The sequence below is a fragment of the Haplochromis burtoni genome, unplaced genomic scaffold (genome assembly GCF_018398535.1).
Source record: "Haplochromis burtoni strain Fernald_Lab_line unplaced genomic scaffold, NCSU_Asbu1 Contig_242, whole genome shotgun sequence".
NCBI lineage: Eukaryota > Metazoa > Chordata > Actinopteri > Cichliformes > Cichlidae > Haplochromis > Haplochromis burtoni.
Genome location: NW_024582603.1, coordinates 840720 through 961894, shown reverse-complemented (window position 1 = coordinate 961894; position 121175 = coordinate 840720). Strand labels below are relative to the sequence as shown.

At 41.0% G+C, this 121175-nt stretch overlaps 1 protein-coding gene across 1 annotated transcript; it reads left to right on the top strand.

Annotated features, from left to right (window-relative positions):
- Window positions 1–7890: 7890 nt before the first annotated feature.
- Window positions 7891–67759, top strand: shisa9a (shisa family member 9a). Its single transcript, XM_005938004.2, has 4 exons — window positions 7891–8797; window positions 10003–10109; window positions 53988–54173; window positions 63733–67759. The coding sequence occupies exons 1-4, from the start codon at window positions 8283–8285 to the stop codon at window positions 64614–64616; spliced, it is 1692 nt and encodes a 563-aa protein (XP_005938066.1). The 5' UTR covers window positions 7891–8282; the 3' UTR covers window positions 64617–67759.
- The last annotated feature ends 53416 nt before the right edge of the window (window positions 67760–121175 follow it).

The window sequence follows — 121175 nt, the reverse complement described above, 5'->3', positions numbered from 1 at the left end:
TATATAATGAGATGTATATATATATATACATACATATATATAAAATTAGGTGTGACCACAGCATTACTCATTTATCGGTGGAAGGCCTGCTGTGAAAACCTCATCATATTCATTCTTGGAATTGGCACAACACTTGATTAGTTAAAAGCGCCGTGGATCAGGATGTAGGACTGGGAATTAAACCTCGTCGGCGGGGAAGAGACGTACGTGCTCTCTCCCTGTGAGTAACCAATGCTAAATAATTAACAGCGAGATACACGTTAGAGGATGAATGGCAAAGAACAAGTGTTTTACATAATCCTGATATTACGCAACAGAAGGGCCCTACAATCTAGTCACTCTCAAATATTCATTTACAAGGCAAACAGTGCCCACCTTTCCATGAAAAGAGACAAGCAGACACTCAGTGAGGCTTGGCTGATGGTAATGACAAGGCGTGACATGAAGGACGCCCGCCAAAGTAATATGGAAATGGAGGCTCGCCGTTTCCCCCGAAACAGACAGATACTAAGAGCAGGTGTAAACAACAGCTTTCTACTCCACTCGCCGAGTTTCCGGAGGACGTGGAAGCAGTACCACTGTAGTTATGCACTGCTCTGTCATCGTGGAGAGCCCGCATCTGCATTCTGCACAAATCCCCTCACTCTCATTCAGCGGGGGCTTGTAACTGTTCAGCATCCTGTGTTTAACATGCTCTCCATGTATCACTCTCCCAAATGAGTCGGCAATAATTCTGTCCTGCAGAGAAACTCGAGCGAAGATAAGAAAAGAAAGAGCAACAAAAAAGAAAAACAAAAACTGCCTTGCTCCCTTGCTCCTGGGAGGAAAACTCGTAAAATCTCAACAATGACGAACTCGGTGTAATTGACATTTATGACACATTTTGCTTTTATGATTATCATCATCATCAACCCGATTACTTTAGAATGCCTCGATCCAAACAAGCCCAGCCTTGATCTCAGCTTATACTACACAGCGAGTGCTGCTGATGAATTTTGAATTCAACCTGAGGCTGGCCATATTAATGTAACAAAGTTTAGAAGCACCTAATATATCTTTTCCAGACTTTCAGCAATATATAGAACGCAATGCGAAAGTCTTAAGCAATCCCTAACGTCTTCATATGTTGCTCCCAATGAGCCAGACTTTTCTGGGTTTTTTTTTTAAAGTGGTCTTGAGCAACCGTTTGAGACTTTCAGCATTCAAAGTTGTGCTTTGGACAACTACAATACTACCATAGGCTGTTAGCTGGGATAGGCTGTAGGCTAAGTGGAATAACTTGAAGAGAATGGATCGAGAGAGGCACCAGCAGTTTGTTGCAAAAACCAAAAACCTATTAGCCAAAAACTTGGTATATGTTGGCATCAGAGATGGGCAGTAACGCGTTACTTATAACGCGTTACTGTAATCTGATTACTTTTTCAAGTAACGAGTAAAGTAAGGGATTACTATTGCAAAAACGGTAATTAGATTACCGTTACTTTCCCGTAGGAACACTGCGTTACTAAAACCGTGATTTTTTGCGAGAATGTCTCACGACAGTGACGTAAGCGAGTGCGCCGTTAGTGACAACAGCTGTGTGCAGATCAACAATGGATCACATATCGATTGTGGGAGAGAGTATGAGCGTGCAGCGTTTAAAGCGTGGAAGTACTGACCTTACTTTGAGTTTGATTCCATAAAAAGTGACAAAAACATTAGCGTCCATTGTGCGTGGGAAGAAAACTTCTTTTTACAGCGAAAAAAACCCCTAAACTTCCAAGCAAGCACCGAGTGCGCAACGACGTAATGGGAAACTCACAGAGAAACTCGCGGATTCTTCAACTGACCGCGGCACACCTGCACCAGGGTAAACCTCCGCCTACCGCAGTCCTGCTTTACAGGTGAAAATAGAGCAACAGGACCGCTGAGTCTTTGACTTTATTTATTTTCTGCTGTGTTTTACTTGCATCTATTTGAAAGAGTGAGTGTAAACACAAAAAATATTTTATTTTATGTGCTGGAATGTGCAGAAAATAGGTTTAAATGTTAAACTAATTTATTCAAGTCAGAGAATGTTGCATATAATTAAATTTTTGCTTGATGCATAAAGTTAAAAGATTAAAACTGATAAAACAAGTTAAAAAAAGAACTTTTCCATTTGATTACATTTTGTATGATGGATTATGCAGAAAAAGTAGAATTGGGCTGAAAGATCTATCGCTTTATCACCTCTTCAGGTTGTAAATCGTGTTTTTAAAAAGTAACTAAGTAATTAATTACTTTTGAAAATAAGTAATCAGTAAAGTAATGGGATTACTTTTTGAAGTAATCAGTAATTAGTTACTGATTACTTTTTTCAAGTAACTTGACCAACACTGGTTGGCATGGTGTGCAGTGTGCCCATACAAAACTTTGAGGAAACTGGAAAAAGGCCAAAAGTAGCAGACATTAAAAAAAAATAAAAAAAAGACTATCTACAGCAGGGGTCTCAAACTCCAGTCCTCGAGGGCCGGTGTCCTGAAACTTTTGCATGTGTCCCTGCTGCAACAGATCTGAATAAAATTAGCAAGTCATTAGCAAGACTCCATAGCACCGGACTGCATGCTGAGGTGGCAATTCAGCCATTTGATTCATGTTACAGCAGCTCATGAGTGAATGAACATGGTGCCTGATCTACAGCATGAACAGTATCCAAACAAAACAAATCCAAGAATCCAAAAGAGCAAAAATCCAACAAAGATCTGACATGGGACCTAGCCCTTCAGTTCATCCATCTACTTCACTGAAGCCTCATCAGAAATAGTCTAATGATGTTTGTCAAGAAGCCATTCCTAAGGAAGGGTATGAGGTATGCCAAATTATACAAGAACTAGACTGAAAGTCTCTTACAACAGGTCTCGTGGAGTGATGAATCCAAGTTTGGTTCAAATCACCATCAACATGTACAGAGTTGGTAGGGAGAGACATAAAGCAGTGAGCATCATGGTTTGGGAATGCATTTCAGCCAGAGGTGTTTGTTTCTTGTCAAAACTGATGAATTATGAGTGCAGAAAAGCACCATCAGATTTCAATCCACCATGCAATACCATCTGGAAAGTGTCAGACTTCCAACAGCTTCATTTTTGAGCATGAGGATGATCTCAAACACACTGCCAAATATGGACTTTTAAGCTTGTTAGAATTGTACAAACTGTTTTCCTTATATACCATTTTCCCATGGATGTTCGCAGATGTTCCTTGCATAAAGATAAAGAAATGTGTGTGTCTCAAGACTTTTGCATAGTACCATTGCTTAAAAGCTGGGGGAAGGGAGCTAAGGCTTGTTTCAGACAGAGAGCAGTGAGGGGCTGCCACTGTTTGATAAATAAGCATCATTTCGAACTGTGACTCATGCAAACAGTTCACAAATAAAAATATGGAAATGAGCATAAAAGTCCTCCTTAAGTTTGGTGGAAAAAGCCTAATTTTATCTTAGCGGGCTGTGACAGTCTGTCAGCATTTTTACTTCTTGAGAGGATAAAGACTAAAGCTGCATTTTAAAGTGTAACTTGACCCCCAGCTCTGAGCCAAACACCACCCATTGCACAGTTTTGAAAAATCCTCAAAAGTTTGCAAGAGCAGGGAGAGGAGCTGTGGATGTGTGAGGCCAGGGTACTCAGGGGCCACAGAAAAATGGAGAGTGACATAAAACAGCACATACTTTCTAATGATTTTTCCTCTCCTGAATCTCCCCCATACTAAATCTAAAGGGGATATTTAGTGTGGTGAAGGACCACGGTGTGGAATTAAATTGTGCAATTAGATCCAGCCCCTGTAATGCCCAAAGTCAGAGCTCACTCACTCTGGCTCTCTCTTCCTCTCAGGTATCAATAGTGATCTAACATCTCTAAATAAATAAAATCACGAAGTAGAAGGTTAGTAAAATGTGGAAGCCCCCTATTGATGATGATTTTATATTTGCATATGCAAAATGAAAGTACTTTCACTAAATTCCACTTAAGACCAGTGTATGGAGAAGGTGTGCCAGCCAATCCGGATTAGAGTGCATTGCTAGGTTACCATGTTTAAATAAGTTTGACAGAAATGTCAATATTGACACCGGCACTGAAATGTTTCAGTTGTAGGTACTTCTACCCGCTACCTCATTTCCCAAGGGGTCACCACAGTGAATAGATCTGCATGACTTGGCACAGATTTGTTTTACACAGGATGCCCTTCCTGACAAAACCCTCCCATTTATCCTGCACCACCCTCTCAGACTGTGTTTGCAATTCCTCCTGGTGTCAGACTGGGGATCTTCTGCATGCAAGGTGAATGTGTTAACCAGTACACCGTGGAGCCACCCACTGAAATGCTTCAGGTACACTTTTATAGCTGTGAACTAACCTCCTAAAACCAAAAACTTTCACATCTTTGAACTCATTGTTTGACAGAAAAGTTTTTAATTTTGCACCAGCTTTAAATATGCTTTGATGTGAATTTTGCTTCCTGAAAATATAAACTTTGGATGGGATATTCTTGGCAAAGGAAAAAGGCAAGTTCAATATGCAAACATATGTCCCTTAAAATGCTGGTCCTGCCCCTGAGTACTGAATAACTAACAGATACAAAAGATTTAACTGACCTCATTAAAATAAATAAATAAACCTTTTTATTAGATTCAGGACACTTTATAGTGAAAATGTTTTTACTCTGTGAAGCCAGGTATGTGTCTATTTGAATGGCATATTTTAAAAGAAAAGAAACTGGCAGTGCTCTCACACCCAGAGATAAGCAGCAGCCTTCTTGCAAAGTCAAACACCAATCGCGCTGATTTCGGCCACTGCGTGGACTCCACATAACAAAACTTATGACCATTTCAGATGAAAGTGAATGGGCTGCAAATAATAAAATACCGAAGATCTCAATTTTTGTCCCCCAGTTTCCTCATACTAGCCTGCTTCCAGCAGGGGGTGCTAAATAAAGTAAAACAAACAGGAGGGGCAGCAGCTCATAAACACATAGCTGTGGGCGCTGTGATCATGTTTTCAATATTTGAATATCTTAACGGCAGGACTGTACTTTGCCACTTAAGAGTAAACCATCTAAATCTAATTCACCCCTCAGTTTCTTCCGAGGCACAGAAAACACTTTCGACTGAAAGAAGTCTGCCTAAACCTTCCAGGACAGGGCTTGATTTAGCTATAAATGAATGACTAATTAGAGACTGCAGCCGAAGTCAAGCATGGGTTTTATTTGTAAGTTGTGCATGAATGAATACTCAGCTCTGTAGCTCTTCTGCACCAGAGTTAGAAACAAATGCAAATCGAAATAGCCGCAACCCCTGTGTTTATGGATTGCCCCGATTTGATTCTTTGCAAGAACAAGATTGCCACACTCCCTACTTTTAATTTTGTAAACACGAGCTAGCTAGCTAGCCACTCTGTCTTCCTGTGGTTGACAGTGTCAGCTTGTTGGTTAAAAGAAAGCTACGCAAACCTAAGTGACAGCTTTCCCTCTGTCAGAATATTAACCTGTCGCCACCAACAACCTGTGTCACCGGTGCTGCCAAGTTAGCTCACAGAAGTTGGCTAGCCGGCAGAGCTAAAGAAGCTAAAGGCAGTCAGTTACCTTCAGTGAGTCCGCTGAATGTCCGGTGTTTTGCCTTGAGAAAGATATTCTCACTCTCAGCCATAACACCCGCTTGGTTAAACCGTCTCCAGAGCAAACCGGCAGGTCCGAGTGGGATGGTTATGTAGCTGTTATGCTTCTCAGCTGTTCCTGCGGCTAGCTAAACCCGAGACTCTCGGCGATCGACTAAACAGCCTTTTTGTGAGTGTGTATGTGATCGTCACTGCAGCGGCCCCCAGTGTGACTACCAGTTAAGGCAAGTACAAGCGAAAAAAAGTCAGTTTAACAGGTTTCGCCGCAAACTTTTAAACCAGATACAACCTTCATGCTTACTGTTTAACTAGTTTCAACGACAAGAAAGAGAATTATGCTATCGTTTTAGCCACAACTCATCGTTTATAAATCAGAAAACAAAAGGGGGAAAAATCGATCAAGTCATCAAACATTCTCATCTTCTTCCGATAAACCTTTACAAACCAAACATCTGCATCGTTCACACCATACGTGTTTTAGCTGTGTGTGAGAATGGCAAAATAAGAAACCACACGAAAGAAGAACCTTGGACAGAGGATAGAGTCTTTCAGAACCACGGAGAGAGCCACGTCCACCCGTCCTCACCGCGCTGATTGTCTGCATGCTTTAACACTAGCTGAATAAGGGCAAATCAAAGGCTTTTTTCTTGCTTGCCAGACAGTTTGAATACATGGAAGGTCCTTTAGAAATCGGTGTTTTAACCAGAGAATGAATCATCAGAGGTGACAGAGGGGCTTGCATGTGGAAATATATTCGATTTTTATGATTTTTCATTGCACCTAACCTATAATGAAGGCAGTTTTCACTTGAAACAGCATCTGTTTGAGATGAAAAAGAATTGCATTTGAAGAATTTACATAATCTAGTAGGAAACAAGTAATGGATGGATATTTTTTATTTTCATGTCTGGGTATCGGCTTTATCCATCTCCTGTGTCAGTAATTGGTAAAGTTAATAATTCGTTCATCCATTAATTAGTCATATTCATTCATTCATTCATTCATTCATTCAAATATATTGGAGTATCTAACTCATTATTCAGCCACCTTCCCCAATCAAACTTAAACCCCCAAACCTTCATCTAACAGCAGTATCTTCTGCACATAGACATAAACAAAAAACTTCCCAAAATGATCCCACAGCCCCACACACATGATCCACGAATCCAAGCAAAGCAAACACTACATTTGCATCCACTGATGCCATGTTCTCCTCCTGCCCTGCCCTGTCCGGTCGGGTCCATACACATCTAAATGAGAACATATGTTTAAAATAATATATAAAGGCTGGCTAGATAGATAGATAGATAGATAGATAGATAGATAGATAGATAGATAGATAGATAGATAGACAGATAGACAGATAGATAGATAGATAGATAGATAGATAGATAGATAGATAGATAGATAGATAGATAGATAGATAGAAGAAAATTACTTTGTGTTGCGCTTTGAGCGCCACAAAGAAAAGACTGGGAAACTCACTCTACAAGAGTTCGGGTGGATTAATATCCCTACAAGCCAAAACATTCATAACTTTATTTTTGCTTTGTGTTGTTTTTTGTTTGGTTGGTTGGTTGTTGTTTTTTTCGAGGGGGGGAGGGGGGTCTCTATTTTTTGGTAAATTATTGAATTTTCCCTTTTCCCGAAACAAATTCTCAGATTTCTCTTGTTTCGCCTGGTTTATTGATACAAATTGTGAGGATTGTGCTTCGAGGCAGACAGATACGTACATTTTTCTTTTTAAAAAAATTTCATTTTATATTTTTCTGTTCCGAGCACCTTTGGCAAAAACCACAAGAGTGAGACATTTGCCTGTGGTGGAATATCACTCGTTACGGGGTTGTGTCTCTTGGTTATGGTCTTGATGGGCCAGATTGCTGTCTCCTATAGATGTCCCCTGGGATCTATAGGTGTTGTGTGGTTTTTTGTTTTTGTTGTTTCAAAATGTATCACCTGTTCTTAGAAGCTCTGCCAGCCACTGCCTATTGTAACACATTAAGCTACTTGTGATTTCAGGATTTCTCCAACAATGGCAACCTACGACTGGAAGTATTAAAAAAATGGGGCTCCCACGACTTTCCTCGCAGAGCGTAATAGTGATGTGCATAGACGCTTTTATCATAATATTTCACAATAAAGGCTCTCTCTCTCTCCCTCGGAGTCAGCCCTTGCAATCTCACTCCCTCCCCCTGTTTTCCTCCTCCTCTCCGTTTGTGTGTGTGTGTGTGTGTGTGTGTGCACCAGGCTCTCCCACCCTCGGCTCTTCTATTCGCTCACTGCGCTCTCATCCTCGGTGCGGCTTGTGTCTCTGCCTACTCCCGTGCGTAAGTGCGCACAGACAGAGGAGTGAAGTGATGCACTCCCGAAAACGCAAAATCTGAGCCTGATAAAAAAGACAAAAACCTTTTGGGAAAGGCGTCTAAATGCGCACTCGCTGGAGAGGAGTTCAGTTAAGTCAAGTTTAATCCACATAGGGTTTTTTGTTTTGTTTGTTCTTTTTATTTCGCGCGTTTGTTTGTGGATAAAGATACGCGAGCAAAGATGTTCATCAGCGCGGATATTTCTGGACTTTTCGGCATATCATGACCGTGCGCCCTGTCCCCTCTCTTCAGGTCTTTTCGTTTCCGCGCGAAGTTGAACGGAGGAGAGAGCACAATGAGAGGGAAACACTTTCTCCCCTGCTTCTTGTTGCTCAAACTTATGGCTCTCGTGTGCAAGGCTGGCGGGATTCCAGGAGCGCTCGGGGGATTCGTAATGATCGCCACCTCGAACGGCTCCACGCCGGAGGAGAGCGTGTCCGAGCAGACCCCGCACACGGAGGAAAGGTGTCGGGGTTACTACGACGTGATGGGCCAGTATGACCCGCCGTTCATCTGCAAAACGGGCGTGTATTTGTACTGCTGCGGTACCTGTGGCTTCCGCTTCTGCTGCTCCATCAAGGAGTCGCGGCTCGACCAGGAAACCTGTACAAATTATGACACCCCGATGTGGATGAAGAGCGGGCAGACACCCTACAAGAAAACGAACAAGCCTCACGACAGCACCAAAGACAAGACGAACTTAATAGTTTACGTCATTTGTGGAGTAGTGGCGATTATGGCTCTTGTGGGGATTTTCACCAAGCTGGGGCTGGAAAAGGCGCACCGACCCCAGAGAGAGAATATGTATAGGTGGGTCTCTTTCTTTCTTGGTTTCTCTCTCTCTCTCTCTTCTATCTGTGTGTGTCTATCTCCCGCTTCCTCCCTCCCTCCCTCTCTGCCCGATTCTCTCGGTGCGCTTGTTTACAAAGAGACTTGCAGTAGTAGCCTACGCGCGCAATGATCTGGAGCGCGCAACGTGTGGACGTGTGCTTGTCGTCTTAACAGAGCACCCCACCACCACCACCACCACACACACACACAACACACATAAATTTATGAAATTAAATTAAAGAAAAAACTCAAACCCTTGACCTCTTCATTAGGGTGGGGGTCTCCTTGTCTCCCTTTAGTGGAAAGACTTACTGCAAAGTTTACCACCTTTGTCTTATGACAAACCCCTTTCTTCCCGATAAGAGTGCTCTTCTACAGGTTTGGGTCACTGAGTATCAAAATGATGTGTCTTAGGTTGTGATCTAGTCATAGAAAAGTCTAACTAAGTGTCGAGAAGCCAGACCAATGTTGTCCAGAAATTAGAGGTTAGCTCATTTTGGTCTAGAGCAAAGACTTGGAGAGCGAAGAGCAAGCCAAGGCCAACATGCAAAAAGAACATCGAAGCTATTTTGGCTTCACGTGGTGGCCTTGGCATCACACTCAGTCTAAATTTTCCTTTAATTTGACACCTATCCGTGCCATAAAACATCATAGATGAACTTGTGCATGTTACACTTCACACACGTGGTTTCCGGGCAACAAGAGCAATGTATCGCATCTTCTGTTATTAAGAGTCTTTATGAACAGGAACTGATACCGCATATTCCTTCCACTCCAGTCTATCCATCTGTTGTGGCACAGCGTAATATTATGAGCTGCTCTCCTCTCATGTGAGGGGCGGAGGGGTGTCTTTCAGTAGAGTAAGGTGGCATTGCACTCCATTGTGTATCACTCTTGACTGGAGATCATTTGCTTGTTTTTACACCTTCATAGTGTTGCAATTCAGTAGGTGTGAGTGAATGTGCAATAATTACAGTAAAAATAAATAAATAAAAGGGAACAACTGAAAGGAAATCTTTTCCACTCATCGTGGAAACTAATTTTTCTGGTCAGCTGCACCTCATAATGTGAGGTGCAGCTGAAACGACAGTGTGCACCGGTACAGTCGAACTGAATAATTAAATTAGCCATGTCATGCACAGTTCCTCATGTCTGCACGCCTCATCCATCTCTCTGTCTGACAGGGTCGTCGCCAATGTGCTGCAGGGCGGGTGTCCAGGTGAGCAGTATCGTGGGGAAGAGGCCCTAGGGATGCATTCGCAGCACTATGTCGCCAGGGCCACAAACATCCGTGAGTTTTTTTTTTCTTTTTTTCTTCTGGCAGTTCTGGACAGCTCATTATTGGTTGTTGTGAACTGTGTGTATAAGTTAAAGCAGCATATGGAGGCGTGGGTGGAGTGCGTATGCGTGTCAGCAAATGCATTTTTTTAAAAAAAAGCTGCTTATTTAAAGCGAGATTGAGTGGATGCCGGTTGGTGTCAGAGAGCCTCTGCGAAGTCATTCGGAGTGATGGAAGGATGTGAGAGTTTGGGATCAAGTGGGTCGTCACAGCCTTGAAAGCAGCCTCGTATCTGGCCGATGGTGCAGAGTCGGAAAATCCATTTTAAAAAAAAAGAAAAAGACACGACCATAAACGTTGAGAGAAAACGCACATCCCTGCAGGGCTTGTTCTGTGTTTTTTTTTGTTTTTGTTTCAAATGACAGCACTGGCTTTTGTTTTATCTCACACTGGCCAGATATCCATCCATTTCATAACAGCCTAGAAAGAGAATACCTCCCTGTCTTTTCAGCCGTTATTCACCGTTTTATTTTGGTTCATGCCCACATGATATAATGAGAGAAAGAGGCAAGTGGGAGTGTGTGTGTAAGAGGAAGTGGTGGTGGTGGTTGTCTGTTTACATATGTGTGTGTGTGTGTGTGTGTAGGGAGGGTATAATACAAAGCGTATGAATGCCATCTATTTCTTCTGTGTCCCGTGGGCTGCTACAGTATCAAGCTTATTTGCTTTTAGAACATCGAAGACCAAAGAGATGAATGTGCACAAAACCCGCACATTCGTACATAAATGCATGCAGGGCAGAGAGTACAGTAGATGACATATAACACATACAGGGACAGCACACAGCATTTGGGCTCACTTAAAAATTGCGTCACCTTTTTATGCCAAAACAAAGTAACAAATCTAGTCTGATATTCAGCACAGAGACACAGAGTGACACAGAGTTCCCTCTGCCTCATTCTTATTATCTAGTTATACGCGAATGGCACCTTGTAGCATTATAACTGACTGGAAGCTGAAATCCTCACACATCCAGAAGCCTTGCCTTTTTGTGCATTTGCGTGCATCTCCATACTTTTGAGTCCAGAAAGACAATTTATTCCATCAAATTTGACATTTACACTTGATTTCTAAAGTTTTTACAAAAGTAAAAAAAGAGCCTCCTCTAGCAGCCTAAACCTGTTGCAGCAGGACTAAGAGAGGGTGCAGAGTCAATCGAGTCAGCCGTAACTAGAAGCTTTATCAAAAAAGACAGTAGTTTCAAATCCAATCTTAAAAGTGGAAAGGGTGTCTATTTCCCGAACCCAAGCTGGGAGCTGGTTCCACAACTCCCAGTTTGGGTTCTGGAAGCTGGTCTTACATAAGAGAGGCCTGCCTCCCGTTCTACTTTCTAATACTCTAAGTAAACCAGCACACTGAGAGAGAGGAGATCTATTGGGGTGATGCGGTACTATGAGTTGTTTAAGATAAAAGGGTGCTTGATTATTATTGAATACAGAGACAGCAGTATCCATACATTCCTAATTCACTCCTTTCTCTTTACATCTTTAAACGCGTGACACGTCACAGTTACAAATGACTGCTAATGAATCAGGACGTCCGCATCAAAGGCAGCGGTCAGGGGGTGCGAATGCCTGCATCTGTTTGGGAGAATGAGATAAATGCGCAATCCTGCAACGACAGGGTGACATAACCCCACTCAGCGTGAAGCGCTACACCCACAGATGCCATCAACATCGTGATGAGAACACATCTCATAGAAAAATGTGGAGAAAGAATTTAAAAAAAAAAGGTTGCATTGATTTCTTTATTTAAAAAGAAAAGGGTCGTTTTTCGGGGGAGGGAGGTGGGAGTCCTAAAAGGGCTTCCATGAAAAGAGATGAATAACACTTTCAGTAGGTGTCAGATTCCACTGGAGTTCTTTTTTTCCTCTCTGTCCACACTGTGGGAGAGAGGAGATAGCTGGGTGGCCTATCACCTAAGTGGCCAGGAGGACACGGCTGTGAAATAGCGATTATTATTTGCAATGTGGAACCCGCTCCCCTTAACCTTCTAATCCTCTGGCTTGTGGGTAATCATGTGGAATGTTATTAACCTCCACGATCTGCCAGGACCCCCCCCCCCCCCCTACACACGACAACCACCTGATTGGTTTACGGACCCCTCCCTCAAACTTCCATAAGCATTGCAGTCGATTTATTAGGGTTGCAGGAATGGAGGTGAATTAGGTATGGATTTACTCAACGTGTTATTCTTATTTAAATGATTAACAGAAGATAAATAGATTGAAAAAGGGCAAGGCGATTTATCATTACAAGTGTCACTGTGAATGTGAAGGACAGATGGGGGGAAGAAGGAGAAGAAGAAGAGGAAGACTGAAGACAGTGGTAATTGCAATGTAAAGATAAGTACTCGGGTTAAAGGGACTGTCATGCACTCTGTGCACATGAAGCGAGTCTGCTCAAATATAGCGAAAGATTGTGCTGGAAAATCTATTTTAGTGCAAAAGCACTTATTGATTATAGCTTATGGCCAGATTGCCCTATTAATGGCATGATTGAACCTGGTCTGGCAGGTCTCCTTTGTTTATTTAACAGAAGAGAAATTCCTTTTTCCTGTGTGACAGCCAGAATGCCAGTTGTCTGTGAAGGAATCATTGATGACCGCCACTGCTGTATCATTTATAAGGTTCAGTCTATTTGAGGAATATCCCACACAAGTGTGAAACACCCAGAATCAATCAGCAACACACAAGTCCGGGGTTTCTGTTTATTATGTCCACCCCCAATCCTGCATATTAAAAATGGAGATTGAGGTTGCTTCTTGAACCAGAACCCACCAACCTATAAATTCCCCAGATGGCCAGGTTTGTTGACTTTTTTTTCATCCCCCTGCAAAAAAACAAAAAAAAAATGGAGACTTTGTTTGAATCCTTAAAAGGCTCCTCTTTTAGCATCAAAGAGACAAAGAGGGGAGGGATGAGGAAAAAAGAGGGGAAAGTAAGGACAAGAAAGAGGAGAAAACCATAAAAAGGGACCTATTCATCTTTATGTTGTGTTTCCTCCTACTGAACATGAAATCCTGCTGTCTACATGAACAGATTTCCTTACCTGGACGATTGAGCGTGCGACGAGTCAAATGATCTCAGTGGCAACATCCAGACGTACAAAGGCAAAGATCACTGATGAATGACAGAGCTTTCTACTGGCCATGTTGTCTACATTTGACATAGTTGCGACCTTTGCTGTTCCACTTAATGAAGACATTAGTTGTGAAGTTTTACCGTAAAACAGCAGCGATCCTTGTGACTTCTTTCTCATGTCATTTGGGATAACACACTCAAGAGCTTTAGGTGGGCATCACTGTTGGTATTATTAAGATAAAGCACACACTCACACACAAACACAACATACATATCTCTCAGTATTCACAATGCAGCTCCCCATTTGCTGGCTTAATTACCTTCCCAGTAGTTATAATCTTTTCCTAAACATTCTGGAAGGATGAAGGATGAAATTTTAATAGGTAATTGCTTCTGAGATTGCACAGGCACGAGAAAAGACCCCCATCTGCAAAATGCTCCGGCTCCGCGTTGTGACTGTGAGTGTGTGTACGAGTTTGTGTGTGAGTGAATGAAGGTGCGCAGGCGTACAGTGTGTATGCAGGCAGCACGTAAATGTGTTTTTCAAGCGCTGCACAAGTCTGTCAAGAGGAGTCGTACGTATCCTTCGTTAAAAGTAGGTGACTGTGTGACCTTGTCTTCGCAGCTGTCATCCGAGCCTTCAGCATGTCACATCTGATTGCAGAGTGCCAGATCCGAAAGCAGAGCCTCAGCTAGTGAACCTACGTGCGGGCCGTAGAAACAAGCAAAGAGAGGCTGTGAAAGAGAAAATGACAGAGCTGTAGGTAGTTATCTGTGAGGCGTCACTCCAGCTTGGGCTCTGTTTGAAGCTCAGCTTCTGTCCTTGTGTTCAAACAGGCGGGAAAAGCGCAGTCGAGGTTCCATTCCCGAGTTTGTCTTTTAGGCTCATAGCCGGCTGGAGTGACAGGAAAGCTTCCACTACATCTGCAGTTAGTTCTCTTTGATCCAAACCACTGAGTAAAAAATTGTCCCATTTTTAACTTGACTTTGCTCTGTCATACTCGCAGAAGCAAGTTTAGAGGATATTTTTATACGTACAATTAAAAAAGAAGTTACCTGTTTTTTTTGGCAATATGCTTTTTAACTTATTTCAGTTTGAAGATGGACTTGTTTTCCTGTTTCCAAAAAAGGAGTCTGCAATGTGTTGGAGGTGTTGGACATCGCAGGGGCTGAACTTTGTCACTGATTCTATTTTTATGGTAGGAACTGAGCTGTGGAGGGTGTCAGATTTGGTGAATCCTTCATGGATGAAGTGGTCTAGTCAGCTTCATCGAGTGAGGACTTCTAACTCGCACTGAGGTAGTTTTTGACCAAGTGTGTTGCTTGGAATAAGAATTAGCACCTCCAAGTCTGAGGCCATGGTTCTCAGTCAGAAAAGGGTGGAATGGCCACTCTAAGAACAAGGTCCTTCCCCAAGTGGAGGAGTTTAAGTATAAGGATGCTGTACCTGTCTGTTGAGGTGAAGAGCGGTCGACCTACGTTCTGGCCGTCAGGGGCACCTCCTAGGTGAGCTGTTCTGAGCATGTCCCACCCGGAGGAAGCCTTGGGACAGAACCAGAACACGCTGGAGAGAGATTATATCTCTCAGCTGGCTGGGGAGAGGGATCCAGACCTGTGTGAGCAGCAGAAAAAGGATGGATGGATAACTCTTTCTGTGAACATTAAACTAACCTTTTATGAATTTATAACTTAATTAAACTCATAAAAAAATCTCAAAAGCAACAAAAACCAAACACACAAACAAACCAAACAACTTTTAAAAAAGGAGCAAGCTACATTTTTACAAAATATGCTATTGCTAATTAGCTAGGTATCGCTAGGTAGCTATGTGCGTGCTCTATCCTTCTGCAGTCGACCACAAATTATAGTGCACAAATAAGCTATTTCGTTTTTGTGTTGCTAAAATTAAGTATATTTTATATATATAAAAGTATTGTTTAACAAGCTTTGGTTGTAGTGGATTCTTTACTCTCTGGGCCAAGCTGCTAACTGTCTCCTAGCTTTAGTTTTATATTTAGTACATAGATCTGAGATTCCCGATATCATCCTGTCTCTTTAGCGTAAGCAGCTGTCACTGTGCTGACAGTTGTTTCTACCCAGGAAATTAAAGCTTGGCAACATCTGTTTACATCTGAGTCACCTACCTGTGAGGACAAACATGCCCTGTGTGATTTTTTGCATTTAGCTATTTTTGTCCTCTTTAGCGCTATAAATTTCAACACGTTTGAAGAAATCAAATTAGCTAGTCAAACCCTAATGCTGTGTCACATGGTAATCAGCAGAGCTGCATCTTCAGGCCCATTTGGATTCATCACTCATGTGTGCCGTTTGCCACTCGGGTTTATGGATGACTCATAGAGTAATGATAAGGCACAAATGTCTGCAATCTTTGGCACAGCTCCTCTTTTGCTGGCTGTCACATAAGACAAGCCTCTTCATGATACCTTGCATTAAGTGTGATTTAGGTGGTTTGAAAACCTCGTTTGCAGCCTTGCTATGGGGTTTAATAAGGTTACAGAGACCAACAAACCAGAAGCAGAGAGAGCTCAGATTCTCAGAAAGTGCACAAGTGTCTCCTCCTCTTCCTCTCCAGGGCCTCATTCCTGCACCCTCTCTCTGCCTAATTATCTTAATGTGAGGCCCCTCAGCAGCCCTGGGACACCATTAGACTTCTGCTTATTAGGACTTGGGGGTGGTGGGGTGTCTCAAAGGCGGCAAGCATCGACCAAACAGTAGACACTGACTCAGAGGGAGGCCAGACAAAAAGGTGTCAACACTGACTGAGGAAGGAGACTGGGGCTGGAAGGAGAATAAAGGCAGAAAGGGTTTTAGAAACTGAGAAGATATGCAATGCAGAGAAGAAAGTGTATTTTTAACTTCTTTTATGAAATCCTAAAGAAGTAGCCGGTTAACCCTAAGCTGTATCACACTTCTCTTTACCGAACACAAGCTTCTTTTGGGGACGGTAATTGGAGCGAGCGCTCGTTCTGCAGAGAGAAGAAAGCAAAAGCAATGTTTTGATAGGCAGTGAGAGTGTTTTAATTCATGCCACCCATCCCTGTTCATTGTGGTGTGATATAATAAAAAGCAAATTTAAAAATGGAGCGAGGGATGGAGAATATCTTAACGTCTAATCAGCCTAACACCCACCACCCTCCAAAACCCATCCCTCTTTGCGAATATTAATCAGTTCATTTACTCTCAGGAAGTCACATCTTGCATTTGACAGGTAATTATGTCTGCGCCTGTGCGTTTGCGGGTGCGTGCATGTTCATGTCTGCGCTCACTCGCGTGTTCGTCACACGTCCTGTATTTGCGTGTGGCGCTGTATGTCATAACCTGTGGTCAGCTTCGGCCCAGCAGCGAGTGCGATGAGGGATATTGCATCCATCCGTCTATTTCTCTCTCATTTACACGAGACTGTCTGTGATGATACAGCACTCGCGGGCGGCCGTGGGATATTCAGACAGGCTTCCAGGCTGCCTGTTTGAACAGGTGGTTTTCGCTGGTTTCTAATTAACTGCTACACTGACTCTTCCCAATCAACTCTTCGAATGAATCAGACAAACCTTTTGCAAATATTAGGATTATTTTCAGTTGGATTGATTTGAGTTAATTATTCATCAGGATAGGATAGGTGTAAACAGTTTCCAAACTGCTTTTTTTTTAACTTGGAAGGGATGCTTTAATCAGTGCGTGTATCTCGACTGCAAGCAGTGAAGCTACTGAGAAGATCGCTCTGTTCTTTGTAAAAATAACAAGCTTAAGGTCTGTCAGATTTACTGTGAAGCAAGCTGTACCACATGGTGGAATTACAAGTCTGTTTAGCTCCCCCCCCCCCCCTCCAACATGTTAACTGTGTTACGCTGAGTAAAATCCTCTGTAATCTGCTGCCATTTTCATCGTTTTTCTTAGTCTACAGTTTCTACCACTTTTGCTACTGTTGTAGTAAAAACAATAGAGCTCTAATCTTCTTTATTGCAAAAAAAACAAAACAATGAAAGAAAATATATTTTATAAAAGAAAAAAGCTAACCTAACCTAAACCCCACAAGCAATAAGCCAAATAAATAAGAGAGAACTGTGTTTTCAAATCAGCATCCTTACACAAATTTAAATTCAGATCTCCTTGTTCAAAGTCTCAGGATTGATTGATGCCTGTTTTGTCTCTACGCTGTCTCGTTAGACGTGCCACCATTGAAACATACGTCATTTCGCTCATACGAGGTGTGATCAGCAGAGGTGGCAAAAGTATAGACATTCTTTACTAAAGTATAAGTACTGCAGCTTTACTTAAGTAAGGCTACATCTACACTAGCCTGGATAAATTTGAAAACAGCGTTCTTGTCTAAAAACGCTCCGTGTCCACACTATCGTTTTCAGTCATTTCCGAACAGTTGTTCATCCACACTGAAACGACTGAAAACGCTTAAGTTCCTGTATTGCGCATGCCTGAAACGTAAGACTATTCAACCTGCGTCATTTCTGTCTGCCGATTATTTACTTTCCGGCTCTTTGAAACGGGGCAAAATGTCGAGAAAAAGCAGCGAGTTTTTTAAATGGACTGACAATGAGGTGGAGTTGTTGCTGAGAGTAACAGAAAAGTACAAAGTTGCAAAAGCGAGTGAGAATTACAGAATTTAAAGAAAAGCTATGTGGACATGCGTGTAACTTTGTGCTGAACATTGGGGGGGGTGTCCAAGATCTCAGTCTAAATAATGATTAAACATGCAACTATTTTGCTGGTAATACCTGAAACAAGTAAAGAAAATCAACAGCCTGTTTATGCAAGATAATTAATAATTTTATTGAGGGGGTTATATTGGCTGGGTCTGATTATTGGGGGGGTCATAGCCCCCCTAACCCCCCTGGAAATGATGCCCCTGTATGTGGAGCGTGTACAAGCTGATATTAATCTTTAATAGGGCTGTTAAAAAAATGCGTCATCGTTTCCAAAAGCCTGCGGTTACGCTGTCCACACTGCGGCGCAAAAACGCCGTTTTCAAATGTATCCGCTTTGGAGAGCGTTTTCAAAAAAGCTACGTTTTCCTTGACCAAAAACGTCATCTCAGTGTGGACGTAAGGCCAAAACTGAGAGAAAAAGATGTGTTTTCAAACAAAAACCTATTAGTGTGGACATGGCCTAAAACAGAAAACACGAGTCTTCTTCTGCACCTCTGGACCACTTTGAGCACTGTTGATAGTTTTAGATCTACCTAAACTCTCACCAACATTGCAGACTCCTGTTCTGACCACAGACAAAATGAAAACAATGCAGAAGTTAAGAAGAACCTGCATTCCATCTGAAATCCACCACCATAGATGTGCAGTCCTGTTGAGGTCCTTGGGAATATGGGTTTCAGTTTGTAAACACTGAGTTTATTGGCTCATTCGCTTATTTTGGGTTGTATTTTATAAATCTTGGCCAAACTGTGATTCAGGAATGGATTTTACATTTATCGACAGATTTGTAGAACCTTCTGATCGCTAACTTATGCAGAGTTATTCAGTTAGGCAAAAGGACACGTTAGACTTGAAGTAATTAAAAGAACACTGAATTTAAAATCTTGATTATGGCTTGGTTATGATTATAATTAGTGCAGTCAGAGTACTCTTAAAAAGAAGTTTAGTGTGGTTCATCTGAAAAAATATAAATTAAAAAAAAAGGTTGGTACCACTGAAGTATGTCAGAGAATATTTACAGTATTGTAGGAACTGGCCATTCACTTCTTTCTGTGTACGTACCATGAAAGTCTTGGCTTTGAAAGAGAACAGTCTGTTTTCATGAACCGGCCAAAGCAGCAGATCACTTTACATGTCCCCAAAGTACCGGGGGCTCTTTTTTCTTTCTTATATACACACATGCATATGGAAACCAAAAGGCGCCCACACACGTAGAGCCTCCACACACACACACAATAATTCTGTTCCAGGCCTCAGTTTCACATGCCTGAGTTTTCACATGGCCCAGGGGCAGGCAGCACATTTGCTTGGCTGGCTGACTGATGCCACCAGCGTCACAGGCAGGGAAGGCTCTTGCTGATAGCACATTTGTGGCCCCCACCATCCAAAAACACCATTCAAACTCAGGGTTGCGGTCTCAGGGAAGCTAGCTCTACCTCTGTCTCTCTCTTTCGCCCGCAGGCATCAGTATGGTCTGGCTCGCTCACCAACCTAGCCCAAGGAGGTTAGGCCACATTGGCAAACTTCACGCTGTAAACCCTCCCATCCTCATACACACATATGGACACACAAGAAACAGTAACACACACAAACTCATGGACAAGCTTACAGCCCCCACCACCCCCCACCCATCCTGCTGGGCACTGGCCCATGGATAGGGGACATGTGGCTGGGCAAAATGCGTCACGATGCTGGGCTCTCAGTCCGACAGATCCTGTGCCTGTCTGCCTGCTTGCAAATTACCAGCCTGGAACGCCTCACAAAAACAGAGAAGGAGTTTTGTTTTCTACCCTTCTGATCGCCGCAATCGCCCTGCTCTCAGCCTCGCTCGGCTTCTGGCCACTGTTGCCTTTTCTTTTGGCATTACTTGTCTCTTATGGCAGTAGCTGGTTGTAGAAACAAGTTTCTTTTCTACTCCTGGTGTTGCTTCTGTGTGTATTTTCTACAAAAAATTCTACCAGAGACCGGCAGAGGTTTGTCGATATCTGAACCACTTTACGGTATATCCATCAGCGTTGGCAACCCCTGATAAATATGTTCCGATTGTTACACCACATCAGTGTTTTTTTTTGTCTTGTGAAATATTGGAGTCCACAGCTGAACAACAGCTCTCCTTCCTTGAAGGACTTAAACCTGGAGATCAAACTGTTTTTAGAAGCTTTTTCTTTCAGAAAAAGGTCAGATGTTGTCTTTATTTATTTTGCCCAGACTGGCGCTGTTGGAGAAACACAGTCAGAATCACCTCAGTGTCACAGAAAAGAGTCAAGGAGAGCACACTGATTGAATGCATTATACTACTACTAAGGCTTTCAATCAACTAAAAGTTTATCCTCGAAGAGGAAAAAGCATTAACTGTTATGCTGGATTGCAGCACTTCGGCATTAAAAGAATATTTTAGAGTGCTATAAAATTGGATATTCAAGCTCCCCAAGAAAATGCTTGCAGTATGATGTACCTATCCTGTGTTGGTCTGCATGCATCTTAAAAAAACACTCTTATTTCAACCACAGTATAGTTAAATACAGCTAAATAACTCATTATTGTTTAGGTGTGGAAGGGGAATTGACTTAAAAACAGTATGATGATGAGGAGCTGGGATGACGTGGATTGCACAGCAGCTTACAGATGTAGCAGCAACGATGGACTGGATGAACAGCTGTAATGATGTAGCCTTGTATGAGATTAGTGACTTGAATGTGTAGAGATGTCAGCTGATGTGGTCTGGCTTGACTGGATGAACTAGCTCAGGGGTAGTCAACTCCAGGCCTCGAGTGCAGGTTTTAGATACCACCCTGGGTCAACACACCTGAATCAAATGATTAGTTCATTGCCAGGCCTCTGGAGAACTTCAAGACATGCTGAGGAGGTGATTTAGCCATTTGAATCAGCTGTGTTGGATCAAGGACACATCTAAAACCTGCAGGACACCGGCCCTCGAGGCCTGGAGTTGCCCACCCCTGAACTACCTGAACACATGCTATGATCATCATGTGCAATATCAGTTTCAAAGCTGATAGTTTGGATTCCTTCTTTCCAACAACAGTCTTTGGTCGTTTGGTAGAGCTGTATATCTAACACTTGCATTTGGATTGTTTTCCTTCATTTTCATTGACCGCTGTGATTTGTCTCATACATATTTGCAAATGGACCATTTCAGCATCTTCTCGTCAGATTTAGATCACAGGCATGACACTGTGTCTGCACACAAAGCAACTTAATGAGCTTTATAATCCCAACATGTCTTATCTTATTGGAAAATCAGTGAGCACACTGATTTAAGTGGCAGCCCAGTAATGTCTAATATACTCCAGCCTTGCTGTGATAAAGTATTCAGTTTATATTTAGTTCTGTCATGAGTAGAAATGAACTGCATGCAAATGTAATACTTTCCTTGAGTGTCTGCCTGACAACCTAATCGTAGAAGTTTGCATGTCTTTCCACATAGGATAATTATCTCCAATTTCACAAGAAAGGTACTTTTTTTACTATACAGAAATGGAAATTGCACAAAGTTCTGCAGTGAGTGGAGGGATGTGACAGAAGCATAAAGGAGAGGAATCTAGAGGGAGACGCACCTTAGATGTCACTGTCAACCTCACCAACAGGCAGCGATTGAATCAGTCCTCCCAAGGAATCTTGGGAAATGGAAGCAGAGGGGATCTGAAAGTGCTTTCTTTCCTCTTTTTCTGATATGCAGAGCCTGATAGAGAGTAGCTGCACAAGTGTGAAAGATTGAGCAGAAAGAGACAAATAAAGTAACAGAACAAAAACCAGAGGAGAAGAATGCAAGAGCAGAAGCAAAGATGAGAAAAGAATGAATGTGGGAAAAAAAGACAGCAAGACTGTAGTTGACAGCTGACGTGTGAGGAAATCTATATCTGAGACCATCGATCTTTTTAAGCCTTGCCTGGTATGAAAGTGGAAAGACACAGGAGCAGATAGGATTCAGACAAAGCCCCTACTGCACTTCACGTCCAAGAACACAATGGTAACATTTCTCTGTTGTGGCAATGTGGCTTCGGCGTTTTGACATTCATTTACTCCTGAATTGGTCGAAGTCCCCATTTGCTTTCGCATTGGCCATTTGGTTTCATGTCAAGTGTGAACAAACAGTATTGATGTCACTGCAAAGGGTTTATCAGACTTTTATAGCTTGCAGGTAGATGTTGAGGGCTCCCTCACTGATGGTCAGTGAGAAAACTGTGATAATAACAATCTACTACGATGAACTGGATGACTGAGAACCTTCACAGACAACAATCATATTGGTAACACATAGGGCTTAATTTTCTATCAGAAGTAATAGCTGAAGTGTTGGGTGGAGGGGGGGCATCCATTGGTTACTTAGCAACCTTTTGAAATAGGCATACTATCCATCCATCCCGCAATCCATCCATCCTCTTCTGCGTACCCTTTCAGGGTCGCCAGGGAGCTGGAGCCTATCCCAGCAAACTGGCAAACTAGAAAATAGAGTGTTTTCCTGCATATGAACCCTTTAAAACTATACAAAATGAACTTTGTTCAGGGGCTTTCGAAGTTATAATCACCAAGTGCTAAAGTAGCCATCACATAAAAATGCAAACATTATTTCTAATGTGATTAATTTGGTGCTTTTTTACTGTTACATTCTGACATCTGTTATAATTGTCACAGTCAGGAAAGTTTAGTAAATTAGGATGGCTAAAAGTAAAAGACAAAGTTTCTTATTCTGTGCTGCTGCTATCATAATATAACATGACCTTCTGATGAAGGAAATGTACACTGTTGCAGACTACATACAATGTTACCAGGGTACACCTTTTGCCTGGGGGGATGACTTTGAGAGTTTTGAGTGAATTATTTGAGATCATCAAATTTTGAAAAGGTCTCCTTGAAAAGAAGAGTGAAGTTAGCAACCCAAGAAAATCTTGTTTACTTGGAAAAATAACTATACCACTTCATAAATACTTTCGAAATAATGAGAAATAATCTACTTTGAGAGGTGTGGAAAGAAAAAGGGTAAACAGAGCAGGACTATCCTTTATTGAATAAATACAAGTTGTAATTGTGAGTTGTCACAGTTTGCATTTTGCAAAAGGACAATATCTTTCTTTGCATGCATACATATCAAGTAGGGCTGCCACAAATGATTATAATCAGTTGTCTACTTGACGTCTCCGAAAACGTCAGAGCGCTTTTGAAAATATGTGGTGTCTTCATAAACTGAGCAGATATTTGAGGTTTACACAGCTACATTCTCGCCTGAAAATATGTTAAATGTTTATTTTGTGACCCAGAAAGAATAATAAGAGTAACATTAAAACTAACTAGCTGCCGCCATTGTTGGAAACTGAGCAGGGCCGCGCTATGAATTCTGGGATAGGTTGGGCCACGAAGCGACCCACCCTTCAAATCTGGGGAAAAGAAGGGCGCATTTATCGGCCGCATTTGTCAGAGTCTTCGAATTTGGACAGTCTTTGTGGTGTTGCTGTAATGTGATCGGCCTACAAATGCGGGCACAGGAGGATGCAGTTCCTAAATTTGGACACAGCTACGATACCGGACACTGCTTCTTCTTCTTCAGGGTTTAACAGCAGCTGGCATCCTTGTACATGCAGTGCTGCCATCTTCTGTTTCAGTCCGTTATTACACTCTTAAATCCTACTACTTATTCCTGCGTCTTTCAGGATCTTACAGAGCTTCAAATGATGTGTCAACCAGAGATGGGCAGTAACGCGTTACTTGTAACAGTAACGCGTTACTTGTAACAGTAACGCGCATGGGAAACTCACAGAGAAACTCGTGGATTCTTCAACTGACCGCGGCACACCTGCACCAGGGTAAACCTCCGCCTACCGCAGTCCTGCTTTACAGGTGAAAATAGAGCAACAGGACCGCTGAGTCTTTGACTTTATTTATTTTCTGCTGTGTTTTACTTGCATCTATTTGAAAGAGTGAGTGTAAACACAAAAAATATTTTATTTTATGTGCTGGAATGTGCAGAAAATAGGTTTAAATGTTAAACTAATTTATTCAAGTCAGAGAATGTTGCATATAATTAAATTTTTGCTTGATGCATAAAGTTAAAAGATTAAAACTGATAAAACAAGTTAAAAAAAAAGATACTTTTCCATTTGATTACATTTTGTATGATGGATTATGTAGAAAAAGTAGAATTGGGCTGAACAATCTATCGCTTTATCACCTCTTCAGGTTGTAAATCGTGTTTTTAAAACGTAACTAAGTAACTAAGTAATTAATTACTTTTGAAAATAAGTAATCAGTAAAGTAACGGGATTACTTTTTGGGGGAAGTAATCAGTAATTAGTTACTGATTACTTTTTTCAAGTAACTTGACCAACACTGGTGTCAACTTTTAAATTAATCGTCTACAATTTTGATAGGCGACGTAATCGTGACTAGTCGACTAATCGTGGCAGCCCTAATATCAAGTCAATCCAGCTTTGACTTTTACAGCCTCTATAACTTTAGAAGAAAACAGCAAAGACTTTCCTATTAGTGATACAGGGACAGGAAGGAGGGTCTTAAAATGTAACAATTTTGTATCAAATAAAAACTCTTAACTCTGAGGGACAGTTACAGAAACTTATATCATTTCGGAAATTTTTAGGAGGCTGTTGGTCCCATTTATGAAATTTGCTTTATTGGTAGTTTTGCATGTTGTAATCCTGATTGCTGGTTCCCCAAAAGTTGATTCTGTCCATCTGAACATAGCGCTTTCATTAAAAATCCATCTTGCAAACCTGATTCCTTAACGTTTCATCTCTCATGCAAGTAACAAAACATTTTTCCCACTTAAAACGCTACAAACAGATGGACAGAACAAACTTCCTGCCGAATCCTTACCTTATTGAGCACGGTGGCATGGTGGTTAGCACTGTTGCCGCACAGTGAGTTCTAATGGTGCGTTCAATTCCACCATCAGGCCGGGGTCTTTCTGTGTGGAGTTTAGATGTTCGTGTTTGTGTGGGTTCTTCCCGGGTACTCCGGCTTCCTCCCACATTCCAAAGACATGCAGTTAGTGGGGATAGGTTAATTGATTAATCTAAATTGCCCATAGGTGTGAATGTGAGTGTGAATGGTTGTTTGTCTCTGTGTGTTAGCCCTGTGACAGACTGGCAACCTGTCCAGGGTGTACCCCACCTCTCACCCTGTGACCGCTGGGATAGGCTCCAGCGCCCCCCGCGTCCCTGAAAAGGATAAGCGGAAGCGAATGGATGGATGGATAGAAGCAGGTAGTTTTTCATTTTGCAAACCTGACAACGCAAGGGATTGAATTAATTCCTTCATTATCATATAGTAACAATGTCACAACATGTTAACGCATCAACCAATATTAACTTAATATTATGTTAATACCACAAATCAGTCTCTAAACATACTAATGCACAGATATATGATTTTACTGCTAGCAAGTTATCATTTTGTTATTAATATATTGCTATACTATTACTATAGTATCACATGTGCCTGAGCTTTATTTCTACATTGTTGCCCCCAGTTTCTGTATCTTATTACCCAGTAATATACATTTTAATGTAATATCATTCAGCAATAGCCCCTGTTACTTGCATCATCAGTGGTTGCAACTTGGTTGCAGGGGAATTCAATGCGATGAGCCTGTTGGGATTGTTACCTCAAGAAAACAAGTCTAAATAAATTAACCCAATTTCATTAGAAAACATGCTTACTTATCTCAAGGTAAAGGCATTAAAAAAACTGCAAGTGCAGCCATTCTTGACTTCAACCGAAATCCCAGATTAATAAAAGAATTCATAAAATTGCCCAGCAGCTTTTGCATGGCTAGAGATGCGAAATATTAACTATGAATCCTGCATACCAAAAGGACTTTACGTAAGAAATATAGAAAAACTCAATTTAGAAAGCTAATATTCTTGCATTAACTTTCAATGGAGATACTGTGATAACATTTGTGGATATGGCGTGAGCCTAGATTATCTAACTGCATTATTTAGAAGGAAAACTTAAAGTAGTTACACCTGAAATGTTGGTAATAATTTACCATTGTACGGAAAAGCTGTGCAAGCCCAATTAAGGCAAATGTGTTAAGACTAGAAGAAAGTTTAACCAAGAATGTTTGTCCCAAATCCTTCCAAAATTTCTACCTTTAAATCATTGCCATCGGTGCCACACATGAATACTTTTTCTGTGATCAGAAAGGACACATGCAACATTTAAAAAGCACCTTTTATTATTATTATTATCTGACAGTAGTTAAAATAATACAAAAATAAGGCAATAAGAAAAATGGATAAAAGCAACCAGAGGTTTCTTTGCAAATCGGAAGCAGTGAGAGAGTGGCATTTAATTTAATTAATAAAAGTAGTAGAATACCGTTCAATTAATCTACTCTCACAGTAAAAGTTGGTACAGCTTTGTTTTCATGCATTAGTGAAATGTTACTAAGGTGAGAAGGAAAAGCAATCTTGGCAAGGAGACATGCATACTGGCATCTCTGTTAAAGTGAATTAGTAATGATTCACCCTCATGTGTGAATCACCACTAATAACTTAGATTTCACGCACGATACACGATGATGGAGAAACAGAAAAATAAAAAGTAACAACCTTTTGTTTTCATGTGATAACTGAATAATTTGTTATTGATTCAAGAAAACAAGCTTTATTATCTGCGATAGCGAGACAAATTAAGTTGTTATCACGGAAAGTGGTGTTACCTGAAGACAAATGTAGAAATTAGCCAATCGTCACAAGATGGAAACACTAAAAAGTACTGAAAGAAAGGCCATTCTTAGCTTCTTATAAAACCCAATTCGACTCTTTATGCAGTCTTAAGTTGTCATTTTGTCCCTCAAGTCCAACTTACATCCTTGTCGGAAGGTCTCTGATTTTTCCCATTTTCTCTTTTTGTTGTCAACAGGCACATGTGAATGCTGGGTGTGTTAGTGCGGCTTTACGCTCTTTGTAGTTTGGGTGGACCTAGACATTTCACTCCTCTGCCTGTCTGTGCGTCATGTTGTTTCAGCATCGTATTGAATTTCATCTAGCTGTACCTGAGTCACGGACTCCAGCTGTATGTTTGTATCGATTTTAATCTGCTCCCTCAATACATTCCCGCCACCAGCTACTTCCTCTTTCCTCATATCATACTTCTTCCTTTCTCATCCTCTCCCCCTCTCTGATTGTGTAGATTGTTTCACAGGGCCCTACCATGCTATAAGATCAAGAAGAAAGCCATAAATGATGTATAAGTCATTCCATGCAACAGTGCCCTCACAACAAATTAGATTTATGTATGAGGGCCTCCCTTGACCCAGAGTATCTATTTCCTGGTACTTTGCTAAATTACATTGCTTTTTACATTTATTTATTTATCTCTTTGGCCATTTCTACAAGAATTATTATGACCTTTAGCTAGTTTTTAACATCAACAAACTAAGCAACTGTGAGAACAAGTGCATATAAAACGTGATCTTGTGGTTCTCAGCTTTAGATTTAGGTTTAAACTGTCCCCCAGTAAGAAAATTGAGTCTGTAATATGGGTGTAATGTCATAAAAATATCTCAATTTAATCCAAAACACGATGTTTTTCCTCTCCCTAACTAATTAGGTTTGGTGCTCTAAACTGTAGTCCCAATGGCCCAACAAACAATATGATTGTTTAGTTGGAGGACTTGCTGAAACAGAGCAATGAGCTTGTTGTATGTGCTTGAATAAATAAAATAAATAAATAAAGCCATAGCTTGTGAGCTAATTACTTAAGACTGAATCATCTGTCTCTACCGACAAGCAAAAGAAAACATGCAAAAGTAATAAAAATGCTACAACCTCATTTATAGTTGATTCTGTCCCCACTGTTTGGAAGCCAGTCTCGGTTAGGCTAAGGAGCAACCTTCGGAGCTGAAAAATGTACTTAAAGAGTACAGTTTCTCTAGGTGGCACTCTTGGCTGTTTCCAAAAGGGTGTCAATATCAGTAGATTTTAGTATATTATCAGTCCATTATTTGCACCAATTAGCATATATGTTTTCCCCTACAGTTTATTACTGTAGCTTGCTAACTTAGCATGATGGGTTTAGCTAATAACTTAGCACTTCAATCTTTCATCCACATAACTTTAGTCTAAAAAAGTTCTTCAAAATGTAATCAAAAATAACCAAATGGAAAACCGTCAAATTGTTTTTATGTTTATTTCATAAGATTGGGGAAATTAAACCCAGCCATATGTAACCATAACTAGCTAACCATAACTCATCCTAGCTTCATCTTTTGTAACATAAAAATAAAAATATCATCTTTGTCATTACATGTATATGATAAGCTCTAAGAACCATGCCGTGGCACCTGTTAGCTTAAACTGCAGTCTTGTACCACAAATTCCATTAAAGATCAATTATGACTGTCATTTATAAGCAAATCAGCCAGAGCGGGCAAACAGCTCAGCTAATATTAGCTCAATTAGCTAGTTGGCTGCAGCTATAATTTACAATTTTTCTTTCACTGTATACATTTTAGTGTTGTTATAAACCTTTAAACAAATAGGTTGTGAGGCAGTCCACAAAAATAAGAAAAAGAAACAAAGCAAAATGCAGGGGACGGCCTATCAGAGCTGCCCGTGTACATTATGACTTGCTGCTATATAAATAAAACTGGACTCAAATTAATAGCTGTTTGCAATGACAGTCGTAATTATCTTAAAAAACATGCTGCGCAGTACACATCTGCAGCCTGCCACATATGCAATAGTTCTAAAAAGAAGCTCAAAGACATATTGAAGCCTCCTTCATTGGCTCTGGCTGTACAGCCGGAGCAACCCAAGAGTGGAGGTTTTCATACCAAGTGGTTGCCTTATGATTAAATTTGCAGCGTGTTTTAAAGTTTTATAGAATACTATTGGTTTGAATATCAATATACAGTCCGGAGACTACCGGCCTGCTTTTCCAACCACCAGTCTGGCTACCACCATTACCATCTCAGCATCAGCTCTGTCATGAATTATTTATCTTTTCTGATTGCATTTGCCAATGAACATCTCAGGTTTCTCCATCACCACGTCCACACTCCCACACTGTCTACCCATCTGTGTTTGATGGAATTCCTCGATTGCTTTATCCACGAGCGTGGCCACTGCGGCAACATTTGTTTATAGCGGCGCTTATTTATTTTTCTGGGATGATTTAGTAACAGCAGGCACAGGGCACACAAGTTGATGGAGGTAATAAGCAGGGGAGAGAGAAAGGAAGATGGAAGCCAGAGAGAGGGGGGAGAGAGAGAAAGACAGAGTGAAGCTAGCTAAACCATGTTTTTATGGAGGATAATTTTCCTCCCCAGAAGGCAGTGATTGGCATTAATTACCTAACAGGTGCTAACAGCGATGAATCTCATAATTAACCAGTTTAGATTTAGTTCATTTGGAAAGACATGAGAACGAGGCTGTGGGTGGAGACGAGAATGTGTGTGTGTGTGCGTGTGCTGTAGTGTGTCTGAATGCATAGGAAATAACAGAAGTGAGAGACAAAGTGAAAGATTATGCCAGCCAGACATATACAGGATACAGGTACTTTAAGTCTGCATGCGAGTGAATGGTGAGTGTCTGGTTGAAGTTTTCTGTTGCTTTGCAGGATTCATACTGCTGTTCTCATTTGATCCTCTGAACCACAAGCTGCAGTATTCTTGTTCACACCATTCTTATGTCAGTATATCAACAAATCAGTTGCACTTAAAAAGTCAAACTATTTCAAAGATGGAAGAATCAACAAGCCTGTTGCACTTTGCCATTTCCAACGTTCACTAGACTGAATTCTTACAGCAAATAACTGATCGAGAACTTAAATGTCCAGCAACATGATGTAACTACTGGAAGTCAGTTTGGAGACAAATTACTGCGACTATACATAACAAGCTTGCATTCTTGTTGATTTGAAATGTGTGTTTCAAAGACAGGGACCAGGTATGTGACCACTTGCTGTTAGTTGCAGCCTTTAAAGTGACTTTGATGCATCAAGACAGCAATAAAATAGCAAAGAATTGGAGTTTCAGTTTGCAGGTCAGTTTGGCAATTATGTGGAATCTGTTTATGATAACATGACGATTAACTGTGACAAACGGGCAAAAATCACAAATCTGTTGCCAACTGCTACAAACCTATTGTCATCTACATTCACATGTAATACTTACAATTCAGCCAGAAAAAGCCAGAAAATTCAGAAATTCCTCCACAAATGGTGATTTAGTTGCTGCAGGACGGCACTTTACCTGGAATAGGTGTTATACAAGCATCCTTTTACATACGAATACAATCAGAATACAACCAGTTGAGTTCTGAATTGCAAAAAGAAGCGTTGCAGTTGCACTCATCAGCGAATACGAACTCAGATTGATTCCAGGGTGTTGGAAGTCTGAGTGTATATCAATTTTCAGTTCTCTTTAAGAGTTATTGCAGTCAATCCAAGTAAGATGGTAGTGGTTTGAGGACCGGTTGTCTCTTACCAGAAAACCTTTAGTGCGACTTTACTTTACCGTGACTCAGCTGTAAGTAGACAGTGTTTGTTACTTATTGATCTGAAAGAAATAATGGCAACTAAATATCATTTTGTGAACCTTCTCTGCATCAGTGGAAGAGGCTTTCTGCCTCCTCTAGCTGGTTATATTTGTTGATTTTAGTGTTACACCTGTTATGAGCTTATCCTCCGTGATATATCACACCTGCAGGAGATCCAAATAGCCACCGAGAGAAATAAAAACACTGTCCAGTGAGGGTTTGGTATCTCAGTCCTGACCATTTGTTTCACTGGAAAGTGGACCCAGCACCAAGCAGAGTGTGAGGCAAAAAGGTCCCGATCTCAACATAGATGGCGCCCTTATTCTACAGTTATAGTTATAGTGCTTCCTAATGATGAGATAAAGCAAAAAACTATTACCACTTTAAGCTGTATTTGTTATTCATGCATTATTTATATTGGAAGTCAGAATTTACTTGCAAATCTTGCTGGACTGCATTTTATTTGATTAAGACTGCTAAGCAACAACTGCCACCCTATGCACAGGCGTCTTACGTGCTTTTAACGTGCTATTAGTTGAGACATTTAAGCTGATTGCAAAAGACTTTAAGTAGATTTGAATTGTTAATGAAAACCTCTGCAAACTCAAAGACTATTCTATAATATTATTTTGTAGCTTGCAGCCAACAATGAATTTACTACCATAGAATGTTGTTTTTTGCTTGCTGTGCATGCTGTTTCATGTTAGCATAGTCTACATTTTGTCAATGCTGTGCCTTTAGTTTTTGTGGACTTTTAGAGAAGCCTTCAAATAAACCAGCAGCAAGAAAGCTACTTGTGCCTGCCTGTGCTTCATGGAAATATAAATCTAGCTGTACGTGTGTGTTACTTGTTGGAATGTGCAATCTCCCCATGAAAGTGATTGTCCCTTACATGCCTCAGGGCTAGTTTTGAAGGCCCTCTGGCAGTTCAGGCATTGCCTAGCAGGATAGGGGGCTGCATTTGAGGAGGGGTGGGTCACCCATATGGGGATTTCCTTATGACCCAATTATAACCCCCATGCTGTTACACAGAATCCATCTCTTGCCTGCCTGCCTTCCTGCTCTGCAGCATTCGTCAGGCAGATGGAAGTGTCTTTGTCTGCTCGCACCGGTTCCCTCACGCTCCCTGTTGCCAAGGCACAGAGCGGTGGAGAAGAGCCGACAGTTACACTGCCACTCTGCAGGATCATTGCCTTGCACATACCCTTGCATGAATGGCATCACATGGCATTCAGCGGATCCTTGTGCATGAAATAAAGGCACATGGAAGCGCGAAGGCATTCACGCGGAAAAATCCGCTCTAAACTGTTGCATAAATGGACACTCGCGAGTGCAAACACCCGTGTGACAAAAGAGCGCCCATTCGCTGGAGCAGATGTGCAATAGCATGTGCACGCTTACACTACGTCTAGCTGCACCCATCAATATACGCTGCTATTTCTGCTTTTCTTTGTACAGTTCTTACACAAAGACACAGTGACACACAGGCACATTTATACGCTGACAAAACACAATGACGCACACACACACAGATTACACTTTGCACCCTGCCAATGCTTGTGTTCCCTTGCTTACAAATGGAGCGAGGCAGCCGGTCTTCCTTCAGTAACCTACTTTTTCTCTCGCCTCTCCGTTTTCGCTTGGCTCTCTGAGGAAGTGTGGATGTCGTGCTTGGTTTGACTTCTTCGGCGCAGGCCATCGATAAGCTCTGCTTTTAGTTTGTGTTGCCAATAGCAGAATGTCACCGGGGCATCTTTGTGGATGAGGAGACGGGTCCTGCGGTGAAATGTGGGACTCACTTGTGGGCTAATATCCCCCCTCAGAGCAGGGAGATCCCTCAGGACCACTCCAAGCTTCCTGAAACAATATTCCTCACTTCCTAAATGTGACATCTTTAGTAACTGTGAGGAGAAAGGTATCAGATGCCCTGGTAAGTACACAAGTGTAGAGGAAAGCATGCTGACTCGTTCCCTCTCTGTTTGAGCTGCAAAGACACAAAAAAGAAGCAGAGACGGGCAGATAAATACTCAGGATGCTTCTGACAACAGATGGACCGAGAGAGCAGAGGACTGTGAGAGGAGGAGGAGGAGGAGGAGGAGGCTCTCTTCGCAGTGAAAGAGAAGACAGATAAACAGGTACACAAATAAACAGGCGCATGGGTAAGAGTGTGTTGCCTACCATGTGCTGATATCAGACAGGCATATGGCCACAACACAGAGGCAGCGATAGAGAAGAGATCACTATAAACACCGAGGCTCTCAATCTGGCCCTGCAGCAGCCCTTTTTAAATTCTTTTGCTAAACTAATGCTACATGAACACTGCAGCATCCATTCACAGTGACTTTAAGGAAATTACGCTTCGACTACGCAGCCAAGTGCACGCACAAACCACAACATATTTCGCAGCCACGGCGAAGTGGAAGAGCCTCCCGTCACATTGCCCCCAGAGAGCAGAACAGACGGCAAAGATTTGTGTTTTTAGCTAGTGCGGGAAAGGGCCATGAGATGAAAGGCTATTATGCACCCTCGCCTTGATTCGCTCCATTATTCATACGTTGTCTTGTGGCTTTTTTTTTTTTTTGCAGAACACATGCAAAACATGAAAAAGCTACAAGGACGAGAAATTAGCTGGATTCTGTTGCTTTTTGGAAACTTCCGAAGGCCATAAAGTTCTGAGTCTGCGATCACAAGACACATTATATCTGTAGATTATGATTTTCAAGCGTTATTTTTTGTCCTTGATGTCTTTACTTTATTTGTTGAGCAAAAAAATCAAAGAAACACTTGCTAATATCACTCTGGGATGGATTAGACTGTGTGCAGTCCTTTTTTTTGTTTGAGTCAAACAATTACTGTCATGCTTTTCTCATCCCACTGCTGCTCGCTGCAGGAAATCTGCCCTGTGAGAGGAAAGCTGCCCTCTCCTCTGCCTTGTCTTCGCAGGCCAAGAAAAGTCCCACACAGCTGTGCTCTGATGCTTAAATCTGCCAGGGATTCAGCCCAAGGGCCAGGTGCAGCAGACTAAAGCTTTTAAACATAAAGCTTCTCTTTAGCAGAGCCAGTGGAACAGACTTTGGGTCAGAGACCGCAGGAGGAGGGGGGCTGAAATTTCAGAGGTTACACTTAATTAAACATTGTCAGCTTGCAAAACCTCGGTTCCTTTCTGTTTGCAGGATTAAGTGTTAAGGTGAGGAAAGTATCACGAATCAGCTACCAGCCTAACAACAATTAATATGTCTAGATTAAGGCCTTCATGATTGCAAAAGCTTTAACATAGATCTTACTGCCGTTATTCAGGGTGTTTTAGAGGCTTTTCTTTCTGTTTTGAATATATTCTAGTGATGTGTTTTCCTGTCTAATTTGACAATAGGGGAACTTAAACCTTAGTGAAAACCAAAGACCTCACCACAGCACAGATGGATGTGTTTTTTGTCAGACCTTCCTTGCCTCCATAATGTCAGCTTTTCTCAAAGTTTCACAGATTGTACTTTTTAGGTTTCAGAGAGAATTTAAGGTCAGGTTTCCTATGCGTGGGGATCAAGATGTGTAGTGAAATATTAGTGGTGGAAAGGCGTAGATTTGTTTTATAGCTGCATATGTATTTGCAGGAGTTTTCCTTCTAGGCTGTGGGTTGAAATGTTTCTGGTAGCCACTTTACTAAAACCTTGCCTTTTTTCAGGACAACAAGTTGACAGTGAAACTATATTAATCACACAGAATCAAGTTCTTGTCAAAAGTTTGAGAAATAGCTCACAACATAGATCTAATGTTCGTTTTAAACACAGCAGTCCTTACCTTTGAAAATAATCTCTCCTCTTCCTATCATGTCCTGTCTTTCTTACATTTTTGTCCATCTCTGAGTGTCGGACATTAATCTTTTTTTCTACTCCTGGGAAATACAGCAGCTTTACATTAGCTAGCAGACAATGAGTTTGTTTGGCTGATCATATTTGTTGAGCTATTTAAAAAGTTGGATTTGAAATTACCTGCTACTTAAAAAAGCAAAAAACCCTGCTCACTTTGTTTATGCTCACTTCTCTTCTGGCTAGCTAGATGCTGAAATACCGCAGACACAACTTTATTACATGTGCACGGTGAACATGGGAAGTGTTGAAGGTGTAAATAAGCCACAAGATGTCATTATTTTCTTATTACTGAGCAAGTATTTCCGTGCCATCAGTTACAGTGAGTGGTTTTGCAGTTTGAACTTGGATGGATGACTCAGTTACTGAAGCTCAAATCTACCTACAGGTACAAATAAACTAACCTGAATCTGAATTCATCCAAAAACAAACAAATATAAAATCCAGAGAACCTAACCCCTTAAGCCCCAACACCCCCTGATACGGGGGCAAAAGGCAGGAGATCAGTTAGGCATGGGGCTTATTAAAAAGTCTCAGTTTGGCTGGCAGATTATTGCACCCTACAGTAATCAACTTTCATGTATATTTTTCCTTTTCTTTAATTGTACATGTTAGCTAACATATTGAAAAATATCATATATACCAACAATGTCATTCAGGAGTCAGTCTTTCCTTTGACTTTAACAAATATACAAGCATCACACGGCATGCAGAAAAAACATCAGGCGCTCTTTTAAATTGAAATGGTGTGGTTGCACAGCAACAGTAAATTTGTAAACAACTGAATAGTCAGAATCTATTGGTAAATAAATGTTTTCTATTCTTCGACGCACAACCGTTACAAATACATTCCAGGGTCACGTGGTCGATGTGTTTGCAGTAAAGCACCTCTTCTTTAGATGAATCCTGTAATCCCAGCTACCTGGATTCCTTCATTGAAGGTTGCCCCCACCTCCTGGACCCCATGCAACCACCTCGCTCCTTCAGTGTCACACTAGAGATTTTGCTCCAGCATAAGAAACAATGGATTCTCCTTCAGCTGCCTCAGAAACATATCCTGAAAATCTATGCTCATACTGTATTGTTATTGTCAGACTGCAAATAACAAGCTGTGCATGCAAAGGTACTTGTAAGAATCTATTGATACCAATATCATTATCTGTTCTTCTTATAGCACCATTGATTTCCCTACTGATTCCCGATTGCCTTTCTCTGTATGGATTGTGGCCGCCTCATGCTTATTAGCCTTACTTAGTAAATCTGGCTCTTTAGTCTCAAGAGAAGCCTCAGGATCAGCATCAGGGTTATTTTTTCCAAACTTTGGAAAGTCAAAGCCTGAATCTTACTCCTTATGACAAGCGAACTGAACTTCATGTGTAAAAATCAATGAACTGCCCTTTAATTCTGCTGTAACCAAAGGCTCCGCAGTACAATACTGCACACTGGGCTTTTGCTACAATTATAAAACTAATCCCAGCTAAATATCACATTCCTTCAGTTTAATCGCATATCTTTTAATTTACTTTTGTCAACATAAATACCACAGCTGCTTGACAGATCCTTCCGAGCAACTGTTGGAAAGCAGTGTCATGTCTGTCTCTCTCTCGGTGGGTTCTGGGTCGGCACTGCTGACATGTTGTCGGAGTGTCAGCCCCCCATGGAGACGCACATCATTATCATCACCATCTTCCATTGCCTCCCTCCCGATCTGTCTGACTCTGTCTTGCTTTGTCTCTAACAGCATGTTGCCCTCAGTTGATAGAGCGGCAGCCCCACTGCTGACTCATAACACCACATGAGGGAGGTGAACGGTATGGCCCCAGTAAGTCAAGGTGGCACTGCCAATCAGGAAGGCAAAAAAGACTCAGAGTGCTTGAAAAAGGAGACTCAGGGGGGAAGAAAAGAAAGAAGTTAGAAGAAGTCAAACACAAAGGACACAAGAAGTTTTTAAAGGCTGACCTCTATTTGGCAAAAACATCAGAAAGAATCAGGGAAGATTTAGAAATGGAACACTTTTCAGTGAAAGACAGAAAATCATCGAGAAAACAAAAGATGTCATTGTGGATGCTCCATTTCCTTGAGTGGTGCTCCGTCATCATGATGAATAAGGGCTGCCTTTTGTCAATCATGTGCTTTAGTGGAGCAGGTATTTATTCCTTTGTTTACAACAAGAGCCTGTCTCCCTCTCTCCGTCTGTGGCCTGGTGACTGATGAGCCCTGTCACAGGGAGGAACACCCAGCCTGGAGCCACAGAAGATGACTGCCCGAGGCTCGTGTGACAAAAACCTGAACTCTAACAAAAAAACAAGTAAAAAATGGTTTTCCTTTGATAGCCTTTCAGGAGGTGAGGAACCATGTGGGAAAAAATAAGACAGAAAAAAAATGACAGACTGTTTTCGGGTTAAATTTGTTTTACCTGTTAGCACTAAATTGATTGTTTGAATCCACCACACCAATATTTTTCCCCTCTGATTTCACAGCTCAAGGTCTGTATGCCTCATCATACAGAATTTATTGACATTCTGTTCAATTCAATATTATACTGTAAGGTAAAGATGCTATAATAATACAGAGAAAATGCCAAAACGCAGACAATCCCGTGTGAGCAAGCACATAGTGACAGTAGGCAGGAAAAACTCCCTTTTAACAGGAAGAAACCTCCTGCACGACCAGGCTCAGGGAGTGGCAGCCCCCTGCAATGACCGATTGGGGGTGAGGGGAGGGAGACGGGGCAAAAGGCAAACTGTGGAAGAGACCAAGAGATCCAAAGTGGTGTATACTGTATGATGGTGTGAAGAAACACTCACTGCATCATGAGAAGTACCCAGCAGACTAGGCCTGTTGCAGTGTTAGTAAGGGAGGGTTCAGAGTCACTTGATCCTGCCCTGATAATAAGCTTTATAGAAAAAGAAAGTTTTAAGCCTAATCTTGAAAGTAGAGAGGATGTCTGCATCATGAATCCAAACTGGGAGCTGGTTCCACAAATAAAGGGACAGAAAGCTGAAGGCTCTGCCTCCCAATCTACTATTAAATACCTCAGGAACCACAAGTAAGCCTGCATCACTTCTCATGATGCAGTGAGTGTTTCTTCACACCATCATACAGTATACACCACTTTGGATCTCTTGGTCTCTTCCACAGTTTGCCTTTTGCCCCGTCTCCCTCCCCTCACCCCCAATCGGTCATTGCAGAGGGCTGCCACAGGGGCCAGCAATTGTTGTGCCACTAAAACTTAAGCATGCATGAGCATGACTGAATGACTGCAACACGACATTAGGACCAACAGTTGTTTCAGGAGAAATACTACACCGGAAGATCCTACTGGGGTTGCCTGTCATACTAATTAAAGCTTATTAAACTGTAACTGTCTACACAAAGCTAATGTACTGTTTGAGTTCTTGCTGATATGAAATTGCAGTTATTAGGCAGTACTCTGCAGCTTCTTTATATTCCAAACAATTTTTTCCCCCTTTTGTTTTCAACCCGGTGTTCTCCCAGACATCTGTCAGCACCCAGCGGTTGCAGAGGCCTTGTGGTTTTAAGCATCTGATAAGCTGATCTTTTTAATCTGGATGTGTTATTTTGCATTTCATTTGCTCACTTCTGTCCAAAGTAGACGTCACGAGTCCGATTTCTTTAAGTATGCAGTGAAGTCTGTGGCGGTGCAACATGCCGGTACAAACGACTGGCCGCATCTGCCTGAATGCGGAGTGAAAATGTCTCACGGGACAGCGATGGCCATTATTTGAATTGCTGGATAATCTGTGTGGGATTAGCTCCCGCACAGATAACCTTTAAAACACAACTCAAGTGGACTGAGATAAGCAGCTATCAGAGTGACATCTTACTATAGATTCAGTGACTTTCTGTAACAATGTCCTGTGAGACTGCAGTCAATGCATTGTGCTTTGACAAGACAAGACAATACAATAGGCAGACAGTGGTTGAATCTTACTGCAAATGTTCCACCAACAGAAGAGAGGCAGAGAAAAAAGGAACAATAGAAATCGATAGCTCTTCAAAATAAGGGAGGTATGACGGAAAGCTCTAATCATAAAAGGGTGCAGGGGAAGTCATTGTGCTTTCAAAGGCTCAGGGAGGAACAATTAGGGTAGATAAGCTATTCCCTCTGCTATCATTTCCCTCCACCATTTCCCATGACAGACTTTTTAATAATAGTGTTTCTCTGCATCACACTCTTATCTGTTTAATGGTCAGTTCTCACGGGATTTACTCAGAGGTATGTGCTCAGCTTCGGAATTGGAGTCGGCTTGCATATTTCTCTGGATCTCATAAGGATTTCATGACGGCACCTCTCTCCGTCGTGCTCCCTTCCTGAGTTCTCCCTCATCATCTCTTCCTAAATAGCAGTGCTCTAATGAGCAAAGACAAAGCTAGCAGCATATGGTGATGATAATGAGATGAACAATGTTTGGAAAACAAGGCCATATATAAGGCTGAGGGGTCTGACATGTTGCTCGACAGAGTGTTGTGCACTGAATTTTGTACAGCAGCCTTCAGGCAAAGCTACATGATATATATTATTCATGACAATGCACGCCCAAGTCCTAAAGGCATTGTTTCTGGGCAAATGAATGACTGCTGATGCAGTGACATGCTTCTACTGTAACATTCTTTTATCGTGTTGCAACAGGAGTTTTCACAGTCCTGAAGTCTGAAAAGTGGAGGTTCTGAAATCTCAAGTAACCCTTGGTCAGTGCAACCAGACAAGTTCCAGATATGTTTATTTGAAAAGAGTTTAAGCTGAATTGAATCTTTAAAATATTTAGCAATTTAACATTGAAAAAAACTACTATTAATTAATGTTTATGAACCAATAGTAGTTTATTGCACAGTCAACTACAACCACTCATTGTACCACTCATCCACCAGCCAGGAAGTAGCATTGGATTGCAAGCACTGATGTGCATAAGTGTGTAAAAGTGTCCTACGCTCTGCTGGCTCAACAACTGCACAGTTCCAGACCTCGTCTAGCATTAACATCAGCACAAAAACCGTGCGCCGTGAGCTTCATGGCATGGGTTTTTGTGACGGACCAGCTCCTGTAGGGTGTAACGTGTAGGTGGCCCAGTACTTTTGTCCAAGTATATTTACATGAGAAACAATCTCACAGACATAAATACCTGCCTTTAGTGCTAAGTAACTAATAAATAAAATTTTACTCACCTATCTATTTTCATACACTTATGCATTACTTTTAGCTAACTGTTTGCAGTCTTTCTATGTATACCTTTCCTACTCTATAATTACCCCTGAAATACCTGTAGCTTTTACTACTTACTCCTTGACTTTTGAAACACCTCTAAAAACTGTGTGCTGTTTGCTTGGCTCTGGCAGCGGCACAAAGTCTAAGCATCAGTGTCAAAATAGTTTCTTTCTGTGAGCTTTCTGGCCCTTACACATCAAACTCGCCTCCCCACTGCTGACAGCACCAGCAGGTAGCAAGACCCATGGAGGCTCGGACATCTGTTCTTCTCTAGCTGTCTGACTCTTCTAGCGAACTTTAATGTTTATGCGGTATTATCGCGAGCATCTGATGGTTTTCCTCCCCCCGTGGCCACCAATCACGAGGGCCTGACCCATTCACCTCAGGGCGTAAAAACTTCCCTCGCTCGAGCCCTCACCTTACCGCCCGCCATTCAAAAGGGGGGATTTTACAGCCGGCTTCCAGTGAAATTCCCATGAGCTCAGCAGTCGTATAGAGAGGCCCCTGCTTGCTCTGTGATCCTCGCTGTCCTCCATGCTGCAGGCGAGAGATACGGGCCCGGAGGGATGAGGTCAAGACAGATGCAGCTTCTTATGCACTGTAAACAGACAGCAGGGCGAATAAAGCGGAAGCTCTCGCAGTCTCACACATAACCTGCTTACCATTTTCAGTGTGACTAAATATGCATATGCAGAGAAACACAGAGGACCCCACACACACTCTCTCACTTAAATGCGAGGATGTGTGTGCACGCTCCGCGTGGATGATCTCTGACAAGGCAAGAACTCCTAACAAATGATAAAGGAGACTTTTCTTTTTTTCCCAGTTTATAGGGAAGCGTATGGCACAATTTTCACATCATCCTTATGTCACATGTTAGATCAATCCAAATATCCATAGTATCGATACCAATACCAGTATTGGCATCGGATCAGTGCTGTTCTGATTGGAGCGATAAGTTCAGTGTGTCACCCAATTAATTGTGTTGAATCTTTTTTTTTTCGAACATGCATTTGCAAAAATAGTGTTGACTGTCACATCTATTTTATTTATAACCTAATGCATGTTTAAACAAAAGTTGACCCAAAGTGCTTTAGAGAGGCACATTTACATTCAGGTCTCTAAAACACATAGTTTCAAAATACATGAAAAGCTAAAAGGAGTTATTTATATTATTGTGGAAAGTAACAAATCACAGTGATTTTGTGGTAAATAAAATTTGCAGCATTGCACAGCACTAGGTCTCAGTTTCACAAAACAACACAGGCAGCAGCAGCTTTGGATAACTGCACATGTCTCATCTTTCATTTTCAGGCTCTATTTACACAGGTTTTTCATTGTCAGTGTAGACTTTTTCTGTCAACATTGAAAGTGCTTTATCCTGCCATGAATCATAAAATTGACTGTTTGCCAAACCGGAGCATGTCTTTCAATAAAACCTGTGCTTTTTTAAAAATTTATTTATTTATTGTGACTGTGCCTTACAACGCTACTAGCATGTGACCTAGAACAAACTCATAGGAGGCAAACAAGACACGTGAAGAATCAGCAGAGAGAGAGATGAACAGACAGACCAACAGAGCAGCAGGCAGCACAACATAGGTTGCATAACAATGACTTTTTTCCTTTTTTTTTCAGTACTGTACAGCCGGCCTGCCTGTTGATATGTGGGCGCGGGTGACTGCGGGACAATGCGAACTCGGCGTGTGCTGGAGAGCAAATACTACGCGAGAGAATGTTGTTGCCATGACAAGAGATAGAGAAAGAGGGGCAAGCGAGAGATGGAGAAAGATGAGTAACAACAGAGAAGCAGAGGCTCGAGCCGAAGCAAAGAAGAGGGTTTATCCACTTGCAGAGCGAGGAGAAAGACGGAATAATAGATGAGTCAGCTGCTTACACTTTTTTTTAGTGCCGAATCAAACAGGCGGTGAAATTACACTGTACAGCCAGTAGCGATGGAGCCGAGCCAGGCCAAGCATGAGATAGATAGAAACACTCCTACATACATGTGCTATGGCTCTTTATTGATATCCGTGTCTGTCTTTATCATTTTTTTAAACCCTTCCTTTCCCTTGCGCACGCACAGCTGTACAGCACACATCAAGGGACGCAACCCGATGTGTGTGCTCTTATTTCCCCTCCTTCAATGTGTAGAAGAAAAGAATACATTCTCGTCTGGGAAAGCTCAGATACCGTTTGCGCCCCGGGAGGATTGCCTCACAGCTCCATGCTGGATGTCTGGCTTCCTGCGAGGGAGAGAGAGAAAGAGAGAGAGAGAAGGCAGCTTTGAAATCGCCGTGCGCGCTCGCTGTCGTGCACTGCTGACTGCACTGTCTGTTACCTGGTGGTCATAAGCTCATCATCATCATCCACATGCTGTCTCATCAGCGCAGTCACACTCACTGTAATCCTGACAGCTCCTGCGCCTTCGCCCTGCAGTGTAAATTCATGTAAATGTCAACTTCTTTAATGCCAAAATGAAAGGCTCAAATGGTGGCATACATTTCAAACCAAACGCAATCACACCCCCCTCCCGCGCAAGCGCTTAAGCGGGCCCTCTGTGACACCTTCGTGTAAATAAAATCCCTTTCTGACTGTCAGTGATTGATGTGACGTAAGAATGATTCAACCTTAAGCTAATTTACAGACAGACCTTGTTACAGTAGATTTGCAAGAAGCCATAGTGTTTGTGGGGAGAGAAAAACAGCAGAAGCAATAAATATTTTATATTGGTCTGTAATCTTGCACAGTCAGACATCAATCTTGTCAAACTCGCAGAGGTCTGAGGAGAGTCGTGAAAACTGACCTATACAACAACTGGCTGTGATATGGAACACCTGCCGTTGGAAACAATGCAGGCTACCTGTTGGATTCAATTATAAGTCGGCGCTGTGGGCTGCCTGCATCAACAGCTCTTTCAAAAGAATTTCTGCACTTTCCCTCAAAACTGGCACAACATCGACTGAACACAGCTTGCAGCAAACTTTTTCAGCCCCCTGCGCTAATCCCACCAAGTCCTCCAGCAGGACGATATTGGATTTTTTTTGTTTCTTACCTGTGTTTCTTACATTCATGTATTTTCAGTTCAAAAGGGGGAAAAGCAGATAGGTGGAGTGGAGAAGGCATTGACTTACCTTACTTTAATCCTGGAAGCTTGTGTTGACCTATCTCCCGGGAACAGTTATTTTTTATTTATTTATTTTAAAGTTTTCCGTCTAACATGCTGCTTACTTATTTCTCACTTGCTTTTAGGTGAGATTAAGACTGTATATGAAAGATGGATGTAGCAACAGTGACATCATCCAGCCTTCTGGGTGGGGCCATGTTTGTTGTGGTTCTTTTGGTTTTTGGTTTTGTTTTTTAACTACAGGGTAGGGTGCTAGGTCATTTGTAAACACTAGTAAGCTTAGTTAGCAAGTTGGAAACGTAAAATAATAATACAGGGAGTGCAGAATTATTAGGCAAGTTGTATTTTTGAGGAATAATTTTATTATTGAACAACAACCATGTTCTCAATGAACCCAAAAAACTCATTAATATCAAAGCTGAATGTTTTTGGAAGTAGTTTTTAGTTTGTTTTTAGTTTTAGCTATTTTAGGGGGATATCTGTGTGTGCAGGTGACTATTACTGTGCATAATTATTAGGCAACTTAACAAAAAACAAATATATACCCATTTCAATTATTTATTTTTACCAGTGAAACCAATATAACATCTCCACATTCACAAATATACATTTCTGACATTCAAAAACAAAACAAAAACAAATCAGCGACCAATATAGCCACCTTTCTTTGCAAGGACACTCAAAAGCCTGCCATCCATGGATTCTGTCAGTGTTTTGATCTGTTCACCATCAACATTGCGTGCAGCAGCAACCACAGCCTCCCAGACACTGTTCAGAGAGGTGTACTGTTTTCCCTCCTTGTAAATCTCACATTTGATGATGGACCACAGGTTCTCAATGGGGTTCAGATCAGGTGAACAAGGAGGCCATGTCATTAGTTTTTCTTCTTTTATACCCTTTCTGTGGCCAGTCTATTCTTCTTACCTCGCAGTGTGGAGTACTTGGACGTGTGTGATGGAGCATTGTCCTGCATGAAAATCATGTTTTTCTTGAAGGATGCAGACTTCTTCCTGTACCACTGCTTGAAGAAGGTGTCTTCCAGAAACTGGCAGTAGGACTGGGAGTTGAGCTTGACTCCATCCTCAACCCGAAAAGGCCCCACAAGCTCATCTTTGATGATACCAGCCCAAACCAGTACTCCACCTCCACCTTGCTGGCGTCTGAGTCGGACTGGAGCTCTCTGCCCTTTACCAATCCAGCCACGGGCCCATCCATCTGGCCCATCAAGACTCACTCTCATTTCATCAGTCCATAAAACCTTAGAAAAACCAGTCTTGAGATATTTCTTGGCCCAGTCTTGACGTTTCAGCTTGTGTGTCTTGTTCAGTGGTGGTCGTCTTTCAGCCTTTCTTACCTTGGCCATGTCTCTGAGTATTGCACACCTTGTGCTTTTGGCACTCCAGTGATGTTGCAGCTCTGAAATATGGCCAAACTGGTGGCAAGTGGCATCTTGGCAGCTGCACGCTTGACTTTTCTCAGTTCATGGGCAGTTATTTTGCGCCTTGGTTTTTCCACACGCTTCTTGCGACCCTGTTGACTATTTTGAATGAAACGCTTGATTGTTCGATGATCACGCTTCAGAAGCTTTGCAATTTTGAGACTGCTGCATCCCTCTGCAAGATATCTCACTATTTTTGACTTTTCTGAGCCTGTCAAGTCCTTCTTTTGACCCATTTTGCCAAAGGAAAGGACGTTGCCTAATAATTATGCACACCTGATATAGGGTGTTGATGTCATTAGACCACACCCCTTCTCATTACAGAGATGCACATCACCTAATATGCTTAATTGGTAGTAGGCTTTCGAGCCTATACAGCTTGGAGTAAGACAACATGCATGAAGAGGATGATGTGGACAAAATACTCATTTGCCTAATAATTCTGCACTCCCTGTACACTGCATAACACAGATATATTCTAATAAGTGTTGGCCAAATTAAATACTAACTAATAACTATTAAGTTGTATTTATTCTACAAATGTGAAGCACAAATCAAACATAATGACAGATTGTATTATTATTATTATTATTATTATTATTATTATTATTATTATTATTATTATTATTATTATTAAATATGCTTCAACAAGCACCAACACCACAAACATGGTAGAGAGTTTCAGTTTAGTGACTTACACAGACGTAACTTATGCATTAGTAAAAATCCAAATGGGCGAGTAAAGTTGTTACAAAAGGAGAAATTTGCTATAGAGACCATTTTTGTAACAGCTACCTTAGATTAAGCTAACTTCAAGGCCACTTGAAGCTAGCTTTTTTGCGGCACTTTGGTGCTGAAGGTTGCTGCTTGAATATAGGTTTCAAAAAATACTTGCTTAGGGCTAAGAAAAGCTCTTGGTCTTAGCATTGTTTTCAACAAATATGATTAATTATTGCTAAATAACAAAAAAGTGCTAGATATCTAACTAAATTCATCTTCATGTACGCTGGCAGAAAGCAGGCCTTTATCTATGGTTATAAAAAGGGGCGTTTGAAGGAAAACACAAGCATAAAATATTCAAAAAAATTAATTTAAAAAAGGTCAAAAGCACAGCAGCAAATACCTTACGTGATTCATGGCTCCAGTGTATGCTTTCATTCCACATATGATTTTTTAGACAGCGTTTTACAGAAAGATATATTTCACTGACCTTTTCTTTTCCTCACACACACAGGGTAGTAGCACATGGCAGCAGCAAGGCATTTCTGTGTTCTTTTGGTCAATAGCGAGCCACCTACAACAGAACACCAGTGAAATGAATAGGGAAGCATATGTTTTCTGTTATTGTTACTAGAGTAAAAGCTCCGGGAGAGGATTACATCCCCATACAGGATTATGTCCAAAGTCAACAATAAATACTTTCATTAGCATCCAAATTGGCTACTTCAGACACCACAGAGGGTTTTTAGTTATTTATTTATTTGCATCATGACAGTGGGAAGACTTGCCAATTGTACAATAATTCATTTCCCAGTGTAAAAGTAAAAGGTAGGTTCGAGACTAAATCGCAGTCTGCTATTTTAGTCCAAATAAAAAGACCTACTTTTTCTTTTAAAAGTAAAATGTAGTTAAAATGTAACCATTTAAAGCATAAAAAGCCCTCTCGAATCTTCCATTTTCACTGTATAAATTGGTCAAATAACGGGCTGTTAACTCATTAAAAGGTCATTGATTGTGGTTGCAGTTTATTCAGCATGTCCTCTGGATTTCCTACTAATTGCACTCAAACTGCAGATTTTGCAATCAACTGTGACCACGTCTGCTACATGCACATGCAATTTACCAGGTTACCCCCTTGGTAAAATGGGTATAAAATAGTTTTCTTCCACTGGCACCACCATCATTCTAATCTTTCTGCTCTTAGATAAACATACTTTTTCTCCTGGCCTTTTTCGTAATCTCTAATATCCTCTATTTGTGCTTGAGGGAACTTTAACATCAATTTTTCATATATCTATCTTTTTCAAGACTCACTGAATTTTCCAAATAGTTGTGAGTCGATTCAGTAAAAATACTGCAAGATTTTTTCCTAATTTACACTATTGATTCCCAACTGCATCTGATTTATTCTCATTTCTTTGTATGTTTTGGTTGCTGTAGCATTTGGTAAATCTCTGAGCAGCAGGGGAGAGGAAAGAAAACTGGCTGTCACTGGTAGTAAAAGTCTGTCGTGACCTCTGAGAATCAGTTTGCTTTGGATCAGCTTGGTGAAGCACTGTGACCACACCACCAGACTCCCACTGCATCCCCTTTTATCATCCTGACAGACATCCCGGTGACAGCTGTCAGTCATCCTGGTGAATGGGCTCACGGTGTGGTGTCACCTGGGTGCCTCGTTTGTTTCTGAAGTTCATGTGTGTGTTCTTTTTCACTAAGATCATAAAGATGAGAGGGTTTGATTGTGATGCATGCTGGTTCACAGTAAACTAGGGGAGAATAATAATGGGATCTATCACAGCAGCACTGTATAATAGATAATGTTTATTTATTCATTTTCTTGAATGAGGCAAGGTTGCTCCCTATAAAGGCAGACATTTTCTTGTAAGTAAACAGTCATAATGATGAAATCCTGATGCAAGTTTCCATCCCTGAGCCTGGTTTGGAGACAGGTTTAATTTCTCATAAAAGACTTTATGGTATGGCAGTGGAAATGCTGTTTTAAAGAGCTCTGTCAAGTTAATCCTGCTGTCACTCCTTTAGTTTGTACACAGCAAATAGGAACTATTAATAATTACTTCTGCAAGCGTCAGTTCCCAAATAATTAAAAAAATATGGTGAATGATGCTGTTGTTGCTGCCACAGTTCAACTGAAAGTAACAACAATTAATCATATGTGCAGTCATGCAAACTCACGATAAGACCTGTTCCTTCCTTGGATTAACCCCACAAACGGCGATAGGGAGATTAATTAATGCTACTATTATCCCAATTTCCTCTCAGACTCCCAGGTTACTTGCGGTTGCAAGAATTTCCAAAAGTAAAATGGGAGGCTGTGGAACCAACTCCCAGTTAGGTATGAAGAGAGAGACACCCACTCTTACTTTTAAGCTCAAGCTTAAAATTTACATTTTGATGAAGCTTGTAGTTAAGGCTGGATCACGTGATTGTGAATCATCCTTTAAAGCTTTTTATACCCACCACATGATGCTTTGGGAATGGTACCTTGACATTAAAGTGACTTCACCGTGCCTGCCGGTGTTTCTCAGCTGTGCGCCTCTCAATTTTTGTCACCTGGCTTGAGCTGAGATGAAGTCACTAATAATAGTTTACCACCACTTTAAGGATATATCAGTAAAGAAGCAGAGAGACACAGATTATACAGAGGAAGATTTTCAACACTTTGAAAAGATGTAAATGGCCTGCATTTGTATAGCGCTTTTCTAGTCCATAGGACCCCAAAGCGCTTTACACTACATTCAGTCATTCACACACACATTCACACACTGCTGGCGATAGCAAGCTACATTGTAGCCACAGCTGCCCTGGGGCGCACTGACAGAGGCGAGGCTGCCAGACACTGGCGCCACCGGGCCCTCTGACCACCACCAGTAGGCAAACACGGGGTTAGTATCTTGCCCAAGGATATTTGGCATACAGCCAGGATGCAGCCTGGGATCGAACCACCGACCTTCTGATTAGTGGCTGACCTGCTCTGCCACCTGAGCTACAGCCACCCATGTCAAAGCTTTATTTCCAGCTTTGACTTCTTCACTTACTGAGTGCAACACCTATTGTTACTTCAGCAGCTACCTGAGCCATAACAGCGAGCATGAATGGATGTGCATTAGGGCTGGGCCATATCATACCGTTCACGGTAATACCGGTATAATGTTGGGCAACGATAAGAAAATGAAATATCGCGATAGAATATGGGTAAAACGCGCATGCGCAGGGCCTTTGTTTTCATACGCACATGGCGGAAAAAGCATAGCGGCGACGCAGAATGAGAAGGGTGAAAGCAGGTCGTTGAATGAATCGGATGAACCAGAATTGGTTTGTAAAAGTGCTGCAACTTCAGTGGTGTGGAACTGGTTTGGCTTTCGTCCATCAGATACACAACAAAGCACTATTTTTGGTAGAGCATGCTAGCGGGCCGTCGTTATTACCGTCCTTTGATTTTTCTGAAAATCAACAGTGCCCCTTATAATCCCGCGCGCCTTATGTATGAATTCTGGTTGTGTTTACTGACCTCGAAACGATTTTATGTGGTACACGGCGCTTGTAAATCTGTCAAATGTTTCAGTACGACTTTGCTAAGCTACGAACTTGCACTGCTTGATGGATTGTCGGAGCATTACGGCTATCGTAGGCGGGAGCCTCGCGGAGTGATACGTACTGTGCTTCAACATAATATTACCGTATTGTGTGTGTATAACGTCTTTTTAAGTTTTGTGGATATTATACATGGTTATGCTGAGGATATGTCGGCCAATTTCCACTGGAAATGCCTTTTGGTTAAACTGTCAGCAAGGAATTTGCATTTGCACTGTTACATTTTTATATAACTTTAATGCACATGAAAAACAGCTGCTTGTTTAAGGGAAAATACACTGATGGCTTGTTTTTTTTTTGCACTAATAAAGTTGTGGAGTTGTAAAATATGTTGTCTAGTGTCAATTATATCATCAGTTATATCGTTATCGCAAATTTTCAAATGTATATTGTGATAGATATTTTTGGTCATATCGGCCTGCTCTACTGTGCATGTGTGATGACGTTACTGGCAGCACGTGAAGCAACCAATGCTGCAGATATACTGGGGCCATAAGTTATGCCACGGCATTTTCCATGATGCACTGAGCACTTCAGAGAGAGACACTACTGAATGTCTGCTCTCTCCCTTACTTTGTGTTTTGTCCTGCGTGCTCTGAATTTTCATCCTTTCTCCTCATCCTCCAGCCGTTTGTGGCGGATGGCTGCACCTCCCTGTTCTGGTTCCTGTTAAAAGGGAGTTCTTCTTCCACACTGTTGCCAAGTGCTTGCTTATAGGGGATTGTCTGAGGGTTCGGGTTCTCTTTGTAATATTTTAAGGTCTTTAGCTTACAATATAAAGCCACTTGAGGCAGATGTTGTTAAATGGCAGCATATATAATTAAAAATTAAATTTGAGTAAACCAAAGCGTTTACATACAATCACAATTTTAGAAGGGCATGACTGTTTCATGGAGCCGAATGAGCTCATGGCAGAGGGGACGTGCACCTGTGCTTTGATGGGGTATTGAATTTTACAAATGTGCTCCTCAGCTAGACAAAATCCATTATGAAATGAGAAAATTGTTGACCCCAGCCATTTTGGCCTCACATGAAAAATAAAACAGCCTACCAGCTTTTATCTTGAGAGAGAGAGCGAGCGCTTCGGGATCATAACTCAGTTCTTCGCTGCTGTTTCTTCCTTAGTCATGGTTGTCTCTCTCCTTCTCTTCCTCACAGTTTACCCCTCCCGCCCAACACAGCCTCACTTTTTGCAGTGAAAGTCATCTCGCCTTAAGTGAACCCGCATTGCCAAACCCTTACAGTAAATCCCAAAGTATTTAACCGACAAGCGCATCATCGTCATCTGTGTATTTGGCAAGTCCAATAAATTTCTCAGAAAATGACTCAACCTTGCATTTTCCAGGCCACTGTTATCTATCCAAACTAGGATGTGGGTCCATGTTTCATTTCACACAACACCGTGGGACATTTCATCACATCAAGGAATCTCGTGTCTCAGTCTTTTCTACAATGCCTCACACTGGCTCTCACTTTGATGCTCTTTTTAATTGTCTCCACTCTCGCCGTACCTTGTCAGTCACAGTGTCTGTTAAGAGTGCGTGCGGTTTGAGCCTGCGCCAGGGCTTAAGTGTTTAATTAGTAAGAAGAGAACTTGCTTCGCTTTGACAATTGAGCTGTGCAGATTTTAAGGACTTTGAGCTCACCCTGTGACTCGAAACCTCGACGACGAGATGAAACAGGGAGAAAATGACTCGAGGAAATCGATGTTGTCGGGCTGAGGCTTCACAGTTTCCCCACCTCAGTTTGCCATCTGTATGAACACCTTTAAGAGGTGCTAAAAGAAAAGCGAGAGGGGGACTTGGGAATATCTGTCATGATTAGGCTGTGTGCAGGCAGGATGAGGACCCAAACGCAAACTCACGGGAAAACAGGACTGAACACAAAATACAGCTTTATTGCTGACAGAAGATAAAGGCGATACAAAATAATATGAAGCTAAACTGGGAAGTTCCAAAGGAACTGACTCACGAGGAAACACACGGAGGGGCGCACAGTCATGAGGGAGAACACGACACTGAACTGAGGGACATAAATACACAGAGGGTTAACGAGGGAAGTGGGAGCACACTGGGAACACGGCTGACACAGATAATCGTAACGAGACACGGCAGGAGTGAACACAACACGACGCATACTGACGAGAGACTGTCAAAGTAAAACAGGAAGTACACAGAGGTTCAGACAGGAGGAGAGAGAGCACACGGAGAGCACGGACATAACCTTAATGATTTCCTTTTTTTGTCTAGCTTCTTTCGATATTTACAAACCATCCTCATATCTCTGTCAGCATCGTTTGAGACGTTTTCTCTCTTTTCTCCTCACGTATCCTCTCCATTTACCCCATTTCACTTTTTCCACTCTAATTCCTCACTCTTGTTCTCTTGTCTCGTAACGTTTACTTTCCTTCTCAAATTATCAAGTGACAGCATTGGGGCTTTTAAGAGAATGTATTCACTTAGTAAGTATACCTTTGACTTCAGTAACAGGAATTTGCAATTATCTGTCAGGCTCAGTGCAGCGAGAGAACAATTCCCACATTGTGTTTTAACATTCGGCTGCAGTTTAAAGTCAGACTGTGCAGCTCTGGTAGAGCAGTTGCCCATTTCTCAACCCACTGCACATCTTCTGAAATCTAATTATCACTTATTTAATTAGAGGAAGACATTACAGTTAGCCAATTCTGCAATACTGTAATTAATATAAGACATCTGCTACTTCCTACACCATAAGCATTAAGCAATAAATAAATAAATAAGGGAAATGCAGTCACATGCTTCTGTGCAATATAGCAATAGCGAGATGAAGTGCTAAAAGTTGCCCCAGGATTTATGAAGAGATTAGTGAGTCATACTTAACTGAAAGTAACCAGACAAATTGTTAAATTGAAGCTAATTAAAGGTAATGGATAAATGTTTAATTTGGCCGACTAAATATAAGGGATATGTAGTTGGCTGAAAATAATGGATAAATGGTTGAAATTTGAAACACTTAAAATAATAATATGCAATTGAGCGAATGACTAAACATAAGAAAGCCTTAAAAACATCGACATTCAATGACTTTCTCTGTATTCAACACAGTTTACATGCTGGAAAAGAGTAGGATGAAGTTTGCTTATTTGATTCTATGCCCCTTAAGACTATTCAGTAATTTACAATCAATGTTCGTTGATATACAATCAGATAATATACATGTATAACTATAGACACACATAATACACACAAAAAAAGAATATAAATAAACCAAAACAACAAAACTACATTTTTACATCAAGCTATAAACCGTGTGATTAACACTCCTCTTAATCCCTGTATTTGTTAAAATAATCTCCTTATATTTGTTTTTTAAACTGACTTTAACTGAGAATTTGTTCTTTCATGAACCTCTTTGAAATCCTCTTATTGTACTTTAAAAGTTTCTTCCCATGTTTTAGGAAATTTACTGAATTTTTCTTCCATTACTTATCTGTGTTCACCCTCTGCATTATGGACGGGCCCCAGGGGTCCAGGCTGGTCCATAAAAGTGACTGAGCTACCTCAGCTGGATACAACTGAAGTCATTTGATAACTATAAGTAAAATTAAGTCTAATTAATTTTGTATTGAAAATAGGAACAGCCGTGCCCATGTTAAATATTCTGGTAATAATTGTACTAGCTTGACTGAGGAGGGCACTGATTTTGGAGCATGTGCATGTCAGACCTTGGGATGTCGTCTGGCCTTTATATAAAATATGTCTCTCAGGAAGTAAAGTAGGTCATCATTAGCTCGTGAGGCTCACTTAAAACTTGAGAAGAACAAATATACTATGCACTTACTGTGGGTTTATTGTTAATACATATAACTGTTCATTATGTAGTTTTAAAGGGTTTTCCAAGTTTGCTACCATGTTTACCACTATAAACATGGTAGCATTAATCTGCCCACCTTTGTTTTCCTTTGTTTTCTTTCGTAATGAAATAGCAAAGTGAGCTGAGTCTAATAGCCCCATGTCAAAGTTTGTCACTTGTCCAGTCCATCTATGACGCAGTCTAGCAAACTGATATAAAACCCACCTAATGCTTAGTTTAGCACACTCTAACTAACACTGAGCAAATCCAGATGCGGCTCCACAGTCGATATTCCTTAGCTAGACCCAATTCTGCTAACTATAACTCTAAAATGTCTGTGTTATAAACAAAGAACAAAAAATGCTGTTCTGTTGGCTGCAAAAGCATCCCATTAGAACTGATGCCTGTTGCTTTCGAAGGACAACAGTTGTGCTGTGATTTCAGCTCATTTACATGTAATAAAATCACTCAGAAATCTAAAAAGAAAAGAATGTCTTATTGATGTGACTCAGGCTGCAGTCACGAAGGCGTAGAGACTGGTTAGCAACCACCTGGTGAGCACCAGTTGGTAAATCTCTGCTGATTTAGAGAATATGCTGAAGTACATGTGATCAAATGATTCTGGAGGGTTGGCATTTGAAATACAGTCAAATGATATGAAAACAGAAAAAGTTCTTTTTATGATAAAAAAAAGTCTAAAGGTACCAATAAATGCTTGATATATTTCCTTTAAGTAACTTTGCACTCACTGAAAAACGTTCAATCCTATAGTCCTACAGTCTTTCAAGCCTATAGTCAAAATCAGGAAATGGTGCTGTAGTAAATGAAAGAAATGTGACTTCACAACTTTTTGGGCTTAAGCTGTAAGAAATATATGTGTAAACTTACAGAGAAAGTTCTGGTAGCTCATTGGCCAGACTGTCTTGTTGTTATAAAACAGAACATTTTGATAAATTCACAAACACTCTCCTTTTTTTGTTCCTTTTTAATCTTGTGGACCCGTTGTAAAAAGGAGACATTCATGTAGCAGATAGGGAAAAACAGCAACTTCTCTGTCATCCATTGTTTATCTATTACAGACTTCTTTGAGCTAGCGTGAATGGCGATGGGGAAGGTCTTTTATCAGGCAAAGCTGCGAAACGTATTAAAATGCATTTTAAAGCCCAAACATTTTCCAAATCTCTCCAGGGGGCCAGATTTGAACCTGTGCTGGGCCCATTCTGGGCCCCGAGCCTCATATATGACACCCTTGTTCAAGACATTGCAATATTAAAGCAGTTCTGAGACAGACAGTTCTGAATCATGATGAGTGAGGCTACATAAAGGACCTCTGAGAGAAGTAGCACAGTCCAACTGGCAGATTTAGACTAATTCATCAGATGTGCAAAGAAAATCTCTGGACTAATAAAGACATTTTTTATTCCAGGAGGAATATTTCAGTTGTAATGGTGACATAAATGTAAGAGCGTGTCATGGAAATCTACTGGTAAAATCCCAAAAGATAGAAATGAGTGTATATTAGTTGAGAGCAAGGCACAAAATATCTCAGCCAAGAAATCATGTATTAAAATAATAATTTAAAAAAAGAAATTAGGTTATGTAAGTAGATTCTGGAAAATGTGAATGAGAGTTTCACCAATCATTTGACCAGCGAGGGCTCCTCTGGCGCTGGACTGGAGCTTTAAATGTTATTGTAACCTTGCGCTGTCTCATGTCCCTGTTCACAGAGGGTGGCCAGATTAACAACAACGTGGGACCGGCTTCAAACATGGGCCAGCAGCACCCTTACCCTGCCCTCGGCCAGCTGTCTCACGTCTATGAGCAGCAGCAGCAACAGCAACAGCTCCACCAACAGCAGCAGCAGCAACAGCAGAACAAGGATCTCAACAAGTACGCCTCTCTGAAGGCTGTAGGTGAGTGACTGCCAAGTTTCTTTTTTTTTTAGTGGAGGGGAGTTTAGATGAAGGAGAATATTTTTACAGTTTGTGGTAGGCAGTAAGCCTGATGTTGTTCTGTTGGTAACTCTTACGACTATAGCAGTGTGTAGATTAGCAGTGAAACCTAAGGCTGGGCCTGCCTTGTTAGTGGAGTCACCGTGATTCATCCCAAGTTGGCAGTGAATTTCAAGAAAAAGGAAAACCTAGGCTCCTATAAGTGACTTTTTTTGTAGTATAGTTTACTGAATGCTTTTTGAGCCCCTGAAACACAAACTCAAATAGCACCAGGTGGTTTTTTTTACTCTGGGAAGGCTCTAAACAACACCAAGCACACTGCACACATAATTGAGAGTGGTTTTTTCACTGCATCTCTAACCTGGATGTGGTGTAAGACATAAACGGCTTATACATAAATATTTTTCTCCTGCTTACTGCCGATTTATTTAATGGGAAATTTACACCATAGCTACGCCGCAACCTCAAATTTCTTTTGAAATCGTATGCCGTGCACCTCCCTAGAAATGTAACTACACTTCAGGTCAGTCTGCAACTACTGTGACTGATCTGTTCAGTGTTGTTAATGCCTTCTGTGCATATCCAGCAACTTTTTTGCCACTGTTTTTGAATTTATCAGTGACAGAATAACAATCGCCTCTTAGTATAAGGAATAATAATCATAGCATCAATGTAGGGACTTAAAAATCTCAGCAAATTCCTGGATTTAGAATTCCAAAGCTATTACAATGGGCAAGAGGAAATGTAGATTTACCAGTTTAAGCAAACATATTATACAAAAATATCACATAAAAACAGTGGCTCACATCCTTAGTGGTGTTGTGCCAAAAAATCCATGTTTAGCACAACACCACCAATGATGTGAGCCACTCACACAGGTACAGTAATGTCATAGGCTCTGCAAAAGTTTAGAACTTAAAGGGGAATAAATATAGTCATCTTCTACTCCACGTGTTCCTTGTTGGACTCTACAAGATGGGAACATCCTCACAGTTTAAGCTCCCAGTTCAAAATAATCCTTGTTTACCTTTTAGAGGGCTTCGGGCAGCCTCCCCATTGTCTAAAATCAGTTTCCTCCCCCCTCACTTTAAGATGACCTTCTCCTGATGCTGGCCGTGTTTAATATCAGCTTTTTATATTTTAAATTACAGTGGATACACGTTCATGCATGCAACCAAATCCAGTGAGTCAGCGGCTGTAGCAGCTGATCTAAAGTTGCCTCATCACCATACGTTCTTTGGCAGTCACATTGCTATTTCATAATCTGAATTCATTCGAGGCCGACACGCAAGTGCTTCCAGCGAGCGTTTGTCAGCTTGTTTATGCTAGACAGGTACTCTGCCTTCACTAGATTCAGAATTCAGCCCACTCACGACAGATACAATCTACAAATGCATCTAGATGTCTGTATAAACAGCTACGGGATGCTATTTATCTGCATTCGCTCCCTTTTATTTGAAAAATGACCGGATAGATCGTGTTTTGTTCTTTTTTTTGAAAAGCCTATCTGTCCAGCATGTCCAGCAGCACAAAGTAAAACTGATTGTGATGACAAATGCATCCTGTATTGTCAGTGGTATTCCCTACACTACTGTGGCCCTGACTCATCTCCAGACATGTTACAGTAATAGATTATCCTGCTTGTTTGTGCTGAGTAATACTTTGCGCCCCTGAAGCAAGAAGAAGACGTGTCATTATTATGGTAGCAGTATATGTAACTGCCAGCGAAATTGACAACAGAGAAAGACTTGAATGAGCAATGAAAACCAAGCGGTAAATGAACGCATCATTTTTAAGCTTAAAGGATTACACCAATAAAAGCACAGGAGTGAAAATAGTGGTTAATGCTGTCATGCCTGAGTCCTGAACTTGGCAACTTTATTGTTTGATGGTCTATTTTTATAATTCCCAGAGAAGTGGCCGAATATAGACATCAGAGGATGCCTAGATATTTTCAGCACAGCCACAGTTGTGTTTGATTGCAGGAAATTGTTCAGTTATCTAAAACGCCAGCAGAAAACATCTTGGTGTCAGTCTGCGAGAATCCAAGAACGAAGGCATTCTTTCTTAACTCAAAATTTCGTGCCAATATTCAACGAGGAATAAAAATTCATCAGACAAGCCAATTTCCCCTGAACACATCCGTGCACTGCAACCGCAAACTGTGCTGCAGTTTGAGTGCAGCATACAAACCCACTGTTTCTCAAAAAGTTTTTTCCTTCGTCTTACTGCACATAAACCCAACAGATGGATGCAACACATGCTCTGGGGATTGTGCGCGGCATTGTGGGAAATGAACGAAATCTCTATCTGTTGGGAAAACAGATGAGGCAGGTTGATGGATAATAGATACAAGAGAATTCTAGCAGTGCTATGGAAATTTATGCTATAAGAATACAAACTAAAAAAACTGGTTTTAAAACTGTTTCCTTGGAAATGTTAAAAATAAATGTAAAAAAAAAAAAAAGCGGCCTAAAGACATTCAGCCTGCATCTATATCCTGTAAGTCCAACATTAAGAGATGACCAATACCCAAGCATTTGTATTGTGAATAGTAAATTTTATTTTCTTTTCTCCATTAAGAATTATTCCTACCAGAGAGGCTAGTCTGACTCGTTCAGAGCCTGCTGATCTACTTGAATCTTTAGGGAATGGTCTGCAAAAGAGAAAATATCCAGTGAGCAGCAGTTCTCTGGGCTTGTTGATGCTAGAAGTCAGAGGAGAAAGGCCAGACTGCTTTGAGCTGATAGCAAGTGTCTGTTGGTGTCACTGTGCTTTGATACCCATTGTTTCCAACTGTGCAAGAATGGTTTGCTGAACAAAGCAAGCTTTCGCTGTAGTCATTTACCGTGTGACCAATATAGCCTCACCACTTTCAACCAGCGCATATAGTATATGTAAAGCCCATGAGCAGGTGCACAAATTGTGGTCCATTTGCGAACCCTAGCTGCCAGTGCAGCATATATGCTTACTTTTTTAAAGGGGCCATTAGTCCATGGCGCTATAGTGCTGGGCTCACCTTAAATGAGTCATATGGATCTGCTCAGTTCTATCCCCACTAGCCGCAGGGTGGGCTATAGAGGTCTAGTACTATGAGGATCAGGCATCGATCAGGGGCAGAGGCCTTGCCCGTTTAATCCCCAGCTGCCAGAACTGGTAGACAAAAGTGGTTCTGATGGGGGGAGTTTCTACAAAAATGTAGCATTTTATCAATCTATTGCAAGTCCAAATCAATTTATGATTCATTTAATACACATCCAATTGGCAAATCTAATAAAGGTCTTGCATGGTCTCTACCTTAAAATATAAAGCGCCTTCAGGCAACTGCTGTTTTGATTTGACGTTAAAAATAAATAATGCCAAAATATAAATAAAACTGAAATGAATTAAACAGAGGATACACAATATAAGTTACTTTGTCTATCCTCTGCCGCTTTGCCGCTGTAACTACAAATCTACAGCCATTTCACATCTGCAAGCTGCTTTGTAACCCACCTTCATCCTAGCCCCCATATTCATGCTGTTTCTGATGTAATCAATGCGATACTTGTTGTTATTCCTGCTCGTTTCGGCCGGAGTGTCTTAATATTCCTGTCTTCTGCAGCTTTTTGTGGTAACACAGAAATCTTGTCACATATAAACTATTACAGATGTCAAAATTAATAAATAAATCATTTTACAAAGTCTTTTTTAAAAAGTATTAAAACTATATGTGCTACATGTTCAGTAAAGGTTCTGGGTTTAAACCTCTCATCAGCCAGGTTTTCTGTGTGGAAGTTGCGTGTTTACCCTATTTGTGCAGGGGTCCAAATCCTCATGCTTCCTTCCAAATTCCAAAGACATACATATTAGGTTGACTGGTTACTCTGAACTGAGTGCGGGGTGACTATGACCATGAATGGTTGCCTTTTTAGTCCTATTAAGGACTTGGAAACCTGTCCAGGGTGGAGATGGGTGGCTGTAGTTGAGGAGGTAGAGCAGGTCGTCCACTAATCGGAAGACCGGTGCTTCAATCTGCTCCAGTCCGCATGGTGAAGTATACTTGCGCAAAATACTGAACCCCAAGTTGGGATGTGAATGCTAGACAGAAACCACTGCATGAATTTGTGTGAATGTTGTATGCATTATATAAGAACCAGTCCACATTAGCCCATTCACTATATCCCATTCCAGTATATCACGGCAGAGAACTTTAACTACAAACAGAAAAGGTTGACACAAACATCAGCGTTCAGTGTCAAACTTGTTGTAGAAGATAGGAGGCAGTTACGCGGTGTTTTATAAGAAACACAATGCAGAACTCAGCAGGATTCTCTGGCTTTTTATCTTTAATGAAAGCACGGATCTGGGTGCATTTTGGATTTGACAGCTTAAGAATTAGCTTTGCAAAATGAAATGTCATCACCCAAAGGCTAATACGACTCCAGCACTAATAAACAAGACTGGCCAACCAGCACACACTGGCACGCTTTACAAAACTTCCAGCCAGCTCTGTTCAGCCAAAGGAAATAACTCTGCCCACAGTTAGTCGTAATGACATCCGCCAGCAGTTGGGGATCATTTTTTTCCTTTTTTTCTTGGAACAGAAGCAGTTGTTTTCCTGTGATTGAGAGATGATACACTGCTTTACTATACTGTAACTTTTTTTGATTTGAAAGTTGGGGTATGTAATCTTTTTTATTGTTGGCATGTACAAGAAAACTTCACACTTTTCCTGTTTAGGTTTCCAACTATAACTTCATTGATTTTATGATCTCTATGGTGAATTGTTTTTCTAAGGAAGTATTAACTCTCAGCAAGTTGACTTTTTTAATGTACTGACACGGTCTGAAAGCAGTGACAGCTTGTGGGCCATAAAATCAATATGAAAAGCTGTGCAGCATGGCTCTCAAATTGTCTGGAGGTAACATAAAGTTTCATCATTTAAGTTAATGTGATAAAATGTACAAAACTACTCATGAGGTTCATTAACAATAAGCACTTTTATTTTATTTGGGTTTTTACAAGCCTCTTTTTACTTTTCTTCACTCACACCCTCCTCCAGTACCTTTCTGTAGCCGTCGTACTCGTCCCTCCCACCGCTTCCATTTTCCCATGAACTCCGTTTTCTTCTTTATATCAGTCCCTTTATCAGCCATCTCCTGCCCTCTGCATTTTTATCTCATCTTTGCTTTTTGCTTCTTTTGTCTTTCTTTCCCATTATCTCTTCTTCACCCTGACTCCACCCCACCCTCAATTCATCAAGCTCCATATCGCTCCTTAAAGAACCATTGGGCTGTTAATCTTGATCCTCCTTTACAGGGGCTCATATTTGATTCCATTTCTATAATTGAACGGAGGTCTCTTCCCTTCAGGCTCATGGTTGACTGACAGTTTTCCATTTTCCAAGTGGTATTCAAAGATTCACCTATGAAATGATTGGAAACCTGTACACACAGGCACCCAGGATTCCAGGAGGCAAAATGCCATTACCTTGAGTTCAGTGATGGGAAATTGACACACAAGCTATGAAAAATGCATGTGAGGGGGAATAACAGAGACAAAAAGAAAATGTGCAAGTGGCAATCTCAAAGGCTGAAACACAAAACGGCAGAAATGACAAACACTGTTTTTGCTAAAGTGGACACACAGCTGGCCCTAAAAGTAAATCAGTCAGCATAACCTTGATATTAAAATACAGGTTAATCAATCTAATCTAAATCTGACCCCTTCAAACACCAAGATGGTGAGTGGTCCACAAACTAGTAGTTGCATCCAAGCTAGAGATCGGAAATAAATGTCAGCAAAAGAAATCTGAATAGCTAAATAATTCTCCTCTGATACATGTTCTGGTGTGCTCACTAACTGGAAATGGAACTAGGTCTTAAGCACTACTTTCCCAGCATCCCCCATAACAGCCTTTCCTCTTGTTCTTTAATTGCTTCTGCCATTTTAATGGCCGATGATCCAGTTGAGAAGGCCCTCACCTGTCAATCAATAGCCATCTCCACTGTCCCTCTGTGCATCTCTATAAGGTCACTTTATTGAGTTCTAACAGCAAACAAGGCAAAAAGCAACCAAGAACGATCCCTGGATGCAGGCCTGCAACTCAGCCTGAGTACAAATGACCAATTATGGCCCACTTCTATTGTACAAATGCTCTGCTGTAGTTAATGACTGTCCTACATCCAAGAAGATTCTCTTGTTCTTACATGCTGGCTAATAAGTCAATTTTCCAAATGCAGTAAGCACAGTAAATCCTAGGTAATTAGGGCTAGTTTTATTATTATCATTTTTTTAGACTTGCACATAAGTGGACAGAAATCAACAGAACATCTAAAAGCATTAACATTTAGTTATTTGTCTTGTGTGTCTTTCTTTCTTTTGCCTTTTTGTCCATGCAAATGCGCAGCTACGTTAAGCACTGATTTTGAAGCAGATTATACCCTCCTTTGTTTTTTCTTGTATTTTTTTAGCTGATTGTTGCAGCTGCACTCCACATGCACATTCATTTTAATGAGGACACTTGAGACACATCCATGTTGCAAGTGCCAGTTATATGCTAAGATGCCGGCTTTAATATACTGTGATGTAGAATACATTTAATAAGAACCTAATAATAATCATACAATTATGCTTTCATATAACAAATGAAATGACCACAGTAGATATTCAGTCTTACTCGAGTACTCAAGATATTAAAATGTCAACCACCTAGCATCACTAAGGAAAAAGTAATTTGGCTTCTTTTGGATACCATGAATAAATCATGATCAAAATTTGATTGAAATCCATCCATTAGCTGCTGAGGTATTTCAGATTTCATAATCTCTCGGATTTTATAATGAGGCACACGTAATTTGCATCGCCAGCTTTAGTCATGCACTACAATTACCAACCCTTAGTCACTTTGGGAGATAGTACCATTTACCGCGGCAGAGATAGTAGCTAATAGAAAGCACAGGTGTTGATTGCGTCTCAGTGATGCATGGAACACGGTGTTATTTTGAAGGAGAAAGCAGTCTAACACCATTGCACAGTTACAAAGAGTTTCTGGAGTGGGAAAAAAATAAACCTCACAGACAGAAAACTCCATTTAAACCCAGACTAATGGATGTTTTTTGTTTAGGATGGCAGCACTGTGACAGCAGGATCCACCCACTTATAGTGAATACTAAAAAAAGGTCTTCAAATTTGGGTAAACCATTGGAAATTTGAAAACGTTTTAGAGACTTCAAGAACTAATAATCCCCCCACTAAATTGGCAGTAGACGACCTAATTGCCTAACAAAAAGCAGATTGATATACTGGTCTAAACCTAATAAGGTTTTTATGTTGCTGGCACGGTGGGACTTCACGAAGCAGTTCTCGGTTTTTCCCCCTGATGTATAATGTGTGCGAGTCTCTGCAGGACACTGCTTTTCTCATGCAGAGGCATGCTGAGCCCACGCTGCGTAGCAGTGGCATTTTTCCGTTTCCACTCACGTACACGGCTGGATGCGTGTACCATCGAGCTGACTACTGCCGGATTGATTCACCTGTCGCCTGAGCAAGTTTGATCCCCAGCGGCAGTCTCACAGCGACTCAGCTAGTGAGGCTGTGGTCTCCCACCACTCCCACCCTTACCTACAAACCCTCACGCCTGCGCTTGCTATCCGCTCGCAGGCCCGCGTTAGTTATTTCTCTTCAGCGTTTGCACAGCGATAAACTAGATTTATAGTTACAGCGGTAAAGCAAACTCACTGAGTGTGTTAACTTTATCTTCAAGGACGTAGCGGCAACAAGGGACTGAAGAGTAATGACTCAACTGTGAAAGTGAATCTGACAAAAAAAAAAGGTCACATTTCGCAGTGATAAGAGAGACTGTAGCTTGGTGACACTGACTGACAGAGAGAGGAATAAATGTGAGCCATTAACGCTGACTGCTCCAAGGCTGAAGAAACACACACGGATACACACACACAGATATAGAAGATGCAACAGATAGAGGAGTCTGTAAGTCAGGAAACAGACACATTCTATGTTTTGGTTGACTTTTTGTTCATACTTTTGACAAACAATTCAACAATTCTTCTATACAAAGTATAGAAGACGTGTTCTCTGGAGGGAGAAATAATGCTTCTGTGTCTGGCAAACCGATTGGTTGCCAGGAGAACTGCACCTCTCTGACTGCACTGTGATGATGATTTGCCTGAATTTGGAAAACACTCGGTCAACTTTACTGTTATGTTATGTTACGACATTAATGTGAAAAATTTATACTTTAAAATATAAAATTTGCATCTGGTAGTTCGTTTAAGCTAGCTTTGTAGCACTTACCTTTGCTTTAATGATGAATAATTTCGTGTTCGTTACCTCCCACAAAATAAGATTGTTTACCCATCAAGATCAAAAATACATGTAGCTGTCCATACTTTAAACGTTTTCATCCTGGCAGCAGTGGAAGGTGAGCAATTTTCTACAAGATACATAGATGTCACTGAACTGGAGCTTTGGCGAGACATCGCCATTTTTAGGGATTTAAATGAAGCTGTCGGAGCAAAATACGGATCACAAGTCACCAACATTCATAGTTTCTCTTCATATCTTTGCTTTTCCTCCATGGATAGATGATCCAACTAGTCTTGTAGTACACTTTTGTCTTGCAGTACCAGGGACTATCTACTATTGTCCATCATGATGCTGTAATGTTTTGCTGGCCTGGTTAGTTAGTCGGTCACATGACTGAAAACTATGGATGGATTAAGAATGGATGTCTCTCAAGTTCATATGTGTGTACACACGTGTAAAGGCAGATAACCAAATACTTTTCAAAACATTTTTGACTGGTTTAAAAATACTGAATGCAAAAATAAATGTCTACAACTTGGAAGGCATTCTCAAAAATCCACTAGTTGAGCGTGCACTGAGGTCTGATTGAAATCTTTCCTTAATCTTATGACATAACTGTAATAAACTTGCACCAAGTTAAAAAAAAATCACCCATGTCATGCCTAGTTATTAGCCTCACAACTTTCTCCCAAAATTTCTTCCTTCTTTCTCATGTTGAACTCCTTCCCACCATGCAAAAATTGGATGTTTTCTTGGCTTTAAAAGGGAGGAAGAGGCGAGCTGGAGGAGAGATTCTAGGCTTTTCTTTTGATTTCACTCCTCCAGTAGCAGCACGGGCCTCTAACTTGCAGGCGTTAGCAGTGGTCCTGACACTCTGCTTGGTCAGTTAGGTGAGGCTGACTAAAAAAGTATAGGGGTTTGTTATATGACCTTCTTATACTGTGGGTGTTAAAACTGATGCAATATCTATATTTCTACTTTCTGTCTGTGTGTGCTCATAGTGATGTGTTATCTTATGGCTGATCAGCAAACTGCTGAAAGTGTTATTTTTTGATTCATTCAATAAAAAAAATCTTCCATGGTGGCAAATGGCCAAATTTAAGAAAGTATATATCGTTTAATTCAAGATTTAAGCTCTGCTCTGTAGCAGTTTTTTGTGCCCACTTAGTGTTTCATTGCTTCTCTTACTCTTTCTCTTCTTCTCCTTTAGCTGCCAAGTACAACGGCGAACTGTACAACAAGCGTCGCCTGATGGTAGAGATGCCAGCAAAAGGACTTCCTCTGCAGCCCATGGGCAACTCCCGACCATCCATGGCGTCCATGGGCAACATGTCATCAGTGACTCCTCAGATGACCACCAACCCCATGGCTTCAAACCCTATGAGCGCCAACCCTATTAACCACGTCATGACCCCAATGACTTCAATGACACCCATGACCTCGCTCACCCCAATGACTTCTATGACTCCTATGACTTCCCTCACCCCTATGACCTCCATGACTCCTATGACTTCTTTGGGTCCACTGACTCCAGAGCCAGTGGCCACTTATGTCACCGAGATGCCCAGCATCTCCTCTGTCTCAACCCTGCCGACAGAACGGCACATAGCCGCTGGAGGAGGAGGGGGACACAAGCCAAACGGCCAGAAACCCAAAGTCAGCCATGGTCACACTGCCCACAGCTCTCACAGCTCTCACAGCTCTCACACTCATCTTCACAGCCACAGTAGCAAGCCACCAGGACTAGGGGCTACCTCCCTGGCACACATGGCGGGGACCATGCCAGGTGGCACATCCCTGGGCATCTCCAGGGCTGCTGAGACTGTCATTGGCCACGGCTCAGCTACAATGGGCCGCCCACTGGCGTACAGTTCCAATACAATTGCGTCCTCACATGCGATGGGGCTGGGGCTGAAGGGCTGGGACGGGACTGAGACGGTGGGCCGGAGGAAGACCTACGGGCACAAGAGGCCTCAGTGTACCATCCTGGAACCGAACCAGCTCCACAGCACTAGAGGCCACAGCCACAGCCAACACTTCCTCCCCACACAGCCCTACTTTGTGACCAACAGCAAGACAGAGGTGACAGTGTGAGAGAGAAAGACAAGAAGAAATAAAAAGAGAGGAACAGGATGCATGTGGAGTGGTGACACGAGTAATCTCTGAGTGGAGATACAGTACCAGCTCTTGAGATGTTCAAACGTGCAGATCTTCACGTGTGTTTGTGTGTAGAAGTCGAGGGTCGTTGGTTTACTGTGTCCGAGTGGTCCTTGTTTCACAAACAAAGTTCACGACGAAATCTCTCTAAAAGACCTTTGCTGTCAAAAGGACGGCCCCCGAGTAGGTGGCATCTGTAACCATACTAACAAAGAGCCTACAGAGCAGGGATGTCTTTACACTTGTGGTGATATTAGAATGTTGTCTCACAGCTAATATCTACTCCATAATGATACCGATATTGGAGAATTACAGTGCGACTGCTCTCAGATGGGAAACTGCTGATAAAAAAAATGAATTGGTTTAACAAACCAAACCTGAGAAGCAATATAAGGGATCAGCTGTAGGTACTGAAGCATCACGGGTAATGAGAAATACAGCAATTACCCATAAACCTCTTGACAAGAGGTGTGCTCACCTGTCCAGCAAAGTACTGAAGGGTTTGGAAGAAAAAACACTTCCTCGTGATTCACACCCAAATCTCCCGAGGGCTTTCCAGCAGACACACACGATGAGGGCCTTGGGCTTTGGACTGCAGACATGAAGGCTTTGTACTGTGGCTTTTCACACGCACCTCCTTGAGCTGTGCGGCTGAAGGTCTCCCTTTTCCACAAGAAACTCCAGCACAGAGAGCGGATGCTGTGGCACTGGTTTTATTTTGTTCTGATCTCGTCTGCGTGATGACAGCTGACCCAGGGGAGGGACAGGGAGGCCGGGACGAAGCATCTGCATGATGAAAATGCACACATTCAGAAATACACGGACACACAGAGTTACCACACAGTTGGGTTTTTAATTATTGATGCCAGTGAATTTAACTGGCGTCAAAATTAAATAGGTTTGAAAATGCTCTTTTACGTGACACTTTTGACTTTTAGTAATGGCAGCTACATCAAAAAGACCAATGTAATCCATGCACACACAGGAAACATCTTTAAGTTTTCAAAAAACATTAAATTGCACATTTAAAAAACATTTTAGACAACATGCTATGTGGTATATGAGAAGACTGATGCCACCTCTATATGTCTCTGTGTTAAATTTAATGCTAGAGGCAGCAGATAATTAACCTAGCCTAAAAAAATAAATAAATATATGGAATGAATGTTAGAAACAGGAGGGGGAACCATTAGCCCAGTTCTGTGCAATCGAACAATAATGAAATTGCCTTCAGGGACCTCAAAACATCACTAATTAAGATGTTACATCTACTTTATTTATTCTGGAAAAAAAGAAACCTAAGAGTAAAAAGGACATCCTGTGGTTTTAAGTGGGGGGGGGTTATATGTCAGACTTCACACTAGGTTGCCAGGCAACAAACTGTTGAACTATTCCTCTAAAAGAATTAATAAATAGTGCAAAAAAAAAAAAAAACCCCACCGTGTTCTAATGTAGCCGTGGTGAGGATGATCACGCTGGAAGCAGACAAAATGACTAATTTAATTTAGACTTCCTTTTTTTTTTGAGTGTGCAAAGATGAGACATGCCCAGACATTTTTACAAAGTGGACCAAATGTAAGAGTTTTGACCTCTCATCGTGTTAGAGTTTACAGAGCTCTGGGATTTAAAAAGTCCTAAAACTGCCACAAAAAGAGCGCAAAGAACAAACACCTTGCTGTCGCCCGCGAGGCACTGCCACAAGAAGCTAGTCTCGATCAGATCACTAACTGTACTCAAGCTCCAGCTGAAAAAAAGAAACCCGGCACAACCAGCTGTAAGAATCTATCTGGGTTACATGACTCAAACATAAAAATAAATCCCCTTAAATCTGGCAAATAGGCCAAATCTTCTAAGGGATTCTCAAAGCCTATTTGCTTGTTTTTTTTCATGTAAGATATATTAGCAGCAGCAGCCACTGTTATCATGTAAATCTTGTCTTCTAAAGTGCTTCATCCACCTCTATTAATTCAGCGAATTAAGATGCTTTTTAAGTGATCAGACTGCACTAAAAATGAGAAGCATTTGGCAGAAGTGTAAACACAGTTGACAGCAGACAGCATCCCACTAACAAAGACAGATTGTGAGGGCATTTTTGGATAGAGAACAAGGAAGAAAAAAGCCGGGGGGTGTTTAAAGTAGGAAAACCTGAGAGGGAGAGGGCCACGTGACAATCTTGTGAGGGTAAAGGATATGAATATCAGCGTATACCTGAGACAGCTTTTTGCCAGCATCAGCTGCACTGCAAGCAGTTTGGGCACGTTATGGATGGAGGTGTAAAAGGAGAACCTAATACTGCAGTAATACTGCAGGTTCTAAGTCGGACACGAGAAGAAACACCTAGGCCAGCTGAGCGCATAGATAAGGGGCTCTGAGGGAATATTTTTCCCCTCATGCTGTGGAGCCCCCTGCTGCCTTCACGATCACGTGACTGTAACCCGAGGCCAGATTGAAGGCATGGAACAGGATTTAATAAGTCATCAGAGCATTAAAATGTGTCACCTACACACTTAACACACGTGCGCACGCATGTCGCGAACACATTACAGGGTGGACTCTGCTTTCCTTGTGTTCCCACAGTGCCGAGCGGCAGGTGTCATCACAGCAGAGAGACCAAGAGTCGGTACTGTTACTGCGCCTGTTGTACATGAAAGACTGTGAAACTCCAGACCATGGCCCTTTGTAGCGATAACTGATATTATGCTTTTTATATATAAATATATATAAATATATATATATACATATAAATTTACATAGCCTTTCTCTCTTAATCTATTTCTTTTCATTCTTTCCTCTTCTACACTTTTCCCCCTCCTCTTATCCTTTTCTCTGTCAGTCTAAGGAGAAAGACCTTCAGAGTAAATATGTGAGAGAAAACAAAAATGGGGCTGCGATGAATCTTTTCTGTAACAACAAAGTTCAGGCACAGTAAGACTGTGAGTCATAATAAGTTACCTTACCTTGATAGACGTGATTGGTTTCCCCGTGCACACTGTTCTCGCAGGAACTCCAAGTGATCGAGTCTGCGATTCCAGAAAAAAGTTATTTTGTACAACTGCGTGTCCTGTTGAACACTGCACACATTTACTATGATGGACAGACATAAATAAAGTTATGTTTGTGTGTGTGTGTGTTGTGTGTGTGTGTGTGTGTGTGTGTGTGTGTGTGTGTGTTGTGTGTATCGGCTGATGATTTTGTGATTATTGTCTTTGAAGGAGTCAAATTCAAACAAAGTCATATTTAAAAGGGATTCATAAGACTACAAATACATATATTTGTGTTTGGTGATGCTATGTAGGATCCCCCCCTTATATGTTCCTGTTTCCTGGCAGATTGTGTTGTTTAGGACAGAGTTGAGAAACAGGTCAGTGTTCGCTGGACGTACATTATCAGACCCAATTGGCTTAATCCAGCAAGGCAGAAATGTGGAAATGTGAACCCTCCATGCAACCTCTTGCTGGCAAATCTTTGAAAGCTCATCCAGCTCTGCGAAAGCAGCCAGCGGAACAATTCGTAGGACGGTGGAAACAGTTGGCAAACAAAAAAGCAACCAACAAACCCCCCACCTCCCCCATTGCTCATTGTAACAGCCAAATAAACCTGATATAAAGGAGGGAATTTGTTTGAGCTGGCTGTGTCATGGTTGATAGGGTCAGGGCCACAGATGAGTGGGTTCAGGAGGCAGTCATGTCTGACATTCCTCATCAGACGAGTCAGCCAGACAAAAAAATGCCAGAGCAGAAGGACACAGGTAGTCTGCAGGCTTAAAAAAGAGTTCATTTATTAGTGCAATTTTTTTACAGTCAGTACTGGCTTAACATACTGCAATAATCTATACGGTATTAAAACTGCTGCATAGGGAAAAGTAATTCAGTGCAAAGTGTGGAAGTTTTCATTAACTTGTGGGTTGATGGTGCTGACCAACAGAAAGCTGCACAGTACATCTTTTGCATGAGAGTTGTACTCTCATTTCAAATTCTAATCCTAATAGGAAATTGTACAAAGGTATTTCAAAGTAAAATATTTTACTCCCTTGCTAACTGCATTCGCTACATTTGTTTTAGACCTGCAAATTTTCGCTGGTCTTGATAGACGGCCATTGTTACAGTAAACTACCTGTGTCAACTGCTTTTTATTAATGAATGCATTGTTAGCGTTCTACCCAGCCTGCCCTGTAGGCCTGGTCAAAAGTTGTGCAGTGTGACATCAGTGCTGCATTAAACTAATTTATTGATGAACTGACAGTAAACAGCAGCGAGCAATGATCACAAGAACTAATATTGATAATCAATCTCCAACCCTTAACGCCCAACTGGTCACAGCAGATGGCTGCCCCTCCCCGAGCCTGGATTTGCCAGATGTTTCTTCCTGTTTGAAGGAAGTTTTTCCTTCCCACTGTCACCAAGTACTTGTTCATTGTTATTGTACTACTTTGTTATTGTAGGGTCTTTACCTTACAGTATAAAGCACATTTAGTGGACTGTTGTTGTGATTTGGCCCTATCTAAATAAAATAAAAATGAATTGAATTGATCCTATCGTGTTGAAAGGGGCTAAAGGAAGAGCTGACAGGCAAGCAAAGAATAACTTACCCACTTACAAAATAACCTAGAAAAGTACTAGCAGCCACAAACTGAGTATTATAAGAGCTTGGGCCACACATGCGTCACTGAAGGACAAAAGGAGGTGAATGCGTCTGGGATATAAAAATTGGGGATTAAAGCCCTCCCTCCCCTCTCTTGTTTTTGGAGTTACCTTAATAACAAGTTCTCCTGTTCAGCAGAGCAACCAGAGTTTTAGATAGAAGCGCTCAGCAAAATATCTACAAAGGGTAATCAGTAAGAGACAGAAGAGGAGCTGCACTGGGGCCTGTGGCCAGGGGGCTTTATTAGTTCTCACTGTGGTCTTTAATCACCAAAACCCAAAGAAATGTGGGAAGGAGCTTTGATGCTGCAACAGGGACTCCACAGTCCACAGAGGCGCACAAAGACAGAAAAGGGAAATTAATGTCAATAGTTGGGAGAAGCTTTGAATTATTGATACAGTAAAAATGGTGGTGCATGGCGCATGAGTGCTAACAGCTGTGAATCAAAGACAATTTGTTGGATCTCACACACACAAAGACACATACATATACACAATCTCTTCTTTCCAGTGTTTTACGTTGCTCAAATTATTGATTATTACTGCAGCACATGCAGCTCGATAGATTCTCGCATCAAAATCGGCTATGTGTATGCACTGGAACATTGCGTTAGCTCCTTTGGGCTTTATTTTTACACTGTGTCCTATTTAAGCTGAAGATGTGAAGCATGGATTGTTCTTGATGTCAGTCTAAATCAGGAAAACGCAGCTGTCTGTATATATTAATTTCTTAGTGGCAAAGTAGTAAAGAAAGACCCAACCCCACCCTTTAATTAGAACAGATAAAAACGCGACGTGCTTGTTTCGCGAAGAAAAGACAGAGCAGGGTCATCAAGACTGCAAAATGGGATATGTACAGTTCATCAGAATGACATAAAAAGGGCTTAAACACAAGATACGTTTTTCTCCACTCTTTAATTTCTCTGCTCTTTACTGTTGTTATTTGCTGGGCTTAGTAGTGTTGTAAACATGACAGCTAATGGAAAAGCAGCATCTTTGTGACCATACATCCCGAGATTACCGTGTTATCAAAGACGGTTCTCGTCAACTATGTTTACAACTTTGTATAGCATCAATCCTTATGTGCAGTGTTTTCTCCACCTGGAGCTTTCTACTTATGCACAGAAGCAGAGGAGATGCGGTGTTTGTTGTCCAGTAACGCTCAACATTTGTTTTAAAGTGGACCAATTACGCTATTCCTTATTTTATGTCATGTATATACAATTCTCCTATTAAACCGGGGCCACGTATCAATTAATGAGGACAGCATATGTGAAAGTAATCCCTGTAAGCCAGCTTTTTTTTTTTGTATGACGTCAAGAAAATCAAATATCTAGGGCTTACTGAGGGCAAAGAAGCCCCTCCTACCTGCTGTTGTTCTTTTATTTGGGAGGGACAGCCAATCAGAAGAAAGTTAGCTTATAAGGGAGGCTAGCCTTAAAGAGACAGGCGCTAAAAAGGCTTGTTTCAAACAGTAGATAAACTGGGGGCTCATGTATTAGCTGAAAATCAGATATGTATTGATTATTTGAGCTGTGAATCATGCTACTCTAGTGAAGTCCAAGAATAAATACATGGAGCCTGAAATGAGCACAGCAGACCGTTTTTTCTATGGCTTGCGACCATGGTGGATTTCATATGTAGGGTTTTTATCAGAAGGTAATTTTAAATATAATCTAATTGCTATTAGGATTCAAAGAAATACTTCAGTGACAGTGCATTTAAATGTAATCTGCATAGTGACTTCTGCTAGGGCCCAAAGTTAAAGGGTTTTCCATCAGTTTTGAAGATTCAACAAGTTATTTGCAGTAAAACTATGATCCATTAGTATATCCTTTTATAGAATAAGTCACTGATTAACTCATTTTAGTGTTAATCAAGCAGTACATACAAAGTTACCTATAGGAGGTCCGGTTTTCTATTTTTGATGTCCAGACCAGTTTGTTGTACTTATGCATATGTGTTTATGGATAAGTAGGGCCCCAACACTGCATTTATGCGTAACGTAAAGCATATTTTTAATGGTAGAGCCCCCATCTCCCACTATTGTTTGCAGAGTAGCTTATAATATGCACCGTGATGCCCCATTGTCCTTTTACTGTTTACTGACTTTATAATTTGTGGAATTAAGTTATGAAAAAGATGTATTTTGGTACTATTCAGATATTGTTAAGAAAAAAAAAGAGAAATATAGCAGATGTATTGTCCCAGAAATATATTACCATAGTGTTGCTATGACTGTCTATTTTTCCTCTTTTTTTTCGCAGGGGGGAGGGGTTGATAGGGATATTTTTGTTCTTCTTTTGTTGTTGATTTGCCATCTGACAGTACAGTATATCACCATTGTTCTATATACGACTTTCTTACGTGGCAATAAAAGATGACTTCTGTAACAGCGCTCCTCTCTTTGCCTTCCTTTGGTGTGTCTTTTTAATTCTCTTTTGTTTCCTCGTCTTTTGTCCTCAGGAAGAGATACTGTACAGTGCCTCAGCTCGTCTTTATTCTCCCATGCTTCTTTTCTTTATAGTCCCCCTCCCACTTTCCTCCTGTCCATTTCCCTTGGCTCTCGCCTTCCTAGCAAACATTTGATGTTATTAGATGTTGTTAGGACACTGAAGGCTAACTTTAGAAATGCATTTATGCTGTATACACGACAGCAAAGTAAAAGCTGAAGCAGCACTCATACATCAGCATCGGTTGTGGCTTTGTTCCTGAGGCTGACAACTGAATTTCTCACAGATGTCAATTCGAAATAAATCTGTTTGTCTGTTTCTGTCAGTTTAATGCAGCTTAATTAGCAGTTTTCTCGTCACAATAACAAAATTGACATGTGACAAAGTGGCTCAAGAATGACATGCAAGATCTGGTTCAAGGCTCTTTTTGAGTTTAATAAGTAGTGATTTTAAACATATATAGAAACATAAATTATGAATCTCCCTCCCACCCCCCAGGAGGTGGTATGTGTGTGTGCTCTTAAAGCTGAGCTCCTCTATCAGAGGCCTGTGATTTTGAAGGTTCAGCACAGCATCTTAACTGTTCCTAGGACTGCACCCCTCTGGACAGAGACCTCTGATGTCGTGCCTGGAATCTGCTGGAGCCACTCTTCCAGTCCTAATGCTACTATTACCACTGGGACCACTTTGGACTTTACCTTCCACATCTGCTCCTGTTCCCCTCTTACCTCCAGGAGCCACTATTGGAAAGTGTTTACCAGAACTGTGCATTATTCATCACTACCAGCCTCAGCTGGCCAGAGTGGTGGCCCTAGATTCATCAGTTCAAGCACTACAGTATGAATAATACAAATTTCCATAGGCCACATCTTTATAGTGAACAACAGCACGTAGGGCCATTATCTACAAGTTTATCCTATGCACCTCACTAATAAGGTTCTCTTTAAATATATATAGACATCAAAAAGCTATATTTTAGCATTTTCTGTCATAGATTTTCATCCTCTGATCTTATGTTGAGTTTTATTTAGCAGGGCTCATTCTAAATCTTTCCATACTTGGTTTGATTTTCAGGGGATTGCAGCTAGAAACTGTAGACTTTCTAACTTTTCAAAAGCTCTTAAAGACAAAACAGATGGAATTTATTATTATTACAAGTCAACAGGGACCTGTAATATTCAGTCATGATAAAATGAAAGCGCACCATCTGTCAAATTTAAGGTTTTGCACATCAGGACATGATTTAAAAAGATCGAGCACTGCCCAGATCTTAAAATGAGGCGAATACGCCCTGCGATAGACAACAGCACATGACATATTTCATTTTTGCATCAATTCATTTGGGTTTGTAGACATATTTATGCACAGTTCACTCAAGATCCTGTCACAGCATTTTAGCATTTAGGGACTAGCGTTTAGGCTAGGGGTGGGCAACTCCAGACCACAAGGGCTCGTGTCCTGCTGGTTTATATCTCCCTGGGTCAAAACACCTGAATCACATGATTAGTTCATTACCAGGCCTCTGGAGAACTTCAGGACATGTTGAGGAGGTCATTTAGCAATTTAAATCAGCTGTGTTGGTTCAAGGACACATCTAAAACCTGCAGGACAGCGGCCCTCAGGCCCTGGAGTTGCCCACCTCTGGTTTAGACTTTGCCTGGACCATTATTTTCTTTTTTAGCCATTCTGCTGCAGATTTGCTGCTGAGCATGGGATTATCATCCAACTGCATGATCCAATTTCAGCCAAGCTTTAGCACTTGGCCTCCCATTAAACTCCGGAGTACATTGGTGTAGAGACGCGTTTGTGATCGACTCAACTTCAAGCTGCCAGGCCCAAAGACAAGCTCAAATCATCACACTACTACCTATCAGTATGAAGTGTGTCTGCTGGTGTTCGGCTGTCTCGGCTGTGCATTATGGTCAAGCGTCTCCACTTTGATCTCATCTGTTCAAAGGACTTTTTTCCAGAAGTGCAGTTTGTTCAGATGCTCCGAATGCTCCAGACCGGCTTTCATAGAGGTGCTCACAGTTGCTGATGATCAGTTAGAGAAGTGCATTTGATTAGCAGCAAGTGACTGCTACTAACTCTCTTAATGTCTATGGAAGTAGTAAGAGTTTACTGAGTTTTCACACACTGCTTCTGCATTTTCAGTTTTTGTTAAGTTAATAGTGGCACAGAGTCGTATGTGATGTGTTGTTGTTCATGGGGAGTTGTATTTACCTCATTGCGAGACATGCTAGGGCCAGATGATTTTTATTATGCCTTGATGTGGGAATAATGTTTACCTTTTCTTATGATACGACTATGCATATATTCTTGTCTTCTACAATCAAGCTACAGTCTTTCAGATTTTCACGAGTTCAGACTACTTTTTGTGTTGTTTTTTCCCCACAGTAATCAGTGATTGAATTTATTTATTTTAATTTTTGGTTGAATGGTCCACTGATCCTGCACATGATCTAAATTTCCTTCCTTGACTTAATCAGACTTACTTCAGCCTCACTCTGTGCTATTCACTCTTTTACTGTATCAGAACTGCTTTGGCTGCAATGATAATCCAGCATTTTCCTCTCCGGTTTCTTTGCATTAAAAACTGGAGGTGGTGAACATGATGTATATGTATTCGTCATAGAGATTAGTGATGATAATTACGATCAAAACAATGAAATGATAAATTGCCCGCAGATTAGCTTTAAATATTGCATGAAGTAAATCCTAACGGGATTAAGCAGCCATACTGACCTGAAGATAAGGAGCAAATGACTGCAAACTGCCAACTGTTTTGTGCTCTGCTGCATATTTGGAAAATTACACAGCATGAAAACAAATTACTGGGTAACTGAATGACGATAAACGGCACATGACTTTCTTCTGACTTTTGGGAACAGGACTGAAATTTTTGGAATATAACCTGAGTTTTAATGTTGTGCTTGGTCTAAATGTCACAAACTAAGGACCACAGATATCCCACAGATATTTAATAATTTTTACATTTGATTTTTGCCTTTTATTAATGATAACGTCACAGATAAAAGGTTCCAGTGTAGATGAAATGTGCCTTAGTCTACAAAGCCACAGTGTTCAGACAGATATTTAATCACTCTGCACGCAGAGCTGAAGCCTGAGAGCTAATGTGTCCTTTGGCCTTCAGTGGGACGTCGTTGCCAGAGAGAATAAAACCTTCTGTTTCAGTTGTAAATGTTTCCTTTATTGCCTTCAAATGAACTGTGAAAGCAAAGTATAAACAACAAAACAGGTAAGCGTGTTTAAACCACAGGCAAGTGTTGTCTTCACACCTATCCAAATACAAAAACATAAATACACATCATAACCAGACACACCCATTCACACAATGCGAGTTTACACTAATTACTCAGGCTGCCAGTGCTGTTGGCAACGAGGAAACAGTCCAGGGAATTTCACCCAAAACAAAGCAAAACCTGCTTTTCCTCCTGCTCCCCTGCCAATCCCCCTACCTTCTCGAATTCTGCTCAGCAGAGCGGAGCTGTACAATGAGAGCGCTCTGTGTGTTTAAAGCCATCTGGCACTGATCTCTGCTTCAGCCTTTAGGGGCATCGTCACTGTCGTCATCGTTGTTTTTTGGTAGTTGTTCTTGTTTGTTGTTAGCTGCTGCTACTGTGCTTAATTAAGATTGTGCTTATCAATAATGTCAGTAATAGTAGAGTAAAACTTTTCCCCGAGTGCGATCTGCTTTGAGGGCAATAGTCCAGCACACACACACACACAAACACACACACACACACATACATATATATATATATACCACACCAGGCAAGACCCCAGGTGCAGGCTGTGTAAAGATGCCCCAGAGACAATCCAGCACATAACAGCAGGGTGCAAGATGCTAGCAGGCAAGGCATACATGGAACGCCATAACCAAGTGGCCGGCATAGTGTACAGGAACATCTGTGCCGAGTATAACCTGGAAGTCCCGAGGTCAAAATGGGAGATGCCCCCAAGGGTGGTGGAGAATGACCGAGCTAAGATCCTGTGGGACTTCCAGATACAGACGGACAAAATGGTGGTGGCTAACCAACCGGACATAGTGGTGGTAGACAAACAGAAGAAGACGGCCATAGTGATCGATGTAGCGGTTCCGAATGACAGCAACATCAGGAAGAAGGAACACGAGAAGCTGGAGAAATACCAAGGGCTCAGAGAAGAGCTCGAGAGGATGTGGAGGGTGAAGGTAACGGTGGTCCCCGTGGTAATCGGAGCACTAGGTGCGGTGACTCCCAAGCTAGGCGAGTGGCTCCAGCAGATCCCGGGAACAATATCGGAGATCTCTGTCCAGAAGAGCGCAGTCCTGGGAACAGCTAAGATACTGCGCGGGACCCTCAAGCTCCCAGGCCTCTGGTAGAGGACGCGAGCTTGAAGGATAAACCGCCCGAAGGGGCGTGCTGGGTGTTTTTTATACACACACACACATATATATATATATGTATATATATGTATATATGATACATTTTTTAAATTTAATATTGGAGAAGCGTGTACTAGACTCACTGTCCCCATAAAACAACCAGGTCATCGTAGTCTAAGGAGCTTGGAAAGAAAAGCGTCTGGACTTCTTGAAGTTGTTTGAAGACGTTTCACCTCTCATCCGAGAAGCTTCTTCAGTTCTAGGGTCAAATGGTCGTGAGTCCCAGATTTAAGCCCTATGGGAGTGATCCCCAAGAGAGACATGGACCCCCTGTTGATCCTCTACCTTATCACATGAGCCAAGGTGTAAAAAAAATGGGTGTGAACCCGCATATCATGTGATTTCCTGAGGTCAAAAGGCCCAGGATGTGAGTGGGCGTCAAGGCGTCTGGGAAGGGATCTTAAAACTGGATTTTCAGTAGACAGTTGGTGTCGCAAGTCACTGCCTCTGTTCAGAGATGGCCGTTCACAGTGGACATAGATAGTTTCTTTCACTCCTCTTTCAAACCAGACGTTTCCCCGAGGGTGAAACGTCTTCAAGCAACGTAAAAAGAAATAAAGACGCTTTTCAGAGGCTCATTAGACTACGATAACCTGGATGACTGAGAACCTTCACAGAAAGGGATATGGTTAAAAATTACAGTCTGAATTTATTAGTATTCATTTTTGCAGAGACCTCAAACCTTTTCCCTGACAAAACTTGAAACTTGAACTCAACATCTAAAAGATGCTGAGGATCTGAAATGATGGTTTGCACCATTAAAAAGAACCTTATTGTGCATGGATGCTGAAGTCTATTACACATGGCACTGGAAATCTTAAAGCATGTCACGACATATCATGATTGTGTCTGTTTTTAACATTTAACCAGCAAATCATAGAAAATGAAACCATCAGTGAAAGAAAAATAAAACATCTGCATAAGTGACATGTCTTCAAAACTTTGCAGCTTCCTTAAAAAGGCTAACTTTTGTTTTGCTATTGTAGCATCTACGCTTAAGTCAAAAAATCTAACTTAATTCCCAAATACTAATACTGCTGTAATGGCTCAAAAAGTTTGTGAAAGGAGTCCAACGCAAGATGTGGAGTCAGAGAAGCTCATTTTTGTCTGATGACTGGGGTATTGTTAGCTTATTGTTAGCTTATAACTAGCTGTCGTTGTTTAGCTAGCTCCTTGTTAACTGTGCAGAGACAGGAGGGTCACATTTCTAATCTGAAAACAATAAGTAACTGGGACAATATCTGCAATAAATAAGCATGTTTATGCATGTTTTCATGTGTTAGAGATTGGTTGCATTGTCTCTTTCCTTTGTGTTTTCTCTTCTTTGGTGAAGAGGATCCCTTCTCAGATGATAAAACATAGGTATAAACCTTCATATCTTGAGACTAAAGGTGCAGATATAAATTAAAATTTGCCTCCATGGCACACAAATGCTCTTCTCCAACTTAGTGCACCAATTATGTGACCGGCTTCTAGCTATGTAAAACATGATGAGGCAGAATGACCATGCCCATCTCAGCCACTATATTCAAAATGGTGGGGCAACATGGCAGTCTCCACAAACTGGTGCAATGTTTTTATAATGGTTTACATTTAAAAGAACACACCCATTTGTTGGAAGATGTAATTACGCACTAATAAATGTATATTAATGAATGCATACAGCACACTACTGACTGTACCTTTCATCAGGCTCGGCATGGGAGGAATGGGCTTCCTTTAAAACAACACATTCTCCCTCCCAAAGCCACATTTATTTGAAGGATGGACTGGTCATCCTACACTCATCAGCATACTTACGAAGAAACTGTGATCTGTGTGTACAATTATCAACCTTTTATCTCAATGTGCATGCATTAGTAAAGATTCATATAGATGCATTATATTACATTAATATCAAACAGCTGCATTTTTTACTGTAAAAACTGAACACTGATGAGTGTTTTCTGTTTATGAGTTATTTGCCTTTTGCAGTGTTCCACTTGTGGGAAAAAAAAACCATGTACAACAAGCTCTCCAACTTTAAAACTACAACATGATTAAATCTCATAATGCCAATTCAAAGTTTTGTGCTTAAAACAACAGCAAATGTCAATGTTGTTATTTATTTTGTCATTAATCCTTTAAACATTCCTCCGTCAACATTTTGTGACCTCGTCAAAGTCATGAGTTTTTCATGTGGGTATTTAATTGATTTTCCCTGAGAAACGGTTGAACAAACTAACCAGCAAAGAAAAAAGAAAGAAAAAAACAAGAGCAAAAAAGAAAAAGGAAAAGACCAAAGATTCGTCGTGTGACTACATGATGTTTAGATCAGAGTTCTCTTGGAATCAGAGCACGTACTGCAGAAATGGGGCAGGAAAGGAGAACTTGCTGTTTTAATGCCAGTATTTGAACCCGCCAAATAACCATAATGATGTTGGAGGGAAAACTGGCCCAAAGATAAAGCAAAAGTAGATTGAAACACGGATTCTTAACATAGAGAAACCTACCTCAGTCAACATGACATTGATCTTCCAAAAACACAACAATTTACTTACCTGGGCAGCATCATCCAGCCAGACAGAGGAGCACAGAACAGCATCAAGAACAATTCAGTTTCTAATCAGTTTTATTTATATAGCCCCAAATAACAAAAGTCCCCCTCTGAGCAAGCACTTGGCAACAGTGGGAAGGAAAAACTCCCTTTTAACAGGAAGAAACCTGCCGCAGAACCAGGCTCAGGGAGGAGCAACCATCTGTTGCAACCAGGTGGGGGTGCGGGGAGGTAGACAAGACAAAATACATACTGTGGAAGAGAGCCAGAGATTAATAATAACTAATGATCAAATGCAAAGAACAGGCTGTGCATGAGATTGAAATGGATCCAGTAAACAGCTCCAGTAAAATTTCATCACCAAAATTAAACTCTACAGGAGCTCCTTAATGTCAACATGGAGACTGTGATTACCAAACAGAGGTGGAGATGGATTGGCCACTTTGAGGGATGATGCCACTAGAAAGGTGACAGTTCCCAACATGGTTATTACCACTGTCAGCTCTGGGATCTTATAACTACACAGATAATAACTTGAATTAAAAAACAAAACAAAACAAAGCCTATAGAGAGTTTATAATGAACCTTTTGTCAGAGCAGAGCATCTAGACCATGATTCTGCTTTCTAAAACTGGCAGACACAATCGCTCAAAGAAAAAGAAGTTTCATGCACCCCTGAGGCAAGCTAAAATAAGGAAGACCAAAGAAGAAATGGCAAAGAACAGCTGAGCAGGAGACAAAGCAAGATATATATATATAATATATATATAATATATATATATATATATATTATATATATACATTAGGTAGGGTGACTCCCAAGCTAGGCGAGTGGCTCCAGCAGATCCCGGGAATAACATCGGAGATCTCTGTCCAGAAGAGCGCAGTCCTGGGAACAGCTAAGATACTGCGCAGGACCCTCAAGCTCCCAGGCCCAGAGGACCCAAGCTTGAAGGATAAACTGCCCGCAGGGGCGTGGTGGGTGTTTTGGTTTTTTTTATATATATAGGCTTCCACTGAGAGGCCAGTTAAGGACAGACAAAAATGGACCCTAAGTGCATTTCAATAAATTGCTGCACCTATTTTTTATTTTCATAGCAAAATATCAAGAACTGAGTGATGAAATGGTGGGAGACCTTTGCATGGTGCTACATGACCCACTGGTAATATCAGTTTGTGTGTCATTTGCATTACAATATGGTTTTTATTCCAAACATGACAGAAATTTGTCAAAATAATGAATGTCTGCTGGCATCAGAAAAAGTACATTAAAAGATTTGGGTAATAGCAATAGTGTTCCCTTTATCAAGAAGAAATATCTATATGATTGTTTTCCTTCTGGAACTTTCCTGCTCAATCTTCCACAGCGCTGTACATCAATTATATAGTAAAAAGAGCACTCGGCTTTTTAGAAATCGTATATGTTATTCTCATGGCCCAAGGCGGCAAAAATCAGCATCTGTGAAAATGAGCCATTCCCTTCCAATGCTTCAGACCAGGAGGAGTCACACTCTAATCTGTGAAGAGAAAGCGATGTACAGCCTGGAGGGATACGTCTGACAGTGATGCTGGGACTCACTTTGTCGTCTTTTACACTGTTTGTTTGAACTTTCAGATCCGACGGAGCTTCATTTCGTAACATGGTAATGGTGTCAGTTAGAAATTGGAAATCCTGCCTCATAGTCAAAATCATTCTTCCTTCTTTTTGGACTTTTTTTCCCCCATCAGTTACTCCTCCATTCTGCCAGTTCAGGTTTTATCTCACATTTCAAATTAAAAGCCATTAAAAACAAAATAAAGAAAATATAATAACATAAAAAAATAACAATCTTCTGTAAATTACTGTACATATTTATACATGTAAGTAAACAAAAAGTACTTTTTGTTAAACTTGTCTTGAGTAATAGTTCCCCAGGTTTTTTGAAGAAATGTCAAAGTTCTTCTTTGCTTTTTCACGCATTTTCAGTCCAGTCCTTGTACCGGACCATTTTCAGAGGAATGTTTTTGTTTGTTAAGCCACAAAACACTGATCTATAAATCATTCAAGCATAAAAAGCACCTAATTCAAAGAGTGAAACAGTGCTGTGTCTACACACAACAGCAATTGGACCTTTAGGCACTTTGTCAGAAGCAGCATGTCACAAAAAAATACAGTTCATTCTCATTTTTTTTTAGTTGAAACAAGAAAATATACTAAACATTGCACATTTTACAGTATAAAATATCATTTTTTGCATCACCAAGGAGATTATCAACAAGCTCAGGAGAAGAGTGGATGCCAAGAAGCTCTTCTTAAGGAAGGGAAAAGGTGAGAAGACACTGAGGTGTAGAAAATTACATAAGAATTGTGTAATATAACCCAATTCATTGGGGCTAAAGGAAAGAAGCACCATTACGCTTGATGTTAGTGAACATGGCGAGGGTAACGTGTACATCTGCGAAGGCACCATCAGTGCTAAACAGCAATTCTATAGGTTTGGGAGCACCATGTTCTCCCATTCAGACAATCTTTGTTCAGCAAAGTTTATACTCACTTGAAGATAGTACCAAAAACAACATTCTGAAAACAGCAGCATGACTTTGTACCAAAAGAGTTGAGTTGCTAAATTGGTCTGCCTGCAGTCCAGACCTGTCACCCACTGAAAGCACTGGGACCACTTGGAAACTTGAAATTTTCACAAAGGAAGCCTCTGTTGTTGAACTGCAGAGGAGCTGAAATCCTATATCAAGCAAGAATAGAAAAACATGTCACTCTCAAAATTGTAGCAATTGGTCCCCTCTGTTTCCAAACACACACACACACACACACACACACACACACACACACACACACACATAGTGTCGTTAAAAGAAGAGCTGATGCAACCGAGTGAAAAAACACAGCCCCGTCCCAAACTTTGCGAAACATGTCGCCGGCGTCTCATTTAGAATAAACTTCCTTGCAGTTTCCACACTGGATGCGTTGTACACTGTTTTATATTAACATTTTGCCCATCATCCTAACTTTTTGGAAACAGTGGTGACCCTATAGAAAGAAAGAAAAGAAGATCAGCATCTTAGAGTGCATTTATTATAGAGTGCTCTTGTATTACAGATGAGGGGGCATCTTGGCAAATATAGGGGAAAAAAGAGGCGAGGAAAATGTTGAAGAGGAAGATGTTATGAAAGAAAATATTATGACAGAAATGGGGGATTAAAGAATCCACAGAGAGAAAGCGTTGCATGAGGAGGGGTGAAGAAAAAGGAGACAATGAAGAAATGTCTAATTGAATGCGCATAAATTAACACAAAAAAAAATCACACACTCACGCCCTACATCACTGAAACAGCTGACGCATGCCCTCTGGCACACTTTCGCCAAATCGCATTTTGTGGCACTCGTGAATCATGACTTCACATGTCACAAAAATCCTTCCCAACCTTTTACCCTCAGCTCTGATTTCTATTTTTTGTGCTCTATCCCAAAGATTCACATGACCAGAAAAAACATCTGCAGTCTGAAACACTCATTCTCCATTTTTTCAGAGTGAATTTAAAGCTGAACCAGAGCAGCTTAACTAACTTTTTAACTAGCTTCAGCTCATTTTTGTATGCAAAAGGCAATAATATGGGACTATCCTCTACACAAAAGTTCAGTGACTCAGCTGGACTGACCTGCCAGGATCCTATCGAGACTCATTCTCTGTCTGTCTCTGTGTTATGATCGCACAGTAGTCAAAGACACAGACAGAGGCAAAGTGGGCACTGGGCTCTCAGGGATAAACGCACTATACGCTAAGCTGGGCTCTTCTCTATGCTCTTTAGAAGAGGTATAACGTGGAGAAGTAGAATAGATAAGTTCTCTTTTTTATACCTTTCTTTGTCAGACTCTCCCTCTCATTTACAACAGCAGGACGCTTGACTGAAGTGCAGTTACATTATGAGAGAATGTATTGCTCTCCACTGCACATCTAGCTTTGTGAGAACCAGATGATTAGTCATTTTTCTTCATGCGTGGTGTAATATGACATGCTATGTCACTGTTCTCATATCGCCCAAAATGTTCAGGCTGAATATAGAGCACTGCTAGCTATAGCAGTTTAATTACATGATTTACATAATCCACAAAGACTTACATAAAGGCCGTTTCTCAAATTAGAAGACCATGTTTAAGGTATTTATGAATATCTACATATAAATGGCAGAGATAGTAATCTGATTACTTTGTTTTAAAGTAACGAGTAAAGATAGGGATTACTATTGCAAAAAAGTAATTAGATTACTGTTACTATCCCGTAAGCACGCTGCGTTACTGCGTTACTAAACTGTGATTTTGTTTGTGAAAGTGTCTCATGACACATGCGACATCCGTGGAAGCAACAGACGTGTGCAGATCAACAGTGGATAATATGGAGTGCGGGAAATTGCTTTGAGTTTGATTCCGTATAAAGTAACAAAAAATTAGCGTCCACTGTTCACTCTGCGTGGGAAGACAACTTCTTTCTACAGCGAAAAATTTTACTTCAAATCTGAGCAAGCACCTAGCAAGCCGCCACGGGAATGTGAGATTCACAGAGAAACCCCACCACTGCACCCCCGCCTGACATGACCGCTGCAGCACCGGGTAAACCTCCACCGGCCCCACTCCTGCTAAACAGGTGAAAATAGATTTAAGAGCGAGTAATCTGTAATTAGTAACTAATTACTTTTTTCAAGTAACTTGACCAACACTGGTAACACAAGCAAGAAAAACACAAGCATGCTGGTACGGGGCTCTAGACTGACTCAGTACCTGATGATCACACTGTGTGCTCCAACAAAAGCTAACTATCTTAGTAGGTCAACTGATGAGTTTACAGCGGGTGAAGATACATACACACACACAGTAAGGAGCAATGTATTACGCATCCCTATATCATCCTTCCAGAGTTTTTATTAATTGCGCTTTGGAAAGCAGAAAAAGAGCTCCATGGGAAGTCTTTGCACTTTCTTTCATGTTCACTTGTTGTGTGGGACCTAAATGGATTTGTTAGTTTTGGGGAAAGTAATATACGCCCGTCTTAGGGACCCAGACATGACATGAAAAAAAGGCATCCACTTCTCCAAGTCCCAAGCAACCATGGAAACAGTGTGTCTGTTATAGACCAATGCCGCATTTATTATTCAGCAAAACGACAAACACAGGAGTATGAAATTCTCAGGGTGAGGATTAAGAGTAATGAGCCTGCAGGTTGAAAACTTCGAACTTAAACTTTATTTATCATTTTAATTTGTCACAGCATAAAAAGAGAAATAAGACCGGAGCAAAGGCAAGAACCATGAACGACCCAGCAGCAGTTATTTAGGGACAGAAACATTAATAAATGGAAAGAATAGAACAAAAATTAATAAAATCTAGACTCATCAAAATAAACTGCATGTAAAAGATGGACATGGCTACCAATTCAATTCAATTCATCCATCCATTCACTTCCGCTTATCCTTTTCAGGGACGCGGGGGGCGCTGGAGCCTATCCCAGCTGTCATAGCGCGAGAGGCGGGGTACACCCTGGACAGGTCGCCAGTCTGTCACAGGGCCAACACACAGAGACAGACAACCATTCACACTCACATTCACACCTAGTGACAATTTGGATTATCCAATCAACCTATCCCCACAAGCTGCATGTCTTTGGACGGTGGGAGGAAGCCGGAGTACCCGGAGGGAACCCACGCAAACACGGGGAGAACATGCAAACTCCACACAGAAAGACCCCGGCCTGATGGTGGAATTGAACTCAGGACCTTCTTGCTGTGCGGCAACAGTGCTAACCACCGTGCCACCGTGCTGCCTTCAATTCAATTCAATTTTATTTATATAGCGCCAAATCACAACATAAGTCGCCTCAAGGCGCTTCATAGATACAGAGAAAAACCCAACAATCATATGACCCCCTATGAGCAAGCACTTTGACAACAGTGGGAAGGAAAAACTCCCTTTTAACAGGAAGAAACCTGTTAAAAGTCACACACTGACATCATTATGTTGGTTCTTTGGAGCCAGGAATGATCATATTTGTCACTTCTTAACCAATGTTAACTTTAACTGCATCTAACGAGTGTAGAAGTGCTTTGCACAGACAAATGTAACAGCAAATGAGTACAAATGTGTAAAGTGGTTGGGTTTGGGCCCTAACCCTAACAGAATTGCCAGACGACCACCATGACCACCATGACCCCTAGCCCTCCCAGCTCTTTTAAAATTAGCTTTAGAGCTATCACATTATGTGTTTTTGGTAGGTTCTCTGTTTGTGTGTCCAAATTGGAATAAAAAACAAAATAGATGGCAACAACAGCCACGGCGGAATCATTCCCGACGATGAGATTACCGAAGGAGACGAGAACAAGCTGCCTCCGGAGGTCAAGTAGATTCCCAGGGGTAGAAGTGACTGGAACAGACAGATGTCCTTACGAGGATAGAGCTAACAGGAAAGAGACAGAGGGAGAAAGAGATAGTAATGCACCTGGACAACAGATGGTTCATCAGCAGGTCTCGCTTTGTCCTCACTGACAGGAAATGGATTGCTGAAGGCCAGACTGTTACCTAATTACTACAGGGCTACACGCACACAAACAGAAAACAAGCACTGAGAGACTTACAGTCACATAAACTCACACACATCTGCACACACACACACACACACACACAACTATATATGAGTCATACTATACACAAAGCAGCAAAAATACACACATGGCCACTCTCATGCTTTTATATGTCAGGGTTCAACCCGCGGACTGAAGCACAGGGCACAGTGGAAAAGTACAGAAGGTTCAATGGACAGAATTGTCCAATTAGGACAACAAGTAACTTTAGCAAAACTTAGACTGAGTGTCTTAAAACAGCTTCTTCACAGGTCTTCAGCAGAGGCCAAACACAGGTTCAGATTGTGTCTCAATGTGTAAACGGACCCATCCTCTTCTCAAACTTAGATCTGCACTCCAGCACTCTGACTAAGGCAGGCAACTTTAGTGAGCGGGATAAAAGTGGGTCAGGCATGATTATGGTAGAGGTAAAGCAGCTACCTTCCAACAGGTTTCCACTAGTGGAGGATAACAATTTGGCAATCTGAAGGTGGAGCAGCTTAAAAGCTGCGTCGACTGCAGATGGGTAGCAGGTGCAACATCCTATGATAACTAGAAGCCACACCCGAGACTGCAAGACACTGGGTAGTTCGACGCATACAGACAGGAAGACAGGAGAGCTGGAGCAGCAGAGGTAAGGCAGGTACTGTGCCTGGAGGACGGGGCGACCATGACACTTTGCTTTCCCCAGAGTGCATTTCAGCACAGAACTGTCAGATGACTCTTTATTTCCAACTGTCCCTGCGTGCCCTGCCAGACCTCCCTGCACACACAGTGACAGCACCGTTTACACACACAAGCATGCAGACACAGGCAGACACAGGTACTGTAAGCAGCAGTATACATAAGGGAGCAAACACATGCACACTGAGTTCTGCCATAAAACCCCTTTAGCAAGATAATTTAAAGTGCTGCTTGAAATGTCAATTAAAACTTCTTTAGCGCTTACTCATGCACATATATGCGGGTACCTTCAATTTCTTGTTGTTTTCTCCACTGAACAGCATTCCTTTTACAGAAGTCACATGGACAATCATCTCTTTAATAATCAAATAACATTTTAAAGGTCAGTGGATGGATGAGGAAGAGATAAGACCAGAGGCGGGCAAGAGCCCAGCAAATATTGTTTTTATATTGCATGCTGAATATGGTGATTTGAATTATCATGGTATCCTCTCAGCAGATGCACATTCTGCCTATAAACTGTGACTGTTTATCTCCAAAGTTATCATTTATTAAAGTGAGATTATCTGATCTTTAGATCAATTAAGATTATCTCTAGAACTCATTGATTAAAAGTTGAGTCCTAGAAAAGCAGCTGTTTGAATAATTTTACAGCGTGGAGAGTCAGAAATGTTATGCTCCTTCACAACCACATCATGGTTTGGTCATGTCATGAACAACCACAATAACTGAGGTTAACTGAGCAGAGACACACATCGAAATATATATGTGTTGTATATATTTGTTGTAATAGTTCAAGGTTTTCCCAAACTTAATGTAGAATTTGATATGCAAGATTTGATTGTGCTAAAAAGTGAAAACACAGGAGAACAGATGGGAAAGAGACACACACAAAAAGAGGAAAGTGAAATTAAAGAGTAAGACTGTGCTTAAGATCAAGGGAAGAGAATAGAAGAGAAGATGCTCAACAAGCTGCCACACTGTTTCATCACTTATTAAAAAACACAAATAAACAGTAAACAGAAAACAAAAAAACCCGACATGGAATCCATTATCCTTCATTTAGCGTTCAAATGAAACGTTCTCTGTTTGACCTTTCAAAGAACAAAAGAAAACACACTAAAGTGGAGTTTAATGACACACAACAGGTATCCTTGGTTGAAAAGCTGTAGTAGTGACTTGACTCATTTTGCCCTTTCGGCGGTGAGTCTTTAAACCAAATCAGCCTTCATTTAGAGCGGAGGAAGGAGGTTCGATGACACACTGCTGCCTCCAGCTGAGTGTTTTCCACTGTGTCGCTGCTTCCTTGGCCAGCAGTCTCTGTGGTGTGGCAGCAGCTTTTCTCAGCTTACACTCCTGGATTGCATGGTGACGCAGTCCGTTATAGCGTGTCAGCAACATCTCTCACTGAGAAAGTCTAACACAGTTTACCATCAAATACCAGAATGCACATGCAAAAACCACCAGTAAAAAGCTGCAGGCCTTTCAGCTTGCCCAGCTCCAGTCATTGTTAACTAGAGATGGAGACGCCCTCAAAATAGAGAGAGCTGCCGTCTCTTGTGAAATTAAAATAAGCGCTGCTTTAGGTGACAATAACCGACTGCGGCCACAAGATGAAAGTAATATAAAGGCTGGATGTGCACATCAAGTGACAGCAAGGAGCTTTATGACACTGAGGTGAAAGGAGAGATGGCTTTACTTATGTATGTTTTAATTTCTGTCTATTTTTAGATTTAATAAGGCAAGTACTGCTTGCGTATTACTTATCTTCTTTTAGGTTTTAAGATTTTGGTAAATGGACTTATTCTTATAATCACTTCTAAACCATATTTGTGCTCTTATGGCACTTTACACAGCATGTCTCATACTACCTTTTATACAAGCACAGCTAAGTGCTTTCTATCTAACATTCACGAAATGTTGCATAAAGTGCAAAATATTCCTAAGCCTAACCTGCATGTCTCAGATTTTCCTCCAAGTATTGTGAGAATGGAGAATTTGTTTTTCCCGACGGGAGCAGGCAACATTCAAATGTACAAAAGCCTTAGCTATTTGGATAATGACAAATTTTGTACTTTTCCCTCTGTAGAGAATCACAGTATAATTAATTCAAGCTATTGAGCTCTGAATGAAGTGCAGGTTGTCAACTTTAATTTAAGGGCTTAATGAAAGTTGTGCATTAAACATTTTTATAGATATCCTTCCATTTTCACACGATGAAAAGTAATTGGAAAAATTACTGACTAACATTTTCATGATAAAGTGAGGACTTCAGTTGAATTCAATTTTATTTATACAGCACAAAGCTGTGAAGACCTAATTCAATTCAACTTGCATTTGATAGCTTTTTACTAAAATTGTCAATATGAGCAGTAAAGATATGCTGATGCAAGTGAAGGGGGCCATTATTGAATCACTAATTTTGCACAGTCATAAAAAGAAGTAAAGTCTAGCTAAAGTAGACAATTCTTTTTTGGTTAGGAAAAAGTGCGTCCAGACCACGCTCAGGGAGGCAGACATCTCACTGTCAAAGTCAACAATGAAGACAAATGAAACTAACATGAGATTGTACCTGAATCGCGCGAAGATCAGAAGAAAAACAGAAATAGCTCATAATCTATAACAGTATGCCACATTATGTGTCAAACATGGCAGAGGTAGTGTTATGGTTTGGACATGTATATGGCTGATAGCTGAATCAGGACACTCGTGTTTACTGATTATGTAACAAGTGACAGAAGCAGCAAGATGAAATAGAAGCGACACTATACTACTATATATTATACGATGCTCAAATTCTGTCAAATGCTGCAAAACCGATCAGACAGTCCTTCACAGTGCAAATGAATAAGGACCCAAAGCAAGTCAAGAGTTTCTCAAATGAATAGAAATGGCACATTCTTCAATAGCCAAGGCAATCACGTGATCTTGATCAATAGAGCATGTTTTCCTATTACAAAATACAATGCAGAAAGATTGAAAAACAAGCAGCAACTGAAGATTCTGCAGTAAAGGCCTGGCAGATCATCAGGCAGATCATCAGTATTTAGTGATGTCCATGAGTTCTAGACTTCAGGCAGTTATTGACTGCAAAAGGATTTGTCCAATTAATTTGGAGCCTCTAAAATGTGGGGGGTTGTGTATAAAAATGTCTGTAATTCTTGAACAGTTAATGCAAAATGTTAGTGCCATTGTCTTTTATACCAAGAGATATGAGTCATTACCCTTATATACAATGTTATAGAATTTAACTGTCAAATAAATCAAAAAGTGTTTATTTGGTTTGCTGCTGATATACATACGAGAAGATGCAGTTAAACACAGAGTGCATACATATGATGAATAAATATAAAAGCCTGAAGCTTAAATATAAAAGATCACAGGAAGAGCACACCTGTCTGATAGTCATAGCTGTGACTGTGTGCATGCATTATATATATCTTTTTTTTTAAACAGACACAAACACACACACACAGGCTACTTTTTATGCAATATTATTCATAGTTTTTAGTCATGGGGCTGGCACAGAGAACTGGAGAGTAAATACATCATTGGAACATACTGGGGACTTCACAGAACTGCAGCACAGGCCTGTCAATTTCCCATCTGTTTGCAAACTATGAATATTTAGACAAACACACACAAAAAGACTGAACTTCCTGCCATGGTTCAACCTCAGCAATGCTTTACATGCATTTTGTGAACAACCCCTCCCCTGAAAGTGCCACCAGGATGAAAGTACAGCTAGGTTTATGTATTATGAGCTTAATTAATTCTGGTGTAGGAGAGGTGAGGTGTTAGCTAAATGGCTAATCCATTGATTGCTAGTTTTAGGGGGATCAGTTTAAATGATCAGGCACCAATAACATGAATTGCCCCTGAGAATAGAGAAGTGTATGGATTTGGGCATGATGGAATGTTATTACTACCCAGGAATGCATCTTTATTTTAAAGTAAGTGTAAAACGTTCCTTTTTGATAAAGCTAGTCGGAGGTTACCATGAACCATCTCTTAGTTATGCTCCTACATGCACAGACTGCTGTTGGACTTCCTGTGATACACTGTGCACTCCATCTCACCTCTTCACTCCTAACATGTAAAAACCAATGCAGCACGTCATTATATTTTCATGTTCTCTCTTACTTGCACTGTTTCATGTCTCCCTATGCTCTCATTTGCTGCCCCCCCTGACTCTGCTTCTGCTGGAGGTTACTTCCTGTTAAACAGGTGTTTTTCCTTCCTACTGTTGTTTTCTCCAGAATACTGTAGGATCACCTACAGTTCACCCTATACTTTAAAGCACCTTGAGGCGACTGCACTGAACATACCTGGTAAAGAAAAAACAAAAAACAAAAAACTACCTGGTAGCAGAAGAAAGCTGTGTTTCATCCTCTATGGCAGGTTTTACTGTAATAAGATGACACTTCATAAAAGCTTTGAATGAAACAGTCTAGTCACTGATCAATCAGTTAGGAATTTAAAACACTGCTCTGCAGCACTAATGGAAGCCAAGAACTTGATAGGATGCATTACATTTGCTGAGATTAGTTCTAATGGCTGTTTTTAAAAAAAGAAAGAAAGAAAAAGCTGAAGATAAAAAATTATTAGCACACAGCAGAAGTGATTACGGGACATTTGCACAATGTAGAGGAGAAAAAAATTAAAGGGTAATTTTTAAAATATGCAGTGTTTTTGCACTTTTTCCCCTTAATGCATTTATCAGTGTTATGCTTTTTTTTTTATAAAAAAAGCATAACAAAAAAATTATAATTGTAAAAAAATTATAATTGTAAATGAGTGCTTTTTAATAATGCCAATTTGTCAAATGTGTGAGTGCCACTCAGCAGGTGTATTTTGCCTCCTTGGCATCCCTTTTACAGACGTACAACGGTCACATTAGGAGGATGTGACATAGAAAGGTGAGGTCACTTGGACCTTTCCGTTTTACGCTTTTTCTCAGAGGTTGCTGGTGACATCTCGTTTTTCATTTTGATGGACAGAGTTATTAGAAATTGTGTTGTGATGTCATTTTACTAGTCATTTTTTATTTTATTTTAATGATAATGGTATGCATGTAATGCCTTCCATCTTCAAAAACATCTTGATCACAATAACTAACAGAAAAGAGAATACATTTATAAGGAAAAGAGGAGAAAACAGTGGTCGGAAAATGTTTATAGTTGTGCGAAAACACTTCAAGCTGAGAAGTCATTCAAAGTCACTAAAAGTCTCCTACAGGGCAACTTTACAATCCCGCAAGCAAAGAGAAAATCCAGAAGTAGGAGCTCCTTCTGCATGAGGGAGCAGCTACACCTATGGCCCTGTGTAATGTGTAATTAAAAGAGACCCTAACCCTTATCTGACCGACACTGCTGGCACTATTCTTAAAGGTATGGCATGCGATTTTTTTTTTTCATTTAATGGTACAGCAGCTAAACTGTCATGTTATCTGTCATAATGCCACAGAAGTTTACATCCATTCTTCATGGGCATTAATGTCACTGTAATTTGGGACTTTAAATCGTTTCTTTGAACTGTTCTTTTTCCAAGTTGGAATGATTGCACAACAAAAGTCTTTAAGTGGAAATATTATCTGAATTTCAGGAGTGGGACCACATATCATTCACGCCCCTTCTGGCCTCAGGATATATATGGTCCCTTCACCAATACCTGCTGTTCTCATTTTCACGCCCCACCCTTCTCCCTCCCCTTTTCCTTCTTTCTTCTCTTCTTCCTTTCCTTCACTTCTCGTTAGTACATGGGGATCTGCCCGGCCCGGGAGCCACTGCCAGTCCCCTTCCAGGCCTTCCCCAAACCGTACACGGTCCCTCATCTATCATTGAGCATCTATCATTGCTCATCGTAACTGAGCCTGTGGTCCCAGCTGGTGAAAGACACAAGTTTGAATTTATTTTGAGTTTTCTCTAATCCACACAGTCAACAAATATATATATGTTGGTCTCTTCCACAGTTTGCCTTTTGCCCCATCTCCATCTCCTCACCCCCAATCGGTCATTGCAGAGGGCTGCCACTCCCTGAGCCTGGTCGTGCAGGACGTTTCTTCCTGTTAAAAGGGAGTTCTTCCTTTCCACTGTCACTATGTGCTTGCTCACACGGGTTTGCTGCGTTTTGGCATTTTCTCTGTATTATTATAGCATCTTTACCTTACAGTATACAGCACCTTGAGGTGACTGTTGCTGTGGTGCTATATAAATAATATTGAATTGAACTGAATGTCAATAAATTCTGTATGATGAGGCATGCAGACCTTGAGCTGTGAAATCAGAGGCTTAAAAGTTGCAGAGAGAAGAGTAGTCAAATATCCAGCCAGAATTATGTCAGAAACTTGCCGATGGCTAACAAAAGAGTCTGGTTGCGCTGCAACAAGCTGAGGGCCATTTAAGCAAATATTAATGGGTGTGTGTACTTTTGAAAGAAAATCCAAAGTAAATGCAAAGTTCTGCACCCAGTTCTTCGTTTTTAAAGTCATTAAAAATGTATGTTATATGATAATCCACTCTGGAAAAAGAACAACTCACAGAAATCTTTAAAAGCCCAAAATTACAAAGACATTTATCTCCATCATGAGTGTATGTACATTTTTGACCACAGCTGTATTTATGGACACAGGATTTTTCTATCAATATTGAAATAACTGTCAAAATACTCAGGTAAAGTGGTGAACAAGCTGGTGAATTGTCTTTAGATGTTAGGTAATGGATAGAGTAAATGTTTGGGGAAAATATGTTCCTTAACAAATTTAACCCTGCACATTCAAAACTTATGAATTGTGAGTGAAAGACCCATCTCACTATTGCTGTACCCAGCAAAAGACGAGTCTTAGACAAAACAAAGTCTAGAAAAACTGTGCAACTTTAAGTAGGCTGACATTTGAGCCCTTATACATCAGGTATTTAAATCATTTCTATAATTTGAGCTTATTTAAAGAGGATGTTGTTTTCTAACTTAGGAACAAAGCACATTACATATGCGAGTAGTACTTGTGATAAGTGAACTGGGCTGTGTAAAATCTTTCACATTTTTCATCATTGTACCCAGCCTGTCACAATAACAGCGAGGATAAGAACTAATCTGTCAAGATGATACCGAGAGACATCCTTTCAATAGTCCTGATATGAAGCAAAGACAACGGGGGAAAGAAATCCATTGACACTCAGACAAAAGACTTGAAACAATTGTACACTGACACTCATAAACGTGATCAGCTGCCATTGCACTGATGCCAGATTTTGTCCTGGTAAATGTATAAAGTCTCATTGCCTGCCAGGCTGCCAAAACACAATCCCATTAGCATGACATCTCTAAAGTGCATTTTACTCATTGGCACAATACATCCTAAATGTCAAGTCTCCTGTTAGTGTTGTAATAAGCCTCTCAGTTGCCAACTGGCTGCTGCGCCTCGCAAGCGGCGCTCAGTTTCAGCACCAGCTGTGCAGCATTAGCATTTGCAGCAATATCTGTGTTCCACCAGCAGGAGTTTAGCAAGCAATTATGGGCCCATGAGGAGGAAGGTGACATGGAGCCACTTGTCTCTCCACCATCGTGGTGGATTTTTATCCAAAAGTCAAACAAGTTCTTTGAGAGTCAGCCATCAGACCAAACAATTTCAGCCTCACTATTAATGTTAAACACTATCACAAGTAGTGTCCTACTTGTTTTAGTAAAAAAGTCTTTTAGTTTGTGTAACTTTTTTTAAACTATTAGCAGGTTACCATGTTGCTAAAACTGCTTTAACATACCAAGGCATGAGCTCTGTAAGAACGTCCCTTGTATTATCTGGCATCGACACACTAGCAACTGTAAGTTCTGTAAGCATCCCAGATCAGACTAGTTCCAGCACATGGCCCAAATAACTACTGACCCTGTCACTGATCAGTAATTTGTCTGTTCTTGGAGTACGGTAGGTGCTCACCAATTCTGACTGGGGGACTCTATAACCATTACTAAAATGGTGCAAAGTAGTCACGGCCAGGTCAGTGGGTCACTCAGATTGTTGCACATACCTGTTTTTTTTTCCACACTCAACATACTAACTTATATCTCTTACCATGTAATATACACTCACTTTTGTTAGGTGTATATCTGTCCATTAATCCAAGTATGTAATCTGACAGTCATGTAGGAGAAAGCTTGTAGGCGTGAACACATGGTCAAGACAATTTGGCCTGTCTGAGTACATCTGTAACTGCTGATCTACTTGGATTTTCCCATGCAACCATCTCTAGGGTTTACAGAGAATGGGCTGAAAAAGAGAAAATGCCCAGTGCCTCATCAATACTAGGGCCTAGACTGCTTTAAACTGTTAGGAAGGAAACAGTAATAAAACAACTACTTGTTATTTACAAGGTATGCAGAAGACCATCACTGAACGTTGAACATTGAAGCTGATGGGCTACAACAGCAGAAGAGCACACTGTGTGCTTCTTCTGTCAGCCCAGAACAGAAAACTGAGGACACAGTTTTCACAGATTAACCAGAAATGGACAACAGAGGATTGAAAAACCATTGTCCAGTGTAATGAGTCTTAATTTCAGCTGCAGCATTTGTAAGATAGAATCAGAATTTGACACAATGCATATGCATGGCTCTGTCTTGTATCAGCGCTGTGTAATGGTGTGGGGATATTATCTTGTCACACTTTGGTCCCTTGTTACCAGTTAAGGATCATTTAAACACCATAGCTTATATGAGTATAGTTTCTTCTGATAGCTGCTTTCAGCACAAACTGGTTTCTTAAACATTACAGTGAGTTCACTGTACTCACATGGCCTTCACAGTCAGCAGATCTCAATCCAACAAAGCACCTTTGGGATTTGGTGGAATGTGAAAGTTGCAACCAAGCAATTCTGCAGCAACTGTGTGATACTATCATGTCAATATGGACCAAAATCTCTTAGTGGAAGCTGCAATCTGATGAATTTAAAAAGCTGTGAAGGTTAAATTTCATTTTGGAGAAGACGACAGACTTAACGAAGCAAAATCTGTGGAGCAGAGAGTCTGGTGAGCAAAGATTACGTTTTTACTCCGCATGGAGTCTCATGACACACCACAGTTTAGGTCGCATGTGTCGAATGTTTTCTCTCAATTTGTTACAACCTGAGCCTGAATTCATTATTTACAATGCAAGACTGTTAAAAAGAAAGAAGAGTAGCATCTTTCTAGTCATGCTCATCACCCCATTTGCTATTTTCAGTCCTCTACCAAAAACTGCTCTTACTGAAGGTCTTAGCTGGAGAGCCAGCATTTATTACAGGAGATGAAATGATATTAAAGCTAGGTCAGTTAGGTCAAACATCAGTTTCTGAAATGAAGAAGGCAATGAAGCTGGCGTTTGAGGTTCATGGTTAGATCACAGAGAGACAGGCCACCTGTAAAAACAGGACTTCCAAGAAACCTTTAAATAAATACAAATAATTAAAATGCAACACAAAGTGTGGATTGGCCGTGCTTAAAGAAAGTATGGTTTTGATTTTTGTCAGCCATGATACCTCATATGTATCAAAAATGTAAAACAAAACTTTAAAGTTAACCCTTAACCCTTTAGTCTATTGAACCTTTTTAACATTTTTATTAAATTTGAATTTTTTTATAATTACTTAATAATTCAATTTTAGCTTTGAGTTTTAATTTGTATCATATTTGCTACATTTGTTTCCACATTTATTGCTTAAAAATGTATTTTGCCATTTTTCTTAGGTTCTTCAGGGCAGACTTTAAGATTTCTACATCAGCACAATAATGCAGAAGTCTCAAAAACTCACATAAACTGGTGTATCAAATATGATGCACTAGATATTAAGGGATTAATAACTTGTCACGGTGCTTTTGTTATCCCTTTAAGTTCCTGCAGTTTCTAAGAACATTTGTCTTCTACCGTTTTAGTTTGATGGAACAAACCTCGATGTTATCAAAGATGATAAAGGTCTTCTCTAATCATTACAGCCCAGTTAATGTTACATTTAAGGCTTTAAGTGCTGTAGCGAAGCAAAACACTGCAGCTTAACAACCACAAAAGCTCCGAGTTGGCCCTGATAAGCTGCATCAACATTTAAACGATTTCCAACCGATGGATAGCCTCTTTCTGACTGTGGTCAGTACAAGCCGCCTGGAGTGGACCGGAAAGAGGTGCACTTCCAACAACAGCCTGGAGGAAAGCCAAGCGTTGCCACGGTGACAGAGCTGTGAAGAAAATCTCTTTGTATTGTTACCAAGGCAACAACTGTGGATAGGTGGGGAGGAAGAGAAGGATAGATGGTTGGCAAAAAAAAAAAATCGTGGGGGGGGGGAGTCAGGGAGGGAAGAGAGAGAAAGAAGGGAGGAAAGGGAGTCACTGGGCAGAAGAGGGAATGTAAAAATAACAGGAAGGAGGTGAAAGAAAAGGTGAAGCATGATGAGCTGTTGTCTGAGGGAAGAAGGCATGAGCTCACCCTTTATTGTTCCTCCATCTCTGCCTTGTTTGGGCAGGATGATTCTCGACTGCGTGGGAGAATTTACAGTTTGCTGTAACCTCATCCCAAACAAAGTTACTCAGCAGATTCTTTTGAGTCAGATGGATGCAGCAACGCTGCTTTGAGACGGAAGCTCAGATAGGACACAATGAGTCAATGGTTCCTTTACCTGGAGGCACGTTTAGCACCTCTCCGCTATGGCTGCCTTTTCTCACTATTGCACGCCGCTTCTTCCTCCTTTCCATCTCCTCTTGCTCTCTTTGTCTCTCCGTTTTCCACGCAGCAGAGAATTGAGTCCAAGATTTTTTACATTTCTTTTTGCTGCGACTTCAAAACATTTTATTGGAGTCATTTTGATAACTTTTGAACTGTGTTGCTCCAGGGTTTCACTAATTCCCACTGTGTTTGAATAGATTGCATAAATCTAGCAGGGGAAAAAATAACAGTGCTTCTTCTCAGCATTTCTCAATTCAGCATGCATGTGTGAATGGGTGTGAGGCACAAAATAAATTAATAAATGGGAAAAAAAACAGTCTTTTAAGTGGCTCCATTGCAGCTTTAGCTGCACCATAATAAATATGATGAAGAATGTAATAATTTTACATTGTTGCGAGGCCAGAACAGTCCTCAGTCGACAGAAAGACGTGATAGGGAGAGGATGAATGACTTTATTCCGCTATGCTTCCAGATACATTTGAGTTATGTATGCAGATTTATGCAACCCTCCCTCTTTGAGGCTGCTCGTCACTCAAAGGTAACTGGAAATCGCCCCAATTCTGCACTTCGTATGCAGAGCCTCGCATTATAATGTGCATGAAGGAGCGATTAGAGGCAAATTGAATCAAATCAAACCCCCTGAAATTGCACAGAGATTGAAAAGATCCGAAAGGAAAGGTGTGCGTTATCCAAACAGCAACTTCTGCATCTCATCTTTACTGATGGACTGAAGACAATCAGTGATTTGGCAGAATAGAGGACCTCTGCTTGTCGGCCCCTTTTATAAATCTGCTGGTACAAATTCAAACATCCATCGCTTTGTCCACACGAAACGTGTCCTTTTTTCCCCCCACAAAACAATCAGGCCACTGGAGTGACAGAAGCACAGCGGGAAAGCAGAGGAAAAGCTGCCTCGGCTCTATAATTGACATTCAAGGTAAGAAGTCGGAATATTCAAATGTGAGTAAGCTCTGTTATCTCACTTGGGAGTCGGCAGAGATTAGGGGATAGGTGAACGAGCGGCGCCCGGGAGGTATCACACTGCTTAAACTCCTCGTATGCAAACACACAAATTTGCACGAGTGCACTCATGCGTGCTCTATCACAAACATGCACACGCGCAACACCAGACTGGCAGTCCACCACACTCCTACAGAGACGTTTCTCTAACACACACACCTGCACTCAATCACAATAGAAACTTAAATGAACACACACTTTATCTCTGTATTCTTATTACACATAGGCTGGTGAGTGAAGGCTATTAGCTCAGCAGAGTCTTTCCTGCTGTCTGTTTGGGCTCAACTACAAAAGAAGGATCGCTGTTTCAAATCGATACCGCTGTGGCTGGATGCTGGCTTTTATAAAGAGAAAAGTTTGTATTACCTCTCAGCTAATATCCCATTCTAACAGCCTCTTCCTGCTCTCGCTCTTGTGTGTTGACTTACTTAAGTAAATACATAGTTATTATCTGCACAAATCAGACTCAAAGCTACTTTCAGCCGCTCTCTTCTTCCCAAGGGGTCGACACAGCGGGTAACCCCATGTGTTTGATTTGGTTACCGTATGTTTTTCCATCTTCATTTCCTCAAAAACAAGCATTCTTTTGCCAAAATGACCCTGCTGTGGAGAGCACAAACTGAAAGCGCCTCTCATCGCCCCTCTCAAACGCTCACGCACGTGCAGAGGCTGCTTGAGGCCCATCTTCTCTGCAGGCCATGAAACTGATCCGCAGGCCATCCCAGCTTTTGAGATGCTCACACAGTTCCACCGAGGTTTCCTGGGAAGACAATGAAAGCACAAATAATCATGCAATCGTGCAACACACACAGTCTCACACACTCACACACACACACACACACACACAGTGTAAACACCTCAGACCTCCTACTACCAATGCACTACAGGAATGGTTTATTCCTTCACATTGTTTTTGCTTTTCAGCTGTTTGAATACAGGAAAAAATTTGCACAAATGAAAACACATATTATATATTAATGCAAAGGTGAGACAAGGAATGTAGCGCTACATGATGAAAGCATGCTAATTTGCATTCTGCTGGTTGTGTAGTTCTTCAGCGTATGCCAGGAGCCTAAATCGTGTGGTGCAGTATGTGTGCATAGCTGGTTTCTGCTTCAGCTTCTCCCCATAATATGCAAAAATAAGGCGTAAGGGAAAAGCTGTGTGAAGAAAATAAAGGTGTTATATAGGAAGTAATTTCAGCTTCTCAGTTAGGTTTACAAACACACACTGAAGGACTGATGAAAAGATTGGGTTCTCAAATTTTTATTAACTAAGTCCCAATTTGGGCCAGCAAATATGAAGTAAATGTGGTTTATCATTGTTTATAAAGTGTCTGTGCAGAGAATGATTATTTATTCTTTCATGAATTCTGTGATGCTTGTCAGGGCCAGGAAAAGTTGGGTTACTCTTTGGTTTTGGTTTCTTTCAGTGAATCTAAGTTGCAGGTGGACGAGTGGATTCCTTGTGGTCCTGTTCTTTTTGCACCTCCTGTGAATCAAAACGGGTAGCCGTCAGATCATCTTGACTTCTGTAGCAGTAACGGGGCTTATTGAGCTAGCAACCAATATTCCTGCTTCTTTGCTCCTTACCTTCTTTGTCCATCTGCCTTCCAGTTTTTACCTCTGTGTGCTTGGATTCCGTTCCGTCACCTGTTCGCTGCCCCCAGGTGATCTGCACTGCCTCAAAGGTTAATGGCTAAAGAGAAGAAATCACCTGGAAGACTTACCTGCACGACCACTCATTTAAAACCCGCTCTCCACCAGACATACCCCCTACTTTGCCTTTGCCTTCCTCGCTACCAAATAAACCGATCTGCTCCTTTCCATAAACACCATGTGATTCCACCTGGACTGCAGCAAATCCTCTCTCTCTCCTCCCCCTGCAGAGAACCTATTGTTGGTCCCATTACAGTGAACTCAAGCTCCTCTTTACAGTCGCCTTTGCACTATTATCTCCAACCATACCAAACATGACCCTCCTCTATTATAATATGACATTAACTGTGCACGATACTGGAGTGTTTTTGCAGGCAGTTTTTTAAAACTGCTGTCTGACATCAGGACATGATGCCAATGTGTAAAACTTAAATGTTCAGTGTAGAAGTCTTGACAATTTTCTTGTAGTTTGATTTCCTGCCCAAAAAAAGAACTTACACTGACACTAGGGGAAACAGCAGTTTGAGATGGTGGTGTGACCAAAATTATTGCAACAAATTTGCAATCTTGTTGTCTTTGAAATGGTTACATAGAAGACAGAGACCAGATTTGCGATCACTCGCAGTGGTTGGTGTCTTCAAAGAGACTTTGATGCATCAAAACAGCAATTACAGCAATCAGGTGGAGCTGGTTTGTGATATTACAGTGATTAACTGTGATAAACTGGTATAAAAGCAACTCTTTTGCCACCTAGATACAAGGAAATTCACACTAAACACAAACCCACATTACCTACTTACATTCAGGAACAACCAAAACCTGCAGGATGGCAATCAAACTGCAAAATTACAGAGGTGCTCGGCATGATTAAGCTTAATCATGTGTGTTGAGTGCCAAACCATAATCATAAAAACATAATATTCACATTTAATTTTAGTTTAAATGTGAATATTATGTATGAGCGAGTGGTGAGTTGTTGGGTTTTTTTTTTAATGTTTTAATATACCCACCAAAATTGGATATGGTTAAATTATTTATTATTCCAAGTTAAGCAACAGTTTAAGGAAGAAGTATTAACTTGGAGAGAGGTGCTACTGTAGTCTCTAAGCATCTGTCTTCAAGTACTTCTACTGAATTCAGTTGGGAGGCAAAATGAAGCAAACAAACCAAACAACGAGGTATGAAGTGTCGGGAGTTTTGATTCTTGTTAAAAAGGTGAGAGGACTGAAGCACCCACGAGTTACCAATTAGAGTTTAAAAAAATTACTTCCTGCCACGACAGCAGTGACAACAACTTGTGCACCACAATAACAGGGAAAAAAGTAAAAACAGCAATAATAACATGAAACACACCGATGACATTCCACATCGAGTCTGACAGAAATATTTCTCAGGTCTGGCTCGCTGTGAAGAAGTCCGACTGTGACTTCACTGTTGGCCTGTTTTAATGAGGTTTGCTGGTATCGGGGTAGAAAGTGCAGGTAGATGCAAAGATAATGAAGGCCCTGTAGTTAGCTTTACTTCAAATGAAACCTTAAATGAAAGGTCTGTGCTCGCGGTGCGGCGGGGAGGAGAGAAATTACAAATGACAAGAGTCACAACAAACAGGGTTAGATGGCATTTTTGTGGAGCGGCTCATTTTGAAAACTGTGCTTTGAGCTATTTAACACAGTCTGCCTGCTTTTCATCACTGCCATCACAGCAAATTTTAATCTTGGAGCAAAGAATTCAAACAAATCCTCCTGAGTGTCTGGAGTTTAAAAGCACACCTTTCATCATTCTCACTCAGATATTACTCATGAAGTAGTCAGTTGCTCTCTGTGTCCTCACTTTCTCACTAAGTTGGTAATTTACTGTCAGTTTTTGCTGGATTGTGAGTCTACACAGACATACGATGTGCGACTATATTAAGGCCGTGCTGTGGACACCGCTGGTTTCCGTTTTGTCTATCAGGACACTCTACAGATTCATAGTCGAAAACAGTAGGGCTGTGCGTGAAGCCTGTGCTCTGCCCATGTTGCTATTGTGCGTTTGATTTGAGAGTGAAGGCCATTACACATTTTCCAGTTTTTCATATGCAAATACATTTGGCACAGTGTCTATCAGCTCTCTGAAATAGTGGTCAAAGTGAGCTTTGTGTAGACTGTAATCAGCTGACCTGTGCCGTTCCTGCTGCTGCTCTGAAGTTTACTGCTCTCTGTAGATTTAGAGTAGAGTAGAGCAGAGTTAGCATATCTCAGTTTGTTTTGCAGCACATTTCACAATATGAAAAAACATAACTCCACATCTTATGCAGAGCCAGTATCAGATATAAAATGTCACTGAGCAGTACCTACCGTCTCTTCTTTCTCTCCTTTCTTGTCTTTTTGTACATCTCTTTTTCCATCACTGCGAAGAAGTTATCTCTCATTCCTTTCTCTCCCAGCTGGGCCTCCAGCTTGCAACAAACTGCACACAAATACTTTGTGCATTTGCTGATATTTGTTGAGCTGATAGAAATGTTCCATTTGAAATAAGCTGCCGCTTAAAAAACGTTTTATGCTCGCCTCTCAACGTAGTGCGAGGTAAGTGCTGAAGTACCAACACAGACACGTGTAACACAGATCGTTCTGGCTCACTTTTACCCCGGAGCGCACTGCTATAAATGATTTGTGTATTTTTGGGCCAAAGACCCAAAATACTGGGTCAACTCAAAATCTTCAGTTTATTTTGTATTCATGATTCTTTCCGTTGCATTATGAAGACATTTTAAGTTCAAATTTATGCAGATTAGTTGGTTTAGTTCTTTTTATGTGTCTGAATTTATTTGGATTTCTGCTTCATGTCTTCTTGTCTTTGTCACATCTCTGCGTCTCCTCAGTCTGTCTCATTGCCATGTCTATTTCTCCCCCGGACCCGGTGTCAAGCCCATATGTCTTAGTCTGCGTCTCAGTGTGTTTCCTGTTTTATTTTGACAGCCTCTCGTCCCTGTTCAGTTTCACTTCCCCCTCCTCATTATGTTTATTCATTCCAGCTGTGTTCCCAGGTGTTTCTACTTTCCCCAATCACCCTTGTGTATATTTATTCCCTCAGTTCCCCTTTATCAGGTTGTCTGTTCTTCTTGTCTCACATCACAGGTGTTCATGTTCTATATCCATAGTGTTTGGTATTCAGTTTTCACTGTTTGGGTTCTACTTAGTTTAGTCTTAGTTTCCTTCTGCCTTTTATTTTTGTGCTCACTTCTGGGTCCTCACCACAAAATACACCACTACTATTCTGCACTTTGGTGTTATTACAGCATCTTGTGCACCTCCCAGTTTTTTGTAACTTGGATCATTTGCATGAGGATTCCATTATTGTACAGAGAGTACTACATCACCTGGAAAAAACGAGGCGAAACATGATCACTTTGTTTCTGTTTGGACTTCGTCTATTCCCTTTCTAGTGCTGAAGCATTTATGAGTAGCCTGCAGCCAGTCAAGCACTTCACACGCAGGATCACAAAAAGCCCAAAACAAAATGCCTCTGAATGAAACTGGATATCCTTACAGCAAACCAGATCAAGAAAACCTACTGTAGTTGTGAGTGATGACAAAATATCAGTATTGGTGTGTTCAATCTGCCCCACATTACATAAACAATTAAGATTTGTCTGAAACAGGCAAGCCTCATTAAATCTTTTTCAACATGGAGGGTGGCATCAGTGCATATGAAACATGAGCTCTCAGATTCATCTGATTCCAAGGCCGGAGGACGACTACAACATCCGAATATCTGCCTTCTGAAGCTTTAACAGCACATGTTTTAGGGAACAGTTTATTTAAACATTCAAGAGATACAGCACATCACAGGAGCTTTACTCCCCTTGCTCCCAGACTACACCAAGTTTCATGAAATTCTCTTCTTGGCAGAGGAACAATCAAAAATCCATGAAAATATATACGCCTCGGAAGAAGAACTAAGCTCAGCCAAAAGCTGATTTTTTATTTATTTTATTTTTTAGCTTTTTTTGGATTTAATGAATTCCCATACAGTCAGGTTAAATATTTCAATGGAGCTAAGCATGACTGACCTCACACTTTGCACTTAATGAGCGGTGTTCTTAACAAGCACCTTAACTCCAACCCGCTTAAATCTGCTTGTTATAAAAAAGCGGAACAATAATAATGGATTAAAATCATTAACATCTTGGTGCAAAGGCAGGATTAAAGTCAGCAAAGAGAGAACTAAGGAGATAGCTGGGAAGCGTGACCTGACAGACAGTGAGTGTCAACAGTTCATTACATAAACTGACACTAATTAGCAATGGGGAGCAGCTGTGTGGGCACAGTACAAAGTCAGGTGACAGGTGAGAGCAGCAAACCAATCAGTGGGGACTTGTGGACAGGTGGAGAAATTCCAGCGACAGGAGACAGGTAGAAAAAAATGACACACAGGAGTTGAGGGGGTGAGTATTAAACCATGACCACTGGGTCTGCATTTTATTCCGCTCTGTTCTCGATTATCCAAAAAATGGAGATCCAATTTTTCCATAGAACCTAAAAACTCGTCTTTTTTGCACTTATTTACTGCATATGTCTAGAATGCATTCCTATCTCTTCCCAACAAGCTTAAATTTGCAGGGAAGAGGCTGCTGTTTGGTGCAGGCTGAGCTCAAATAAGCGAATCCCAAACATGCTCTCGTTGACTCAACTCACTTATCTGCTTATGGATTTTATCAGCTATTAACTCGTTTTTATTCACTATGTCACAAAAACACACAGAGATAAACACACACACACAGACACACACACACACACACTCGGGGTCCCTAACTGCTCGTCCGTCCTGTTCCGGGCACGGTGCCAGAGCTCGCAGATGGCATTAGTGGAAGATGAAGTGCCCGTCTCTGCAGCCAGTGAAATGTGAATGCCAGTTAGTACCCTAACTGCAATGTGATCAGCCTCACTGAGTGTCAAAGACTTGTTGACAGAAAACAAAAGGAGCTACAGGTATTCTGCAAATATTTCAACAGTGAATGTCAGACTTTGTATGGATTGTGCAGAGGACGTGAGGTGTGTCTCCTAGGTTTGTTGTTGTGACGATACTTTTTCAGCGGCTATTTTTTTTTTTTTTATTTTTTTTTTTACCCCTTTTCAGTTCACATGTAAATTTCTGGCAGGAGAGCCAGATACTTGCACAGGGTTTCAATGAATATTATTACACATACAGTTGAAATTAATTTGCCGTATTTGCAAACATGTCTCGTTAAAACAGGTGAGCTTGGAAACAGTACTTAATCACTTCAGTGCTTCAAAAGGTTAAATTGCTGCATTTATTATCCATTTATCCCTTGCCTTACAGATACAGGACCAAAGGCATTTATATGGTACTCTCACTCCATACAACAGGTCACATATCACAACAGACCCTTTGACACCGGTCTAATCAATAACACTATTACTGCACACAGTTTAAGTCAGTCACAAGCAATGTTGGTCAAGTTACTTGAAAAAAGTAATTAGTTACTAATTATTGATTACTTCTCCAAAAAGTAAGTCCCATTACTTTACTGATTGCTTATTTTCAAAAGTAATTAGTTACTTAATTACTTTTCAAAAACATGACACACAACCTGAAAAAAGCAACAGACCTTTCAGCCCAGTTCTATCCGGTTGTTCAGTCTGACGTCACTAGCCGTGTCTGGGCCTAAACTCCGCTGCAGGTCCATATATCAAACGATCACTATGGCATTACTGAGAGTTGAAAAACTGTCTAAAGTCTTTCATCTTTAATAAAATGATCAGCGTTCTGCTCTACCAGGTGTAACAATTGAGTTTAACATCCAGGCATCCATGAAAACGGAATTTATGACATTTAACGGAGTTAGAAGTTAGCAGGGAGTTAGCTCGCTAGCTTCTATCTAAATACAATATAGCATGTCCTGACTGCGGGGTTTTGGAAACAAATTAAAACGTACAGCTCTGCTATCACTTCCAGCATAAATGAAGACAGAAAACTAAACAGCAGTGACGTTTGTAGGGTTACTGAAGTTGGCTAGCTGGTATATAATGATGTGCTACGTGACCGCTAGCGACACAGCTATGTTAGCATAATATAAACAAGCTAACTTTTTTTCCACTCGATAAAAGTTAACGTGAGTGTTCTCGGTGGTCAGGAACAAATGTAATCGCATGGCAGGATGCTGTAAAAGGACCAAACTTCAGCCAGGAGAACAACTGAGATAATCCATCCACAATACGAGGTTAGTCATTCATATACTGCTGCATGGGCTGGGCTGTAGTTACATCCTAAGGTTTTAAAAACTGAGCTTAAATAAATGATTAGCGGTAATAAAAGCCGAGGGAGGTCAACAGTGTTTTCGTGTTTACGCTCACTCTTTCAAATAGATGCAAGTAAAACACAGCAAAAAATAGATAAAATCAAAGATTAAGCGACACATAGTCCTGTCGCTCTTAAATCTATTGTCACCTGTTTAGCAGAAGTGGGGCAGGTGGAGGTTTGCCCGGTGCTGCAGCGGTCATGTCAGTGGAGGGATCCACTATGTGGGGGGTTCAGTGGCGGGGTTTCTCTGTGAATTGTGGCTTGTAAGTGGTTGCTCAGATTTGGAAAGTAACAGTAATCCAATTACTTTTTTGCAATAGTAATCCCTAACATTACTTGTTACTTTAAAAAAGTAATCAGATTCACTGGTCATGAGAGGACATTAACTTTTAGGAATGGCTTTTAACCACCTTCATCGTGAGATGCAGTCAGCAGAAATCCTCCTCACTGTAATGAGTATTTATAATTTACTGAATTTCATGTCATTGACTGCACTGCAGTCATTTATCATCATGCATTACTTCACATGTGTGTGTGTGTGCGCGCGCGTGTGTGTATGAGTGCCATTACCTAGCCATCCATACGTCCGGTGTACTTTAAACTTGGGAGGTGCATCACAGGGGACCCAATTAAAAAGCACTGCTGAATTTGAGGTATTTCATATAAGGGCCTCATTATATGTCTGTGTGGGTTCTCAGTCATCCAGGTCACTGTAGATGAAAGCCACTGGACTTATTTTAGATTAGGTTAGTTTTAAAGATCTAAAAACAGATGGAGAGTTCCCGATATTTGATGTAGGTGTGAATGTTTTGTGTCTTACACGTGACCCTTTACTACTCACACTGAGTCAAAGACTATTAAGACACACTGGCGTTTTAGTGCTATGTTCCAAATATCTTGGGTAACTTGGATATCACATCTGAGTTGGCATGATCCAGAGAAAGTGAGGAAAAACAGGATTTGTCTCTTGAACATTTGAGTTTTAAGCGCGGTAGAGCCATTCAGGTATCTGAGTCAAAATGGAGCAATCCCTGTTTTGGGTTTTTCTCATTGCTCTGTCCATGACTTCTTTAATGAGTCACAAATACACAACAGGCAGTACAGATTAAAGGTTTACACCGTGTCAGTAGTGTTTACGTTCAGTGCCGCCATTGTGGTTTGGTAACTCGGGCTCTTATAGTCCCTATAAACAGGTCTGACTCAGAACAATAGTGTCTGCCTGCATCAATAACACTGCACTAGCACATGACACGGAGCCAGAAAGTCCACAGAGGCAACAATTATTCAGTAATATCTGCATAGTAAGCAATCAATATGGCCATTATCTTTTCCTTCAATACAAATCCATTTGACCATTAAAACATATTATCAGGCAGATGTGAGGCACCTATGTTTATCTTGCAGAAGTAACTATATCTTATCTTATTTACTCTGTTTCTAATGCCACAGGCTTATGCAGTGTCACTGGTAAATTACTGAAGGGGGCTCGCTGAGATAAGAGTGCACCCAACAAGAATAATGATGCTGCTCCAGCTAGCAAAGATGGCCTTCTCCAATTATTTTGAAGCTAATAATAACAACAGTGATAATAAGGCTGTGCATTTAAAAAAAAAAAAAAAAATCCAGACATAATAGTACACAGAAAATGCTTCTAATGAACTCTGGCACTGGGTGCACTGACAAAAATCATTAGTAGGATGTGTCTCTTATTTCATTTTTTTTCAATGATATGCAATGGCCAAAACATTGGGTTGTCTGATACAGTACTTCGTTTTTTTAAAATTTCATTTCACTTTATGTGCTTGACGAATGCGAGGCCAGCATTAGGAACATGCACACTTGTGATTGTTGTACATTTTCACAGTCGTGTGAAAAGTGAGTCAAGGCAATTGGGAAATGACTGTGACTGCCAGGCACAACCACTAATCAGTGCAAGGCGGTCCTACTTGCAGATGAGAAGTGGGCTGTTTGTGGTTCCAGAGCAATGCGATTGGCTACTTCTCTTTTATTCCTTCTATCTCTGCTGGTTAATGCCTGATTATGCGTGACTGCGTGGGCAAATTTACAGTTTGCTGAAACCACGTCTCTCTCTCCCCCCCCCCCCCCCCCCCAAACAAAAGTTGCTCAGCAGAATAACGAATCAAAAACATAGACCAGCAGTGCATCTTTGAGGCAGAAGCTTAAAAAAAATAAAAAATACAGTCTGAGTGTGTGCTTTTCTCTCTCTCGCTCTGATTCAGCATATGTCTCCAGGTTGGCTGACAGATTATGTGAGATATTTATGATGAGGCGTACTTTTTTTTTTTTTTCCCCTCTGAGATGACTGTGTCTTCACACTGTCAGAGATCTTCTAATAAATCCACTCATTCTAGAAGGTCACTGATTGCTAATTACAATGGCCTCATACAAGAACTGATCCCTTCACATTACAGCAGAGCATGAGTCTTTTCCACTTCTGCTCCAAAACACACACACACACACCTGTTGCTATGGCAACACACACTCACACCTGGATAGTTTCAGTTGTTCAGCAGCTTGGCAAAAACCTTCCAGATGGGAATGGAATAATACACTAATAAGGCAGGAAGGCCATGGAGCCATGTGGCCAACACACACAAATACACAAATTCCACTGCTCCAAACACCAGAAAAGCGAACTTCTGATTAGATTGGTGGTTCCTATTTTTAACCTATTTCCTGATTCCTTCGTCTCAAAGTTGTAGGTGTTCAAGAGAAAAACCTGAACCTTGCGGATTTATTTAAAAAGAAATGTATAGTCTCTCTTTCTGTTCTCCTACATTTCTCTCCTATGTTGGAATTTTTATTGATCTCTCACAGCACTCTTAGGCTTTGAAGGTGATGGGTCACAAGAACGCTGGCAGATAAGACGGCTTTCACTTTTCGAGGAAATTGAGCTAAAATTACTTGTTTGAACTTTGTACCGAGTGCACTTCTTCTACTGCTCAGCTCTCCTGCCGACTCCACACAGTAATGGCTGAATACAGAGGTCACCCACCCAACATCAAATCTATCTGCCATAATGGTCTCTCAGGTAACCTCCTCACCACCTTCACATAAAGGACTTTGGTTAAACCAAAGAGCGGCAATCTATTTTCTAGAGCCTACTGGTTTAAAAGTACAGCAAGTAAATTTTTTAAGGTTATTTAACAGAAAAAAGGAATGTTATACTCATAAATATGCATTGATTAGTTTATATAACTTAGAATTAATCTATCAAGAATATACAAGAGCTGGCGCTGGTTTGCAGAAGCTAACATGTTGCCCTTAATCCAGAGGCATCGATGTTCCATCTAATCTCTAACACACAAAAGCATACATAAACATACTTCCCTATATTATCATAATCATCCACAGATTACAAGGTAGCAAAACAACAAGTTAAGTGTTATAAGCTAACATTAAACCAGCTAATGTCAGACTGGAGTGTCCTAAAAATCACACTTTTGATAAACTGTTTGATTACATTGTCACAATGAATGACAGTTTATTCCCCAAGTGTTCAACAATGTAAGATCTATTTGAGAGAAAGTTTTACTAACATTGACAAACATCAGCTAACACGTTAACAGCAGCTAGCAAATTAACATTAGCTAACAGTGGCAAAAACAGCAGTGCTGCTTTCAAACAGAAAAACTCAAGATATCCTCAACAACTCCCATCAGCATTACTGTGATTGGACAGAAGTGAGCTTCACTGACTCATCAATGACTATCGGACTCCTTTTACAAAGTTATACATACTCCTCGACAGTAAATAGCTGCGCACACATATTGGCAGCTAGGTAAACAGTCGACTGACAGGCTAAACTTAGCCAAAGATGTCTGTCCTACACCAGTGACCGTATCTAGTAGTGCTTTTGATATCGATCTGATACCAAGTAAATACAGTCATCAAATCAAGCCTGTCTTAAACCAGAGACAATGGTAAAGGCATGTCACCTGGGCTAAAAAAGAACCGGGTTGTTGCTCAGTGGTCCAAAGTCCACCTTTTAAATGAAGGTAGATTTTGCATTTCTGAAGGAAAACTGGAGAGGCACAGAATACAAGGTGTTTGAAGTCCAGTGTGAAGTTCCCACAGTCTGTGATTCTTGGTGCCACAGCCTCTGCTGGTGTTGGTGGTGGTGGTTGGGCCACTGTGTTTTATTACATCCAAAGTTGAAAAGGTTTTCAAGCACTTTGTGCTTTCTTCTGCTGGCAACCTTTATAGAGATGCAAATTTCCTTTACCAGCAGGATTTAGCACCACGGTGCTAATCCAAGTGAGAATCCATGGCTTATTGTCAAGAGGAAAATGTGAAACAACAAATACAGACAAGCTAAAAATCCAAGACCATTAAAGCAACCTGTGCTTCAATAACACATCAACAGTGCCAGAAACTTATTATCTACATGCTACCCCACAGTGATGCTGTAATTTGTTGTAAACTTTTTAGAAGTCAGATATTGTAAATCATTTTTTCATTAGGAATTCTAGTAATTTGAAATGTGCGCATGGCTGATTTTCATGAGCTGTAAGTCATAATCATCAGAATTAAAACAAAAACAGAATTGAAATATTTCACTTCAAACAGGATGAATACAAAATACATAAAAGATAAATGACCAGAATACAAAAGTTAACCTTCGTTATATTAAATTCCAAAACTGAAACTTTTTCACAATATTACAATCGTTTGAGATCCTCTGGTATAGTCCTTTTATAAACCTAACAAAAGCAAGCAGATATCAATGTATGAATTAATAATTTAACCCTAAAATGAACTTATTATCCACTCTGAAGCGTTAAGCGTAAATTCAGCTGTCCTGCACTGAAGAAGGGCACTGAAGTTTGGTGCATACTGCATTGCTTGGCAGATGGCAGCAGAGGGAACAGGATGGATGGCTGGATGACTCAACTCCCTGACGTCATCACTGCTTGGTAGATGTTCGATCGCTCGGCGGGTTCTCGGCGCATATATTCACATGCTGGAAGAATATCCCAAACTCTTACTAGACTAACTGGACTCACAATTGAAGCAGTTTTATGACTTTTCTTTAAGAACCAGTGGCAACATCTGGTTTAGAGGCTGGTTTTAAAATCTTTAACATGTACAAGCATCCAAGGTTTACATTCTGATTGGAAGCAATATTAAGACGTGTCCATGTGTAATCTAGTCCACTCGGAATGATGAATTTTTAATGGGATCTTGCTGTCAAAATAAAGGTAAAGCCAAAATATGCCTTTCTTTGTACAGGCAAAATTGTCAAGTCAGGTTAGTCGATTCTATTTTTGAAAAACTGGGTCTTCATAAGGATTTCTATATTTTACACCTATCTATCTGTTTTTAATTAAAGTTTTACTGGATTTCTCCTAGAGTGCATTCTGAAAAAAAGCAGGTAAACACCCTTGATGAGTCATTAGTCTGGCGCAAGGCCCACAGACAAACCAACACACTCATTCTTAGTGGTGATTAAATTTTTGACATTCACCTGAGTGCAGGGTTTGGGATATGCAGAGACTGATTAATGCAAGTACAGTGGAAGTTTCCAATAAAGCTTTGCTGTGTTTTTTGTTTCTTTTCATTCTTCAAATGCAGTTTAGTTTCACACGTATATGCTAACCAAATCTGTCTACATGTGTTTGGATTCTCATGACTTCCCTCGTCAGCACAACTGCAACACAATCAACACTTAACACAGAATGCTATCAATATAACGGAGTCAGGCGCAGAATATTACTACACAAGCTTTCACACTTTTCATTCAAATGCCATAAGGACTGGATTTAGTGGAAGTAATTAGTGGCAATATTCCAGCGACGCACACACACACAAAAACATACAAACACGCACATGCACTGTCCTAGAAAAGTAAGTCTTTAAAAGCATTGTGTCTGTTCTTTAGTGACATATTAACTCTTTATTTTTCCAGAGGACGGATTTGTGAATTACAACCAATAATGCTTTGATCGATGGGGGAAAAAAATAACGGCCCCATTTTCCATCCGACAGAAAAGCAGCAGCATATGTCAGTGTCATGGCATGTTTCGTAATTCCACGGCTCTGAAAATAGGGAGGAGAAAACATTTGTTTTGTGTTGTCTTAGGGGTGTGTGGAGTCACCGGTAGAAAATAAGTCTGGTGCAAGAAGTTTCAATTTATTAAACAGGAATATGGAGCAAACCTTTGCTAGATATGCACACACACACACAATTTATTCGCACATTTCTGTAATAGTGTATCTCCTCCAAGAGGTATTCTTTAATTATAATGTAACAGGATGAGTAAATATGAAAAAATAAGACCTTTTCATGTCTTATAAATCCTCTTGGCAAACGTATTCACTCACCCATCAGTTGTTTAATTTCATTGCTATTAAATATTCCACCGTCAAATGTTAAACCAAAGCATTATAACAAAGTGGAAGTGATTGGGAATGACAGCAATTCAACCATGAAGTGATTGGCCGTGTAAAATTACAGAGCGGGGTCATACTCCCAACTTTGTAGGAACAGTTTGGGGATGGCCCCTTCCTGTTCCAACATGACTGCACCAGTGCACAAAGCAAAGTCCATAAAGACATGGATGAGCAAGTTTGGTGTGGAAGTACCTGACTGGCCTGCACAGTGTCCTGACCTCAACTCAATAGTACACCTCTGGGATGAATTAGAGTGGAGACTGTGAGCCAGGCCTTTGGTCCAACATCGGTGTCTGACCTCAAAAATGTGCAGTTTTTTAAACCGTGTGGAAAGCCTTCCCAGATAAGTTGAAGCTCTTATAGTTGCAAAGGATGTGCTGATGTGAAACTTTTTTCTTTCTTTTTTTTAACCTCTTAAGCCCCAACGCCCCCTGATACGGGGGGGCAAAAGGCATGAGATCAGGTAGGCTTGGGGCTTAAGAGGTTAATATATAATGTATGTATGCACCTATGACCTCAGCATCAACTGAAACTTTTGTTCCAGTAAATACAATACATAGATGGACAGTCAAAACATTTGCCTACTAGCTTTGTGGAGCGTTTCATCACATCTTCAACATGAGCTTGAATCTGCAAAGGGTCCATTCGTTGCCTGTGTCAAAGACATCTTTCCCCACTGTGGCCCTAAGGGCTGCAGACTCATGACACTGACATCACACATCATGAAGACCCTGGAGAAATACAACCAGCTCCATCTCATGGTCAAGCCACAGATGAACACCCTTGGAGCTGAGGACAACATTCGCTTCAGCACCATCAGACCAGCTGTCCTGGTTAATAAACTGAAAGCAATTAAGGTGGCTGTGTCACTAGTGACTTGGATAGTTAACTATCTGCCTAGCAGACGATACTGCGTGCGCCTGTAGCACTGCACATCGGATCAATATCACCACAGTCCTGCAAGGTGCCATCCTGTGTCCCCCTCTCCTTGCCCTGCACAGAGATCAGACACCTTAAGGAGTTTTCTGATGACCCAGCTACACTGTTTGAGGAAGACCAGAACACCAGTGATCCCCCCCCCCCCCCCCTCGTTCCATCGATGCGGTCTGTATTAAAGTAATGAATGACTACAAATACGCTGACAACAATCTGCAATTCACTAAAAACAAAATGCCTTCAACAACAGGTTAAAGCCATCTCTGTTATAGCTGCTGAGGTCTTTGAAAATATGCTCAGACATCAGCAGACTCAGGAAAAACAAAAACTACAAGGCCAATTGCATTGTGGGTGTGGAGCTTGACTCTCTTGAGTCTCTATCATGTGCTTGAGAGTTACAGCAGCACATTGAGTAATTCATTCCACCAGCATGCACCATAGAAAACCACAGGAAATCACTCCTACTTGTGACACCTGGATTATTTTCACTGCCATTATCTTGTAGCTGTACATAATATTTGGGGTATTTATTTGAACATACTGCGATTTATGTTTTTCTATATTTCAGAATAAATACTCTGTAAAGAATGTAATTAGGATACTCTGTTTATGACTCTGATTCAAAGCAAAAACAATATTTATTTTATGACTTATTGCGATCAAAGGGCCAACTGTCTAATTTTGCTTCACCAGCAGCTGCTTCTCTTCCACTGGTTTTTAGAAAACAAGACCACCGTGGCCCCAAGTAAGGAACAGACAGTTAGCCTATTAGCTTGACTGCTCAGTAAGCCACAGTATGCTGGAGCACAGCTTCTGATATTGTAGCAAGGGCAGAGATGCCAGTGGAATATGAGGTGGCAGAAGATGAATATGGATGATACTTGAACAGCTGCACACAGTGGAAATGTTATTGGCATGTGCTGCTTAGTGTGCCAAAAAATGCTGTGAATAGAAACCACCATGTGGCTCATTGTGCCAGTTGGAACACTGACTGTGCGCAGGATGGAGATTTTTGTTGTTGTTGTTGTTCTTAACCCTCCTTTTTAGTTAATATGTCTAATAAGACAGCTTCTCCTGACTGAGCCGACTGCGCTTGACTGACGTCTCCCTGAACCATATTCTAGTTTGCATATTACCAATCAAAATAGAACAAGTTGTACTTTTCAATATACTGAGCACCGTGACATCAAGTAATTTCGAGGGTACAATCGTGCACCTTCAACCGATGCAGAAGCTTAATTAGCCGGAGTAACTGAAAACACTTGAGCGGGTGTGAAGGATCCACACAAGTGTTATTAAAGTTGGGAGCTCAACGGCGTGCGTACGAGAAGCTGTTTATGGAAACAAATGTTTTGGGGTCACAACTGAAGCTTCATGTATCCTCCCTCTGAAGTTCCTGACTTCTATCTGCAGGATTTTATTGGTCCGACATCATGATTGGCTGATTAAGTATTGTCATTAACATAGGCATGTGCACACATTTCTACATGCTAGTTTAAAAAGGACGATTGTTTAATCTTCTCTTAAATCAATTTGGAGATGTGTTGCATCTGGAAACATTATTCTTTTTACAGCTTAATTTATTTGCTGTCTAATATATTATAATATATATATAATATATATATATATATATATATATATATTATTATATATATATATATATATATATATATATATATATATATATATATATATATATACTATATATATATATATATATATATATATATATATATAGATATATATATATATATATATATAATATATATATATATATATATTATATAATATATATTAAAATATATATAAAATATCCATAAATTATAATTATATATATCACTATATATATAATAATATATAAAATTACTGTCTACTTATTAAAGTTTACTTTTTGTTATTTCTTTTATCAGGACCTTGGCCCCTTGCGTATCCATGGTAGATCCGGTTGCAGCGTTTGATGAAGTTTTCAAATAAATTTGAGCTCACATCAAAGAGATTCTGTAAATGTTAGAAATTATTCCTTGACACCGAGCGCATGATTACTCCAACAAGTGGCTCTCATTCACTGTCACACACTATCAGAGGTGCTCCTGATCAGTTTTTCCACGTTGTAGCTCTTTGATAGTACAGATGTGAAGTGAGAAAGGTGGTTTTCATAAACCAGTGCAGGGCGAACACACGGCTGAATGATGATGAGTCGCAATGTGACGAGGCTGACACGAGTGACTTCAAAGCCACCGGAGGGGAATCTACATTAACTTCCTGACAGCATTTCTGCATACGGCTGGCTGTGCACTGTGCAGGCGGGGCCGCGCAACAATTGGCACGCGCACGGGCGACACGTGCTCATACCCACGGAAAGCAAGAAACAGGCAAACAAACAGATACACGAGCGCACAAACACCCATCAATCTCCTTCCTTTCACCGCCGTGTCCCGTCTCTCCAGCTCGGCTTTTCCCCGCTCCATTCTTGCTTTCACATACAAACACACAGCCACTCAGGTGAGGTAATTGAATGTGACAGCAAATCCTGAGAGGGTTGTTGGCAGGTTATCAGGTTAACCTGTGAAATATAACCCACCTGACACCAGCGGGATGGCTCTGACACCTACAGCAGAAATGGTTGAACCATTCCAGCAGAGACTCCAGGGTAAACACGGTGGGTTCCTTTTCTTCAGCAGATGTATGTTCACTTGGCCCGAGTTCACCGTAACCTCCGAGTAATAAAATTAACATAATCAAGTCCATCTTTGCCATAAAATGCTTAAAAATGGAATCCACACTAAGGCCAGCACACAGACCGGAGTACAGCACCAGGAAAATTACATTCAAGCTTTAAACAGAAAAACAGATATTTAGTTAAGACTTCAATAGCCAATAGTTCTGACACTGCATTCTGGCAAAAGCAGGCCCTTCTTCCTCTGCACCAACTGTTTACCTGCATGCAGCCAAAGCCTGCTCAAACATGACTGGTCAACAGAAGTCAGATTAGAAGCAAGATCCCAACAGATGCTAGAAAGCTTTGAGTACCATTAGTCTTGTGGCTTGCCTGGAGATACCTTTTGACACTCAGGCTTTCCATCAAAGGTCCACACTGTGTCACAACAGTTTCATAATCATCATCTCGTCAGGAGTAGGAGTGAATTAGGTTACTGGTATGCTCTGCGCCTGTTGCTCTATAGCTCTAATTAACAGGTCTTTAGTTGAGTACTCCCATGTCAAATGCTGCAGTCTATTAGAGGGCTTTGCCATGTAAGATAGGCTTACGTGGCGAAGTTGTATTCTCTCCACTCAAATCTTACACCAGATTAAAGGAAGCACATGCGTAGCCTGCTGGAGGTCATTTTGGAAGGCTCTGGCAGTCTTTTCCTGTTGCTCTTCACAAAAAGGAGCAGATACCGGTCCTGCTGCTGGGTTAATGCCCTTTCACGGCTCTGTCAGCTCTCCTTGTGCAATGGCCTGTCTCCCATGATCTCCTCCATGTTCTTGAGCCTGTGCTGGAAGACACAGTAAAACAAAGAGCATGTATTGGATGTGCCATCCTGGAAGAGCTGGACTACCCGTGCAACCAGAATGTTCTGCAAGTGCTGCTTCATGCTAATAACAGCAACTAGAATAGAAAAAATCTGAACTAGAGAAACATCAGTCACCTGGGATCAGGAGAGAACAATGGTGCGTGGCGACCACCTGCTAAACCGTTCCCTTTTTTAGGGGTTGTCTTGTTGTTGCCTCTCCAGTACATGTGCACATAAAAGATTTTCATACTAACCTCATTCAACAGGTGGATGCTTCTTTATGTTTTCCAGAGAAGTAAAAATTCAGCAAATTTATTTCTCCTTTTTTTTCCTGTGGTAAAATCTCTTGAGGAAGGCTTACGTCATTTATGCATCTTTCCAAGTTTGTTCCCGACATAATCAGAGACCCGTGAGTGGGAGCGATTCCAATCAATGATCAAGGCCGCATAATCAACTAGTTGCAGCAGAGCACATGTGTCTGGTGGCCACAAAATCAACCAAGATGTGGGAAAACATTAATCAAAATTCAGGAAGGAAGTGTAGGTCATGTGCGTGGAATAGCATGAGAAGTGTGAGAAGCGGCCTTGATTTTATTTGCATACACAAATTAAGGCCTTAGAGACTGAGCGTTCTGCACAGCATTCTTGCTGCTCTATTACTGCATTCTTCTCAACAGATATTGCGTTGGGAATCTGCCGGAGCTCCTCTCCCACTTTGCTCCTTTAATCTCTTGCATGCTTTTAACTTCACCTTTCACATCTAAATGTGATTTTGAGTAGGGTTCAATCACAAGTTATTAATAATCTCTGGCTCTCCTCCACAGCATGTTTTTTTTTTTTGTCCCGTCTTCCTCCCCTCACTCCAAATAAGATGCGGCAGATGGCTGCTCCTCCCTGAGCCTGGTTCTGCCAGAGGTTTCTTCCTGTTAAAAAGGAGTTTTTCCTTCTCACTGTCGCCAAATCATCTGATTGTTGGGGTTTTCTCTGTTTTTTTTTTCTGTAATATTCTTGAGTCTTTTCTTGAAAATAATAAATCTCCTTGAGACTACTGTACATATGATTTTATGCTACATAAATAAAACTGAATAGAATTGTTGTTTTTTTACTCTGAATTTTATCGGAATTTAGAATTTTGTCTAAATTTGTAATGTAAAGATTTGAAAATTTGATGGGATTTGATCTCACTGTAAAAAAAATTTTTTTTAATTTTATGTGTACTAGGTAATAAACTTGGTGTGTTTATTTATTTCTTTTCTTTTATTCTGAAACAGAAGAAATGCCGTTTCCTCCTCTAAGCACAATACTCCGGTCTCATGCATATTAAATCCTTTTTGTGATGTTCAGTGCACTTCGATAGTAAGCACATACAGATGTTGCAGACAATATTGCTCAACGTCAGCATTTCAATCCCTCTTATATCTGCTGTATGTCTCCTCCATTGGGGAGAGGATCTAGGTAGAAAGGGATTAGGGGTTTTATTCCTGAATTTACAGTGTCAGAAACATAAAGAAATGCTTTGTGAGAAGGGATGTGGTGAAATCTCAATTGTGATTCTTGCTTGGCAGCAGAACAATGTAACAGTTTACATAGAGTTGCAGTTGTCCTTAACTGATGCAGGAGTGTGGTGATGTCTCCTGCCATAGACAGCCATCGCGAGTCAGAGACCTGCCACCATGTTACTGACAGCTCGAGATTCAAAAAACACCCATAACCAGTCAGTCAGCAATTGTCATTTCAACTTTTAAAATCTATGCGCAAGTCTGCTGCTGTTTAACTGATACCAACAAAGCTCACGCATGATGAAATGCAGCGCAATCGCCAAGAAGGTGGTGCGTTCTTGCTATCAGTCACTTCTTCGACACAATGAAAGCGTTTTAACTCTTAGGGCCACAAACATCAGTCAGTGGACTTCAGTCGCTCACTGCGACTTTGATCTGCAACGATAAAGGTGACTTTGAGGCTATCTGCACGCAATCGTCGCTTGATAACACAACGATGACTGACAGTGTAATGACAGATGACGATCAGGAGAAGGAAAAGATGGAGGGTTGAAAGAGATAACTTTGCTGCTGATCAAAGCGCTACTCATGTGAGGGATAGAAAAGTAAGAAAACGGCCAACCCCCATAGCCCTACTTTTCTACCATTCAACCCACGTGCTGTTTTGTATTCACTGTTGGAGCCAAGTTTCCGTTCTGCCCCACATTCCCTTTGCCCGTATATCATGCAGGAGGATAAGTGAGTGTTTGATCGGGATTATATGATCATGCTGATGGTGCTCATTACAAAGACAGTGAATCCTGGACTCTGAGTTCAAGAGAGAAGTCTAAACATGTTCATTAAACCACACTAGGGATAGGGATATTGATCAGTCGCTTAGTCTGTACATTATTTCGGCCCTGACTGAAATATTTAAACAGAAACTGTATTCAGATTTTATTCATGTTCTCTACAAAGAGTCAATGTTAATCACATCTTAGTCACACTAGAGTAAAGCTAGGACAGCAATCTCCCTACTACTAGGAAAAAGTAGTGGTTGATTGATAAATGTATAGAGCCATCCATCCATTTTCTTCGCCTTATCCGGGGCCAGGTCGCAGCGACAGCAGCCCAAGCAGAGAAGCCCAGACCTCCCTCTCCCCAGCTTATCCGGGGGAACACCAAGGCGTTCCCAGGCCAGCCAAGAGATATAATCTCTCCAGCGTGTCCTGGGTCTGCCCCGGGGCCTCCTCCCAGTGGGACATGCCTCACCCAGGAGGCACCCAGGGGGCATCTTTGTCATATGCCTGAACCACCTCAACTGGCTCCTTTCGATGTGGAGGAGCAGCGGCTCTACTCTGAGCCCCTCTTGAATGGCCGAACTTCTCACCCTATCTCTATGGGAGAGGCCAGCCACCCTTCGGAGGAAGCCAATTTCTGCCTCTTGTATTCGCGATCTCGTCTTTTGGTCACTACCCACAGCTCGTGACCATAGGTGAGGGTAGGGGCGTAGGTCGACCGGTAAATTGAGAGCTTCACTTTTACACTCAGCTTTCTCTTCACCACAACAGACCGGCACAGCGTCTTCATCACTGCTGCCACTGCACCAATCCGTCTGTCGAGCTCCCGCTCCCTTCTCCCATCACTTGTGAACAAGACCCCGAGATACTTAGGTTCCTCCACTTGGGGCAGGGTCTTGTCCCTGACCCGGAGTGGGCACTCCACCCTTTTAAATAATTTCCCCTAGGGATCAATAAAGTATTCTGATTCTGATTCTGATTCTGATTCCAGCTGAGGACCATGGCCTCAGATTTGGAGGTGCTGACTCTCATTGCCACAGCTTCACACTCGGCTGCGAACCGTTCCAAGGCGAGTTGGAGGTCATCACCTGATGAAGCCAACAGAACCACATCATCTGCAAAAAGCAGAGATGAGATCCTGAGACCACCAAAGTGAAAGCCTTCTGCCACTTGGCTACGCCTAGAAATTCTGTCCATAAAAATTATGAACAGAATCGGCGACAAAGGGCAGCCCTGGCGGAGCCCATCGCCCACCAGGAGCAAGTCAGACTTATTGCCGGCTATGCGGACCAAGCTCTTGCAACCGTTTAAGTTTAAGACTGAATGGCCCGTAGCAATGGGCCAGACACCCCATACTCCCAGAGCACTCCCTACAGGACCCCCCGAGGTACACGGTCGAATGCCTTCTCCAAGTCCACAAAACACATGTAGACTGGTTGGGCAAACTCCCATGCATATCCTCCTTGAGTATCCTCGAGAGGATAAAGAGCTGGTCCAGTGTTCCACGATCAGGACGAAAACTGTATAACCATATAAATGTATAGAATTTCTTTGAATTTGACAACCAATTGCAGTTAGTTGCAGACTAACTACCTGGTAGGTAGCAACCAATCACTCAGATTGATGAAGGTTTACAAACTGCTATCTAACTCATTAATGCAGACAGGTTGCCAACAAATTGCAATCAGTACGAGTCAGTTGGTTGCCATATGGTTGTAGTGTTTATATTGCAGTTAAATCTCTGTCATGCAGCAACTACGTCACCATTTGTTGAGGAATTTATGGTTCATATCTATAAAGTTTTGGCAGGCGTCATTCACTGGAGAGCTACAGTCACAATGTCAAAACCAAATTTGGTTATTGTTCTTTAATCCTGCCCTGTCAGAGTTGTTGTGAGCTATGAGGTCATCATGGTGGTCCTGAACTTGGCACTGCAATATGAGCAAAGAAAGCTACAATAGTACACAAAACACAACGGTAGTTGAATAAAACACAAGAGAATTAGGGGGGGGGGAAGTCTCACGAAGCACATCTGAAGTGTTTTTTGGGAGATGTTAATGTGACGGAAAAGCTGTGGAAGTGACATGTTAAGGATCACAATGAGATATACTTAAAAAAGCGGAGGATTTTTCCATGTTGTGAGGGAGGAAACAATGCAACGTATTGTATGTTTTAATCGCATTACTCAAATAATACTGTAGATACATGTTTTCTATTAGCCTATTACTGTTGGCTCGTTGCTAACTTTACTGTGTGTGTGTGTGTGTGTGTGTGTGTGTGTGTGTGTGTGTGTGTGTGTGTGTGTGTGTGTGTGTGTGTGTGTGT

What these genes read in the sequence shown, in the direction of transcription:
- shisa9a (XM_005938004.2), top strand. Translation starts at nt 8,283, where the DNA reads ATGAGAGGGAAACACTTTCTCCCCTGCTTCTTGTTGCTCAAACTTATG. An exon ending in CAGAGAGAGAATATGTATAG is followed by an intron (nt 8,798 to 10,002) that starts GTGGGTCTCTTT and finishes TCTGTCTGACAG; the next exon opens with GGTCGTCGCCAATGTGCTGC. An exon ending in CGCCAGGGCCACAAACATCC is followed by an intron (nt 10,110 to 53,987) that starts GTGAGTTTTTTT and finishes CCCTGTTCACAG; the next exon opens with AGGGTGGCCAGATTAACAAC.